Here is a 144179-nt window from a genome sequence, read left to right as displayed (position 1 = left end):
CCAAGGTAAGTAAATAGGTAGAAGTATATATGTGAAGAAAATGAAGTGGGGAACATAGGATATAGTACATCTGGACATGGAGTCAGTGTTACCAGATGAAATCTGGGAGAGGCAAACCTGAGGTGTGTAAGAATGCTTGTGTCTAATAGTACGTGGAGTGTAAAAATTTAAAGGAAGTTGCTGGTACGGTGAGAAGCCAGGACATAGGAAAAAGAACTGTCACAAGTGGAAGAGAGAACAGGAGATTAGAGGAAGTTACTGGTTCTACGAGAAGCCAGGACACAAGAAGGTGGAGTGTTACAAGTGGAAGAAGGAGAAAGAATGGAACAGTGCAAGGAAACCCACGATTGCAACAAACGGGTGTTGGACATGTGACGAGGTGAGACACTTCAGCTATGAGTGTCCAAATGAGAAGGATGAGGGTAAATTAGTGAAGGCTGGTGACAAGAGGCAACAACCAGCCAGTTTTTCCCAAGAAGGCCCCACCACTAAGGAAATGCAAGAGAACATTGATGGATAGTGTACGAGACGACGAAAGAACAGACGGCAAGCAGTGTAGTAGAAATGGGAATGTTAGCAAGAAATGCCGCCATACTGTGGTTACAGGGCCAGTGTCAGCTGAAGAAGGCCTGAAGAGGATGCAGATGAAGGATGCAGATATACAACCAGTGCTAAAGTGGCAGCAGCAGAGTACAGTGCTACCATTTTGGGAAGAGATTTTCAGGTTCAGCCCTGCAACGAAGAGCTACTGGAGTCAGTGGGACCTTCATCGTTTGAACAACGGACTACTTGAGCATCAGTGGGGGACACCCGATGGTCTCAGGAAGTATTGGCAACTGATGGTTCTGAAGAAAATGAGGTCTGGGATCTTAGATGAGTCATAACCAGATCACCAGTGGACACCTGGGAGTGAAGAAAACTCTAAGTCGGCTGCAGTAGAGGTTCTCCTGGACTGGTATGCGTCAGGATGTTGAAGAGTGGTGTCGGGCCTGCGATGTATGCTGTGCCAAGAAGGGACTCAAGAAACATGGTTGCACCTCTCTTCAGCCGTACCAAGTGGGTGCACTGATGGAAAGAGTCGCGGTGGACATTGTTGGACCTGTGCCACTCACTGAAAAAGGAAACCAGTATATCTTCATTCCTCTGGGCTACTTCACAAACTGGCCAGAAGCCTATGCCATCTCTGATCAAGAGGCTGCGACAGTTTCTCAGTTGTCGGCTGACGAGTTCTTCTGTCGTTTTGGGATGCCACAAGAGCTATATTCAGGCCAGGGTAGAAACTTCGAGTCTACTGTTTTCAGTGAGTGCCTCAAGTTACTGGGGAATCAAGAAGACCAGGATGACCCCACCGAGGCCACAGTTAAATGGGATGGTGGCGAAATTCAACTGGACCTTGAGACAAGAACTAGTCAAGTACTGCATAGAGGGACAAACAGAATGGGACCAGAAATTACCTGCGTTGCTGAGGGCATATCGGTCTGGATCCCATGAGTCTACTGGCTACACTCCTGCAAAACTCATGCTGGACCAGAAGTTACGTTTACCTGTTGACTTGTTAATGGGAAGACCACCTGGTGAATAGCTGCCTACAGACACCTCCAGCTATGTGAATCACCTTTAGGAATGGCTGGCTGAGGTACACCATCAGGTGCGAGAATGTTGAGGAGGACAAAGGAGATGAAGTGCAACAGGATGGTGACAATTTCCTGAGGGAAGATGTGAATTAGGAAGAGGATGAAGACCTTCCAGGAGGAGTGGACTGTGTGGAGGAGTAAGGACATCGTTGGAAGCAGCATAGGAGAAGACCTGATACATTGAAGGATTGCTTTATGTATACTTAACTCTTTCATGCACGGACTCCAATCGAGTCATTAAATACCATCCTGCACAACGCACTATGATGCACATTGTGTCAGACAAAGGAGGACAAGTTTTCCGCCGATGTGTGTCATATATATATATTTTTTTACCTGATTCGTGTCATGGTGCGCTTTACAGGTTGTTAAACAATCTAACGACTCAAACCACCTGCGCCTTAGAGGGCTACCAGCCGTATGCTTAAACACATATGGAGAGGCCCTACATTGGTCCCTACTTTACACACTAAGGAAAGCACAAGCAAGCCCTCAGTTTTTACACGGTATGCTAAGAGAACATTAAGGGAAAGGGGGCAGTTGGTAGCCCTGCGTGACCAGTTGGAATGTCGGAAGTGCTCCCGTGGGAGTCGCCGTGACTATTCTTTGTCCAGACGATGTCAATCAGCACCAAAACAAAATAATTTCCTGTCCTTTTTTTATATATCAGCGCTTATTTCTACATATACTTTATATACTATTATAGTAATAAACATTTCGATCAATACTTATGTTGTATATATGATAGCGCTGGAGATAGGTCAGGTTAGGTTAAGATAAATTTGGTTAGGTTACCTTAAAACTGGTTAGGTTAGTTTAAAACAAGTTAGGATAAATAAGGCAGGGTTGAATTACGAAAATTTTTGTTAGGTTTTAAAATACCCGCTGCCGCCGGACCACTCACCCCGCCACCCCCCACCCCACCACCAAGCCACCACCACACCACCACCCCAGGAGGACACCACGGCGGGGTTAGTGACCCAGGACAAGAGGGTCACCAGGACACCCCTGTCCAGAGTCCCTCTTCCCCGCAACTGTCACAACATCAGGTGAGCGGGAAGAGGCAAAGACCCTGCAGGCAGGGCAGCCTTCACCAGGTTTGGGGTGGGGCTGATCCAGAGTCAGTCCCAGGCAACACCGCGGTACGGCCACCGTACGTACCGGGGAAGGAGCGGTCACTGTTCGCCCTTCAGTTGTTTCCCCCTGTGACACCGCCATCACGGCCACCATACGTGAAGGGGGAGGGAGTGGCCACCATACACCCCTCAGTCACAGCCACCTCTGGGGACGGCCTCGGGGCGTTAGTTACTGAACGCGCCCTGACTGGCAGAGAGAGGAATAGTGGAACCGTGATCATGGCCATCGTACGTGACGGGGAGGGAGTGGCCACTGTACGCCCCTCATCCACTATTGCCTCCTATTACAGGAGTAACGCCTCAGTTACTTCCCGAAGGGCAGGCAGGCCCACGGCTACGGCCTTTGTACGTACCAGGGTAGATAGACCCTCGGCTATGGCCTCTGTACGTACCGGAGAGGGCGCTGCTCCTGTGCACCCCTCTCCTGCCTTTTCCTTCTACGGGAGTAACACCGCGTTCACGACCACCGTACGTGACAGGGAAGGAGCGGCCACCATACACCCTTCAGTTACTTCCCGGCAGGTAGGCGGGCACACGGCTACGGTCGCAGTGTGTGCAAGGGTAAGCAGACCCTCGGCTACAGCCTCAGCACACACCAGAGAGGGTACTGCCCCCATGCACCCCTCTCCTGCCTTTTCCTCCTTCGGGAGCAGCACCGCCAGCACTGTCTTAGTACGTGCAGGGAAAGGAGCGGCCACCGTACGCCCTTCAGCTGCGAGCCCTAGGAGTCAAGAAACCACGTTCACGGCCACCGTACATGACGGGGAGGGAGTGGCCACCGTACGCCCCTCATTCATGATTCCGAAGGCCCTCCCGAAGCAGGAGGTCTCTTGCGCGGCCGACCCCTTTCCTCTCGGCTGCGTGGGACGCCCTTTGTCTCCCAACAGGAGCAGTTCCCCGGAAGTGCTGTCAGAGTGGTGGCGTGGCCCAGTCCAAGCCCTACCACCTACCCCTGGGAGGTCCCTGTCCCTGACGGACACCCGACGGAGGCGACGCCGCAGTTCACCCTTGACGGCACTTTCTCCTGTAGGCGGCCGCAGTCCCCGGACTCCCAGGTCTGGCCAGCAGCCCCCAGGCCCAGACAACCCGGGCTCTCTCTCTCCTCAGAGCCAGAGATGCCAGGCCCGCCTCCTGCAGCTGTTTAGCCCTAGTCCCGAGGGCCGCCTCCCAGGTCGAGGCCCCCAGATCGGAGAGCCTCCCTGCACCCCAACGACGACTACAACCCGGGCAGTGACGCCCCTGCGGACAGTGCATTGCCCCCTGCAGGAGGGCTCCATGTAGGGCCCCTCTCTCACGCCCAGGACACGTAGCAGGTGATACCCAGGGAAAATACGGGTACATAGTGACGCCAATAACGCTAGTGCAGTGAACAATCAATACAGCAGTGAACAGTGACAAATGACAGAGTAAAGGCCCAAGTGATACATAAATGACTAGAGTTACCCACAGTGCATAGTGACCAGGTACTTGGCAGAACAGAAAAGACCAATAACTATACACGGGAGGACTTACAGGAATCGTGGGTTGAAATCAGAGGTGTGCAGGATTCATCAGAAACTTGTGAACTAGTGCTACTGCGACTAAGTGACTTCTGCCAGTGTCGCGACCCGCACCCTACCCATTTATGGTAATATTCATTCCCACAACTCTTGGTCACGTCCTCTCCTAGTGGCTCAATCGGTAGAGGCGTGGCCTGCCATTCTAACGGACCCAGGTTCAATTCCCCGCTGGAGCAGGGAACAGTTTAAAGATTTGAATTTCATTAAATCAGGCTTTACTGATTTACCAGATGACCCGGTGACATGTCGTAAAAATACCCCGCTAATACCAATACACCAGTCCTGTATGAGACAGCCCTAGCATGTATTCAATATGGACGGTGGGTGTTAACGCCGAAGTAGTGACATGTAGAGGTGTATGGTATGTAGGAGGACTGCTGGGCCTTGGGAGCAGACTGTGAAGCCTATGCCCAGAGTCGGACACATAAAAAATATATATATATATATATATATATATAAAACGCCATCTCTGCCTAGAAACAGTATCCTGGTAATATAATATTAGTACCAAATATCCATGTACAAGTGAAGAGTGGCCTATTGTGAGTGTAACCATAATCATTTTATTAAAGGCTAATTCTGTGTTTCCTGTCTCTACACATATCTAATATCTCTTTGTGTATACTGTCACGGTTTAAGAATTAAGACAATAGATGTGTTAAGGTGTACTGCCTGGTTTTTATGTCCTGTTCCTTTGTGGGTGCTTTACTTCCGGTCAGGAAAGAGGACCCCGCTCAGTCGCTGGTGTTCTTAGGACGAGAGGTCGGACTAAAAACACCCAGCATATCAGGTTTGGGCAAATGAGCACTGATAAAGGGCAATTTCGCTGAAAAATAGCGTTCTAAGATGGCGTTTGTCAGTCTTCGTGCACAGGTTAGGATAAGTTTGGTTAGGTTACCATAAAATTGGTTAGGCTAGTCTAATATAGGTAACGTTAGGAGAAATAAGGTTGGAGTGTTACGAAAGTTTAGGTTAGGTTTGTTTAATTAGGCCTGCAAGGGTAGTTTCGATCGTATATGGCGCTCTAAGATGGCGTCCATCGGTCTTCGTGAACCGCAAGATAGTGGCTGTCCATGAACAAACACTGCTTTTTAAAGCACTTTTTACCACATTTTAAAGAAACGAAAAACACTGTAACTTGAAAACACAATTCGAGAGTACTTGAAGAATTCCATGAAGGGCTAAAGCAGGGGTCGGCAACCTTTTCAGTGCGAGGGCCAGAGAAAGCTTCTAGGAGTAGCCTGCGGGCCGGAGTGCCAATGAGAACCCAAAAGTGACAGTGTACAAAAATTTTATAGAAAAGCAGGCAAACCAGTGACTAGATTACAAGAAATTTATTGAAAAACATGCAAATCATTGACTGCCGAAAACAGTTTGTGACAATATACAAATATATATATATATATATATATATATATATATATATATATATATATATATATATATAATATATATATATATATATATATATATATATATATATATATATAGAAAAGCAGGCAAACCAGTGACTAGATTACAAGAAATTTATTGAAATACATGCAAATCAGTGACTGCAGAAAACAGTTTGTGACCTACCAATACGAGTAACTGGAGTGTGAATGTTGTTGTGAGCTTGGAGGCTGGGTGAAGTGGGTGAATGGAGAGAGAGAGAGAGAGAGAGAGAGAGAGAGAGAGAGAGTAGCAGCAAGAAATGCACTTTATGTTATCCACATTCCCTAATGATAAAAGTACATTTCAGACTAAGAAAGTTTGATGCATACCTCTTCTCAGTACGAACTCCTACGCCACGGAGACTGGCCGCTGGCATGACCGTTACTGACTGGTGAGGGAAGGCTGCTCATGGGACGTCTCATGTAATGCAGAGTTGCCAGATGCCACGATAGTGGCCAGTCCCACGTCGGCGCTTCTCGACATGATCGCGTGTTGCCATGTAGTAATTTTCTCCCTGACGATTTTCCGTGGTGCTTCTGTGGTAAAGATCTCAGTCATGCAAATCTGCCCCGCGCTACCCGCCGCGATCACGTTGCAAGGCGCCGACTTACTCATTTAGTTGGCTAGGCTGTTGCGGGCCGGATTGTTATATAAATATTAACCAGGGTGACGGGCCATGAGTTCGGACTCTGCGGGCCGGATCTGGCCCGCGGGCCGGAGGTTGCTGACCCCTGGGCTAAAGCAAGGAAAAAATGCAAAACAAGGTGGTCCTATGTCTCCTTAACGATTACCATGAAGTATGAATAGAATGCTGCTGATAAATAACAAAAAATGGTATTATAAGAAAATGAAAAATAGTTTGCAGTGCCTAAGATTAAAACGCAATGATGATCCAATGCTGGCATGACGCTTCATAGTTTGGCCTATGAGCAAAGAACAGTACCTTTCTCGTTACATACATTAACGTATATTATTACCTTTAGCATTGACTGAACGTTCTATATTCAGTTAAATCACATGAGTAATGTATAAAAGTGGTTTACACATGTCAATTTTAGGATCTACCCTACTGTTAACTATTCATAAAAATTAAATTACCCGCCGCCGCTGGACCACCCACCCCGCCACCCCCCACCCTACCACCAAGCCACCACCACACTGCCACCCCAGGAGGACACCACAGCGGGGTTATTGACCTGGAACAAGAGGGTCACCGGGACACTCCTGTCCTGAGTCCCTCTTCCTCGCAACTGTCCCAACACCAGGTAAGCGGGAAGAGACAACGACTCTGCAAGCGAGGCAGCCTTCACCAGATTCGGGGTGGGACTGATCCAGAGTCAGTCCCAGGCAACACCGCAGTATGGCCACCGTACGTACTGGGGAAGGAGCGGTCACTGTACGCCCTTCGGTTGTTTTCCCCCTGTGACACCGCCATCACGGCCACCATACGTGAGAGGGAAGGAGTGGCCACCGTACGCCCTTCAGTCACAGCCACCTCTGGGGACGGCCTTGGGGCGTTAGTTATTGAACGTACCCTGACTGGCAGAGATAGGAATAGTGGAACCGCGTTCACAGCCACGGTACGTGACGGGGAGGGAGCGGCCATCATACGCCCCTCATCCACTACCTCCTCCTACTACAGGAGTAACACCGCGTTCATGGCCACCGTATGTGATGGGGAAGGAGCGGCCACAGTACACCCTTCAGTTACTTCCCGAAGGGCAGGCAAGCCCATGGCTATGGCCACTGTACGTGCCAGGGTAGACAGGCCCATGGCTACGGCCTCTTTACGTACCTGAGAGGGCGCGGCCTCTGTGCACCCCTCTCCTGCCTTTTCCTCCTTCGAGAGCAGCACCGCCAGCATGGTCACTGTACGTGCGGGGGAAGGAGCGGCCACCATACGCCCTTCAGCTGCGAGCCCTAGGAGTCATGAAACCGCATTCACGGCCACAGTATGTGATGGGGAAGGAGCGGCCACCGTACGCCCTTCATTCGTGATTCCAAAGGCCCTCCCGAAGCAGGAGGTCCCTTGCGCGGCCAACCCTTTTCCTCTCGGCTGCGTGGGACGCCCTTTGTCTCCCTACAGGAGTGGTTCCCCAGAGGTGCTGCCAGAGTGGTGGTGTGGCCCGATCCAAGCCCTACCACCTACACCTGGGAGGTCCCTGCCTGTGACGGACACCTGACGGAGGCGGCGCTGCAGTTCACCCCTGACGGCGCTTCCCCTTGCAGGCGCCGCAGGACCCCCAGGCCTGACCAGCAGCCCCCAGGCCCGGGCAACCCAGGCTCTCTCTCTCCCCGGAGCCAGAGGCAACAGATCCGCCTCCTGTAGCTGTTCGGCCCTAGTCCTGAGGGCCACCACTCAGGTCGAGGCCACCAGACCGGAGGGCCTCCCTGCACCCCACCGACGAGGCTCCAGTACGAGGGCCTCCTCCCAGGTCGAGGCCCCCAGACAGGAGGGCCTCCCTGTACACCACCGACGACTACGACCTGGGCAGTGACGCCCCTGCGGGCAGTGCGTTGCCCCTTGCAGGAGGGCTCCCCATATGGCCTCTTCCTCATGCCCAGGACACACAGCAGATTATGCCCAGGAAATACGGGTATACAATGACCTCAACAAGTCTTGTGTTGTGAACAGTCCAGAAGGAAATGTATAGTGACAAGTGACGGAGTGAAAGCCCGAATAATATAAGTGACTAAGTTACCAATAGTATACTGAGACCCGATACCTTGCAGAATAGAAAATACCAACAACTATATATGGGAGAACTTATAGAAATCGTGGGTCAAGATCAGTGGTGCACGGGAAAAATCAAAGACCTGTGAATAAGTGCTACTGCGACTAAGTGACTTTCTCGAGTGTTGCGACCCGCACCCTACACACTTATAGTGATATTCATTCACCTAACCCTTGGCCCTGTCCTCCCCTAGTGTATCGAACTTAATATATAAAATACCAATTCCGCCTATAAACAGTATACGGGTATCGCAATATTAGAACCCATTATCCATGTATAAGTGAAGAGTACTATGTCTTGAGCGTAACTGTGAACATTTGTATTAAAGGCTAACTCTGTGTCCCTGTCCAAAACATATCCAGTATCTCTTTGTTTTATATTGTAACGGTGTAGGAATTAAGACAATAGATGTGTTAAGGTGTACTGCCTGGTTTTTATGTCCTGTTCCTTTGTGGGTGCTTTACTTCCGGTCCGGAAAGAGGACCCTGCTCAGTCACTTGTGTTCTTAGGACGAGAGGTCGGACTAAAGAACACCCAGCATAACACTGGTGGCCAGATGTGGTTCTGGATCCGATTAAAGCACAGAGGAACATTAAAGGAAACTTGCACAATGGCAGCCAAACCTCACATCCAATTGCCAAAATTCAACCCGGAGCAGTATGACACTGACGTATACTTGGATGTGGTCAAACCCCTCCTAGACATCAGGTTCGATTCCGATAGAGAAAAGATAGCCATCACACTACCCAACCTGGGAAAATAATCGCCACTGTCACAACAAAAGTCGTCCCAGAATTAACATGGGATCAATTCGCCCACATTGTGAAGCAGGCTGTCATGCCTTCCATGGGCAGAGTTGTCGCTTTCTCTCAACTCGACGCTCTCGGCTACAACGGTAGCCTAGATGACACTTTCATCCAGGCACGGTGCCTCATCAGCGCCGCTTATCCCAACGCAACCACAAACACTTGGTATCTACACACTTTCAATGCCCTACTGAGAATTTTCCCTAGCACAGTCAGGGAGCACTTCACCATCTATGACCTATCGGGGAACATGGAACAGGACCTACAACTTGTCTGACGCCTCCTCGCCGCCCGTCCCATGCCAACCTACCCATGCGGTGAGCAAATTCCCTACAACCAAGACCCCGCCACCAAAAATCAAGCCACCACACCACCAACCCACAACGGAGCCGTCTTCTATTATTCCCAGGGCCCACCTACAGAAAAAACGCCCCAACCCCAGGGACCAGGGCAACGTCATATCAATTAATCCCTGGGAATTTACGGCATGCAGTCACACCTGCCCCCTGCACGACATTAGGGAACAGCTCAAAGCAAGTAGACGCAGGGCCATCACACGGGCGCAGAAAGGTAGCCTCCCTGGAGGACTACGCCCAAGAAGACGATGCCCCGTCCCTAGTCTATCCAGGACTAGACGATGAGGAACACGACGACCACATCAACGCTCAGCAGATGGATTTTTAGGTCCACCCCCGCACCTCCCCACAATGGCAGGGGCCACTTCACATCAGTACAGACCCCCAGTCTACGACAAAATTTGCCTGAATGTGGTCAAGGCTAGACTACTGGTGGACACGGGAGCTGCCAGGTCATGCCTGAACTCTCACTTCTACTCCCACCACACTTCCGCTTTCGGCCCCCTTCTCCCCACCTCAGCCAACCTCGTAGATGCGGAGGACGGCCCCCTGCCTATCCGTGGGGAAACCTGGGCCCTTCGGACCAACACCCACCAACAAGTATCCACAAATCACCCTTTCATCATATTTGACTCCACATGCCGTCAGTATGACAGATACCTAGGGCTGGACCTCTTGCAAAAGCTTCGCACCAAGATCGACTGTCATCAACGCCTCCTCCACTTCAGTCCAGCACCCCCCCCCCCACCAATCATCAATCACACAAAAAAAAAAAAACACCAACACCACCACCCACATACCCCTCCCCCCCCCCCGACACTCACCTCTCCTAACACCTCTGCACATGCAACCCCACCCCAACCTCACCCAACACCTCACTTCCCCACTCTCCATCATCATCCCCCTCCCCACCTATACCGGCCCCCTCTCCATCTTTCCCCGCCACTATCGCCTCCACTGTCACCATCCCTCCCCACCACGAAGCTTGGGTGGAACCAAATATCATAAATGACTTTGTGTCATAAAATACTTTGTGGTTCTTTTGTGGTTGAGTTGTAGTTGAGTTATATATATATTTTAGACTTGTGGTCGAGCGGCTTTTATATCTTGTAGTAGCTTCCCATTTGTCATGTAGTGACAGGAGAGGTAAAGAATAGTATGGGACTATTTTTATTTGTCTTGGAAATATTAACAAGTCTCTCACACAAAGAGGAATTTAGAGTCTCGCTCCCTCTCTCTCTCTGTCTCTCGAGTTGCTAAGGCCTTCTCCCCTTCGACCTGCCTCTAGTATCGCTTGTCGCCTTCTCCTCCTGCCTGTTCTGTCGCTAACCTCCGTCTGAGCTCTCTTTCCTAAATTCTGGTGTAGCAGGGGTGTGTCACGTGTGTTCCTCGTGGATGGACTAGGTCTTTGTTCACGAGAGGACTGCTGACAGCTAACTGCATCATCTCCTTACTGGCCGCTGTCGTCAGCTTTCCTTAGTGTAACTTGCAAACCTCATTTCCTTTTCCCAGGCTCGCAGAGGGCTGTCTATCTATCTATTTATCTATCTATCTATTATGATTTGCAATTATAATATGGAGTCCTACCACACTGCTCGGCCGCGCAAAAATGGCGTACCATCGACATATAATAGTCATATATTAATACACATTATATACACATTATAATGAACTTATAAGCTAATTAAGTGAAATACATAGTATTGTAAAAGTAACGTAATTGTATGAATATTGTATACATATATTATTCATAGTAAATAGTGATTATTCAGTAATATTACATTTCAAACAAGTTGTATACATATTTGAATAAATGCAATGGTTGTTGTATAACACTTTGTAAGACGTGCATGTACAACAGACGTACGCATATAATTGTGCAATGGTAATACTGCTAGGTTATACATTACATAGAGTTATCACCTTAGTAATGTCTAATATTTCACCTAACTTGTATGATGATACTGGTAATACAGAATTGTGCTATAATTGTATGACTTATATTGTGTTAATGCATAATTGTGTTGGCATTATAATTGTAGTTACATTTTGTTAATGCAACTATTACATAAGTGTCTTGGCCTTATAATTGTAGTTAAAGTTACATAAAAGTTACATCTTGTTAATGCAACTGTTAATTGGCAAAGTGTAACATAATGCAATCGTTTGTCGTTACATAATTGTTACATATCGTTTGTAGTTACATAATTGTAGTTAAAGTTACATAAAAGTTACATCTTGTTAATGTAACTTACATAAATGGTACATATTGTTTGTAGTTACATAATTGTAGCAAGTGTAACATAATGCAATCGTTTGTCGTTACATAATTGTTACATATCGTCTGTAGTTACATAAATGTAGTTAAAGTTACATAAAAGTTACATCTTGTTAATGCAACTGTCACAGAAATGGTACATATTGTTTGTAGTATTGTTTATAGTTACATAATTGTAGTTAAAGTTACATAAAAGTTACATCTTGTTAATGCAAGTCACATAAATTGGTACATATTGTTTGTAGTTACATAATTATAATATGGAGTAACATAATTGTAATAACTGCAGTCCTAACATATGCTGCGGTCGATGATAGTGATGATGTGCCATGCCACTTGTTTGTGGAGACAACAATTTGCTTTTTTGTTTGTAGTTTATGTGGTATTTTGACATATGTAGTAACACTTACACTTATTTTCATTTGTTTGTTATGTGATCTTACTCTATTTCTTTTTTTCTTTCTTACTTTTCTTTCTTTCTTTCTTTCTTTCTTTTTTTTGTATGTATTGATTTTCTATAGTTTGTTTTTCTTCGCTTGTGTACGCTTTTTCCATGTTGTTCATGGTTGCATAATTACTGGCTAATTTCCTTGGGAAACTTTTTTAAAGTTTAGTTTATATTGCACAGGTATTACTGAAAATGATATTATATAGTCCCATATTTTGTATTTTATATAAAAAATATATACACTATATACAGTATTAACTATACACACTGACTTGTTGTTCACCTGTACCTATCGTGAGTAATATGTGTGTCAGCACTGTGTGGAAATCATTGTCTTCACGATTGTGTTGAAGATGTTCGCTCTTGCTAACGGCATTTGTGTTGGCCATTTTTTTTTTTCTAGTTTACCTTGTAACTTAATTTGTCTGTTTCCACTAGGTAGCTTTAATTAATAAATGTTTAATGCAGTTCTTTTAATTGCTCACTGAGTAACTTTGATGGTATATTTTCTTTATTACTCTGTAGATGTAATAATGTATAGTTGTATGTAGGAAACACGTATTTTATGTAGGTATAAATGGTAACACTCGTTGGTAGTAAATAAATGTTATAATAAATGAATGAATATATACAGTGTAGAATATTTATTGTTGGTGCAAGTATTTAATGATTGAATTATGAAGATAATTGAAGTAGGTATATGAATTTAAGTTGTAACTATACAACACGTTTTATATGTTTGTGCAGAAGCTTATTGTCTATCACTGTGTATTGTATAAATGAAGTAACTATGTAACTCACTACTCTTTACCGTGGTGGGAATGGTGTGAATGGTGGTGCAGGTGGTGTGTTGACTGACGTGGCGTCTGTTCAGCAAGCACGCATGATGACGTCGACTTCCCACACTGGTAGCTGTGGTGAGTGAATGAGTAGCGATGAGTAACTTGAGTGAAGATGAGTGAGTAAGATGAGTTATGAGTCGTGTCTCACTCTTCGTTTGTTTGTTCCGTTTTTTCTTCCTCGAGGTAGTCGTGGTCCTTTTTTCTTGTGATTTACTCTTTGTAGGATGAAGACTGCCGCTACTTGTAGGTGCGTGTAGAAGATTATACAGACGACGTAGAGTTGTTAATTGTAGTTGATTGTAGATGGTTGTAGTTCGCTGATTCGTCGTAGAAATTGCAATATTGTATCAAGGCGTCGTGTGATCTCTTGACCTCTGCATCAACATGATGATCTGGGAGACGGAAGGGGCTGGTTGGAGAGAAGTGTCAGGAGCTGGTTGTAAGTCGTGAGAGTTATTCTTTTTGTTTTCAATCTTGATATTTTGTAGGAATTTAATGTTGATTCGTAGACGAGGTTCGTATACGTTCGCTGCTACCAAATGTCATAAATGACTTTGTGTCATAAAATACTTTGTGGTTCTTTTGTGGTTGAGTTGTAGTTGAGTTATATATATATTTTAGACTTGTGGTCGAGCGGCTTTTATATCTTGTAGTAGCTTCCCATTTGTCATGTAGTGACAGGAGAGGTAAAGAATAGTATGGAACTATTTTTATTTGTCTTGGAAATATTAACAAGTCTCTCACACAAAGCGGAATTTAGAGTCTCGCTCCCTCTCTCTCTCTCTGTCTCTCGAGTTGCTAAGGCCTTCTCCCCTTCGACCTGCCTCTAGTATCGCTTGTCGCCTTCTCCTCCTGCCTGTTCTGTCGCTAACCTCCGTCTGAGCTCTCTTTCCTAAATTCTGGTGTAGCAGGGTGTGTCACGTGTGTTCCTCGTGGATGGACTAGGTCTTTGTTCACGAGAGGACTGCTGACAGCTAACTGCATCATCTCCTTACTGGCCGCTGTCGTCAGCTTTCCTCAGTGTAACTTGCAAACCTCATTTCCTTTTCCCAGGCTCGCAGAGGGCTGTCTATCTATCTATTTATCTATCTATCTATTATGATTTGCAATTATAATATGGAGTCCTACCACACAAACAGACCCTCTGGTACCTCCGTCATTTTCTCCCTCTCCTTACCTTCCGGACCCTTCTCATCCTGTCTAGTATCCCCCACCTTCCTCCCCCCCCCATGCCCGAGCAATCCGTATCGCTAACCTCGCCGTAACACCACTGACCCTACCTAGAGGACTCATCATTGGCGACTCGGAAGAAGCCGAGCCATGCCACGCACCATCTTCTAACCACCCCACCCTTCCTGACCTACCTCCGCACCTGTCCCCCTTCCCAAACCAATAGCCTCCGACAGTTACTCCTGGACTTTCAGGACCACTTCTCAACTGGCCTGACAGACCTCAGGCACACCACCTATCTCAGTCATGAGATACCCACGACCGGACCACCCATTCGCCAACTATCATGCCGCAAAAACCCTAAGCAGCGTGCAGAAGAAGACTGGCATGGCCAGGACATGCTCGATGCCGGCGTCATCTCCAACTCCACCAGCCCTTGGTCCTCCCCCGTTGTACTCGTGAGAAGAAAAGACGGAACCAAGCGATTCTGCGTTGATTACCACAGAGTAAATAATGTCACCATCAAAGACGCCACACCCCTACCCAGAATCGACTACTCCCTCGACTCCCTACACGGCTCCACATGGTTCTCCACCCTAGACCTGCAATCGGGATACTGGCAGGTCCCCGTTCACCCAGACGACAAACAAAAGACACCCTTCTCAATCTCAAACGGGAAACACTATGAGTTTAACGTCCTCCCCTTTGGACTCTGCAACGCCCCAGCCACGTTCTCCGGTCTTATGGAATCCGTCTTGAGTGGCCTGACCTGGGAAATCTGCCTGGCCTATCTAGATGACGTCATAGTCTTCAGTCACACCTGGGCCGACCACCTCCACCACCTCAAACAGGTGTTCCTATGCATACGCCAGGCTGGCCTTAAACTCAAACCAACAAAATGCGTCCTAGCCAAGTGATCCGTCTCCTTCTTAGGACACATGATCGGAGCCAAGGGCATCTCACCTGACCCCGACAAACTACGTGCAATTGCTGACATCCCTCTACCACAAGACGTCCATGAAACCAGGGCCTTGCTAGGCCTAACTTCATATTACAGACGTTTTGTTAAGGGGTTTGCCGACATCGCCAAACCACTCCATGATCTTACAAAAAAGGGCGAACCATTTGTCTGGACAGAGCCTAGAAAGACCGCATTCAAGACCCTCAAATCCAAGCTAATTTCAGCCCGCATCGTTGCTTTCCCAGACTACAACCTCCCCTTTCATCTGTACATCGACGTTTCCCTCATAGCCATAGGGGCTGTCCTCGCTCAAGTACAACACGGCCGCGAACAGATCATCACTTGTGCCAGCCGCACTCTAAATCAAGCTGAACGGAATTACGAGGCCACCAAACGCGAGTGCCTCGGTATCATCTGGGCTCTAGAATATTTCTGTTCATATATCTCTGGCACCCACGTAGTCATCATCATGGACCACCAGTCACTGCAATGGCTACGTCAATCCAATACCAACAATGCCCAACTCATCCAATGGTGGGAATACTCGAAGAGTTCGACTTTGAAATATCATACCGGCCAGGCAAGTTGCACACTAACACTGACGCCCTTTCCCGCCCACCCATCATTGCCATCTGCCCAAAACCAGACCTAATTCAAATGTGGGGAGATAAACAATGCTCTACCTGGATCCTGCCGCGCACATTTGCCAAGCTCCACCTCCACGGCGATCATCTGTTCGATTCAAATGGCCACATCGTCCTCGACCCTGCCATGGCATACGACGCTATGCTACACCTGCATGCCAACAACGGAATCCACCTTGGCACCAAAAAACTCTTACAAGTTTTCACCGACATGTATTCGACAGCTATCCCATCCACCATTGCTAAAAACATCATCCAAACATGCCGTGCCTGTGCCTTAGGGAAAGACATCACTTGCACACCTGGCCCTTCAGGCAAACTGACTGCACAAAAACCATTGCAGCTGCTTTCTCTCGACGTTCTCGGCCCCCTCACACCGAAACCAGGATAAAATACATTATCACAATTGTTGATGTTTACTCAAAGTTCATCATCGCTTGCCCCGCCAAAGACCACAACGCCGTAGCAGTCGCCGACGCCCTGATCTGCCACGTCTTCCCTTATTTCGGCATTCCCCAAGCCCTACACTCGGATAATGCCCCAGAGTTCACAGGAAAAATATGGGAAGAATTTGCAAAAATATTCGGCTACCGCATCTCCCACCCATCCCCATACTGGCCATAGGGAAACAGCGTATGCAAGAGAAGTCATCGGTCCCTCCTGAATCAAGTCAGGCCGAAAATCCTGCAAATGGGGAATGACGATTGGCCCGCCCACGTCAAAATTGTTCAATGGGGCCTCGACACCTGCCCACGAGATGATGGCATAACCCCCCACGAGTGAGTATTTGGGGAAACCCCACTCCTCCTACCCCTCCACCACCACCTCCATCCTACCACCCCTCCCTCCCCCACTGACCTCCTTCACCTCCACCACCTCCAAGCCCACCAAGATCTTACACCCAACACTAACCCCTCCAACCCCTACAAACCAGGAGATTCCGTTGTCGTGGCGCATCTACCCATCCCCACCAAGACCTACCCCCGATTCGATGGTCCCTTCAAAATCATCAAGAGTACCTAACCCTTACCAAGTTATCACTGATTACCAGGGACAACTGCGCATGTATCGTAACTGCCACGTGCGCCCCTTCCGCCCCTCCGACAATGACCACCCTCAAACCTGCATGCCCCGCACCTCTCTCCGCACACCTGTCCCATCAGCATCTGAGAATTTCTCCCCAGACTCCTACTCTTACTCCTTCTCACCCCCAACCTCCACCTCACCCACGAGCACGCCAACTCCCACCACACCCACCCCCAACACACCACCCCTCCTCGCCGACACCGATCCCCAATCCCACACTACCCCTCATGACCACCCTACCCCCGCACCACTATCTCCACCACCAGATCCTGCATCGCCACCCCCGCTGCCCACAACCCAACCTCAGTCCCACCAGCTCAGCCAACCCCCACCTGACACTGCCACACCATCAGCACCCATCATGGACCCCCCCTCCCACCAGTCAACACACCACCCCACCCACTGCACCACTCACCAGCCCACCACGTGCAACCACTCTACCATGCGCACGCACCACCCATCCACCCACATCCCCCTTACCCCACGACCATTCTCACTACACACAACACACCACACCCCTGCCTGCTACCCCACCCACCCTGACCACACTTCCTCACCACCACGTGGCCAACCACCTTCATCACCGACATCCACCCTCACCACCCCCACCACCAGATCGGGACGCCTTTCACACCCACCCTCCAGATACACACCAACACCACCACCCGCCGCCCAAACGACCCACCATTCACCACCACAAACCACCCCCACCCCAAACACCACCCCCATCACCCTCCCTCTCCACCAGGTAAAATGGAATCTCCCCAAATCCCAATTCCCCAAAGTACAACGCTCCTCCCACCAACCCAGCCCCCATAAAAGCCCCAAACTCCCCTCGCTTGCCAGCATCCAGCTCCTGCCTCCACACCAAGCACCACTACCCGAGATGAACATCGAGAGGATCCACTGGCAACCCCGCGACCGCCCACAGGTCAGGCTCAGGCAACACACCAGCTTCTCCACATCCTAAGCCGGACCGACCGCCTATCCTCCCTCCGGCTCACTCTCAATCCCCACCGAGAGCCAAACTCCACCACCCTCCACTGGACCAACTTCCTACAGCAGCTTACCCCAGCCCACCAGACATCCACCACCACAACGTACCACCTCCAGTCACGGGGCCATGACTTCTTCATCACGGAGGGTGGTAAAATACCTGCTGCCACCGGACCACCCACCCCGCCACCCCCCACCCCACCACCAAGCCACCACCACACTGCCACACCAAGAGGACAGCACGGCGGGGTTATTGACTCGGAACAAGAGGGTCACCGGGACACTCCTGTCCTGAGTCCCTCTTCCCTGCAGCTGTCCCAACACCAAGTAAGCGGGAAGAGACAATGACCTTGCGAGCAAGGCAGCCTTCACCAGGTTCAGGGTGGGACTGATCCAGAGTCAGTCCCAGGCAACACCGCGGTATGGCCACCGTACATACCAGTGAAGGAGCGGTCACTGTACGCCCTTCAGTTGTTTTCCCCCTGTGACACCGCCATCACGGCCACCGTACGTGAGAGGGAAGGAGTGGCCACCATACGCCTTTCAGTCACAGCCACCTCTGGGGACGGCCTCGGGGCGTTAGTTATTGAACGCACCCCGACTGGCAGAGACAGGAGTAGTGGAACCGCGTTCACGGCCGCTGTACGTGACGGGGAGGGAGCGGCCACCGTACACATCTCATCCACTACCTCCTCCTACTACGGGAGTAACACCGTGTTCACGGCCACTGTATGTGATGGGGAAGGAGCAGCCACCGTTCGCCCATCAGTTACTTCCCGAAGGGCAGGCAGGCCCACGGCTACGGCCACTGTACGTACCAGGGTAGACAGACCCATGGCTACGGCCTCTGTATGTACCGGAGAGGACGCTGCCCCCGTGCACCCCTCTCCTGCCTTTTCCTCCTACGGGAGTAACACCACGTTCACGGCCACCGTACGTGATGGGGAAGGAGTGGCCACAGTACGCCCTTCAGTTACTTCCCGAAGAGGCAGGCCCACGGCTATGGCCGCTGTACGTGCCAGGGTAGACAGGCCCACGGCTACGGCCTCTGCACATACCGGAGAGGACGCAGCCTCCATGCACCTCTCCTGCCTTTTCCCCCTTTGGGAGCAGCACCGCCAGCACGGTCACTGTATGTGCAGGGGAAGGAGCGGCCACCGTACGCCCTTCAGCTGCGAGCTCTAGGAGTCACAAAACCGCGTTCACGGCCACCGTACATGATGGGGAAGGAGCGGCCACCGTATGCCCTTCATTCGTGATTCTGAAGGCCCTCCCGAAGCAGGAGGTCCCTTGCGCGACCGAGCCTTTTCCTCTCGGCTGCGTGGGTCACCCTTTGTCTCCCTACAGGAGTGGTTCCCCGGAGGTGCTGCCGGAGTGGTGGTGTGGCCCGATCCAAGCCCTACCACCTACACCTGGGAGGTCCCTGCCCCTGACAGACACCCGATGGAGGCGGCACCGCAGTTCACCCCTGACGCTGCTTCCCCCTGCAGGCGGCCACAGCCCCCGGACCCCCAGGCCTGACCAGCAGCCCCCAGGCCCGGGCAACCCAAGCTCTCTCTCTCCCCGGAGCCAGAGGTGACAGATCCGCCTCCTGCAGCTGTTTGACCCTAGTCCCGAGGGCCACCACTCAAGTCGAGGCCCCCAGACCGGAGGGCCTCCCTGCACCCCACCGACGAGGCTCCAGTACGAGGGCCTCCTCCCAGGTCGAGGCCCCCAGACAGGAGGGCCTTCCTGTACACCACCGACGACTATGACCTGGGCAGTGATGCCCCTGCGGGCACTGTTGCCCCTTGCAGGAGGGCTCCCCATAGGGCCTCTCCCTCACGCCCAGGACATGCAGCAGATTATGCCCAGGAAATACGGGTATACAGTGACCTCAACAACTCTTGTGTTGTGAACAGTCCAGAAGGAAATGTGTAGTGACAAGTGACGGAGTGAAGGCCCGAATAATATAAGTGACTAAGTTACCAATAGTATACTGAGACCTGATACCTGGCAGAATAGAAAATACCAACAACTATATACGGGAGAACTTACAGAAATCGTGGGTCAAGATCAGTGGTGCGCGGGAAAAATCAAAGACCTGTGAATAAGTGCTACTGCGACTAAGTGACTTTCTCGAGTGTCGCGACCCGCACCCTACACACTTATAGTAGTATTCATTCCCCTAACCCTTGGCCCTGTCCTCCCCTAGTGTATCGAACTTAATATATAAAATACCAATTCCGCCTATAAACAGTATACGGGTATCGCGATATTAGAACCTATTATCCATGTATAAGTGAAGAGTACTATGTCTTGAGTGTAACTGTGAACATTTGTATTAAAGGCTAACTCTGTGTCCCTGTCCAAAGAATATCCAGTATCTCTGTTTTATATTGTAACGGTGTAGGAATTAAGTCAACAGACGTGTTAAGGTGTACTGCCTGGTTTTTATGTCCTGTTCCTTTGTGGGTGCTTTACTTCCGGTCCGGAAAGAGAACCCCGCTCAGTCGCTTGTGTTCTTAGGACGAGAGGTCGGACTAAAAACACCCAGCATAACAAAAATGTCAGTGCGTATCACCGCCAGGGCAGAGACGGGCCCGAGTTTGACCTACTATTCGGTAAGGTACAGCCCACGTGTTTTAATAACCAACGGTTCAGTTCCCGTGTATGTTTGCATTGCACTTTTAGCAAGTTAAAATATTTTTTACATAAACCGTTTACATTATTCTATGCCTTCTGGAGGTACAGAGTTACTTTGTTACGAATAATTAAATACAGGGTTTGCGAAAGCCAAGCGTTCCTCCCCTTAAAAATATGTTGGAACAACCCCTACATATTGAGTCTTTCCCTACTTAAACTTTTAGCATACCGTTTTGATATAGGGCCCTTAGGAAAGGTCCTACATTAGCTTTAAGCATACGGCCGTAAATGTTAATTTGGATTAAGGATTATGTTTGTATATATTATATAGTTTTGTCGGGATGACAATGGATTAGGGAGGGGGTTGAGAAGCTGGATTGCTAGCCAGATTATGCTGGGGAATTCCTGATTTTTTTTTTTTTTTTTTTATAGTTCCGCTACACATCAGAGTTGCCAGTTAGCCTGCTGTTTGTGGGTGTAGTTATTTTGTAAGTTGTACATTAATATTTATGCTCTTTATCTCAATAACGTTTTATTTATGAGATTGTTTGTTATACATTAATATTTATTCTCTTTTTCTCAATAATGTTTTATTATGAGATTGTTTATTAAATTTCGGAATTTTGTCTCAGTCTGTATGCTAAATAATTTAGAGTGTTGTGTAGTGTAGGTGAACTCTGAATGTTTTTGATGTCTTCTGCTTGGTAACTGTTTTAACTGTTGCCCCATCGAGAGTGTGCTATAGTCACGGCGCGCGACTCTGAGGTTGTTATTATCGTGCCCTGGCAACCTATCATTCAAAAATGCGTCTGATTTCGTGTATAATATGAGACGCAGGAGATTCGTTTATAATATGTTCGTGTATAATAATATTCGTGTATAATATATTCATGCATAATACTATGATTCGTGTATAATATGATACGAAATCGGACGCAATTTTGAATGGCAGGTTGCCAGTACGATAATGACAACCTCAGAGTCGTGCGCCGCGACTATTGAAGCATCGAGAGTAATGTAAGGCTATATAGGGATGGGGAAGAGACTAGAGGAGTTTCAGTCAGGGCCAGTTCAGTTTGAAAACTTAGTTCAGTGCCAGTGCAGTGAAGTGTAGTTAGCAAGAATTGTCAGTGGAGTTAGTGAAGTTTGTATTTCTTCGGTACTTGTGAAAAAAGTGAAGTTGGTAAGCATTAAGGATAATTATTTGGAAAATAAAGAGAGTGAACTTAAGAAGCCAGTGTTTATGTCGCCTGTGCTGATTTTGTGTGCTGTACACCGAAAGGCTGACCATAGGAAGAACAACTCACTGGGCAACGTCCTTTCTATACTGTGCTACTGCTGTTGGAGCCTGTGACAGTGTGGGACGGGGACGAAACAATACTTTCAAATAATCCCTGGTTTTAGGGACTGATTTTTCAAAAGCTGACACTTCTACCCCCCCCCCCAACTTCTTTTGAAAAGTAGAATGGATTAAAACAGGGCATCTTAGCTCAGATTATAAATAAATACTGTATTTGTAAGTTAATAAATGTGAATATCTTGGGTGCACCAGCTAATGAATTAATCAATGTGCCGTTCTTACAGATACTAGTAGGCTACTAACAGCACAGTGGATGGAACAGAGACAGCTGAAGAGACTGGCTTCTGAAATACGGTACTAACACAAGGTAAAAGTACTCGCATTATAGACTAGCCAGAACTCTGTGGTTAACTGATAATATCGTAATACCCATTTTTCCCCTTAAGCCCTCCAAGTTCTCTCCAATTTATTACATTCATGATCAGGAAGTGTTTTTGTACACAGTACCAGTATGAGGTGGTGGCGACCATCATCCACTCACTTGATGTAGTGCTGCCTACTTCCTTAGCTTTTATCATTCTTTTTCTGTGCCTGCCCTCCTCTCTTCCTATTTCTCCTATCTTTCCTGTCACTTCTTATTCCTTTTCTTTCCTTTACAGGTGGCTTAACATTGAGTGACAAGCCAAATGGTTTCCTGTAAGCCAAGAAACCATTTACAACGCTGGGTGGTAACCATATAACCAAACCATACGTGCTCCCTACGTGTCAACAAGTGGGTTGGTGGAGGGTTGATGCCCCTCCCTGTAAAACAACTAACTCAGTGTCAAATGGCCACCCTTTACGGGATTATGGTGTCTGGCAATAGATAGATACATAGACCAGTATGCGGTAGACAGTATTCATGTCTGGGCAGAGGGAATGTGCCATGAGTTACTTGGGCCATGAGGTTTTGAGGTGGCTGGAGTCAATTAGATCATGGTTTTATTCTGGATGTCCCTTTGCACCCTGCCACACCCATGTTCATCTGTCTCAAGATTTGCATCTTTCACATATATAGTACACATTTTGACTAACTAATATAGCACAGTGGTTAGATGCTCACAAAGTGCCAGTCACTTAAATATATGGTACATTTCAGAGATGACAGTGACACCAGCTAAGCAACCAAGAACGGACCATTCCATCCCTATCTGCGGAGGGGAGACAGCCCAATTTTCAAGAACACCCACATCCAGAGGTTCATGTTTCTACTGTGAACTGGCTTATCTTCTGCAGAGGAATCCAATAGTGTCCGATTACATCACTGATCAAAAAGGTATATACCTGGGTTTGGAGAGTAATGAAACTGTCAGTGTAACATCTTCCAGTGCCACAGAATCCTATGTGAGTTCCAAACCATCAGTAAGTGACAGTGTTGAAACTAGAGATAAGGGTATCCACTGTATGCCTGACACTGCTACTTCTGATTCTAACAACATGAAAAACAAAGTAGAAGTCCTTCTGGTAAAAGTTCAAATGCTAAAGTGTGAAGTAAATATTTCTACTAATAAACTGGATATTGCAAATTACATGCTAAAGAATTGTAAAGATGCATTGGCAAAAAGTTTTAGTAAGTCACAGATTGAGCATTTAACTTCTGGTCGACCAGTCAGACAGTGAACAGAAGACATCATAGGTGCTCTTAGTATACGCAGCCTTGGTTTAAAATCCTACCAGTACATTAGAGAGCATCTTGATTTTCCATTACCAGGTGTTTCAGCTCTGAATCGATGGATTAGCAACATTAATGTATCCTAAACTCAGCTTTATGATTAATGTGTATCCGCACAGTCTCGTACAGAGGGAGAAAGGGCATGCATCATCTCTTTTGATGAGATGAAAATTGACAACAAGTATTGGTACGACAAAGCTCTGATACAATAAATAAGCCACATCAGTCAGTTCAGATTGTATTTGTCAGAGGAATTTTGGGTAATTGGGAACAACCTGTCTCTTACGATTATGACGTAAAAATGACAAAGAACCTATTGCTGTCAGTTACTGAAAAGGTTGAGGCAACTGAATATCCAGTTCATGCAACAGTTTCTGACCTGGCAGGTGCTGCATACTATACAGTACTTATGCCTTTTATTAGTTTTAAGACATTATACTGCATGAACTATAATGTCACAGTCTGATGTGATTATATGTTCTGTGATACTTATGCCAAATAGCAGCTACAAGTACAGTATATTATATGGATGTCCCAGTATTAAGTAATAATCTTGATCTTATAGCATTACAGTACAAACCTCTACTTACTGTACAGTACCCATATCCGTTGTTAGTTTTAAGACATTATTTTGTATGAATATACTGTAATGTCACATAGCCTGATGTGATTATATATTTTGTGAAACTTATGCCAAACAGTAGCTACAAGTACAGTACCAGCATATTGGATGGATGTCCCAGTATTAATTAATGATCTATGTGTGTGTGTGTGTGTGTGTGTGTGTTTATCAGATGGAATGGCAGGAAGCATGTGTGTGTGTGTGTGTGTGTGTGTGTGTGTGTGTGTGATCAGACTAAAGGTGAGGAAACGTGTTCTTACCTAAATGTATCTTTACAGGAATGAGTCAGGCTCGTACTGTCCCGTGTCTTAAACCATTTTTATCGTGCATATCCATAAATTTATTATTTTTGGGGGGTCACACTATTTCATTTGGCAATGCATTCCAATGATCAATTGCCCTATTTGGGAAACTAAATTTCCTTACGTCTTTATCGCCTCTCTTTTTATGCAGCTTTTTGCAGCGTCCTCTTGCTGATGCATCCCCATAGGTTATGTAATCATTTATGTCTATTTTCTCCTTCCCTGACAGGGATTTATATAGCATAATCATGTCTCCTCTTTTCCTTCTCTCCTATTGTGTAGGTAGATTCAGTTTTTCTAGTCTTTCTTCGTAGCTAAGATCCCTTAAGCTTGGTACCCATCTTGTAGCGGCCCTTTGAACTTTTTCAATCTTATCTATTTGTTTTTTGAGATGAGGACTCCAGACTACAGACGCATACTCCAGGGTTGGTCTGATGAATGTTTTTATTATCTTCCTTGGCATGTCTTAATTTTTGTATGTGAATGCTATTCTCGTATTTGCAAGCAGTGTCTACATGTTCCATTTCTTCTCACTGATGTGGTCAGCCGGAGACAGTCTGTTATTGATATCACACTTAGGTCCTTCTCTCTTTCTGATGTGTGTAGGGTTTTACTTCCTAACTTATAATCCCAATCAGGTCTTTTTCCACTTTTACCAAACTTGATTACATGACACTTGTCCACAATTAATTCCATTTGTCATGTATTGCTCCATTCATGAAGTTTATTTAATTTTTCTTGTAGCTCTTTACAAGAGTCTTCGTTAGTAATTTTCCTTTGTATTTTTGCCTCATCAGCAAACATATTTAGATAGCTTTCATTTCCAATGTTGCTATCTATATCATTTATATACACTAAAAACATGAGCGATGCCAGCACCGAGCCCTGTGGAACTCCGCTAGTCACTTCTCTCCATGATGAGTAATTTACCCTTAGTACTGTTCTCATTTCCCTTTTTTTGAGAATATCTTGCATCCAACAATACAGTTTGCCTTGGATACATCGTTGATTGTACAGTTTCCATTACAATCTTTGGTGCGGTACTCTGTCAAATGCTTTCTTGAAATCTAAATAGATACTGTCCATGCATCCTTCTCTTTTCTGTAATGGTTCTGTTACTCTATCATAGTAGCTCAACAGATTAGTAACACATGATTTTCCCTTTCTGAAACCAAACTGTCTTTCTGTTACCGTATTGTGTTCTTCTAGACGATTTACCCAAACTTTTCTTATCACCTTTTCTAATACCTTGCTTACAACACTGGTTAGTGATACTGGTCGGTAGTTGGGTGGATTTTATCTATTCCCTTTCTTGAATAAGGGAACAGTGTTTGCTTTCTTTCAAATATCAGGTGTTTCGGAACAGAGAAAGCTGTCCCGCAAAGTTCCAGGTTCAAAACAAAAGAGTTAGGTAAAATTACAAGTTAAAGTTTAATGCTCAAACTAACAACTAAACATTCAAGACTCATAAGCATAATGTAATGGCAAAAACAGGTTAAATATATGGTCAAGTGCAATAGCCGCTATTAACACGAAATTAGCAAGAGTAAATTTATCTAAGTCAACCCTGATAACATGAGAAAACCGGATAATGCTCAGTTAATGGAAGATATATTACTACAGATACAAAATATTATTACTACTGGCTGACAGTAAAACTTTACATTAATCACAAAAACCTTACCAGGCCTACGAATTAACACCTTATGCTATACAGTACAAGAAAAAATGTAATAACACTTATACTCAAATTACACAGCAGCTAGATGGTTGGAGACTTCCCGAGGACACAAAATTAATAACAACTGTACAGGGGAGGACAGAGATGTGAACAAAATGAGGAGTAGATCTAAGTGGCAATTAATGCAGAGACTGAGCTCATTACATAGGGGCTGGCAGAGCTTGATACAACTTGTAAGAAGGACGCGCAAATGAAGCCATAGGGGACAAAGAGTTGACACTCCTGCTCTGAACAACAAAAAGAACGACTTACCCTACTATAAGGGAGGAGGGGGGGAGTGAGGTAGAACACGCACTATGGAAGCCACGAGGCGAATCGTGATCAAACATGCAGCATACTGTACGTTAGAATTATACAAAGGATTATGAAATCATAGGCTATGTAACACCTCCCCACAAAGAAAAAGAAATTTACAAAGGAAATTTCTTATTACTCTAAAACAATCTGTCTAAAGTCTAGATAAGCAATCTGCAATAACATTTTCTTAATATGTTGTATGTCTAATGAATACTTCTGAAGAAGTAGACTCCATCTTGTCAATCTATGATTTTTATCTTTAAACTTACTAAGGAATTTCAGTGGGTTATGATCGGTATAAATGACTATGGGGTCAAAACCAGAACACAAATAAAATGAAAAATGCTGTAAACCCAAAATCAAGGCCAAAAGCTCTTTCTCAATAGTTGAGTAGTTCTTTTGAGGTGGAGTGAACTTCTTACTGTAATAAGATACAGGGTGTTCAATACCCTGATCATCCTCTTGCAGCAAAACAGCCCCAGCTCCTGTATCACTTGCATCAACAGCCATCTTAAAAGGCTTAGCAAAATTTGGAGTAGCGAGCACTGGCTGACTTAATAGGATAGCTTTAAGTTTACTGAAAGAGGATTCACAGTTATCGGTCCAGACAAATTTAACTCCCTTTTTCAGTAGGTCTGTAAGTGGTGATACAAGAATTGAAAAGTTAAGAACAAATCTCCTGTAATAACCTACCATTCCCAAAAAATCTTTGTAGCTCTTTCCTACTTTTAGGTCTGGGAAGATCACTTATAACCTGAACCTTAGCTCCTGGTGGTGCAACATGTCCATCACCAATTACGTACCCAAGGTACTGAACTTTAGCTTGACCAAACTCACACTTTGATAAATTAGCTACAAGATTAGCCTGAACCAAACGCTCAAGAAATTTACTGACATGGCATAGGTGATCTTTCCAGTTGTCACTGAAGATTAATACATCATCAATATAAACAACACACCCTGCCAAACCCTCTGTTACAACATTCATGAGCTTCTGAAAAGTGGCTGGTGCATTCTTCATACCATATGGCATTACAGAACATGCAAAAGTCTTTCCCAGTGTTACAAAACATGAGCTTTCCCTAGCACGTTCAGTCATAGGTACTTGCCAGTATCCCTTTAACAAATCAAACTTACTTATGTACCTAGCCTTTCCAATCTTGTCTATGCAATCTTCCACGAGAGGGAGAGGGTAAGTGTCTGTTTTGGTTATCTGATTAACACGTCTGTAGTCAATGCAAAGCCGCTGTGACCCACCTGGCTTAGGGACTAGAGTGACAGGAGAACTCCACTCGCTCTGACAGGGCTCAATCATCTTGTGGTCCAACAGGTAGCCAAGCTCCTTCTCGATGAGAGGAACTTTCACTGGGTTCACACGGTAAGGAGGCAATTTAATTGGCTTTGCGTCTCCAACATCGACATCATGCATCAACACAGTGGTTCTTCCTGGAGTGGCACGGAACATTTGCGGGTACTCCTGCAGTAATGCCGAAAACTCCTGCCTTTCCTCGGGAGGTAGATGAGAAAGCTTAGTCTGGAGATCATTCATGATATCAGGATTCTTCCCCAGACTATCACTCAGGCTCATACTGCATGGGAGAACTTCACTTGCAGACTCAGGTGGAACAGCTACAGTGCAGACTGGGTTATTTTCGTCCCGCCCATGATATAACTTTAGCATGTTGATGTGACAAAGTTGCTTGTTCTTTCTACGATCTGGTGTGGCGATGACATAGTTGACATCACTGAGTTTCTTCTCCACAAAATAAGGACCACTAAACTTGGCTTGAAGAGGTTGCCCATGCACTGATAGCAGAATCAAAACCTGATCTCCTGGCTGAAAGTGGCGTAACCTGGACTTCTTATACCAAGTCTTCATCTTCTCCTGAGCAGCTCCTAAATTCTCTCTCGCCAGCTGTAAAGCAGTGGACAGCCGTTCTTTGAACTTCATCACATACTCCAGCAGGTTGACATCATCTTCCTCCGACAGCCAGCATTCCTTGAGTAGTTAAGGGGTCCTCTTACTTCATGGCCAAACAGTAGTTCAAAGGGTGAGAAGCCCAGTGATTCATTTGGAGATTCTCTTACGGCAAATACAACGAATGGAAGACCTTTATCCCAGTCTTTCTGATGTTCCAAACAGTATTTCTTGAGCATCGATTTGAGTGTTTGATGATATCTCTCCAACGCTCCTTGGATCTGGGGATGATAACCTGAAGACGTGATCTGGGTGATGCCCAACTCTTTCAGAGACTGCTTGAAAACATTTGACATGAAATTACTTCCCCGGTCTGACTGTACTTCCTTGGGTAGACCAAACTTTGTGAAGAACCCTAGCATTTCCTTAACCACGTTCTTTGCTGAGATATTTCTAAGTGGAATGGCTTCAGGATAATGAGTAGCCATATCAATCAGGGTCAACACATAAGAAAATCCTGAAGAAGTCTTAGGAAGAGGGCCCACAATATCCACCAACACACGGGTGAATGGCGCCTCAAAAGGAGGAATGGGAACTAGAGGTGCAACCTTTTCGGTCTGATTACACTTCCCCACATCTTGACAGGTGTGACAAGACTTACAATACCAGGAAACATCTCTGAAGACACCTAGCCAGTAGTAGTGTTTCAAAATGCGTGCCACAGTCTTCCTCACTCCAAGGTGTCCTGCCAAACTGGAATCATGAGCCACTCTAATGATATCCTGCCTACAAACACGAGGGATGACAACTTGATGTACAACCTCCCATTCACAGTCGGCTGATGCTGCTGGGGGTCTCCACTTTCTCATAAGTACTCCTGACTTTATATAATAACAAGTAGAAGCACCAGCTGACTCTTCCTCACTGCAAGCAGAGTTAGCTAGACCTTTCAACTCAGGGTCAGCAACCTGCAACTCAACCAACTCTTGACGAGACAAATTATCAACACTACGGGGTACTGCCTTATCTGGTGAGTGGTCCAAATTAGCAAGAAATGTGTCAGCTAGGATAACATTATCATCATCATTATCCTCTAAGTCACCAGTAACTTTAGACTTAGCCCTAGTGACAGTACATGCAGAGAACACATCAGGGACATCACAATCCTGGGCCGCAGCCACTGGCTCACTAGACAACTGAGGAGCTGGACACACTTGACTTCCACCAATATCATTTCCAAGTAAGAAAGTTACACCTGACATTGGGAGTGTCTCAACCAACTCAACCATAACGGAACCATTAACAAAACCAGACTCTAAATTCACTCTGCACAGAGGGACAGAGAAGTAATTATTCCCTACACCTTGTAAGATTACAGTTTCATCAGAGGTATTAACATTAGAGCCTAGAACACTGGTCAGCATAAGGGATTGGCAAGCACCTGTATCACAATATATTTCAACTGATTTCCTGTCATTACTGTCCAGAGGACTGACAAAACCATCAGACAGGAAACTAGCACATGAACTCTTGAGAGTGTCACCCACGTTACTGCTCAAAAGAGGAGCTTCATCATGAGGATTTAATTTACCCCTCAAAGCAGGTTCAGTTAACTCAGTTAAAGAATTCTGGGAACTCTCAAGGGTGGACACTAGACCAATTGACTGAATATTTAAAGACTCCTTTTTGTTCACATCACACTGTCTCCTGAAACATTTCTCCGTAGTATGACCAAGCTTACTACAATAAGTACATTTACTTTTCTGAAATCTAGAGGTGAAGCTGGTATTTACTTCCTGAGAAACATCATCTTTATTCTCTTTCCTGTTACCTGTACTCTGAGTAGAGACAACGTACTTACTCTCAGCTTTCCTTTTTTCTTTAGAATATCTTTTGTGAGTGAGAACATATTCATCAGCTAAAACTGCAGCATCAGACAAATTATCTATTCTTCTCTCATCAAGATATAGGCTTACATCATTCTTAATACACCTTTTGAAGTCCTCCAGCAAAATCATCTGCTTAAATTTATTAAAATCAGAATCCGCATTCTTAGAATTTCACCACTGCTCTAACAGATCTTTGATTTTTGCATACTCAACATGGGATTGCTTATCTTGCTTATTAGTTGTCCTAAATTTTACTCTATAGGCTTCAGGAACAAGCTCATAGGCCTTAAGAATCAAGCTCTTAACTACATCATAATTATCAGATTGATCCTGAGGCAAAGATGGATAAGTTACTTGAGCTTTACCGGTGAGAACAGTTTGAAGGAGTACTGGCCAATACTTTTTGGGCCAATTAAAACCTGTAGCTACCCTCTCAAACAACTGAAAATACTTTGTTAAATCAGATTCATTAAAAGGAGGGACAAGTTTAACATTTTTAGGCACATCAAAATCATCAGAGCTAGATGATCCAGTTCCACCTTGTTTCATGCGATACTCATGGTCTGCCTGAATCCTAGCAAGTTCAATTTGTGCCTGAGCCTGTACCTGTGCCTCCTGAATACGAGCCTGCTGCAGGGCTAGCTGTAACTTAGTAATTCAATCTGCGTTTGCTCATTTGGAGGAGTTACATTAAACAAGCTTTTATTAATTATGTCAACAATTTGATCTTTAGAATGATGAGAGCGAACAGCAATTCCCAATTGTTGAGCAACAAGCTTAAGTTCATTCTTTGTTCTGTTTTCTACATCACACACTGTTTGCACATTTGACAAAAAATCTTTGGCTTCATCAAGAGTAATAATAGTAGACATCATGAATAAATCACAGTCACAAAATATCAAGCAATATCCTTATGATAATATCCTGAATATCCTGATAAGAGGTCGCCAAATTTATGTTACGGAACAGAGAAAACTGTCCCGCAAAGTTCCAGGTTCAAAACAAAAGAGTTAGGTAAAATTACAAGTTAAAGTTTAATGCTCAAACTAACAACTAAACATTCAGGACTCATAAAGATAATGTAATGGCAAAAACAGGTTAAATATATGGTCAACTGCAATAGCCGCTATTAACACGAAATTAGCATGAGTAAATTTATCTAAGTCAGCCCTGATAACATGAGAAAACCGGGTAATGCTCAGTTAATGCGAGATATATTACTACAGATACAAAATATTTACTACTGGCTGACAGTAAAACTTTACATTAATCACAAAAACCTTACCAGGCCTACGAATTAACACCTTATGCTATACAGTACAAGAAAAAATGTAATAACACTTATACTCAAATTACACAGCAGCTAGATGGTTGGAGACTTCCCGAGGACTCACAAAAATAATAACAATTGTACAGGGGAGGACAGAGATGTGAACAAAATGAGGAGTAGATCTATGTGGCAATTAATGCAGAGACTGAGCTCATTATATAGGGGCCGGCAGAGCTTGATACAACTTGTAAGAAGGACGCGCAGATGAAGCCATAGGGGACATAGAGTTGACACTCCTGCTCTGAACAACAAAATGAACGACCTACTCTACTATAAGGGAGGAGGGGGGGAGTGAGGTAGAACACGCACTATGGAAGCCACGAGGCGAATCGTGATCAAACATGCAGCATACTGTACGTTAGAATTATACAAAGGATGATGAAATCATAGGCTATGTAACACAGGTAGTTTATCTTATCCCAAGGATTCCTTGAATATTAAAGAGAATGGTTTACCTAACTCCTTTGCCCATTCATGTAGCACTCAACATGAAATTTCATCAGGACCATTTGCTTTTCCTCTGTCTAATTTACTTAACTCCTCCTGTATTTCTTTTTTTTTTTTTCTTTTTTTTATTTGTATATCTGGTAATATATGTGGGCATGCATGTTCCATATCAATCCTCTCAAAATTATCTTCTTTGGTAAAAACTGATTGGAAGTTCCTATTTAGTGCTTCACAAATATCATTTTTTTGTGTGTGTATAGGTGATCCCCTTATCCGTAATGGATTGTATTTTATCTTTTACTTTGGTTTTGCTTCTGATGTATCTGTAAAATAGCTTCGGTTGATCACTACTTTTTTTTATGATGTCCTCCTGAAACTGTTTTTGGGCTTGCCTCCTTATTCTTTTATAATCGTTTCTTGCCTGTTTATAGTTGTTATATGCCTTTTCGCTATTGTGTCTTCTGTACTTATTCCACAACAAATCTGTTTTTTCTTTTGATTTTTTACATTCTGTATTACACCATTTGTTTTTCTTTTCTGCTTCTTTGTGCTGTGGGATGTACTTCTGGGCTCCTGTTTCATAAAGTTCACAGAATATTTTATATATATATAGCATTTAAATCTTGTCCTCTAAGCTCTTTTTCCCAATATATTTCTATGAAGTACTTCTTTAGGTCATGGTAGTTTCTCTTTTTAAATTTAGGCCCTTTTTGTAACACTCATTGCTGTTAACTATGTCATATGCAATCCTGAAGTTGCAGTTTAGTACTGCATGGTCGCTTTTGCCGAATGGAGGGTGTTACATTAAATCGTCAATATCGTTTTCTTGCCTAGTAAATATACGATCTAGTACTGACGGTACATCGAGTCCTCTTTTTCTGGTGCTTTCCCCTACATGTTGCGTTAAGAAAAATTCCTGCACGATATCCGGGAGCTTTTGGTCCCAAGAGCTTTCTTGTCTTATTATATCTAGAGTATTCCAATTTATATTTGTATTAAAATCTCCAGTTAGTATAATTCTTTCAGATTTCTCTTCCATTCTGTGTAGTAATGCTCTGTGTTCTTAAACTCTGAATTGTACTCTCCGCCAGACCCTCTTATTCACCTCTTTCCTATGTCTTTGATCTGGGTGACATGTATAAATTTGCTACAATCACTTTCCCTTCAGATGTATTGATCTCTGCTACAGTCAGTTCTATTTGTGAGGGTATCTTGTTCAATATCTTTGACTTTTAGATTTTTCTTTGTTAATATTATAATTCCTCCACCTTTTTTTTTTTTTAAGCTCCTAGCTTTTCTCCATATATTGTATTCCTCTAAGTATAGGATGTCATTTGGTGTTATTTTTGTTTCACTTAGGCATAATATATGTGGTTCATTTTCTCTTATATAATCATTCATCTCTAATAATTTAGATACCATTCCATCAACATTTGAGTACATCAACTTAATCATCTTGTTTACATACATGTCATGACTTGGGTCTACTACCTTCCTCCTTTTTATTCCCTCCTGGCTATGTACCACTTTCGAACCTTCAATCTAATTACTTTGTAAAAAAAATGTATTCTCCTCCTCCTCTGATCTTCCCTCGTTCTTTGTTTTTGCTTCCTCCCTCTTCTCTTTTAGTAATTCTAATTCCTCTTGAGTTAGGCATATTTTTATTCATTACATTTTTCAATTCCTCTTTTTCCATGAGTTTCTTTGCATTTTTTAGTATCTCCTCCACAGTGTTTACACTCTGGAAGGTTACCTTTAGAGGTCTTGACTTATTTCTCTCGTATTTCCCTCGCCTTTTGTGTTCCTCTATGTCTTTATTACAGATTTCCTCTGATACTTCCTTCAATGTGTTAATTACGTTTGCCATCTCCTTTTCTTCTCTCGAGAACTTGTTTTTTATTTCTTCCTTCTCTATACCAGTGATTACCATAGATTTGTTGATATCTACTTTCGAACCTCAGACTAATTTAGGATTGTTTTGGATTATTCTTTTCACTTCCTTTTTAATGCATTTTTCTTCAACCCTTGTTTCTAAGTCTTTCTTTACTTTCACCATTTCAGCATAAATGGTTTCTACATCATTTTTGTAGCTTTGCATCGCTTCATTCACCTGTGTTATCTTCTCAGTATCACAGCTGTGATCTATCAGACTGCTTACTTGCCTAATTTTATCTGTACCATTTTTTAACTCTTCCATGTGTGTGTGTGTGTGTGTGTGTGTGTGTGTGTGTGTGTGCGCGCGCATTAAACCATATTTATCATACATATCCTTAAATCTGTGAATAGTTTTGGCACATACTACTTCATTCGGTAGTGTATTCCACTGATCAATTGCCCTATTTGGGAAACTGAATTGCCTTACATCTTTATCGCCTCTCTTTTTATGTAGTTTTTTTGCAGTGTCCTCTTGCTGATGCTTCCCCATAGGTTATATATCCATTTATGTCTATTTTCTTTTCCCCTGAAATGCATTTATATAGCATAATTATGTCTCCTCTCTTCCTTGTCTCATGTAGTGTTGGTAGATTCAATTTTTCTAATCTTTCATCGTAGCGTAGATCCCTTAAGCTTGGTATCCATCTTGTAGCTGCCCTTTGTACTTTTTCAGTCTCATCTATGTGTTTTTTTTTAGATGAGAATTCCATACTACTGATGCATATTCCAGGGTTGGTCTGATGAATGATGTTATTATCTTTCTCAACATGTCTTCATCTATGTATGTGAATGTTGTTCTCATATTAGCAAGCAATGTATATGTGTTGCATACATTCTCAATGACATGGTCATCTGGATATAGTCTGTTATTGATAATTACTCCTAGGTCCTTCTCTCGTTGTGATATGTGTAGGGTTGATTTTCCTAACTTATAAACCCAGTTTGGTCTTTTCCCACTTTTACCAAATTTAATTACATAACACTTGTCCTTCCTTGAATTCCATTTGCCATTTATTGCTCCATTCATGAAATTTGTTTAATTCGTCTTTCAGCTCTTTGCAAGAATCTGTTAGTAATTTTCCTTTGAATTTTTGCATCATCCGCAAACATATTTAAATGGCTTCCATTACCAGTGTTACTGTCTATGTCATTTATATATACTAAAAACATAATTGGTGCCAGCACCGAGCCCTGTGGCACTCCGCTGGTCACTTCCCTCCATGATGAATAATTTCTCCTTAGTACTGTTCTCATTTCTCTTTTTCTAAGAAAATCCTGCATCCAACAGTACAGATTGCCTTGGATAGCTCCTTGATGGTACAGTTTCCATAACAGTCTTTGGTGCGGTAGTCTGTCAAATGCATTCTGAAAACCTATATAGATACTGTCCACCCATCCTTCTCTTTTCTGTAATTTTTCCGTAACTCTGTCATAGTAGCTTAACAGATTAGTAACAAATGATTTTCCCTTTCTAAAACCAAACTGCCTCTCTCTTATCATACTGTGTTCTTCTAGATGTTTTACCCAAACTTTCCTTCCCAGCTTTTCTAGTATCTTTCGTACAACACTGGTCAGTGATACTGGCCGGTAGTTGAGTGGATTGTGCTTATTCCGATTCTTGAGTCAGGGAACAATGTTTGCTTTCTTCCAAATATCATGTAGTTTATCATGACCTAAGGATTCCTTGAATATTAAATACAATGGTCTGCATAACTCTTCCGCACATTCATGTAGCACCCAACCTGAAATTCCATCAGGACCATTTACTTTTCCTTTGTCTTCTTTACGTAACTCTTCCTGTACTTCTTTTTCTGATATTTGTATATCCGGTAATACATGTGGGTATACATGTTGCATATTATCTCCCTCAAAATTTACTTCTTTTGTAAAAACTGATTGGAAGTTTTTATTTAGTGCTTCACAAATATCTTTCTGTTGTGTATATATAGATGATCCTATCATACGTAATGGACTGTTTTTTATCCTTAATTTTGGTTTTGCTTCTGATTTAGCTGTAAAATAGCTTTGGTTGATCACTACTATTATTTATAACGTCCTTCTCAAACTGTCTCTGAACCTCCCTCCTTATTTTTGTATAATTAATTCTTGCCCGTTTTAGTTGTTATATGCCCTCTCACTATTGTGTCTTCTGTATCTATTCCACAGCAAGTCTCTTATTTCTTTTGATTTTTTTACATTCTGTATTAAACCATTTCTTTATTTTCATTTCTGTTGCTTTGTGCTGTGGGATGTAGTTTTGGACTCCAATTTCATAAAGATCACAGAATTTTCTATATATAAGATTTAAATCTTGTCCTCTAAGTTCTTTTTTCCCAATCTGTAAAAAGTACTTCTTCAGGTCATGATAGTTGCCCTTTTTGTAATTTAGACTTTTTGTAACTCTCATGCCTGGTAACATCATATGCAATCCTAAAGTTACAATCTGATACTCCATGGTCACTTTTGCCGAATGGGGGGTGATACATTAAATTGTCAATTTCATTTTCTTGCCTGGTAGATATAAGATCCAGTACTGATGGATCATCAAGTCCTCTTTTTCTGGTGTTTTCTTTTGCATGGTGTTAGGAAAAACTCCTGCACAAGATCTTGGAGTTTTTTATCCCAACAACTTCAGAGGCTTTTTACATCGAAATTTTATTTGAATTCATATTTGAATTAAAGTCTCCATTTATTATGATTCTTTCAAATTTCTCCTCCATTCTAATGTCCTTAAGCTTTGAATTGTACTTTCTGCCAGGTCTTCATATTCGCCTCTTTCCCAAGTGTTTGTTTTGGGTGACATGTATATATTTGCCACAATTAATTTCCCTTCAGATGTTTTAATTTCCAATGCATTCAGTTTTACTTGTGAGGGTATATCTTGTTTTATTGCTTTGACTTGTAGATTTTTCTTTAAGATTATAATTCCTCTTCCCTTTTTTAAATCTGTCTCTTCTCCATATATTGTATTCCTCTAAGTGTAGGGTATCATTGGATATTTTTGGGGTTAATTTTGTTTCAGTCCGGCAAATAATGTGTGGTTCCTTTTCTTTGATGTAGTCTTATATCTCTAATAATTTAGACACAATTCCATCTACATTTGAATACATCAACCTAACTATCTTGTTTACATAGTTGCCATAACTTGAGTCTCCTACCTTCCTCCTTTTTGTTCCCTGTTGGTTATGTACCACTTTCGTACTTGCAATCCAATTACTTTGTAAAAAAAAAAAGTATTCTTCTCTTCCTCTGATTTTTCCTCGTTCTTTGATTTTGCCTCCTCCCTTTTCTCTTTTAGTATTCCCAGTTCCTCTTGAGTTAGGCATCTTTTTATTCATACTTTTTTAAGCTCCCCTTTTTCCACGAGTTTGTTTGCATTTTTTAGTATTGCCTTCACAATGTTCACTCTCTGGAAGATTACTTTCAGAGGCCTTGACTTATTTCTCTCATATTTATCTAGCCTTTTGTGTTTCTCTACGTCTTTATTACATATTTCTTCTCATACCTCCTTCAATATGCTCATTATATTTACTATCTCCTTTTCGTCTCTCGATTTTTTAAATAAATTTCTTCCTCCTGTATACCAGTGATCACGTATAGATAATTGATATCAGCTGAATCTTTGACCAATTTTGAGTTGTTTTGGATTATTTTTATTAGTTATTTTTTCCCTTTCCTTTCTAATGCTTTTTTCTTCTCTTGTTTCTAAGTCTTTCCTTTCTTTCACCATTTTAGCATACATAGTTTCTACATCATCTTTATAACTCACCTGGGTTATCTTCTCTTCAGTATCATTATTCTGGTCTATCACACTGCTTGCTTGCCAAATTGTCTCTGTATCATTTCTGAACTCCTTCATAATAATCTTGTGTGTGTGTGTGTGTGTGTTCTTACCTTACCTAATTGTTCTTACCTAATTGTATCTTTACAGGAATGAGTCAAGCTCGTACTGTCCCGTGTCTTAAACCATATTTATCGTACATATCCTTAAATTTGTGAATTGTTTTGGTACACACTATTTCATTCGGTAGTGCATTCCATTGATCAATTGCTCTGTTTGGGAAACTGAATTTCCTTACGTCTTTATCACCTCTCTTATTATGCAGTTTTTTGCAGTGTCCTCTTGCTGATGTTTGTCCATATGTTAAGTAATCATTTATGTCTATTTTCTCCTTTCCTGATATGCATTTATATAGCATTATCATGTCACCTCTTTTCCTTCTCTCCTGTAGTGTTGGTAGATTCAGTTTATGTAGTCTTTCTTCGTAGCTTAGGTCCCTTAAGCTTGGTATCCATCTTGTAGCGGCCCTTTGAACTTTTTCAATCTTGTCTATATGCTTTTTGAGATGAGGACTCCAGACTACTGATGCATATTCCAGGGTTGGTCTAATGAATGATGTTATTATCCTTCTTAGCATGTCTTCATTTATGTATGTGAATGCTATTCTCATATTTGCAAGCAGTGTATACATGTTCCGCACCTTCTCGCTGATGTGGTCAGCCGGAGATAGTCTGTTATTGATAATCACACCTAGGTCTTTCTCTCTTTCTGATGTGTATAGGTTTTATTTCCTAACTTATAATCCCAATCCGGTCTTTTTCCACTTTTACCAAACTTGATTACATGACACTTGTCCACATTGAATTCCATTTGCCATGTACTACTCCATTCATGAAGTTTATTTAATTCTTCTTGTAGCTCTTTACAAGAGTCTGTGTTAGTAATTCTCCTTTGTATTTTTGCATCATCTGCAAACATATTCAGATAGCTCTCATTTCCAGTGTTACTGTTTATATCATTTATATACACTAAAAACATGATTGATGCCAGCACTGAACCCTGTGGTAGGGGAGAGTGGGGCACGTTGAACACGTTTTTAGAATTTCGCTTGTGGACAAAAATCTTTCGGCAAAACTTCAGTCTACCATGTGCCATATGTAATTTCAGCTATTATACTTATGCCTCTCTCAACCAGCGTGATGTATCACAGTTTTTTAGAGTTGAATTTGGCAACCAAAAATTATCATCAGATTGGTTCAATCTGCCCCATTGGTGGGGTACATTGAACATTGCTAAGGTGTAAGTTGATCCATGTTCAAGAACATCATTAACAGAGGGAAAAACAGGCACAATGCTCTGAAGTTAAAGAATTCTTTATCATTTTTTTCAATTACAAATGTTTTAAGTAGACACTAAACTTTTCTTGATCAAAAATAACAACAAAGACTGTTCTTCTCAGTTATATAACATTCTTCTCAGTTATATAACATTCCTAACACTAGAAGACTAAGCTTACAGGACAATTAAGGAGATCCGTCATCTTTGGTATGGAATCATAACTGGAAGTTAAATGTCAATGTGTCCATTATCTCTAATTTGTATGTTTATAGTTAAAACAACTATCACTTCTTAAAAAAGGCCATATTTTTTTACTTAAAATAATATCCTATTGATTTTTTTTCCAATAGCATTCAGATTACAAAAAATGAGTGAATGAATGATGAAACTATTGACATTTGTACTGGTCCAAGTCTACACTAAATTGCATCATGCACTGCACCCTTTTCGTACCACCAGTAGCGATGGGTTTGGGAAGGCACATCACAATATCATTTTTCATTACTTTAGCCTTATCTTCACAATCTGGTTTGACAAATTTCCCAGGGCATTTCCTTGACTTGCGATAAAACTCAACATCATAAGATATTTCTCCCATCTTCTGTTAAAATTTTACTTATTTGACCAACATAAAACAGCCAATTCTTTGAATTTATAGGTTTGAGTTTGATAAGAACAAAGTCACCTCCTACTGGTTCTTTTCCTGCTTGGTCTTCTGTGGAATCACCACCAAAATCCTCTTCATAATCACTTGATTCCCCATGAAGGGAAATTCTTTCATCAACTTCATCATCTGAACTTACTTCAGCAACAGCTAACTTTTTCTTTGGTTTTGATAACTTCTCTTCCTGCTTCTTCACAGCATTTTCTTTCTCTGGGGTGCTCGTGATAAGCTTGCAGCCAACAGCCTTTCTCTTGAAACATGGTTTAGCAAACTGAATGCTGGATTTTCGCTTTGGTAATGGCCGTAACTCAGCCAGTTCTTCAAAGCTCGTCTGATGATCTAGTCTGTCAGCTGGGCAAGATGCCTGATCAGTGTTCATTACAGAAACTGCTGAGGATGTAGAGGCATTAAGGTCTCCTGGAGCAGCCACCATTTCTACTCCATTATCCTTAGAAGTGCTTTGACCGCCAGCGTTGTTCGTAAAAACTGATGCTGCCAGAAAATCATCATTAGAGAAGATTTCAGTATTTATGGGCCAGAGACCAGTTTTCCTGAAACCTGCGAATATATTTTCTGATGAAAGAGCACGATAAAATGCCTTGGTAAAACATTCAGGTAGATCGTAGATGGTTATTCTTTTTCCCGGGTTACTTAGGTTCCAGTCATTAACAGCCTTTTTAAAATGGGTTTTCAGCGGGTCATAAGCTGATACATCCAACGGCTGTAACTTATGTGAAGTGTGAGGGTACATTGAACCATGTTCAAAGTGCCCCGTCTTTAATGGTTCAAAGTGCCCCATTTGCTGCCATTTGGAAAAATTTAGCCTCAAGCGTTGATACATGCCAAGTCAATTCTAACGAACATTCCATAATAAGCTTCTTTTATCACAGTATCCATTTAAGTAATTTGATTAAAATTATATGCTACATGAAGACCATAAGAAGGATTGGTACTCACCTCCAAAAATTTACTTTGGGGGTCGAAATTCGGAGAATGGCGAGGCAGAACGTGCTCCCCAAAGAACCGCCTCTGTGTTACTGGTTACTAAGTAGGTGTCGAAGGGAGGCTTTACACTGGAGACATGTAGTGGCAGGGAGAAAAACTGAACCAGGAAAGTCCAGTGGTTCATTGTGCCTCTATGTTCAAGATGCCCCACTCTCCCCTACTCCACTAGTCACTTCTTTCCATGATGAGTAGTTTCCTCTTAGTACTGTCCTCATTTCTCTTTTTATGAGAAAGTCTTGCATCCAACAAAACAGTTTGCCTCGAATTTCTCCTTGATGGTACAGTTTCCATAAAAGTCTTTGGTGTGGTACTGTGTCAAAAGCTTTCTTGAAATCTAAATAGATACTGTCCACCCATCCTTCCCTTTCCTGTACTGTGTTTGTTACTCTGTCATATTAGCTCAACAGATTAGTAACACATGATTTTCCTTTTCTGGAACCAAACTGTCTTTCTGTTAGCATACTGTGTTCTTCTAGATGATTTACCCAAGCTTTTCTTATAAGTTTTTCTAATACCTTGCTTACAACACTGGTCAGTGATACTGGTCGGTAGTTGAGTGGATTTTGTCTATTTCCTTTCTTGAATAAGGGGACAATATTTGCTTTTTTCCAAATATCAGGTAGTTTACCTTGACTCAAGGATTTCTTGAAAATTAAAAATAATGGTTTACTTAACTCCTTTGCACATTCTCGTAATACCCAACATGAAATTTCATCAGGACCACTTGCTTTTCCTCTGTCTAATCTGCTTAACTTCTCCTGTATTACTTTTTCTGCTATTTGTATATCTGGTAGTATGCGTGGACATGCGTGTTCCACATAGTCCCTCTCAAAATTTTTTTCTTCTGTAAAAACTAATTGGAAATTCTTATTTAGTGCTTCACAAATATCTCTTGTGTATAAGTGATTCCCTCGTCCGTAATGAATTGTATTATATCTTTTACTTTAGTTTTGCTTCTCATATAGTTGTAAAACAGCTTTGGTTGATCACTACTTTTATTTATTATATCCTCCTCAAACTGTTTTTGGGCTTCCCTCCTTATTCTTGTATAGTCGTTTCTTGCCTGTTTGTAATTATTATACGCCCTTTCACTATTGTGTCTTCTGTATCTATTCCACAACAAGTCTCTTTTCTTTTTATTTTATTACATTCTGTATTGAACCATTTCTGTATTTTCTTATCTGCTTCTTTGTGCTGTGGGATGTACGTCTGGACTCCTATTTCATAAAATTCACAGAATTTTTTATATATAGCATTTAAATCTTGTCCTCTAAGCTCATTTGCCCAATCAACTTCTAAGAAATACTTCTTTAGGTCTTGATAATTTCCCTTTTTATAGTTTAGGCTCTTTTTGTAACTATCATTGCTGTTTACTATGTCATATGCTATCCTGAAGTTATAATTTGGTACTGCATGATCGCTTTTACCGAGTGGAGGGTGATATATTAAACTGTCAATATTATTTTCTTGCCTTGTAAATATTAGATCTAGCACTGAAGGTACATCAAGTCCTCTTTTTCTAGTGGTTTCCCTCACATGTTGCTTTAAGAAAAACTCCTGCACGAGATCCAGGAGCTTTTGGTCCCAACAGCTTTCTTGGCTCTTTATATCTAGAGTATTCCAATTTATATTTGTATTGAAGTCCCCAGTTAGTATAATTCTTTCCGATTTCTCTTCCATTTTATGTAGCAATGATCTTACACTCTGAATTGTACTCTCTGCCAGGTCCTCATATTCATCTCTTTCCCATGTGTTTGATCTGGGTGGCATGTACAAATTGGCTACAATTACTTTACCTTCAGATGTGTCGATCTCTACTGCAATCAGTTCTACATGTGATGGTATATCTAGTTTAATTTCCTTGACTTTTAGATTTTTCTTAGTTAATATTATAATTCCTCCTCCTTTTTTTAAATATCTGTCTCTTCTCCATATATTGTATTCCTCTAAGTTTAGTATGTCATTTGATATCCTTGGTATTAATTTTGTTTCAGTTAGGCATATTATTTGTGGTTCATTTTCTCTGACATAATCATTCATCTCTAGTAATTTAGATACCATTCCATCCACATTTGAGTACATCAACTTTATCATCTTGTTTATATACTTGTCATGACATGGTTCTACTACCTTCCTCCTTTTTCTTCCATCCTGTTTGTGTACCACTTTCGTACCTGCAATCCTATTACTTTGTAAAAAAATTTCTTCTTCTCCTCTTCTGATCTTCCTCATTTTTTGTTTTTGCTTCCTCCCTTTTCTCTTTCAGTAATTCCAGTTCCTCTTGTGTTAGGCATCTTTTTATCCATACATTTTTAAACTCCTCTTTTTCTTTAAGATTCTTTGCATTTTTTAGTATCTCTTCCACAGTGTTTACACTCTGGAAAGTCACCTTTAGAGGTCTTGTCTTGCTTTTCTCGTATTTCCCTAACCTTTTGTGTTCCTCTGTGTCTTTACTACAGATTTCCTCTGATACTTCTTTCAATAAGCTCATTACATTTGCCATCTCCTTTTTGTCTCTTGTGATCTTGTTTTTAACTTCTTCCTCTTCTATACCAGTGATTACTATTGATTTGTTTATCTCTACTGAATCTCTGACTAACTTTGGATTGTTTTGGATTATTCTTTTCACCTCCTTTTTAATGCTTTTTTCCTCCACCCTTGTTTCTAAGTCTTTCTTTACTTTCACCATTTCAGCATACGTGGTTTCTACATCATTTTTGTAGCTTTGCACAGCTTCATTCACTTGTGTTATCTTCTCCTCAATATCACTGCTCTGGTCAATAAGACTGCTAACTTGCCTAATTGTCTGTGTCATTTTTGAACTCTTCCATAACACTCTCGTGATTGACTACTGTACTTGCCATTTCACTCATTTTCTTCCTAAGTGTACTCAATTCCACTGTTAGTTCACTGATGGTTGTGTCTTTCCTATAGGCCTCCCTTCCTAGTTTTTCTATTTCTTCCTTTTGCAAGTGCATCTGCTTCTTTACTCGTATACCATCAATTTCATTTTTGAAAGCCATTTCTAGTTTGTTTACACGTTCAACCAGTCTATTGTGAGTCTCTACTTCAACCAGTTCTTGGTAGAAATCATCATTTTGCTTTTTACCTTTATCCCTTTTCTTTTCCAAATTTGTTTTAGTGAAGTTTGTATCCATTTTGCAATACTTAAAGTGTAAAGCATGTACTTACAATCTCCGTGTTGTAGTCTAAACAAACCTCAGAGATGACTCAGCGTATTCTTTCGTCTTGGTTCTATTTCCTGTTTTTACAAGTCTTGTTTAAACTTTTTTTTTTTTTCCTTTTAATAATGAACAATCATTTAGTCTGACCTGGTACTGAGCTTGACTCATACGAAGATACTATTTAGGTAATGCCACTGGCCGTGATGATTTGGTACGGAGCGCCGGTGTCACACGTCCGTTTAGATTGAATCCCTGTGTGTGTGTGTGTGTGTGTGTGTGTGTGTGTGTGTTCTTGCCTAATTGTTCTTACCTAATTGTATCTTTACAGGAATGAGTCAAGCTCGTACTGCCCCGTGTATTAAACCGTTTTTATCATACATATCCTTAAATTTATGAATAGTTTTGACACACACTGTTTCATACGGTAGTGCATTCCACTGATCAATTACCCTCTTTGGAAAACTGAATTTCCTTACGTCTTAATCCCCTCTCATTTTATGCAGTTCTTTGCAGTGTCCTCTTGCTGATGCTTCCCCATACGTTTTCCTGTTTACTCATTTATGTCTATTTTCTCTTCCCCTGAGGTACATTTATATAACATAATTATGTCTCCTCTTTTCCCTCTCTCCTGGTTTTCCTTCTCTCTTAGCTTAGATCCCTTAAGCTTGGTGCCCTTTTTACTTTTAATCTTATCTATGTGCTTAGGTGAGGATTCCAGACTACTGATGCACACTCCAGGGTAGGTCTGATGAATGATGTTATCTTTCTCAGCATGTCTTCTTTGATATTTGTGAATGCTATTTTCATATTAGCAAGCAGAGGTAATCTGTTATTGATAATCACTTGGCCTTTCTCCCTTTCTGATATGTGTAAGGTTGAACTTCCTAACGTATAATCCCAGTCTGATCTTTTTTCACTTTAACCAAATAACTTCATGACACTTGTCCACATTAAATTCCATTTGCAATTTATTGTTCCATTCATAAAGTTTATTTCATTCTTGTATCTTTCTGCAAGAATGTATGTTAGTAAGTTTCCACTGTATTTTTGCATCATCAGCAAACATATTTAGATAGTTTCCCTTAACCAGTGTTACTGTCTGTGTCAGATAACATTCGCGGCCTTTCCTCTGACTTTCTGTCGAACACCACCTCTCCTCCTCTGTACCTCACCTTCTCTTCTTGACAGAGACTCAGCTGTCTGATGCAACTGACAGGAAACCCTTTTCTGTTTCCTCCTACAGTACTTTCTCTATATTCATTTCAAAGCCAAAGGTAACTGTTGTGTATATATACGCAACGATTTTTCTTGCTCTCGTGTTCCTGAACTTGATTCTTCTGAATTCCCTACTCTCTGGCTTCAGCTTTCTTGTCATTCTCTGACTAAATGTATCTGCGCTGTTTACTTATCTCCTAACTCTACTGACTATGAAAAATTCTTCGACTATCTTACTTCTACGATGGAACACATTCTATCCATTTCTCCTTTCTCTGAAATCTCCATTCTAGGAGATTGCAATGTTCACCACCACCTTTGGCTCTCTCCTTTCGCTGATCCACCTGGTGAACAAGCATACCTTTTTTCTGTCCTTAATGACAAAGAGCAGCTTGTACAACACCCTACCTGTATCCCTGACTGCCTTGGAGAGAGCTCCAACATACTTGACCTTTCCCTTACAACTAATCCTTCTTCTTACACTGTTAATCTTTCCTTTCCATTGGGTTCCTCCGATCACAACCTTATTACCTTAACCCGTCCCATCATTCCAGTACGGCCTGTGGACCCTCCAAAGAAACGTCGTCTGTGGTACTTTGGAGCTGCAGATTGGGAGGCCTTCAGGCAGTACTTCTTTGTTTTTCCATGGAACGATTATTGCTTCCATGACCGGGAGCCATCTGAGTGTGCCTTGCGCATTACGGAGGTTATTCTCTCGGGCATGGAAACATACATTCCTTTCTCATATCCTTTGACTAATGGAAGAAAGCCTTGCTTTAATCACACTTGTTCTAATGTTGTCCGCAACTAGGAGAGGGTCTATAAAAGATACCAGAGCCAACCCACCCCTGAATCACATTTTGCTTATGTTTCTGCCCGGAATAGTGCTAAGTCTGTTCTTTCCGCTGCTAAAAATAATTTCATCCATGCTAAATGCTCTCAACTCTCCAACTTGAATTCTTCCCGCTCCTTCTGCCACCTTGCCAAAAACCATTCTAACAACTTTACCCCAACATCCTTCCATCCTCTTTTCTGTTCTGATGGCTCTGTAGCTATTTCTTCTACTGATAGAGCAATCTCTTCGCTCAGACTTTCTCCTCCAATTTCACCTTAGACGATTCTGGTGGTGTTCCTCCATCACTTCCCCCCTCAGTCTTCCTCATGGCTGAAAATGTCTTCAGCTGATGTATTTTCTGCCATCACTGGCCTCAATACTAACAAGAACTGTACTTCAATGCTTACACGCTGCCTAGGTAAACTCTTTTGCCTTTGTCATTGAACTTGCACCCTTCCTTCATGCTGGAAGTTTGCTCTTATTCAGCCAGTCCCAAAGAAGGGTGACCATTCCCAACCCTCTAACTATCGTCCACTTGCTTTAACGTCCTGTGTCTCAAAAGTTTTCGAGTCAATTCTTAATAGAAAAATTTTAAGTCATCTTTCGTATCATAACCTTTCTGATCGTCAGTATGGGTTCCGTCAGGGACGCTCCACTGGCGATCTTCTCACCTACCTTTCAGATTCCTGGTCATCCTCCTTTTGGGACTTAGGCGAAAGCTTTGCCATTGCACTTGACATCTCAAAGGCTTTCGATCGAGTCTGGCATAAATCTTTAATTTCCAAACTGCCCTCTTACGGTTTCTATCCTTCTATCTGTGCCTTCATCTATAGCTTCCTTTCTGGTCGTTCTATAGCCGCTGTTTTAGACGGCCATCGTTCTTCTCCTAGATTTATCAACAGTGGTGTTCCTCATGGCTCTGTCCTATCACCAACTATCTTCCTTTTATTCATCAATGATCTTCTAAGCTGTACATCTAAACCTATCCACTCATACGCTGATGATTCCACCCTTCACCTTTCCATTCGGTTCCTGCAACGTCCATCTTAGCAGTTACTTCAACAAACAAGGGTTGAGGCTATGGCACACCTAATGTCTGAATTGGCTTGTATCTCTGACTAGGGTAAAAATAATCTTGTTTTTAATTAATCAAAAACCAGTTTTTACACCTATCAACCCGACACAGTCTTCCCGACACAGTCAAATGTTTAACAATATCCAGCTAAATTCTGCATCACCCCTGAACATGCTTGTGGTTTCATTCACTCGGGACTTATCTTGGAAATATCATATTGCATCTTTTGTATAATCTGCTTGCAAGAGATTAGGTGTGCTAAGCCAACTCCGTACCTTCTTTACCCCTGAAGAGTTGTTGACTTTATACACGGGTTTTACTCGCCCCTGTATAGAGTACAACTCTCATTTGTGCGGAGGCTCCCCACATACAGCTTTTATCAATTGAATGGAGTCAAAGGCTTTTCGTCTCAATAACTCTCCTCCTCTTACTGGCTCCCTTCAACCTCTGTTTCTTCGCAGCACTGTTGCATCTTTATCTCTTTTCTATCGCTCCTTCATTGGTCACTGCTCCTCTGAACTGTCTGCTTGCATCCCTACACCTCTACGACGGGCGCGTAGCACCCGTCTAGCAACAAACTCTCATCCCTTTTCTGTCCAACTTTCTAATGCAAGAGTTAACCGTTACTCCCAGTCCTTCATTTATGCAACAGGTCATCTCTGGAACTGTCTCCCTTTGTCTGTATTTCCTACCTCCTATGATCTCCAGTTTTTCAGACAGTGTATCCAGGCATCTCGAAATGAACGGATAGTGAATTTGGCTCTCTTTTGTATTGTTTTTGTTTTTTCTTGGAAGGAACGGTTTCCAGGCTCCGACCTTTGGTTCATTCTTTCTTTCACGCACACACACACACACACACACATATATATATATATATATATATATATATATATATATATATATATATATATATATATATTGTTACATAGCCTATGATTTCATCATCCTTTGTGTAATTCTAACGTACAGTATGCTGCATGTTTGATCACGAGCGTGTTCTACCTCACTCCCCCCTTCCTCCCTTATAGTAGAGTAAGTCGTTCTTTCTGTTGTTCAGAGCAGGAGTGTCAACTCTTTGTCCCCTCTGGCTTCATTTGCGCGTCCTTCTTACAAGTTGTATCAGGCTCTGCCGGCCCCTATATAATGAGCTCAGTCTCTGCATTAATTGCCACTTAGATCTACTCCTCATTTTGCTCACATCTGTCCTCCCCTGTACAGTTGTTATTATTGTGAGTGCTCAGGAAGTCTCCAACCATCTAGCAGCTGTGTAATCTGAGTATAAGTGTTATTACATTTTGTTCTTGTACTGTATAGCATAAGGTGTTGATTCGTAGGCCTAGTAAAGTTTTTGTAATTCATATTGTCAGCCAGTGGTAATAATATTTTGTATCTGTAATATATATCTTGCGTTAACTGAGCATTATCCAGTGTTTTCTCATTTTATCAGGGCTGACTTAGATAAATTTACTCATGCTAATTTCGTGTTAACAGAGGCTATTGCAGTTAAACATATATTTAACCTGTTTTTTGCCATTACATTATCCTTATGAGTCCTGAATGTTTTGTTGTTAGTTTGAGCATTAAACTTTAACTTGTAATTTTACCTAACTCTTTTGTTTTGAACCTGGAACTTTACGGGACAGTAGTGATTTTTAGTATTCTCACTTAAAGTGTACATTATCTTTCTCCGTCCCGTAACATAAATTTGGCGACCTCTTATCAGGATATTCAGGATATTATCATAAGGATATTGCTTGATATTTTGTGACTGTGATTTATTCATGATGTCTACTATTACTACTCTTGATGAAGCCAAAGATTTTTTGTCAAATGTGCAAGCAGTGTGTAATGTAGAAAACAGAACAAAGAATGAACTTAAGCTTGTTGCTCAACAATTGGGAATTGCTGTTCGCTCTCATCATTCTAAAGATCAAATTGTTGACATGATTAATGAAAGCTTGTTTAATGTAACTCCTCCAAATGAGCAAACGCAGATTGAATTAGCTAAGTTACAGCTAGCCCTGCAGGAGGCTCGTGCTAAGGAGGCTGAATTTCAGGCAAATGTTCGTATTCAGGAGGCACAGGCTCAGGCACAAATTGAACTTGCTAGGATTCAGGCAGACCATGAGTATCGCATGAAACAAGGTGGAACTGGATCATCTAGCTCTGATGATTTTGATGTGCCTAAAAATGTTAAACTTGTCCCTCCTTTTAATGAATCTGATTTAACAAAGTATTTTCAGTTGTTTGAGAGGGTAGCTACAGGTTTTAATTGGCCCAAAAAGTATTGGCCAGTACTCCTTCAAACTGTTCTCACCGGTAAAGCTCAAGTAACTTATGCATCTTTGCCTCAGGATCAATCTGATAATTATGATGTAGTTAAGAGCTTGATTCTTAAGGCCTATGAGCTTGTTCCTGAAGCCTATAGAGTAAAATTTAGGACAACTTATAAGCAAGATAAGCAATCCCATGTTGAGTATGCAAAAATCAAAGAAGATCTGTTAGAGCAGTGGTGAAATTCTAAGAATGTGGATTCTGATTTTGGTAAATTTAAGCAGATGATTTTGCTGGAGGACTTAATATTATTAATAGTATTAATAAAGATGTAAGCCTATATCTTGATGAGAGAAGAATAGATAATTTGTCTGATGCTGCAGTTTTAGCTGATGAATATGTTCTCACTCACAAGAGATATTCTAAAGAAAAAAGGAAAGCTGAGAGTAAGTACGTTGCCTCTACTCAGAGTACAGGTAACAGGAAAGAGAATAAAGGTGATGTTTCTCAGGAAGTAAATACCAGCTTCACCTCTAGATTTCAGAAAAGTAAATGTACTTATTGTAGTAAGCTTGGTCATACTACGGAGAAATGTTTCAGGAGACAGCGTGATGTGAACAAAAAGGAGTCTATAAATATTCAGTCAATTGGTCTAGTGTCCACCCTTGAGAGTTCCCAGAATTCTTTAAACTGAGTTAACTGAACCTACTTTGAGGGGTAAATTGAATTCTCATGATGAAGCTCCTCTTTTGAGCAGTAACGTGGGTGACACTCTCAAGAGTTCATGTGCTAGTTTCCTGTCTGATGGTTTTGTCAGTCCTCTGGACAGTAATGACAGGAAATCAGTTAAAATATATTGTGATACAGGTGCTTGCCAATCCCTTATGCTGACCAGTGTTCTAGGCCCTAATGTTAATTCCTCTGATGAAACTGTAATCTTACAAGGTGTAGGGAATAATTACTTCTCTGTCCCTCTGTGCAGAGTGAATTTAGAGTCTGGTTTTGTTAATGGTTCCGTTATGGTTGGGTTGGTTGAGACACTCCCAATGTCAGGTGTAACTTTCTTACTTGGAAATGATATTGGTGGAAGTCAAGTGTGTCCAGCTCCTCAGTTGTCTAGTGAGCCAGTGGCTGCGGCCCAGGATTGTGATGTCCCTGATGTGTTCTCTGCATGTGCTGTCACTAGGGCTAAGTCTAAAGTTACTGGTGACTTAGAGGATAATGATGATGATTATGTTATCCTAGCTGACACTTTTCTTGCTAATTTGGACCACTCACCAGATGAGGCAGTACCCCGTAGTGTTGATAATTTGTCTCGACAAGAGTTGGTTGAATTGCAGGTTGCTGACCCTGAGTTGAAAGCTCTAGCTAACTCTGCTTGCAGTGAGGAAGAGTCAGCCGGTGCTTCTACTTGTTATTGTATAAAGTCAGGAGTACTTATGAGGAAGTGGAGACCCCCAACAGCATCAGCCGACTGTGAATGGGAGGTTGTACATCAAGTTGTCATCCCTCGTGTTTGTAGGCAGGATATCATTAGAGTGGCTCATGAGTCCAGTTTGGCAGGACACCTTGGAGTGAGGAAGACTGTGGTACACATTTTGAAACACTTCTACTGGGCAGGTATCTTCAGAGATGTTTCTTGGTATTGTAAGTCTTGTCACACCTGTCAAGTTGTGGGGAAGTGTAATCAGACCGAAAAGGTTGCACCTCTAGTTCCCGTTCCTCCTTTTGAGGCGCCATTCACCCGTGTGTTGGTGGATATTGTGGGCCTTCTTCCTAAGACTTCTTCAGGATTTTCTTATGTGTTGACCCTGATTGATATGGCTACTCGTTATGCTGAAGCCATTCTACTTAGAAATATCTCAGCAAAGAACGTGGTTAATGAAATGCTAGGGTTCTTCACAAAGTTTGGTCTGCCCAAGGAGGTACAGTCAGACCAGGGAAGTAATTTCATGTCAAATGTTTTCAAGCAGTCTCTGAAAAAGTTGGGCATCACCCAGATCACGTCTTCAGCTTACCATCCCCAGACCCAAGGAGCGTTGGAGAGATATCATCAAACACTCAAATCGATGCTCAAGAAATACTGTTTGGAACATCAGAAAGAATGGGATAAAGGTCTTCCATTCGTTGTATTTGCCGTAAGAGAATCTCCAAATGAATCATTGGGCTTCTCACCCTTTGAACTACTGTTTGGCCATGAAGTAAGAGGACCCCTTAAGCTACTTAAGGAATACTGGCTGTTGTAGGAAGATGACGTCAACCTGCTGGAGTATGTGATGAAGTTCAAAGAACGGCTGTCCACTGCTTTACAGCTGGCGAGAGAGAATTTAGGAGCTGCTCAGGAGAAGATGAAGACTTGGTATGATAAGAAGTCCAGGTTACGCCACTTTCAGCCAGGAGATCAGGTTTTGATTCCGCTACCAGTGCATGGGCAACCTCTTCAAGCCAAGTTTAGTGGTCCTTATTTCGTGGAGAAGAAACTCAGTGATGTCAACTATGTAATCGCCACACCAGATCGTAGAAAGAACAAGCAACTTTGTCACATCAACATGCTAAAGTTATATCACAGGCGGGACGAAAATAACCCAGTCTGCACTGTAACTGTTCCACCCGAGTCTGCAAGTGAAGTTCTCCCATGCAGTATGAGCCTGAGTGATAGTTTGGGGAAGAATCCTGATATCATGAATGATCCCCAGACTAAGCTTTCTCATCTACCTCCCGAGGAAAGGCAGGAGTTTTCGGCATTACTGCAGGAGTACCCGCAAGTGTTCCGTGCCACTCCAGGAAGAACCACTGTGTTGATGCATGATGTCGATGTTGGAGACGCAAAGCCAATTAAATTGCCTCCTTACCGTGTGAACCCAGTGAAAGTTCCTCTCATTCAGAAGGAGCTTGGCTACCTGTTGGACCACAAGATGATTGAGCCCTGTCAGAGCGAGTGGAGTTCTCCTGTCACTCTAGTCCCTAAGCCAGGTGGGTCACAGCGGCTTTGCATCGACTACAGACGTGTTAATCAGATAACCAAAACAGACACTTACCCCCTCCCTCGCGTGGAAGATTGCATAGACAAAATCGGAAAGACTAGGTATATAAGTAAGTTTGATTTGTTAAATGGATACTGGCAAGTACCTATGACTGAACGTGCTAGGGAGATCTCATGTTTTGTAACACTAGGAAAGACTTTTGCATGTTCTGTAATGCCATATGGTATGAAGAATGCACCAACCACATTTCAGAAGCTCATGAATGTTGTAACAGAGGGTTTGGCAGGGTGTGTTGTTTATATTGATGATGTATTAATCTTCAGTGACAACTGGAAAGATCACCTATGCCATGTCAGTAAATTTCTTGAGCGTTTGGTTCAGGCTAATCTTGTAGCTAATTTATCAAAGTGTGAGTTTGGTCAAGCTATAGTTCAGTACCTTGGGTACGTAATTGGTGATTGACATGTTGCACCACCAGGAGCTAAGGTTCAGGTTATAAGTGATCTTCCCTGACCTAAAAGTAGGAAAGAGCTACAAAGATTTTTGGGAATGGTAGGTTATTACAGGAGATTTGTTCCTAACTTTTCAATTCTTGTATCACCACTTACCGACCTACTGAAAAAGGAAGTTAAATTTGTCTGGACCGATGACTGTGAATCCTCTTTCAGCAAACTTAAAGCTATCCTATTAAGTCAGCCAGTGCTCGCTACTCCAAATTTTGCTAAGCCTTTTAAGATGGCTGTTGATGCAAGTGATACAGGAGCTGGGGCTGTTTTGCTGCAAGAGGATGATCAGGGTATTGAACATCCTGTATCTTATTACAGTAAGAAGTTCACTCCACCTCAAAAGAACTACTCAACTATTGAGAAAGAGCTTTTGGCCTTGATTTTGGGTTTACAGCATTTTTCATTTTATTTGTGTTCTGGTTTTGACCCCATAGTCATTTACACCGATCATAACCCACTGAAATTCCTTAGTAAGTTTAAAGATAAAAATCAGAGATTGACAAGATGAAGTCTACTTCTTCAGGAGTATTCATTAGACATACAACATGTCAAGGGGAAAGAAAATGTTATTGCAGATTGCTTATCTAGACTTTAGACAGATTGTTTTAGAGTAATAAGAAATTTCCTTTGTAAATTTCTTTTTCTTTGTAGGGAGGTGTTACATAGCCTATGATTTCATCATCCTTTGTGTAATTCTAACGTACAGTATGCTGCATGTTTGATCACGAGCATGTTCTACCTCACTCCCCCCCTCCTCCCTTATAGTAGAGTAAGTCGTTCTTTCTGTTGTTCAGAGCAGGAGTGTCAACTCTTTGTCCCCTCTGGCTTCATTTGCGCGTCCTTCTAACAAGTTGTATCAAGCTGTGCCGGCCCGTATATAATGAGCTCAGTCTCTGCATTAATTGCCACTTAGATCTACTCCTCATTTTGCTCACATCTCTGTCCTCCCCTGTACAGTTGTTATTATTGTGAATGCTCAGGAAGTCTCCAACCATCTAGCAGCTGTGTAATTTGAGTATAAGTGTTATTACATTTTGTTCTTGTACTGTATAGCGTAAGGTGTTGATTCGTAGGCCTAGTAAAGTTTTTGTAATTCATATTGTCAACCAATGGTAGTAATATTTTGTATCTGTAATAATATATCTTGCGTTAACTGAGCATTATCCAGTGTTTTCTCATTTTATCAGGGCTGACTTAGATAAATTTACTCATGCTAATTTCGTGTTAATAGAGGCTATTGCAGTTAAACATATATTTAACCTGTTTTTTGCCATTACATTATCCTTATGAGTCCTGAATGTTTTGTTGTTAGTTTGAGCATTAAACTTTAACTTGTAATTTTACCTAACTCTTTTGTTTTGAACCTGGAACTTTACGGGACAGTAGTGATTTTTAGTATTCTCACTTAAAGTGTACATTATCTTTCTCTGTCCCGTAACAATATATATATATATATATATATATATATATATATATATATATATATATATATATATATATATATATATATATACACTAAAAACAATTGGTGCCAATACTGAGCCCTGTGGAGCTCCGCTCGTCACTTCCCCCCATGATGAGCAATTTCCCTTTAGTACTGTTCTCATTCCCCTTTTTCTGAGAAAATCCTGCATCCAACAGAACAGGTTGTTTTGGATTCCTCCTTGATGGTACAGTTTCCAGAAAAGTCTTTGGTGTTGTACTCTGTGAAATGCTTTCTTGGAATCTAAATAGATACTGTCCACCAATCCTTCTCTTTTCTGTAATGTTTCTGTAACTCTTTCATTATAGCTTCATAGATTAGTAACACATGATTTTCCCTTCCTAAAACCGAACTGCCTTTCTGTTATCATACTGGATTCTTCTAAATGGCTTGCCCTAACTTTTATCAGCCTCGTTAGTTGAGTGGGTTCTGTATATTGCCTTTCTTGAATAGGGGAAGAGTGTTTGCTTTCTTGCAAATATCATATAGATTACCTTGATTTAAAGATTCATTGAATATTAAATTGAATGACCTGCTTAACTCTTCTGCACATTCATGTAGCACCCAACCTGAAATTTCGTCAGGATCATATGCCTTTCTTTGTCTGATTTACTTAACTCTTCCTGAACTTTTTATTTCTGATATTTGTATATCTGGTATTATGTGTTGGCATGCATGTTCCATATCATTTCTTTCAAAAATATTTTCTGTAAATACTAATTGGAAATTTTTATTTATCACAAATATCTCTTGTGTATAGTAGATCCCGTCATCCATAATGGATTGTATTTTACCTTTAACTTTGGTTTTGTTTCGGATGTATCTGTAAAATAACTAAAGTTGATCACTACTTTTATTTATAATGTCTTTCAGCTCCCCTCCTTATCGCTGTATAATCATTGCTTGCTTGTTTATAATTGTTATATGCCCTCTCACTATTGTGCCTTCTGTATCTTTTCCACAGCAAATCTTTTTTCTTTTGATTTTTTTTTTTTATATTCTGTGTTAAATTATTTCTTTATTTTCATTTCTGTTTCTTTGTGCCAAGGGATGTAATTTTCGACTCCTATTTCATAAAATTAACAAAACTTTCTAGATATAACATTTAAATCTTGTCCTCTAAGCTCATTTTCCCAATCTGTTTCTATGAGGTACTTCTGTAGGTCATGATATTTGCCCAGTTTGTAGTTTAGGCTCTTCTTGTAACTCTCATTACTGTTAACTATGCCATATGCAGTCCTGAAGTTACAGTTTAATACTGCATGGTCGCTTTTGCTGAATGGAGAGTGATATATTATGATGCCGATATTTTTTTGCCTAGTAAATATAAGATCTGGTACTGATGGGTCATCAGTTCCTCTTTTTCTTGTGTTTTCCTTTCCATGTTGCGTTAGGAAAAACTGCACAAGATCCAGAAGCTTTTCATCCCAACAGCTTTCATGACTTCTTACATCTAGAGTATTCCAATTGATATTTGTATTGAAATCTATAGTTAAAATAATTCTTTTGGATTCCTCTTCCATTTTATGTAGTAATGCTCTTGAACTCTAAATTGTACTTTCTGCCACGTCTTCATACTCGCCTCTTTCCCAAGTGTTTGTTTTGGGTGGCATGTATAAATTTGCCACAATTACTTTCCCTTCAGATGTGTTAATCTCTACTGCAATAGATAATAATGGTGAGGTGGGTTGGTTGGATGGAGTGTGTGGAGTGGCTTGGGATGGGTTGGTTGGGTGGAGCGCGTGGAGTGGCTTGGGATGGGTTGGTTGGGTGGAGTGCGTTTCAACGGTAGTTATGTAAAATGAGCAGCACGTAAATAATACACCCCTGAATATCACATTTCAAAGAACAAATGAAGCAATAACTGAAAGGAGTACTGGGTATATTTGTAATTATTACCCTTTCCATATCTTGTTACATGTGTTATACAGTAGTATCGTTTCGGTAAGCGAGTATACAGTCCATGTTAGGCGAATCTGTAAGTTTCAAAACAATGGATCGCGCTGCACTGATATCAGTGTGAACCACTGGGTAACGATGCATGACGACACGCCACTCATTACCATATACAGTACAATGAAGACCCTACCAACGCTTTGCCGAACCATGGGGCCTTGCTCCATTTGGCGGGAACTGTACCTCCTCGGAATGGGTCGCAAGACCTTCTGAGGCATCACCCCCCTCCCCTCTGTCTCTGTCTCTATCTCTGTCTCTCTCTCTCTCTCTTGTTACAAGAAAATTTCTTTGCCCTAATGAGACATGCCCAAACCTCATTCCGTGCTTGCTGTAGCGATTGTAGTTTTTGGTACAGAGAACCGGGTGGAAAGGTGAAGGGTAAAGTTTTCAGCGCGTGAGTGAATAGTGCTAGATGTACAGTACAACTGAGACGGATTGGAGGAAGAAATGGGTGAAAGAGAAAAACCTTGAGGATCACCATTTCTGATAGCTTAAGAAAAACAAGAGGCCGTCCACTAACTACAGAACGACCACGAAACTTAAAGGCACAGAAACTGGGACAGAAACCATAGGAGGACAATTTAGAAATCAAAGATTTCCTTCTGGCTCTGCCGAAGGCCTTTGATATGTCCAGCGAAAGAGTAATGCTTTCAGTCCCGAAAGGAGGATTACTAGGATTCTGAGAGGAGTAAGACCATCAGTGGAGCGTCCCTGATGGAACACATGCTATACTCAGGATACATTTTTCTTTTTTAATCAGTAGATTCTAACCCCTCACACACACCCTGCCGCCCTCTGTACACAGAAAGCAGCATAAATCATATATCACTGGCTTTGTGATGGTCAGTACTATAACATAAGTAAAAAGGAAAAGGCTAATAAGAAAAAACAATATATAATGGAGCAGATTTATTATCATTTGTATTGAATATTTCATATTTATTCAACCAATGGTTTTCGTGAACATCGATGCGAAATACAATATGCCCTCACTCACATTCCGTCTGGCAGGCGGCTGCACGAACCTCTTAGTTGCCTGTATTAAGTATGTTTTATTTGGTGATCTTGCACTTATTTTTGACGCTAAAATAATTTGCACATTCTTAAAGGTTACAAAATGTGAAAACACGACAAGAATCACAGTGACTTTCCACAGAAATCCAGTCTTAATACAGTTTGCTTTAAAAAACCTGAGAAGGTGCCAAAGTTAATCATTTCAGATCATGGACACAGTGATGATATCGTAATCATCCATTCATTATACATATATATCTATCTACCTATCTATCTATCTATCTATCTATCTATATATATATATATATATATATATATATATATATATATATTGTCCCCCCCTGTGGCGGGGGGGATACAATCTGGCCAAACTATGAGGTGGTACTACTACTCTGCGGCTAGGTTGTGTTAGGAAGAATACTGCCACCGTATTCCCTGCGTGTCGTAAAAGGCGACTAAAAGGGGCGGGGTGAGGGGATTGGGGACCCCCTCCTCTGTTTTTTAGTTCCTAAAAAGAGACAGGTCAGAAAAAGGGATGGGGGATGGAGTTATCCCCGTACCCTGAAGATTGGGTCTATGAATGTGCGTGGATGTAGTACAATTGAGGCTAAAAGGGAGGAGATTGGAAGAATGTTTGTGAGAAGAAAGTTGGATGTGTTAGCTTTGAGTGAAACGAAGATGAAAGGGAAGGGTGAGTCTATGTTTGGAAGTGTGAATGGAAGATTGTCAGGTGTTGATAGAGGAAGGGCAAGAGAAGGTGTGGCCTTGTTAGTGAGTCCGGAAGTACAGCAGTGTGTGATTGAATGGAAGGTGTCATCGAGACTGATGTGGGTGAAAGCGAAATTTGAACGTGAGTTGTGGGTGTTTGTGAGTGCATATGGGCCTGGTAGTGAAAGGGATGAAGAAGAGAGGGAGTCTTTCTGGAATGATGTTGATGAGTGTCTGCAGAGTTTTGGAGCGAATGTGAATGTGGTAATGATGGGAGATCTGAATGCTAGAGTGGGAAATGTAGCAGTTGAAGGTGTTGTTGGTATGCATGGTGTGCCTGGAAGAAATGAAAATGGGGAACGAATGATAGCGATGTGTGTTGAGCGAGAGATGGTGATTGGAAATACGCTGTTTGAGAAGAAAGATATTTATAAGTATACATGGGTGAGACAGGAGGGTGGAAGGGTTGTTGATAGAGCTTTGATGGGCTATGTGGTTGTGTCTAGGAATGTAATAGGAAGATTGTTGGATGTGAGAGTTCTGAGAGGGGAGAGTGGAGGTATGTCTGACCACTATCTGGTAGAGGGAAAGTTAAGAGTAGGTGAGAGCTAGGAGGGTTAGGTGTGGCAGGGAGGTTTTGAAAGTGAGTTGGATACGAGTAAAAGAGAGAAAAAGATAGAGTATCAGGAGAAATTGAAAGATGAGTGGAACGCACTGAAAGATCAGGAAAATGGCAGTGTGGAGGAGGAATGGCAGTTGTTTAAGAGTGCTGTGGTGGGGCATGCAGAAGAGATGTGTGGTGTGAGACGTGTGGGTGGTGGTGTAAGAAAAGGAAGTGAATGGTGGTGCGAGGAAGTAAGTATGGCTGTGGCTGAGAAGAGACGTGCATATGAAGTGTGGCTGCAGAGGAAGGATGAGATGTCCTATGAAAGGTATTAGGAAAAGAGGAATAGGGCGAGAAGGGCTGTGCGTGATAAAGTGGCAGCAGATGAGAGGTGGGGTAGGCGGCTTACAGAGAATTTTCAACAGAATAAGAAAATGTTTTGGAAGGAGGTGAAAAGGGTGCAAAAGGGAGAGTCTGGGATGGAAGAACGAGTAAAAGCAGAGGATGGAAGGATGTTAATTGAGATGGATGCAGTAAGGAAGAGATGGGCAGAGTATTTTGAAAGATTGTTAAATGTAGAGGAGGAAAGGGTGGCTGAGATTGTGGCAGATGGAAGGGTGCAAGGAATAAATGTGTTGGGAAAGTTGAATGATTCTTTGATCACGAAGGAGGAAGTGGAGAAGGCAGTAAAGGAGATGAAAACAGGGAAAGCTGCAGGTATGGATGGGTGTGCTGAAAGGTGGTGGAGTGACCATTGTTGACTGGTTAGTAAGATTGTTGAATGTGTGCTTTGTGAAAGGTATGGTGCCAATTGACTGAGCAAGTGTATGTGTGGTCCCGTTGTATAAAGGCAAGGGTGATAAGTATGAATGTACTAGCTTTAGGGGTATAAGTCTGTTGAGTGTTGTTGGTAAGGTTTATGGCAGAGTGTTAATTATGAGAGTTAGAGAGAGTACAGAGGGAGTGATTGGTGAAGAGCAGTGTGGCTTTAGGAGAGGGAGGGGACGCGTGGATCAGGTGTTTGCTGTGAGACAAGTGTGTGAAAAGTATTTAGCGAAAGGCAAGGATGTGTTTTGGGCATTCATGGATTTAGAGAAAGCGTATGATAGAATTGATAGGGAGGCTTTGTGGACTGTTTTAAGATTGTATGGACTTGATGGTAGGTTATTAAAAGAGGTGAAAAGTTTTTATGTTAATAGTAGAGCGTGTGTAAGAGTGGGAAATGCTGTGAGTGACTGGTTTCCTGTGAGAGTGGGGCTGCGACAGGGATGTGTGATGTCGCCTTCGTTGTTTAATATTTACATGGATGGTGTTGTAAGGGAGGTGAATGCAAGAGTTTTAGGTGGAGGTCTGAGTCTGGTGAATGTTGATGGTGGAGAATGGAATCTGAAGCAGCTGCTGTTTGCAGATGATACTGCACTGGTGGCTGATTCAGAGGAGAGATTGAGACAGTTGGTAGAGGAGTTTGGAAGGGTGTGTGAAAGAAGAAAATTGAAAGTAAATGAGAATAAGAATAAAGTGATGAAGTGTACGAGGTTGGTAGATGGTATAGCTTTGAATGGCGAGTTGCTTGAGAAGGTAGAGTGTTTTAAATATCTAGGGTCACATGTTGCTGTGGATGGAAGAATAGATGCAGAAGTGAAGTTTAGAATAAATGAAGTAGGAAAGGTGCTGGGAGGAATGAAAAAAGTGTTTAGATGTCGTTCACTTAGAATGGATGTAAAGAGAAGGTTGTATGAGGGTGTTATGGTACCGACTGCATTATATGGGGCTGAAACATGGAATATGGGTGTAGCAGAGAGGAAAAGTTTGAATGTAATGGAGATGAGGTGTCTGAGGAGTGTGTGGAGTGACGTGTATGGATCAAGTGTGAAATAATGAAGCGCGAAGGAGAACTGGAGTTGTTCGGGAGATGGCTGGTAGAGTTGAGCAGAGGGTGTTGCGATGGCTTGGGCATATGGAGAGAATGGATAATGAGCGATTGGTGAAAAAGATTACTAGATCTGATGTGAGAGGTGTAAGGCTGAGAGGAAGACCACGAATAGGATGGATGGACAGTGTGAAGAGAGCGCTGGATGCGAGAGGGATGTCTGTTGAGCAAGGAAGAGTGGCTGTGCGTGTCAGAAATAAATGGAGAGAAATTGTGAATGAATAAGTGATGACGCAGCCCTGAGGGGATATTCTCCCGCATTTGGTCTGATCATCTAGTCAGGTCAGGTGCGGGTAAGGGGATGGGTCTGTTATGATGTGGCAGGGGTAAACCAGTTCTGCTGTCGGGCTCTGCTGCGGATGTCACTGATTGCATTGCACAGTTGACCCTTGTGCGGTGTGGTGCGGTGAGGATCTGTCCGTTCTCCCCTTTGGGGCTAAGATGCGAATGAATGTGTTTGTATGGATGAGTAAATTGGCAAGTGTGTCGTCCTGTCTCGGCTACCTCCCTTTCCTTGAGGGAAGCAACCTAGGTATATTAGGTATATATATATATATATATATATATATATATATATATATATATATATATATATATATATATATATATATATATATATATATATATATATATATATATATATATATATATATATATATATATATATATATATATATATATAATCAGCAGCATAGGAATCTGCGACAAGGCTACTTTGTCCCAACTTTTAAGGCGAGAGTGACCAGCCTCACGCCCGTGAGTGGCATCATGTGGGCTATAAACTCCAACCTTTCTCGGGTATAAACCATTAATCTGGTTGGAGCATCTAAATCCACTACACCACCAGAAATTATGTTGTTTGGTTACCGCTCAACATTAAAAAAGAGTTTCCTGGTTTGCAAGAGACCATGTAACTTGTCACTTAGTGTCTAGAAGGCAGCATTTCATCGAGTGAGTGGATGGCGGGGAAACTCACCTATCACAAACGTATAGTCATAACAAGTAAAGCTTATCAGAGGGCGCATACCTCCGCCAAAGCCTATACCGTACCAGACAACTCAGATCACCACCAAAAAGTACATTCTGCCTTGGCCCACGACTCACATAGTCACAAAATTTCATTCAAATTCTTCAATAGCTTTTGAGATATCTTGTGGACAAATTTAGAAAAACGTCCTGAACAGGGACTTGAACTCAGATCAGCACCAAAATTTTATCAACTCCTCCTTGGCCCATGACCCACATAACCATACATTTCGTTGAGATTCATGAATAACTTTTTGAGATATCGCGGACAAACAAGAGAACAAACAAACAAGGGTGAATACATAACCTTTACAATTAACCCTTCGCTGCGATGACTACTTTTATTTAAAATTCTTGCTAGGAGAGACCTTTAAAAATGGTGAGGTTCATATAACCTTTATTACCCTCTTTACTGCAAAAGGTATCCGAGTGGAATTTAAAATATGCATCTAGTACACGCTATCAGAGATGCCTAATATTCTGCTCACGTTTGCTGCTGAAACTCGTTAATGTGGCGGAGAGCAGTTAGGGGGAGTTTTTAACTCATACGACGCCAGATCATCCCAAGCTGAATAAAATCGTCTGGCACTAGCAAGAATAAAATATTTAAAATATACGTCGTCATCAATATCCCAAAGAAAACTCATAGAATCCAACAATATCAACACTTTGCGACGCAGTAAGTGATCTGGGAAAAGACAAGTGGACACACATACGCGAAAAGGGTAAAAAAAAAAAAAAAAAAAAGTAGTTGGATGTCATCATTAAGAATGCACAACAATCTGCACACAGCATCAAAAACTTTTAAACCTACATGACAACCTAACCTCAACACAAGTAACAGTAGTCACTGAATTCCACATGCAGTCAATGTAGTTTCGTCCCGTGCTAGTCACGCGTGTGGTTATCTGGCCAGGACACATTTCTTGCGGTGCTGTTGATCAGGACTTTCCACGCGTCTGGGTTCTGGGGGTCGTTGAACAAGTTTCTGGGCACCCTTTGACACATGCTGCTCCCCACGAACCATCGGGCTATTTGAGTGTGATGGCTGGGTGTGGTGGAAGTGTGGACGAGATGGCACAGCTCGCACAAACTTCCCCGAACGTAGGCCTTGAAGTACCCGCGCCACAGATGGTACCTGAGGGCAACACGAAAAGTGCAAAAATCTGATACACTGACCATACAGACAGTTGTATGGAGTTATGTTTCTGGGGAAATTGCTTTATCGAGAAGTTTGAAAGATAAGCAGTAATTCAAGGGGTTAATCCATTCGGTCCGAGCACGTTATTTTTAGCACGATCTTGTTACTGCCAGACGATTTTATTCAGGTGAGGTGAGCTGTAAGGGGAGTATGGGTGAGTGAAGGGATTAATGAAGGATTTATTTAACTTTTTTCTGTTCCAAAATTATCTCCTGAGCTTAACAAAATCGTCCAGAGGAAAAAAAGAGACAGAAATGTTTACAGTACTGTATATTTCTGTGAGAAAGAGTAAGGTGAAAGTATAATAAAAAAAAGTGTAGGATGTAAAGCACTTAATTAAATATAATTAGAATATACTTATGATGAGAATTTGGTAACAATGAAATAGTCACACAGAAAGTGTTTATTTTCAACACTTATTGTAACACGGGCTTTTGTAAGGTGCACTTATTCAACACCAATATCTTATATCAAAGTTGGTATCCTTTTAGCACTTGTTTCAAGTGGTTTCAGTGATAGCTTCAAGTCATTAAATGATAGGTTCGACTTAAACTTACTGAAGTCCTTGATTTTTATTTTTTTGTCCCGTGTTTAAAGCGCCTCTCTGGATACACGTAATCGTCTAGCATTGTCTTTTGGATCGTATCTGAACACATATATAACCTATATCCTAACACTAAATATTAACCAGTATTTTGGTGTTGTATCATTGTTCCCCAAGTAAATATTAAAAGCAAAGATGTAAATATTATTACCCGTCCCCGCCCCGGAGGGGCTTGGGGACGGGTATTGTTTTCACTCGGTTTGTCTGTTTGTTTGTTTGTCAGTCTATCTCTGTTAACAACTTTATGCGAAAACTAATTGTGCGATTTTGACTAAAACTACAGGGAAGCTGGGCTATGACCTTCTGATCACCTGACTAAAATTTGGGCCAAATTGGGCCAAGGTCTAGGCTGTAGGCCTAAGAAATGTAAAAAAAAAAAAAAAAGGTAAGAATTCGTTTTTCGCAATAACTCCCTGCATCTTGTAACCCCTGGGGGTAGGGGGGTTTCAAGAATATTCCCCCAGTATCCCTGCTTGTTGTACGAGGCGACTAAAAGGGTTGGTGGTGGGTTAGTGCCCCACCCCGTAAAAAGAACTAAATAAAAAAGCGAAAAAAGCGCCTCGGACCCGGACGGACCATACGTTGACGACTAAGGAACGGACGAAGGACATTCTGAGGGTGGGAACATGCATGTGAGAGGAGTGAATGATGAAGTGAAAGAGAGAGAGATTGTTCATGTGCTTGAGGATGCAAAAGTGGATATATATGGATTGACTGAAACTAAATGGAAAGGTGAAAGGGTGAGAGAATGGGGATATGGTTTAGGTAAATGTGCGGGAGTCAATGAGAATGAGAATGCAAGAGAGGTAGTATGTCTGATGATAAGCAAGAAGTGGAAGGAGAATATAAGAGAGTATGGAACAGTGGGTGCAAGGATTGTATGGGAGAGGATGAAAGTAGGTATACAAGCGTGGGCGATTGTATGTGTATATGCCCAGACAGAGGATCGAGTGGCAAGAGTGAAAGATGAGTTTTGGGCGAGAGTAGAAGAATGTATGGACAAGTTTGAGAGGAGCGAGAAAGTGCTGTTGATTGGAGACATGAATGGCAAAGTTGGGAATGTATGAGTGGATGGAGTGGTTGGTCAGTGGAGTGTGCCAGCTGAAGTAGATGGGAATGGTAGTGCTTTGGTGGACATCTGTGCTTGTAAGGAGTTGGCAATAGCCAACACCTACTTTCGTCATAAGATGATCCACTGGTTAACATGGGGAGTAATGAGGAGGATGGATGGTGAACTTGTTGAATGAAAGGCAATGATAGACTACGTGTGTGTGGATGAACGAATGAGAAGACAAGTGTTGGATGCAAGAGTGTGGAGAGGGTGGGGGAATGGAGTTTCAGACCATCACTTAGTGATGGCCAAGGTAGAGCTGCAAAGAAAGTGGTTGAGGAGACGAAGGGGAAGACAGGAGGAAGCAGCTCCTGTGAGAAGAGTGTAGAAATTGCAAGATAGTGAGAAAATGACAGAGTATAAGAGCACAGTGGAAGAAAGATTGGGAAGGTATGAGCTAGAGCAGATGGAAGGGGTGGAAGATGTATGTAAGATATACACGGAAGAGATAGGCGCAGTGTTTGTGGTGTGAGGAGGAGATGCAAGGGTGTGCAAGGGACAGCATGGTGGAATGATGAGGTGAAACGAGCTGTGGAACAAAAGAAGAAGGCATATAGTGAATGGTTAGCAAGTAGAGGTAGGGGAGAAGATGAGAGAGAGAAGAGAGAGGTATATGTGAGCAGGAGAAGGGAGGTTAAGAGACTTGTGAAGAAGAGTAAGAAAGTGAATGAAAAGTCTGGGAGGAATCTGAGTGTGAAATGGAGGGAGAGTAAGAAGTTGTTTTGGAAGGAAGTAAAGAAAGTAAGGCAGTGTGGAAGGGGAAATAGTAGGGGAGTGAAAGATAGGAATAATAGATTGTTGGTGGAGAAGAGAAAGAAACTGAGATGGAAAGATCACTTTGAGGATTTGTTGAATGTAGAGAGTGAGAGCAGTGCGAGTATAAATGGTCGGGGAATGGCTGGGAGAAGAAGAGATGAGAGGAGGGAGGAAGAGATCAGTAGGGCGGAAGTAGTGGAAGCGATGAAGAAGATTAAGTTGGGAAAGGCCCCAGGAATTGATGGAGTGTGTGGTGAAATGCTTAGGTATGGGGGTGAGATTGTTGTGGAGTGGATATGGAAGTTGTGTAGATTGGCTTGGGAAGAGGGAGGGGTTCCAAAGGACTGGAAATCAGGTATAATTGTTCCTTTATACAAAGGAAAAGGAGAGAGAGAAGTATGTGGTAACCATAGGGGTATTTACCTACTTAGTGTGACTGGTAATTTATATGGTAGAATACTCATTGATAGGGTTAGGCATATGACAGAGGAGCTAGTTGGAGAAGAACAAGGGGGATTTAGGAAGGGAAAAGGGTGTGTAGATCAGATATTTGTTCTAAGATGTTTAGTGTAGAAGTATCTAGAGAAGGGAAGGAAAGTGTATGCTGCCTTCATGGACTTGGAGAAAGCTTATGACAGAATAGATAGGCAAGGTATGTGGAAGGTATTAAGAATATATGGAGTGGAGAGGAAATTGTTGGGTGCTGTGAAGAGTATGTACGAGGGAGCTAGGGCTATGGTGCGAGTGGATGGTGAGCTGAGTGAGTTCTTTGATCTCAATGTGGGACTGAAACAGGGTTGTGTGATGTCTTCATGGCTGTTTAATATATACATGGATGGGGTTGTAAAGGAGGTGCAAGGTAGGGCTGTGGATATGGGGGTGGCTCTAATGAATGAGGGTGAGATTTGGAAGATTCCGGTGTTGCTGTTTGCTGATGATACAGTATTGTTGTGTGAAGATGAATGGGAGTTGCAAGGTTTGGTGAATGAATTTGGGACAGTGTGTAGGAGGAGGAATCTGAAAGTTAATGTAAACAAAAGTAATGGTGTTTGAGAGGAATGAAGTCACAGAGTGTGCACTGAGGTTGGATGGTGAGGATATGGAGAATGTGAGTGCATTCAAGTACTTGGGTAGTGTGATGAGTAAGGATGGGACTTTGGGGGATGAAGTGCGTGAATGGGTACAGCAGGGAAGGAAGGTTGTTGGTACACTGAAAGCAGTGATGAGGAATAGGGAGGTGAGTATGGAAGTTAAGAAGTCACTGGATGATAGTATTGTGATCCCTACCCTGACGTATGGAAGCGAGGCGTGAACCTTGCAAGAGGGGAACAAGTCAAGAGTGAGAGCAGTGGAAATGAGTTACTTGAGGGGAGCATGTGGAGTGACGTGGAGGGACAAGTTGACGAATGAAGAAGTGAAGGAACGTTGTGGGGTGGATGTGGATGTGATTGAGAAGATTAGGAGAAATACACTGAGGTGGTTTGGACATGTGAAGAGAATGGAGAATGAAAGACGGACTAAGAGGGTGTATGTAGGTGAGGTGGAGGGAGGGAGAGGGAGAGGTAGACCGAGGATGAGGTGGAGGGACGGAGTAGAGAGGTATATGAGGGAGGGGGGGTGAGTTGGGGGGAGGGTAGTCAAATGGTGGGTGACAGAGCGACTTGGAGGCCTTTTGTCTGCGGCCACCCTTTGCGGGATTAAGGCGTCGGGCTATAGATAGATAGATAGATAGATAGATAGATAGATCTTGTAACATATCTCATTACACCAGGGGGGGGGTCACCCTTCCAATTAGCGGTAGAGGGGGTCAATGTCAGGTGGATCGGGCCTAAAATATCAAATGGACATAAAATCGTCAGTTTTCATCCGATTTACTCCAAATTTGATATGTGACATCTTTAACTAGATATCCTGGTGTGTTTATACGTCAGCACTAAAATGACTGCCGAGGAAGGATTTGCTGTGCCTTGGCACCGCTTCTTGCTAATGATTCAACCTGTGACCAAGAATATCTGCTTGACAAAGTTTTCGTATTACCACAATTCGGGAAATTAAAGTACCATTTAGCTTTAGACAAATCGAGCATGCTACTTTTGAGTACTGACTGAAATAGGAAAATCATAGTTCAAGATAGAAGTTTATAAATTTTTTATACATGTTACGTCATGTTAGATAAAATTCCCCCATACACACACTTTTCATCGTCCTTTTCATACCTATTCTCTCCATCAGTAATTTCCTTAATTCCATATTTTCAGAGTTTATATGGTATTAGCACCTACTGAGAGGGCACATACCTCCTCCAACGACAATGCCATTTATAATTATTGACTGCTGCTAATTCTTTTTCCTCTCACATAATCAGCCAAGTCTATGACCTTAATCTGCCCTGCTATGTAATCTCAGAAAACGCATGGCTTAGCCAACGCCAATAAAATTTACAATTTATTCCTGCATCCAGATCCATATTCCCTTCAAATCTAACCATCTCTTCTTTGACCCACTGCCGACCTATCCAATCCGATAGCAACTTTCTGAGATGTTTTGCACACAGACAGACACCGGTCAATACATGACCTCTGTCCAACTTCGTTGGAGAATGAAATAAATCTACAGTACATCTTTGCCCGTCCAAGGTGATCGTAAGAATACTGTGGTTTAATAATGTTCCGCCACCAGGTTTTCCTTCATATATCACAGCTTATGGATGTGATGCTTCAGTGTCTGGGTCACTGTGCCTTTACAATTAGGCACAGACATTTTAAGCGTATGTAAATGCACCCATTCTGATACACTGTGTATTAGAGCTATGGGACGCAGTATCATAGTAATCTGGCAGCTTTTTAGCACACACACACACACACACACACACAGGATAGAAGGGGAAGAAGTAAAAAACAAGATCACAAGAGACAAAAAGGGGATGGCAAATGAAATGAGCTTACTGAAAGAAGTATCAGAGGAAATCTATAGTAAAGATATAGAGGAACACAAAAAGTTAGGGAAATAGGAGAAAAGCAAGACAAAACCTCTAAAGGTGACTTTCCAGAGCGTAAACACTGTGGAGAGGATACTAAAAAATGCAAAGAATCTTATGGAAAAAGAGTTCAAATATGTATGGAAAAAAAAGATGCCTAACACACGAGGAACTAGAATTACTGAAAGAGAAGAGGAAGGAAGCAAAAACAAAAAATGAGGGAAGATCAGAAGAGGAGAAGAAGATTTTTTTTTTTTACAAAGTAATAGGATTGCAGGTACGAAAGTGGTACACAAACAGGATGGAAGAAAAAGGAGGAAGGTAGTAGAACCATGTCATGACAAGTATATAAACAAGATGATAAAGTTGATGTACTCAAATGTGGATGGAATGGTATCTAAATTACTAGAGATGAATGATTATGTCAGAGAAAATGAACCACAAATAATATGCCTAACTGAAACAAAATTAACACCAAGGATATCCAATGACATACTAAACTTAGAGGAATACAATATATGGAGAAGAGACAGAAATTTAAAAAAAGGAGGAGGAATTATAATATTAACTAAGAAAAATCTAAAAGTCAATGAAATAAAACTAGATATACCATCACAAGTAGAACTGATTGCACTAGAGATCAACACATCTGAAGGGAAAGTAATTGTAGCCAATTTGTACATGCCACCCAGATAAAACACATGGGAAAGAGACGAATATGAGAACCTGGCAGAGAGTACAATTCAGAGTTAAGATCATTACTACATAAAATGGAAGAGAAATCGGAAAGAATTATACCAACTGGAGATTTTAATACAAATATAAATTGGAATACTCTAGATATAATTAGCCAAGAAAGCTGTTGGGACCAAAAGCTCCTGGATCTCGTACAAGAGTTTTTGCTAACGCAACATGTGAGGGAAACCACCAGAAAAAGAGGACTTGATGTACCTTCAGTGCTAGATGTAATATTTACTAGGCAAGAAAATGATATTGACAGTTTAATATATCACCCTCCACTCGGCAAAAGCGATCATGCAGTACTAAATTACAACTTCACGATAGCATATGACATAGTTAACAGCAATGAAAGTTACAAAAAGAACCTAAACTATAAAAAGGGAAATTATCAAGACCTAAAGAAGTATTTCTTAGAAATTGATTGGGAAAATGAGCTTAGAGGACAAGATTTAAATGCTGTATATAAAAAACTCTGTGAATTTTATGAAATAGGAATCCAGAAGTACATCCCACAGCATAAAGAAGCAGATAAGAAAATACAGAAATGGTTCAATACAGAATATAAAAATTCAAAAGAAAGAAGAGATTTGTTGTGGAATAGATACAGAAGACACACTAGTGAAAGGGCGTATAATAATTACAAACAGGCAAGAAACGATTATACAAGAATAAGGAGGGAAACCCAAAAACAGTTTGAGGAGGATATAATAAATAAAAGTAGTGATCAACCAAAGCTGTTTTACAGCTACATCAGAAGCAAAACCAAAATAAAAGATATAATGCAATCCATTACGGACGAGGGAATCACTTATAGACAAGAGAAAGATATTTGTGAAGCACTAAATAAGAATTTCCAATTAGTTTTTACAGAAGAAAAATTTTTTGAGAAGGACTGTGTGGAACATACATGTCCACACATACTACCAGATATACAAATAGAAGAAAAAGTAATACAGGAGGAGTTAAGTCAATTAGACAGAGGAAAAGCAAGTGGTCCTGATGAAATTTCATGTTGGGTACTACGAGAATGTGCAAAAGAGTTAAGTAAACCATTATTTTTAATTTTCAAGAAATCCTTGAGTCAAGGTAAACTACCTGATATTTGGAAAAAAGCAAATATTGTCCCCTTATTCAAGAAAGGAAATAGACAAAATCCACTCAACCGACCAGTATCACTGACCAGTGTTGTAAGCAAGGTATTAGAAAAGCTTATAAGAAAAGCTTGGGTAAATCATCTAGAAGAACACAGTATGATAACAGAAAGACAGTTTGGTTTCAGAGAAGGAAAATCATGTGTTACTAATCTGTTGAGCTACTATGACAGAGTAACAAACACAGTACACGAAAGAGAAGGATGGGTGGACAGTATTTAGATTTCAAGTAAGCTTTTGACACAGTACCACACCAAAGACTTTCATGGAAACTGTATCATCAAGGAGGAATTCGAGGCAAACTGTTTTGTTGGATGCAAGATTTTCTCATAAAAAGAGAAATGAGAACAGTACTAAGAGGAAACTACTCATCATGGAAAGAAGTGACTAGTGGAGTACCATAGGGTTCAGTGCTGGCATCAATCATGTTTTTAGTGTAAATAAACGATATAAACAGTAACACTGGAAATGAGAGCTATCTAAATATGTTTGCAGATGATGCAAAAATACAAAGGAGAATTACTAACACAGACTCTTGTAAAGAGCTACAAGAAGAATTAAATAAACTTCATGAATGGAGTAATACATGGCAAATGGAATTCAATGTGGACAAGTGTCATGTAATCAAGTTTGGTAAAAGTGGAAAAAGACCTGATTGGGATTATACGTTAGGAAATAAAACCTTATACACATCAGAAAGAGAGAAGGACCTAGGTGTGGTTATCAATAACAGACTATCTCCGGTTGACCACATCAGCGAGAAGGTACGGAACATGTATACACTGCTTGCAAATATGAGAATAGCATTCAGATACATAAATGAAGACATGCTAAGAAGGATAATAACATCATTCATTAGACCAACCCTGGAATATGCATCAGTAGTCTGGAGTCCTCATCTCAAAAAACACATAGACAAGACTGAAAAAGTTCAAAGGGCCGCTACAAGATAGATACCAAGCTTAAGGGACCTAAGCTACGAAGAAAGACTAAATAAACTGAATCTACCAACACTACGGGAGAGAAGGAAAAGAGGTGACATGATAATGCTATATAAGTGCATGTCAGGGAAGGAGAAAATAGACATAAATGATTACTTAACATATGGAGAAGCATCAGCAAGAGGACACTGCAAAAAACTGCATAATAAGAGAGATGATAAAGACGTAAGGAAATTCAGTTTCCCAAACAGAGCAATTGATCAATGGAATGCACTACCGAATGAAATAGTGTGTGCCAAAACAATTCACAAATTTAATGATATGTACGATAAATATGGTTTAAGACACGGGACAGTACGAGCTTGACTCATTCCTGTAAAGATACAATTAGGTAAGAACAATTAGGTAAGAACAGGAGTACGTAGGAAGTACAGATCACAGGAAGCCTGTTGGCCTATGACGAGGTTATCTGTTGGGGGAAAAATAAAGGACCAGTTCTCCGAAGATCTAACAAGGGTGCAAGAGAAAAGAATAGAAAAAAAAAAAACCCGGCTCTGCCTCACCCACCACATCATCCGGTTAAAATGACAGAAAAAAAAGCATCTTGCGTATTAGAAAGAACATGAATTGAAATTATATAGGAGTGGCAGAAAAGGCACGACTACGCTTATTTGTAATATTTACAGAGATGTAAAAGAAAGAGCATACACAGTCGCTAAATGTGCTCAATATTAAACAACCACCTCGCAGTCACCAGCATACGCTTCAACCTGGAAATGACCAAGACTCGTTTAGTTACAGGCTATTGTCTCAAAATATTTGTCTAGCCAAATTTTAAACATGTCAACAGGTTTTGCACTAAGTACTGATGCTGACAGCCTATTCCATTGTTCCACTACTCGAACATCTAACTATTTGTCTATAACCAAACGCCTTAATCTCGTCAGGGGTGGCTATACAACATATCGCCTCCATGTCGCCCTGTTCCCCGCAAATTTCGCTGCCTTCAACCCAGCTCACACCCTCTCTCTCATATACCTCTTCACTCCATCCTTCCATCTTATCTCCAGTCTCCCCGGCCCTCTCAACCCCTCCACCTCACTCACATTTTTTTTTTTATGCGAGGAAGAAGGAACCAAAGACTAGGAGTCCGGAAAACAGTTCCTTCCAAGAAAAAAAAAAAAAACAGTACAAAAGAGAGCCAAATTCAAGTTCCGTTCATTTGGAAATGCCTGTACACACTGTGTTTGAAAGACTAACTGGAGATCATAGGAAGTAGCAAATACAGACAGAGGGAGACAGTTCCAGAGTTGACCTGTTGCATACGTGAAGGACTAGGAGTAATGGTTAATTCTTGCATTAGAGAGTTGGACAGAAAAGGGATGAGAGTTTGTTGCCAGACGGGTGCTACGCACCCGTCTTAGAGGTGGAGGGATGCAAGCAGACAGTTCAGAGGAGCAGTGACCATTGAAGCAGCGATAGAGAAGAGATAAAGAGGCAACAGTGTGGCGAAGAGACAGAGGTTGAAGGGAGCCAGTAAGAGGAGGAGAGTTAATGAGACGAAAAGCCTTTGACACAACCCTGTTGAGAAGAGCTGTATGTGGGGAGCCTCCCCACACATGAGTTGTACTCCACAAAGGGTCGAATAAAACTCGTGTATGAAATCAACAACTGTGCAGGGGTAAAGAAGGTACGGAGTCGGCTTAGCACACCTAATCTCTTGCAAGCAGATTTTACCAGAGATGTAATATGATCTTTCCAAGATAAATCCCGAGTGAATGAAACCCCAAGCATGTTCAAGGATGATGCTGGATTGACCTGGATATTATTAAACATTAGTGGGTACTGTGGAAGATTCTGTCGGGTTGATAGGTGTAAAAACTGAGTCTCTGATGCATTAAAAACAACAAGATTATTTTTACCTTACTCAGAGATACGAGACAAGTCAGACATTTGGAATGTCATAGCTTCATCCCTTGTTTGTTGATGTAACTGCTGAAATGGACGTTGTGGGAACCGAATGGAAAGGGGAAGGGTGGAATCATCAGCGTACGAGTGGATAGGGTTAGATGTACAGCTTAGAAGATCGTTGATGAATAAAAGGAAGAGAGTTGGTGTTAGGACAGAGCCCTGAGGAACACCACTGTTGATAGATCTAGAAGAACGATGGCCGTCTACAACAGAGGCTATAGAACGACCAAAAAGGAAGCTATAAATGAAGGCACAAAGGATAGACACCGTGAGGGGGCAGTTTGGAAATTAAAGGTTTATGCCAGCCTCGATCGAAAGCCTTTGAGATGTCAAGTGCAATGGCAAAGCTTTTGCCAAAGTCCCGAAAGGAGAATGACTCGCAATCTGAAAGGTAGGTGAGAAGATCGCCAGTGGAGCGTCCCTAACGGAACCTACACTGACGATCAGAAAGAAGGTTGTGACAGGAAAGATCTATCTATCTATCTATAGCCCGACGCCCTAATCCCGCAAAGGGTGGCCGCAGACAAAACGCCTCCAAGTCGCTCTGTCACACAGCATTTGACTACCCTCCCCCCAACTCACCCCCCCCCTCATATACCTCTCAACTCCATCCCTCCACCTCATCCTCGGTCTACCTCTCCCTCTCCCTCCCTCCACCTCACCTACATACACCCTCTTAGTCAGTCTTTTATTCTCCATTCTCTTCACGTGTCCAAACCACCTCAGTGTATTTCTCCTAATCTTCTCAACCACATCCACATCCATCCCACAGCGTTCCTTCACTTCATTCGTCAACCTGTCCCTCCACGTCACTCCACATGCTCCTCTCAAGTAACTCATTTCCACTGCTCTCACTCTTGACTTGTTCCCCTCTTGCAAGGTTCACGCCTCGCTTCCATACGTCAGGGTAGGGATCACAATACTATCATCCAGTGACTTCTTAACTTCCATACTCACCTCCCTATTCCTCATCACTGCTTTCAGTGTACCAACAACCTTCCTTCCCTGCTGTACCCTTTCACGCACTTCATCCCCCAAAGTCCCATCCTTACTCATCTCACTACCCAAGTACTTGAATGCACTCACATTCTCCACATCCTCACAATCTAACCTCACTGCACACTCTGTGACTTCATTCCTCTCAAACACCATAACTTTACTTTTGTTTACATTAACTTTCAGATTCCTCCTCCTACACACTGTCCCAAATTCATTCACCAAACCTTGCAACTCCCATTCATCTTCACTCAACAATACTGTATCATCAGCAAACAGCAACACCGGAATCTTCCAAATCTCACCCTCATTCATTAGAGCCACCCCCACATCCACTGCCCTACCCTGCACCTCCATTACAACCCCATCCATGTATATATTAAACAGCCATGGAGACATCACACAACCCTGTTTCAGTCCCACATTGAGATCAAAGAACTCACTCAGCTCACCATCCACTCGCACCATAGCCCTAGCTCCCTCATCCATACTCTTCACAGCACCCAACAATTTCCCCTCCACTCCATATATTCTTAATACCTTCCACATACCTTGCCTATCTATTCTGTCATAAGCTTTCTCCAAGTCCATGAAGGCAGCATACACTTTCCTTCCCTTCTCTAGATACTTCTACACTAAACATCTTAGAACAAATATCTGATCTACACACCCTTTTCCCTTCCTAAATCCCCCTTGTTCTTCTCCAACTAGCTCCTCTGTCATATGCCTAACCCTATCAATGAGTATTCTACCATATATTTTACCAGTCACACTAAGAAGGCAAATACCCCTATGGTTACCACATACTTCTCTCTCCCCTTTTCCTTTGTATAAAGGAACAATTATACCTGATTTCCAGTCCTCTGGAACTCTTCCCTCTTCGCAAGCCAATCTACACAACTTCCATATCCACTCCACAACAATCTCACCCCCATACCTAAGCATTTCACCAAACACTCCATCAATAATCTTCTTCATCGCTTCCACTACTTCCGCCCTACTGATCTCTTCCTCCCTCCTCTCATCTCTTCTTCTCCCAGCCATTCCCCAACCACTTATACTCGCACTGCTCTCACTCTCTACATTCAACAAATATTCAAAGTGCTCCTTCCATTTCCTCAAATTCTCTCTCTTCTCCACCAACAATCTATTATTCCTATCTTTCACTCCCCTACTATTTCCCCTTTCACACTGCCTTACTTTCTTTACCTGCTTCCAAAACAATTTCTTACTCTCCCTCCATTTCACACTCAGATTCCTCCCAAACTCTTCATCCACTTTCTTCTTACTCTCCTTCACCAGTCTCTTAACCTCCCTTCTCCTGCTCACATATACCTCTCTCTTCTCTCTCTCATCTTCTCCCCTACCTCAACTCGCTAACCATTCACTATATGCCTTCTTCTTTTGTTCCACAGCAATCTGAAAGGTAGGTGAGAAGATCGCCAGTGGAGCGTCCCTAACGGAACCCATACTGACGATCAGAAAGAAGGTTGTGACAGGAAAGATGCTTTATAATTTTTCTGTTAACCCTTCGTTAGTCCTGTGGGGTATTCAAACGTGGTTAGTCCAGTTGGGTGTTACAACACCTCAATACAAAATGCATGTAGTGTTACTAACATGTAAAATATATTCATACTGCCGCTTCAGCATATCTCTGCAATCACTATTGAAAAGATTGAATGCCTTGTAGGTGGTGTTTATTAATCTATAATAAAATACAATAAATTAGAATATCAGCAAAAAATAACAAATGGACTCATATCTCATTTGTCAGGTAAACACGCACAGGAAAATACATTTTGTGATTTTCAAAATCAGTATGCAAAAATAAGATAAAAACCAATCTATATCACAATATGATCTAAATGGTTAATTTGATGGGATGACTGGACACCCCGGGGGGGGGGGGAAGTGCCCCTCTCTCACACTACAGCAGAGGCAGGACTAAACCAATCCACATGCTCCCTCCCCTCACTGAATGAGGAGAGTACTGGAACGGAGAGAAATATTCAAATTTCCGGCTAGGAAATATGAGCTTAAAAAAAAAAAAAAAATTGGGTTGCCAAAACACCCCATCTGACAGACGAAGGGTTAAGAATAGACCCGAAAACTTTTGCGACACAGGATGTTAAAGCAAGTGGACGATAGTTAGAGGGTTGGGAATGGTCACCCTTCTTTGGGACTGAATGAATGACAGCAAACTTCCAGCAAGAAGGAAAGGTACAAGTTGAAAGACAAAGGCGAAAGAGTTTACCTAGGCAGGGTGTAAGCACTCAAGGACAGTTCTTGAGGACAACAGGAGGGACTCCATCAGGCCCATATGCCTTGTTAGTATTGAGGCCAGTGATGGCAGAAAATACATCAGCTGAAGAAATTTTAATGCCAACTATGAGGAAGTCAGAGAGGGGAAGTGATGGAGGAACAGCACCGGAATCGTCTAAGGTGAAATTGGAGGAGAAAGTCTGAGTGAAGAGATCTGTTTTATCAGTAGAAGAAATAGCTACAGAGTAGAAAAGAGGAGGGAAGGATGATGAGGTAAAGTTGTTAGAAAGGTTTTTGGCAAGGTGTCAGAAGGAATGGGAAAAATTCGAGTTGAAGAGTTGAGAGCATTTAGTACGGATGAAATTATTTTTAGCAGAGCGAAGAACAGCCTTAGCACGATTCCGGGTAGATACATAAAAAAAAGATGTGATTCAGGGGTGGGTTGGCTCTGGTACCTTTCATCGGCCCTCTCCTTGTTGCGGACAGCATTAGAACAAGCGTGATTAAACCAAGACTTTTTTGCATTAGTCAAGGGATATTAGTAAGGAATGTATGCTTCCATGCCCAAGAGAATAACCTCCGTAATGCGCAAGGCACACTCAGATGGCTCCCGGCCATGGAAGTAATAATCATTCCAGGGAAAATCAAAGAAGTACTGCTCGAGGGCCTCCCAATCCGCAGCTCCAAAGTGCCACAGACGATGTTTCTTTGGAGGGTCCACAGGCTGTACCGGAGCGACAGGACAGGTTAAGGTAATAAGGTTGTGATTGGAGGAGCGATTAACAGTGTAAGCAGAAGAATTAGTTGTGAGGAAGAGGTCAAGTATATTGGATCTCTCTCCAAGGCGGTCAGGGATAAGGGTAGGATGCTTTAAAAGCTGCTCCAGGTCATTTAGGATGACCATCCTCTCCACATGCTTAAACCACCTGAATGTATTTCTCCTAACGCTTTCCATGACATTCACATTCACACCACAACCCTCCTTCACTTCCTCATTTGTCGGTCTGTCTCTCCACGCTCCTTTCAGATAACTGATCTTTTCCCACATTAGTGTTTCATCTCTCCCTTTTCAGTTTCATTCCATTATTGCAGTTTAGTATCATTCTGTATTTCGAACAGCGTATCATATCTAACAACGCCAAGTTTGTTAAGACTCTGAAATACTTGTATAAGATCTCTCCTTTTTTTTTTTTTTTTTTTTAAGACAAAACATATTTAGTTCCTTCAGTCGCTCTGCACAGGGTAAATATCGCGCCGATATGACCATTTTTGTGACTGCATAACACGCTCACGAGTCTGTATTTGTCCATATCAAGATTCGGGTAGCCATTACGACACATAGTGTTCTAGATGTGGCCAGACTAACTACGTATAATACTTAGAATTTCATTGGACGTTTTATAATCAAAGTTCCTTGTGATTAAGCCGAGCATTTTGTTTGCCTCGTTACTAGCTGCTGTACACTGTTTTGAGCTTTTGAGGTGGTTACTGATAACAGCTGCTAAATCCTTCTCATCTTTTACATCCGTCAGTGAGGTACTGAACATGCGATGGTCGTATCTAGTGTTTTTGTCGCCTTACATTTATCTACATTAAATGCCATCCACCATTTTTCACTCCAATATATTAACTTATCCAGGTTGTTTTGAACAGACTCACAATCTGCCTTCATAACTAATTAACATCCAATTTTCTTATCATATGCAGATTTTGCTACCTTAAAAACGAGTTCATTTTCCAGATAATTGGCATAAACGGCGAAAAATACTGGCTCGATAACTGACCCTTGAGGAACTCCGCTTGTTACTTCTAGCCAGTCTGATGATTCACCATTTATTAGTACACACTGTTTGCAGTTTGTAAACCAATCACCAATCCACGAACATAGTCTGTTAGAGAGGCAGTGGACTTTCTGTTTTTATGGAAGTTTTAGATGGGGGACCTTATCAAACGCTTTTTGGAAATTTAGGTAGACGAGATCCGACGGTATTTTTGTGTCTCAGTTATCGTATATTTGTAAAAAAAATCAAGCAGATTAGTGGTAGGTGGTGGCGACCATTATCCACTCACTTGATGAAATGCTGCCTACTTCTTCCTTAGCCTTTATCATTCTTTTTCTGTGCCTGCCCTCCTCTCTTCCTATTTCTCCCGTCTTTCCTGTCACTTCTTATCGCTTTTCTTTCCTTTACAGGTGGCTTTACAATGAGTGACAAGCCAAATGGTTTCCCGTAAGCCAAGAAACCAATTACAACGCTGGGTGGTAACCATATAACCAAACCATACGTGCTTCCTACGTGTCAACAAGTGGGTTAGTGGAGGGTTAGTGCCCCTCCCCGTAAAACAAATACTGTAACTCAAATGGCCACCTCTTACGGGATTATGGCGTCTGACGATAGATAGATTTGTAAGAAATGATCTACTGTTAACGATTCGCGTGATTATCTGTTCTAGATTATGCTTATTAAGAAACACGATAATTTTCTTTCTAACAAATTTGTCGAAAATGTGCATTGTACTGACTTAAGGCTTATTCGGTGGTGATTTGTGACGCCTTTTTTTTATCGGCCCGATTAAAGACGGTTGATATATTAGCGAATTTTCGTTGATTAAGTACTCTACATTCAGTTATGGATTTACTGGATATTTAGGTAACTAACTGCGCGTAACATTCATGCAGTATGCGAGGAGATATAAGCCTGGGCCAATTGATTTATTGGGATAGATTTTTTGATGATATTTAACACTTTGTGTCCTGTCACTTCGTTGACTGATAACTTATCACCTGGTCCAGAGAAAACCAACTGAGTAATGGGAATATTTACCCTATTGTCTTTTGTGAGAGCACTACGTAAGGATTCGTACAGTATTGTTGCTATCGTTTGGTTATCGTGGACGAGTTGGGTGTCCGAGTTTAGTATTAGGCCTGTGGTATTTCTTACTTTCGTTATTCCACACTTAATGAAATGATATTGTGGGGTTTGAATTTGCTTCACGAGAAATTTTCACTTTGTAGTCTCGATTAGTTTTCCAAATAATTTTTGTACACTCGCGTTGTAATCTCTCTCTCTCTCTATAAAGCTGAAAAAACGAACTCACACATCTTGGAAAGCAATGGAGATATCAAACTGAAAGTTTTTGTACACATTCCTGGCATCATGGAGAAGGTATTTAGGCACAAATAACTGTAGTCCGTGAACTTAGAAATTTTCGTCTATTTCTACTAGACCATCGATTTTTGTTTCAATAAAGCTGCATAGAGGTTATTTTTTCATGGGAAAAATCCGCGAAACCAAAGTGATCCAGTATTTAAAGCACAAGATTACTTGCTGCTGGAGTTTAACTAGCACAGAACTTTGACCGCCGGATTGGATTCTCCGGATTTTGTCGCCGCCGGATTTGTCACTCCCGGATTTGTCACTGCCGAATTTTGTCAAAGCCGGATTTGTTGCCGCCGGATTCAGTAAGTATCCTTCTTGAATTTTTTGCCGTTTTGAAAGCATGCACTTCTCAAATTTGTCAAAATCTTCAGATTTCTTAAAGGTACGTTTTGAAAACAACGCAATATTTTCTCATGCATTCACCATGCAACCTCTGCATGTGCCTTAGCACTCAGCATTCCAGTCTCATTCTCCTAACCTTTCGACCTGTCACCTAACATATTAATTGCCTCACTGTTTTACCTTATTTCTAAATTACGCCTACTCGCTTACTCGCAAAAAAACAAAAAAACAAAAAAAACACGTATACTCACCATCTTTAACCGTGAAGTCTTTTATAAACTGAACACATGCAGCAGGAGAATCTTTGGGCAGGCAGCTTCTTAGAAAGGGCTTGGAAACAGCTCCGATAGCATCCCTTCACCTGAGCAGGTCAGTGGGCACACACACACACACACACACACACACACAATGTTCATTGTTAATCCTTCACTCACCATTAGTGAAATATCCGCGCGGCGAGGTGAACCCGACACCACCACCCCAGGAGGAGAATATGAGGGGATGTCACCCACCCCACAAGGGGATGACGGAGATGCTGGCTTTCATGGCTCACCATCCAGGCTAAAGTGACATATCTCTTCCCGTGACCCGGTGCCCCTCTTCCCCGCAGCCAGAACACCCGGTAGTGTACAGGAAAAGTTCACTACTCCTCTGAAGTGGGAACATTCACCAGAATCGAGGTGGGACTTGCAGTAGCAAAGTCCTAAGCACACCCTCGGACCCCGAGTTCCCTGGATCGGCCTCCTATTTAATAGAGGACTCAGGAAGAGCCTCGAGGGTGCTATTCCTCTATGGCAGGAAGGCACGCTCTGTTGGAGCTGTGGCAAAAGCCGAGAGAGTTCATCCGACCTCTTCCTCCTCCTGTCCCCGGGACAAAACCTTCCCTGTCGGAAGGAGGGCATGCTCCGTTGGAGCTGTGGCAAAAGCCGAGACAGTTCATCCGACCTCTTCCTCCCACCGTCACTGGGGCCGGAGTCCCAGGCCCTATGGCAAGAGCACAGGTTCCACCGGACCAGTGGCTGTGGCTGGGAGAGCCCGACAGGCACTATCTCTCAGTCGCCCGGGTCGGCGGTGTCCCAGAGAATCTCCCCTGACTCCTCCTGCACTCCTGCCTTCCCTAGGAGCACAACCATTGCCCAGTGGGGCTGCCTGATGGAGGGAACGTCCCCTGGACCTCCTCCACACACTCTGGACTGGAGTTTTGGCGGGGGCCCGCCAAACAGAAGGCTTGGCCCTTGGTCTCTCTCCCTCTGTTAGTCCCCAGGCTCCTACAGAGGGGAACACCTCTAGTTCTGCCCACCACCTCTGCGGCGGAACGAGGCACCCCTCTCCCCACCTCTCTACCAGAGAAGGCGGGGTTTGCTCCCCTACAGGCTCCTCACCCGGGACCAGACTGGGCGAGACGTCCCCGAGGTCAGGTGTCCGGTCCTTGCAGCTTTGCCTTCCCCAGGTGGTCGGGCTCCGCCAGGACGAGAGGCTGCTGTCCAATCCTGATGGCCTCCTCCTTCAGCCAAGACTGCAGTTCCTGGAGTCAGCGGGCCTCCCCCGTTGCAGGTGGCCTCAGTTCCACCCTGACAGCTGCCCCTGCTGGAGGAGATGACAGCTCAGTAAGGACATCACCTTCCTCCCTGCCGACCCTAGGTCTGGACCTCCCCAGGTCCTCTCCCAAAACCCCGACAATGACTAAGGGCCAGCGCCGAGTAGCACGCCTTCTGGCCCTCTTCGGCCCTAGCCCAGAAATCCCTGCCTCCAGCTGGGCCATCGCGGCTAGGGAGCCACCAACACACCACCCGACCACTCCTCCCGGACAAGTGGCGGCTATATGGACCACCCTCCCCCACACTACTTGCCAGACGGCCCACTTCCCACGCCTGGCTGCCATCTGGAGCTCCCGATGTAGGCCCTCCTGTCCCATGGGCAGTGTCCTCCCCTCCGCATGAATTGTGAGTACCAGACACTATGACTATATGCTTCCCCAGTGCTATTGGATCCTTCCCCCAGTGAACTAACCCCTGTGACTCCTCCCCGCACTCACAGTGTGTCTCCCCAATGTTGTATAACTCTCCCCAGTGCCCTACCTTCCCCACTCTGTACATCTTCCCCCCCCCCGGGCAGTTGCGGTACTATCTCCCCTCAGTGTGTCATAGTGAACTCTACCCGTGACCTTGTACGCGGAGTGTTCAACACCCCTCCCCCTGGGGTCGGTTCTCCGATAGTGACAACCCTACTCGTAGTGTTGCTCCCCCCCCCTGGGCAGTATACATCAGTGTGATCCTTCCCCCAGTGTGGTCTCCCTCTCCCTCCCCCAGGCCCCTAGTCCCCGTCCCCCACACAAATAAACCCACCCTAGACTCACTAATTCCCCTCCCCCCGCAATCAAGTGTGAGACATCATATACTTTCGTCCCATGTGATGCTTACATAGTTTAAGGTTAGCTAGGGACTCGTCTATGTTACGTGTGTATATTGTATGAGCTAGGGCCTTGTCTATGTCATGTTAATCCCTAGGTTTAAGGACTTTAATATATGCCGTCATATGTATCACGTGCACACGCCCTGATGGAATGGGTATACTGTATTATGCTGTCTGTATATGAGAGTAAGACATACCTGACATATTGTGGTAATATTGTCTGTGACACTGTGTAGATATAACTTAATTCAGGAAGGTGAAATCCCGTGTATAAGCCAGACTTGGTGAACTAGGTGGAAAGTGATTGTTGTATATGTTATTCTGTCACTAAGTTTCTTAGTTTCGCTCATAGAATGGTGTGTGTTTGTCTTTTGATAATATATAAATGTGCCTTTGACCAGTGGTGTTTGTGTTTTTCTTTCCTTGCTAGTACCGACCCAGTCTGGAATAAAGAACTCAAGGTTGCATCACATCTGCACCCAAGAAGTCGGGGCACAGAACACGCTACATAAAAATTAGAATTCAAGGAATCCTAACTTAATCTCTTAGGCAGGTCACACATACGTGCTTCGTATCTCCAATAACATCGAGTCAATTAGACGACTATCACAGGATTTTCGAAAATGACATGTGGCTCTGCATGGTGTTGTCATAAAATGGTAAGATCATATACAGCTAAAAAATAATAATAACAGGTAAAGTAAATCATGAAGCACTTGTAGATAGCATGTTATTTGTTTTTGCCCTCTGCTTAACCCACCATGTGCCAGTGCCATTTTAAAATGGTCTGACATAATTCCGTGGCCAGTGCCAGTGCCATTTTAAAATGATTTAAAATAAAAAAAATTAACTGTAATCATATTTTTCAAGATTCGGAGGTAAAAATTGGCAGGCATGTTTGGTAACTGTTCCTCTACCATCCCCCAGGCTGTCAAGGCCATACACTCACTCCGTTCCTCACGTTCGCTCTGCCCAGCGATGTACTGTACATAGTGAAGGCATTTTGTAAATATTTTCACATAAGTGTAAGATGCAAATATTTTCTTGTAAGTGTAGGCTAAGGACTATATAGTGAAGTCATGTTGTAAATACCCGCTTGTAAGTGCCAGGACTGTACATAATGAAGGCAGATTGTACCTGTCTTCAAGTAAGCGGAAGATAATACATTCACAATTAGAAAGACACGCAAAATGTGATAGATGCTGAAGTAATGAGTAATCAGAAATATTTTCAGCGTATTCTGAGTCCCGACTTCTCGAGCTCAGGTATGGTGAAACTTTGGGTTCTTTGTTCCCGACCGGGTCAGTCACAGGCAAGGAAGGAAAGTCCAAATGCAACTGGTCAAAGGCACACTTATATATTAACAATAAACAACTACACACACAATCCGTGATCAAAACTATGTGCCATAAAATAACAAGACAATCTCAGAATAAATATTTCCTCCTAGTTCAGCGAGTTTGACCAATACATAGTACTCTACCTTTCCTTACAAAGGGCAATTCCCACCCCAGTGATATGCATATGGTCCACACAATACACCAGATGTGTTCTGCCTCAGGTATATGGCAAATACAGTCACGTGTATCTCAGTATACCCAAACGAGTGACATAAGATGGCAGTATATACTCAGGTCCTTATATAATTATATACTGTATACTCACCTAACATGAACAGCCTCCTATGCTATTTATATGCATCTGCGTGACACAGACGATACCCTAGCTATCCCTATGCTACATGTGCATGACATAGGACGGGAGAATATAGCACTTACAATCTATTTGCATGACGGGCTGGGGGAGGAGAGAGAGAATACTATGGTGACACAGACTTCCTTATGGGGCTGATTACTGGGAGTATACCATATGTGCCACCTTCGATTTACCTTGACATGAACAGGCCCGGGGGGGGGGAAGGGAGGAGGGATGCAACATTTGTGCTGTCTATTGGGTATAACACTGGGGGGGGGAGGTCAGTCACACTTGGGGGCATCCCGTGGCCTGGCGCCACACACTCCATGCATGAGTTTCTTTGTGGAGAGTTTACTGTTCCACACAGGAAGGGTAACACTATGGGAGGGGGGGAACACTGGGAGCACTGGAGAAAGGGAGGGGGCTGGTGCACTGGGGTAGGGGCTTACGGGCATTAGAGGATGAACAACCTCAGAGTCTTTTATTCACTGGGCAGGTGGAGAGGGGTGCTTGGGTCACAGGAGGAAGGAGGCCCTTACGCCGGGAACCGCAGATGGTGTCTGGGTGTTGGAGGCGGGCCGTCTGGAGTGTAGTCCAGGGGTAGGTCACCTGTGGGGTTGCCACGAGTCCTGTAGGAGTTGCTGGGTGGCATGGTGGGTGGCCCTCTTTCTATGGAGGCCCTGGGTGATGCAGGGCTCTCTGGGCTAGGGCCGAATAGGGCCAGGAGGCGCGCTGCACAGCACTGGCCCTTAATAGTTGGGGTCCTGGGGATGGACCTGGGGAGGCCCGGGCCGAGGGTTGGCTGCGGAGAAGGCGTTGCCTTGGCTGGGCCATGGTCTCGTTCGGCAGGGGCGGCCATCAAGAAAGGACTATGGCTGCCTGCGCTGGGGGAGGTCTGGCGGCTACAGCAGGCGTCGGGGGTGGCCCGCTGACTCCAGGGGCTGCAGCCTCATGTGGGGGAGGAGGTCATCAGGGGTGGACTGTGGCCTCTTGCTCCGGTGGAGTCCGGCAGCGCCTGGGGGCGGGGAAGGAGGGAATGCAGCAACAGGACACCTGGCCTCGGGGACGTCTCACCTGGACTAGTCTCTGGCGAGGTACCTGTGGGGTAGCAGATCCCTACCTGTTGGGGAGAGAGGCATTAAGAGGGGCACCTCACTCTGCCACAGGATGGACGGGCTGAGCAAGAGGCACTACCCTCGGTAGGAGCTCCAGGACTCACGGAGGGGGAGCACCCAGAGGCCTGCTCCCTGGCTTGGAGGGCCTGACAAACCCTGCCTAAACTCTGGTCGGGGACGTAAGTGGGAGGCCCAAGGGACACTCCTTCAGCCAGGCAGCCCCATTGGGCACTACTTGAGCTCCTACATAGGATGTTGGCGGAGAAGGGGTCTGAGGGGACTCCTCCAGGTGCTGCAGAACCTGGTGACGGCAGGAAGAAGAGGCCCGGTGGGGACTCCTGGCAACAGCTGCAGCTCTGGTGAAGTCTGCCCTTCTGCCGTCGGGACTGGGGCTCCTGTTCCAGGGATGACGGGAGGGGGAGGCCCAGTAAGCACTCCTGGATAAAGCCGCAGCTCTGGTGGAATCTGTCCTCCGTTCGTCGTGGTTGGAGCAGCCTTGGGGGATGGCTGGTGGCCTGTCCCGAGTGGTATCTCTGGTGGAGTCTGCCCCTGGGCCCGCCTCCCTCCTGGGGAGTACCAGCGAAGGTCGTCTGTAGGACATGCCGACGTGCCGGCTCCCAAAGATGGGTGGCAGAGGATGGAAAACCAGTGGTTACTCCACCCACAGTAGACCCGGTGGGTGCTACTGTGCCACTGCTTGCCTGTGGTGTAGCAAGTCTCGATGCTCCTCCTGAGTCCTCTCCTTTTGTGGAGGCCAATCCAGTGGATACGGCATCCGAGGACTTGCTTGGGATCTTGCTTCTGCAAGTCCCACCCCTATTCTGGCGAGTGTTCCCTCCACTGAAGTGTAGTGTACTTTCACTGTACAGTGCCTGGTGCTCTGGCTGTGGGGAATAGGGGCATCTGGTCACGGGAGACATATGCTGTTCCTGCCTGGACAGCTCGTCAGAGAAAACAGCCTACCTGTCATCTCCTTGTGGGGTGGGTGTCATCCCCCTGTACTCTCCTCCTGGGGTGGTGGTGTCAGGCTCACCCCGCCATGCGGATATTTCAAGAAAAGTGTGCTGAACATTGCTATACCTTCCCAGCATAAATACCTGAGTATACCTTACATAGAAAACGGATTTCTCTCACCTACGTGGTCAGTGTGAGAGAGTGGCTATACCTGTATACGAGTAAGCAGGACTCAATAAAACCCATTTCCAAGCTTCGGTGAGCATTTTAATGGTGAAATTTGTTGTTTTCACATCAAAATCTATCATTTTAGCCAAAAAAAAAAAAGGCCGAAAAATGGCCAGCATGGAGGCAACCCATAGGGCTAATAATGGCTGGCATGTGGCGGGTTAAGCATGCAGTGTAAATGACCATAACGGGTGTCATACCCCAGGCAGGGCGTACTCTGCATCAGCGATTTATCGATATTTCAAGTGACTGTCTTGCCTCACCCATACCAGTATTGAATGAAGAAAGCTACAGATTAAGAAGTATTTGCAATAAAAAAAAAAAAACGCACACACATCGTATAGCTCATGACTATGTAGGCTACACAAAGTGTGTTGGCCATGTCACTTCTCCAAAGTAATAAATGTCTGGTACTGTGTTTCCCTTAAAAAAACTAATAACACTAGATGTTTTATTATGTTTTTAAAGTAATGAACCGAGAAAGAATTTCGACAAGAAGCTTATAGTTTGTCAGCCAAGGTTGGACTGCTTATAGTTTGTCAGCCAAGGATGGACTGCATGCCAGCCCTCCCTCTTGATACCACGAAGACCCGGACCCAGTCCCCCCAGACCTCTACCTCCTCAACCACCATCAGGGAGATCAAATGGCTCAGTTACACGTCGGGTGACGATTTTTATCTCCAGACTAGACACCACCCAGGATATCTTTGTTCACCGCTCAGCCATCAAAAAGCCTAATCCCAGGAAGGCTAGGAAGTCCCTGACAGATGGGGAGAAAGTGGAGTTTACCAACACATGAAGAACGAAAGGACCAAAGGCTGCTTCTGTCACTGGTCCTTCTGGATGCTACGTGGAGGGATCCAGCCACGCCCCAGCCTGACACCGACATTGTCTCCGAGCTACACGTGATGAGGGGACCATCCTTCAAGCCTGGAGCTTCGCTTGGATCCCAGCTGTGGTTGCCATTGCAATAAAAGACTGGACAACCCTCATCAAGATAATCCCTCTACTCCACCATCATAACAAACTGCCCATCATTTTCATCCCTGAAGAGGCAATCACCTCCATTCCTTCTCATCTGCCTTACACATCTCCACCATGGGACTACTGCCCTTACATCAGGTTGCCCCAGGATCACCCTAAGCCTAAACTATACTACACTCCAACCTTTGGTGCTGCCTACTTCGCTCAGCTCCCATAACAACAGCCGATACCGACATCGAAGAGCATCCTATCCCTCCCCCTGCTTCAACACTGCCAGCTCCCACACCTACAGATGCCACAGACATGGAGGATTGTCCTGCATCTTTCCATGCTTCACCACCACCTGCTCCTCTGTCGCCATAGGCAAGGAACAAGAAGAAAAAGTGAAAGAAAGCAAAACATGCACCACCTCCTAATCCAAGAGCCGCCAATCCTACACCCAAACCACCCCCAGGTCACCTGCCTGAGCCTCCCGACCTCAAGCATCGTATTTCCCTCATTCCATCCCTAGACTCAACAACCGCTCCTCACCTTGCCACCCTCATCAACAAAGACCTCGAGAAAGCCCAGAATTATCACTACAACGCCATTTTCTCCACTTTCATCAACGCACTCACACATTCTCTCTACAACATGAAGTTCATTCTTGACCACGAACCCCTCCAGAACCGTCCCTATTTTAAATTACGTCACCAAATTCAGTCCAACACTCCATCCTCGACCAGGCTATTAAGAAGGCTCTGTTCCTTCCCCAAGAGGGGGAAATCTTTAAATTACGAAGAACAATTGACTCACGGACTTTTATCATGGTCGCGGAGAGTGGGGACACGTGTTCACTGGCTGTCTCCCCCAGATTTTTAGGGATGCCCCACCTGCATTTGATTTTTTTTTTACCCTTCTGGTTGCATGTAGGCTAGCTAGCTACTCATTTTCCTCGCCTCCCAGCTAGTTTGGTACAGGAGATATCTTTACCATTGTACTGAGATTGTCTTTGACTCCTACGCATGGAGGGTTCCCTTCCTTCCCCTACTGATTGCACTGAGGTCGTGATCACATGGTCAGGCCTCCCTGGGGTGGGCAAAGAGGGAAATTTCAGTGGTTCTGCCTTAGCTATTCTGTCCTAGGCCACTTTCCCTTGCTCGCTTTTCTCTTTCTTCTCACATCCTCCAAGATGGGGAAGTGATTATTATGTCGACCCCCCCCTCCAGCCCCTCCCTCCCTTAGGGAGGGGGGTGACTGACAGCATCTTGCCTAAGACACGGACTGCTCTCTGAACTGACTGCTTCCAGACTCAAACCCCATTAGACATCAATGTAATTAATTTAATTTATGTGCTTTGCATCATCATGTTCTAGGTTCACCTTCTCTGGTCAGTTTCAATTCTTTCATTATCAGGAAGGTGACTGATGGCTGTGCTGGTGATAACCTCCCAGTTAACCCATTTGTGCACAGCATCCTCAATATGGGACAGAACTGGGCATTTTCAAAATATAATAAAGACAGGGACCCTGAGGTAGGGACCTATGAGCTTCGCGACTATGAGCCAATAGGAGGAAGGCGGTTTGCTTAGTGCTCTTGCAGCAAAATCCCTCGCACAGTAACACTGGGAGCTAGTGGGTTAAGACTGTTAATGCCTCACAGTTAAAGACTCGATTCCACAGTCCACGAACTCCTGAAAGGAGATTATCGCCTGCAGGGACCTCATGGGAATGGAGGGGGAGGACATCATCCAAAAACTTGCTCAGGAAAATGTTGTTGATGCCAGATTTATCAATCGGTTTTCAGAAAGAGTGAAGACATGGACTGCTACTCTTGTGTTGGCTTTTGGTAAACTTAATCACCCAGAGTCTGTTAAAGCTGGATATTAAATCGTTAATGCCACGCCTTGTGTTCCCAACCTCTTTTGCTGCTCCTAATGCCAAATTAATGGACTTGTACAAAAACTTGTTAGTGTAATATCTCTGTGTGTGGCAAGTGTTTAGGCATCTGTCACGAGGTGGACGACTGTACTTCCGGGACTGTTTGTTATTTTGACTGCAAAAGTGCTCACTCCATTTCCTGAAGGGATTGTCCCAAGGGGAAGGAGGAGAAAGAGGTCTTCACGGTGACGGCGACAAAGGGCATCTCTTATTACAAAGCTAGGAAGGCCAGGGCGTTGCATGCAACTCCCTTGCCGAATATGTCCCATGCTTCGACGGTAATGTCTTCTCCTGTGATGTGCTCTGTCGAGACACATACTGACCCTGTACCTGGTACTATGGTCCTTCCAATTTATCCAGATTGTTTAGGCATTGTCCCTCACGGGACTTCCCCTACATACGACGTTGCCACAGTTTCTACTGGGCCAATTATCGGATTAGAGACAAGGGTTAACCCTCACTCTCAGCTCTCTTTCTCTCTCTCTCTCTCTGCATATAAAATCAACATTTTATAGAGATTTATATCTAGAAAAAGTCTATACGGTTTTATGAATTATTAGAATTTGAAGAAAAGCCTCCTGACTTTGTCTGTCTGTCTGTCTATCTATTTGTCTGTCTGTCTGTCTGTCTCTCTGCATATAAAATCTACAGTTTATGGTGATTTATTTCTATAAAAACTCTATACGGTTTTATGAATTAATATAGTTTGTTCTGGTGACTTTTGTTTAATGCAGGCTTGATTGAAGGAAGAGCAAATTCGTCTGACTGTTACTTCACTCACGTTGATGGCCTTTGCTGTTCGAGCAACAGCTTTTGAGGGATCAATTACAGGTCCCCTGTTTGCCTTCTCTTCTAAAAAATACTTATTTATGCTGTAAATAAGTTCTTTTTCTCGACTGTGGAGCAGACGAGGGCGAGTAGCAGGGGTAGGAGCTTATCTTTTAATGGCGGTCAGAGAAAGTGACCTGCGGATTGACACCTGACCTACCCTCACTGACTCACCTACATGCGCGACAACATTGAAAAGCAACGTTGCCAAGTGTTGAGGTATTTATAAAAGGTCATTGTTATTATTAAAAACAATAGACATTTTCATACACTATATAGCCATATTAGAGAATTTTATATATATATATATATACAGTAAATAAATTTCATTTAGAAGTAGTAAATAGTTGACATGAGACAGAGAGGTGTGTTTTGGTACAGATTCGGCAGTGTCGCTCGAAGGGGAACTCCCGTGAGGGACAACGCCCAAACGATCTGGATAAATTGGAAGGACCATAGCTCCTCTCGCTCGGCCACTTCATCTCGGTCTCCTGTCCTTTCCAACTCTGTCTGTCTGTCTGTCTCATACTCTCCTAAGATCAATATGGCCGAAACAGAATGACAAATCTGATATACTTAATCTTACCACCCTGAAAATGCAGTCACGTCCTCATGTGCTTCCTGCTTCTGTTCGGGCGAGAGAGAAAAAAGTTAGCTATTCTTAGGAGGAGGCTGGGAGCCATGCTGTTGACGATGCAATCGAGTTTTCTGTCAGCAGACACCGGGATAGGTCCCCTGGTAGTCGCTTGACTGGTGGTGGGCGGAATAAAAGTCTAAGCATAGAGATCCGTCCCGAAAATGTTAAACCACCACATTCAATGTGTTGCAGCGGACTTGTGACTCTTGGGGATAAATTACACTTAAAAATCTTGTTATCAATACACAGGCCAGACATCATTTGTTTACAGAAGACTCGCTTTGAGGATCACCCTGATCCTCCATAGTTCGAACACTACCACTTGAATAGAAGATATTATGATGGTCACAGAGTTGCCATTTGCACACACAAACAACACCGACAAACAGAAGTGATTCTAAATTCTTCTCTGGAAACTGTCGCGTGCAGAGTAAAATTTAATAACTCATATTTATCTATTTGCTCTCTCTACTGTCCTCTGCACTGTTCTATTGATATTGGTGCATTAAAATAACTTTTTGACCACTTTCCTGAAAAGAAGTTAGTTTTGGGCGACTTTAACGCCCATCATTATCAGCGAAGTAGCTTGAGAATTGATGGTCGTGCGAAGCAAGTAGCCGACCTAATAATACAGTCCCTCTGTCTCTCGGATGGTGGTAGAGCGACTCGTGTAGATGATCGTATTGGTAATTTTTCGGCCATTGACATGTCTCTGGTTTGTCCAGGTGTACATCGGGATTTCTCATTGGATCCTTATGACGACTTCTCGGGAAGTGATCTTTCTTATTCACGCAACTTTGTTTCAGGCACTCCATTCCCAAAATTTAACTTTAAGAAAGCAGATTGGGGATCCTTCTCTAGGATGGATGATTTAAATATATCTACAGAGACCATAGATAAAAAAGTCCAAAATTTAAATTGATTCCATACTACACTCAGGTGAGGCTGGTATTCCCAAGACTAAGAAATCCCGCAAAGTAACGAGATAAATGGTGGACGCCAGATTGCCGACAAGCATAAAGGAAACACAAAACGAGATACAGGATTTTTTACCATCAGGCCAGTAAGAAAAACTTTCGTTCTTTTTTTGGCAGACAAACAGACAAAGACTGAGGCAAGGAGAACAATTAGAAAAGTTAAATGTGACTCATGGCGTTTGAGTCACTAGTGAATCGCTACACCCCTTTGAATAAACTATGGTCCACTCATATATTATAATAAAAGCCCATACATCCCTGTGGCCACTCTGTAGGTGAATAATACCATCTATGACGATGCCGTGGACATGGCTAACATCCCTGCCATGAGTTTCTCTCATGTGAGTTGCTCAGCCAATTACGATCAGCGTTTTCTAGACTATAAATGCACGGTTGAACTACAAAAATTAGACTGTCACAGAAGACGTGAACTCCTCTAACAACCCAGAGTACACAATGAATGTACTTCTTGCCCTAAAATCCTGTAAAGACACCAGTTCTGGAACAGACACCATCACGTACGGTATGATCCAACATCATAATCAGGACAACCTGATATTGTGCAATGAGGTTTGGGCGTCCTGAACTTTCCTGGACTCATGGCACTTCGCGCACGTCAAACCGATACCCAAACAGCCTGGTTATATTATGAATCCAATTTTATTTCGTCCTATTGTGTCGATCTCTTGTCTGTGTAAAATCATGGAACGAATGATTAATATCTATAACTATATCTATCTATCTATCTATTTACTGTATATATATATATATATATATATATATATATATATATATATATATATATATATATATATATATATATATATATATATATATATATATATATATATATATATATATATATATATATATATTACGAGCTGAACTTCTAATTCCCAGTTTAAAATGTTCACGATGGAGTAACAAACAGATTGTTATTTCCCAGCCCAGGTCACAGGAGATACGAGGCCTGCACCATATTGTTATGGTCTTAATGTCAGTTTTCATGTAAACGTTAAGGTTAAGATAACGTTCATTTACGTTTCGTTCATTTCCTTGGCTATTCCCATGACAGTTCCAATACTCCCGGATTCCTGCAGAAGGAATTGGTGGACAGGGGAGTTGTTTTGCTTGTTATTCTTGTCTTAGATTCCTAGAAATAGTTTCGAAAGAGCCAAAGAGTATATGGTGCTCTTTGTTTTCCTCTGTTTGCTACACCTGAATAAACAAATAAAACTATTTGCAGTAAGCACACCAATAAACGATACTGAACTGAATACCTCACGATCGGTAAACGAAACCTCTGATCTAGTACCTGCCATATTCGACGGGGTTCTGGTGGAGATGCAGCAGGAGCCGGGCCAGGTCCTTCGGGTGATAGTGACGAGCATTGATATAGGAGTGAGGAGGCAGGTACATATCGTAGTCAGAACCTGTAGATAAAGGAGGAAGGTATAGCCTACTCATGTTGTGGATCAGAATCAAACGTGAATGCACTCATCCCTCAGCACACACACACACACACACACACACACACACACACACACACACACACACACACACACACACACACACACACACACACACACACACACACACACACACACACACACACAGTACTAACCTCCCCACACAACAGGGACCAGATTGAAGACGAGAGGGTTGTAGAGCTTTTCAGTGATGTAGTCGTCACAGATGCTGTTCTCCATTGACAGATAGAACGAGTAGTTAGTGCTCAATACATTCCTCCAGCATGGCTCATTTAAGGGCCCTGCAGGTCGGCACACTTGTGTCCCACATCTCCCATACCTATGGGAGAGCGAAACGTTTAGAGAACAAAAATAATTAAAAATGCCAGGTCTCCAACCCACCTACACTGGGTTCCGAGCATCAAAGCACAGCAGGGAAAAGTCAGCAATTATATACCTATCTGAAATAAAAATGTTGCAAAAATATACAACTCAAGAATGAACATCGTCAAGGAGGACCCAGATATTGATGGGGTGGGGGGGGGGGGTGGAGCACCATGATTTCTTGCCATGAGTGTTTGAGACATGAAGAAAAACACACAATCAGACAGACAAAATATATCCACCGCTATACCTTTCCCTCTTCCATAGACTGGACAGGAAAACAAGCTCCTTATTAAGTGCGTAAAAATATATGTACAAGAGATGGGATTCGGACAAACCATCCCATTTTGAGAATCCCATCACGAGTAGCACACACCTGAAGGAAACCCAACAGATTTGTTGACAAAATTGGCTGTCATGCTCAAACCTTTAACCACTGAAGCATCTGTAACGAGCTGGGATGACACCATTGGAATTCCTCTACAGTTGTTGCAAACAATGGCTTTTCTTCATTCCACTGGTATTGCTCCCGCGTCCAAAGCATCATTTATAATTTCTCTCAGTCAAACTATTCCAGTCTCTCCAAGAGCCTTAATAATTTCCACTGGCGACCCATCCTTTCCCTGTACTTTGCCATTTTTCATTTTACCAATAGCACTTCTTACCTCCTCAACACTTATGTCACCTTCATACCCCTCTAGGTTATGTTCCTGGACTTCCAGCACATCCTCATTATCATTTAAATCCCCTGCATTTAGCAGTTCTTGAAAATGACTTCTCCATCTCTCCGATGTATTTTTCGATCTTGTTAATAGATTAGTTCCTTGTTCACCTTTCACTGCATATGTAACTTCGGTATTTCCTTTTCAATAGTACCTTGCTGTACTGTATAATAGTTTTCTTGTCCCTTCCACATCTCCACTCAGGTCTTCTATACGTTGCCAGACTTCTGTTATTGTGCTTCTCTGTTATATTTTCAGCCTGATTTCTTAGCTCTACATAGTTAAACCTGTCTTCTTGCAGTCTTGTTTTCTTCCTCTTCCAAAAAGCTTTCATCTTTGCTTTCACTGCTTGGTCCACTTCATCTGTCCACCAGGCAGTGCTTTTCTTTACAGTGTTTCCACTAACTTTAACCTGTATCACTTCCTCAGCAGTCATTTTAAAAGCATCTTTTAGAGTTTTTTTTTTTTTTCAATTGTATTCGATGTTACTATTTCCTTTATTTGTTATTTTTTCTTTAACTTTGCGTCTGAGTTGTTCGACATATTTTTAATTTTTAAGATTTTCGAGGATAAACCTCCTCCTTTTCTTTTTATTTTAAATTTTTGGTACCTGTACACTTATTTTCCCGAGTGCAAGAACTAATTGGTAAGGTAAATGAGAAAAAAAATCTTTCTAACAACTTTACCTCATCATCCTTCCCTCCTCTTTTCTACTCTGATGGTTCTGTAGCTATTTCTTCCACTGATAAAGCAGATCTCTTCACAGACTTTCTCCTCCAGTTCCACCTTAGACGATTCCGGTGCTGTTCCTCCATCACTTCCCCCCTCTGACTTCCTCATGGCACACATTAAAATTTCTTCAGTTGATGTATTTTCTGCCATTACTGGCCTCAGTACTAACAAGGCATATGGGCCTGATGGGGTCCCTCCTGTTGTTCTCAAAAACTGTGCTTCTGTGCTTACACCCTGCCTAGGCAAACTCTTTCGCCTTTGTCTGTCAACTTGTACCTTTCCTTCTTGCTGGAAGTTTGCTCTCATTCAGCCAGTCCCAAAGAAGGGTGACCACTCCCAACCCTCCAACTATCGTCCAATTGCTTTAACGTCCTGTATTTCAAAAGTTTTCGAGTCAATTCTTAATAAAAAAATTTTAAGGCATCTTTCCTATCACAACCTTCTTTCCGATCGTCAGTATGGGTTCCGTCAGGGACGCTCCACTGGCGATCTTCTCACCTACCTTTCAGACTCCTGGTCATCCTCCTTTCGGGACTTTGGCGAAAGCTTTGCCATTGCACTTGACATCTCAAAGGCTTTCGATCGAGTCTGGCACAAATCTTTAATTTCCAAACTGCCCTCCTACGGTTTCTATCCTTCTATCTGTACCTTCATCGCTAGCTTCCTTTCTGGTCGTTCTATAGCTGCTGTCGTAGACGGCCATCGTTCTTCTCCTAGATCTATCAACAGTGGTGTTCCTCAGGGCTCTGTCCTATCACCAACTCTCTTCCTTTTATTCATCAATGATCGTCTAACCCTATCCACTCATACGCTGATGACTCCACCCTTCACCTTTCCATTCGGTTCCCGCAACGCCCATCTCAACAGTTACTTCAAGAAACAAGGGATGAGGCTATGGCACACCTAATGTCTGACTTGGCTCATATCTCTGACTGGGGTAAAAATAATATGGTTGTCTTTAATGCTTCTAAGACTCAGTTCTTACACCTATCAACCCGACAAAATCTTCCACAGGTATACCCACTAATGTTTAATAATATTCAGATTAATCCTGCATCATCCTTGAACATGCTTGGGGTTTCATTTACTCGGGACTTATCTTGGAAAGATCATATTACATCTCTTGTAAAATCTGCTTCCAAGAGATTGGGTGTGCTAAGCCGACTCCGCTCTTTCTTTACCCCTGCACAATTGTTGACTCTATACAGGGGTTTTATCTGCCCCTGTGTGGAGTACAACTCTCATGTGTGGGGAGGCTCCCCACATACAGCTCTTCTCAATAGGGTGGAGTCAAAGGCTTTTCGTCTCATTAACTCTCCTCCTCTTACTGACTCCCTTCAACCTCTGTCTCTTCGCCTCACTGTTGCATCTTTATCTCTTTTCTATCGCTACTTTAATGGTCACTGCTCCTCTGAACTGTCTGCTTGCATTCCTCCACCTCTACGACGGGCGCGTAGCACCCGTCTGGCAGCAAACTCTCATCCCTTTTCTGTCCAACTCTCTAATGCAAGAGTTAACCGTTACTCCCAGTCTTTCATTCATGCAACAGGTCAGCTCTGGAACTGTCTCCCTCTGTCTGTATTTCCTCCTGCCTATGATCTCCAGTCTTTCAAACGCAGTGTGTCCAGGCATCTCAGAATGATCGGATCTTGAATTTGGCTCTCTATTGTATTTTGTTTTTCTCTTGGAGGGAACTGTTACTGCGGGCTCATGGCCTTTGGTTCCTTCTTCCTCGCATTAAAAAAAAAAAAAAAAAAAAAGTGCTGGACAGGGTGTGTGTGTGTGTGTGTAGGTGGGAGATGGTGGCTGAGGTTGACATGGTCGGAACGAAGGCAGAGAGGACCACAACTGCATTTCTTAACCAAAGAGTTGACAGGGAGAAACGGTGAAGGTGCAGCTGAGAAAAAACAGTAGTGACGCTGATGGGAATTGGTGGCTGGCACTGACGGGTTGTGGAGCACGCGGTGACCGAGATAATAAGGTGCACTGGTTTAGTGTATGAGATACAATAGTCAAGACGATGTAGTATGAGACTTACTCATTGTGTCTAATTGTGGGAGGAGGGTTTTCTGTAGTCTCTTTTTAGTAGGCTTGGGTTAAAGTAGGGTAAGTGGACACCTGGCTGTTTTGGTAGAAAGGGGTATAACTTTAGAAATAAAGACTACTGCTCTGTTTGTATCCATTGTTGTTCAGTTTATGCCCAAAGAGGACCTTAGTTTAACAATGAGGAGGACTGTATTGTGAACCCCTTTTTTCTGCTTTGTAAGTGGTGCTGTTACATCTTACCATTAAACTCATTTAATGTATAATATACACCTAGGCAAGAGTTTGAGGGAGATGAAACTTGGGGCGCATTCTGCACACTGGGAGAGACATTTCACCTCATTACACGTAGCTGATGAAATAAATAAATATAATGAGTATGTGCTGAAATCTGCGGAAGTAACACCAAACTCACGCATGAAGCGTTCGGTGGGGACGTGAGCACCAAAAATTTACGTGTTCATTGCACTCTCTGTGTTAACGACAAATAACAAACATAAAGGTTCTGAGGGAATACTCGAAACAACATACAGACACTTACACCCATCTTCGTCAAGTTTATGATCAGGTACCGTTTCTGACACATCATGCAATTCCTCCATCTGGAAGACAAACGTTACCCAGATCCCACAGATCGACTGTGGTGCATCAGGCACGTACAAGGGTACACCACAAGAAAATATTAAGAATGCTCCAGGCCATTTCACGAGAGCCTCGTACTGTTCAGGGGAAGATTATTATTCAGGCAGTAGGTTCCCTCCAAGCGCCATAGGTTTATTTTGAAACGTTTTGTGCTTTGTGATTGTGTACACTGTGGTAGGTGTGATTGTTTACACTGGGACACTGGATGTGCAACATGTGAACGATCCACTGGGGTTCTTTGGTGCCGTTGGTAGCAGCCTGTTGCTGGGATATTTAGGGATTGGCTACATATCGTATACAGACATCTGTTACGGACGTCCCACGCTTACCAAATTTCTTCTGGACAACAATTATGGTGTATGGGGTATGTTTAACCCCATAAAGAAGCATTTTCCCAGATTCGAAAAAGAAAACAGGGGTGCCTGCGATTATTATTATTTTTTTTCATGCAAGAAAGAAGGAACCAAATGCCAGGAGCCTGCAAAGCGTTCCTTCCAAGAAAAAAGAACACGATTCAAAAGAAAGCCAAAATCAAGATCCGTTCATTTCGAGATGCCTGGAAACACTGCGTTTGAAAGACTGGAGATCATAGGAAGTAGGAAATACAGAGGGAGATAGTTCCAGAGTTGACCTGTTGCATAAGTGAAGGACTGGAAGTAACAGTTAACTCTTGCATTAGAGACTTGGACAGAAAAGAGATGAGAGTTTGTTGCTAGACGGGTGCTACACACCAGCGTAGAGGTGGAGGAATGCAAGTAGACAGTTCAGAGGAGCAGTGATCATTGAATGAGCGATAGAAAAGAGATAAAGATGCAACAATGCAACGAAGAGACAAAGGTTGAAGGAAGCCAGTAAGAGGAGGAGAGTTAATGAGACGAAAAGCCTTTAACTCCACCCTATTGAGAAAAGCTGTATGTGGGAAGCCTCCCCACACATGAGAGTTGTACTCTACACAGGGGCGAATAAAACCCGTGTATAAAATCAACAACGGTGCAGGGGTAAAGAAGGTACGGAGTTGGCTTAGCACACCCAATCCCTCGGAAGCAGATTTTACAAGAGATGCAATATGATCCTCCAAGATAAGTCCCGAGTGAATGAAACCCCAAGAATGTTCAAGGATGATGCAGGATTCAGCTGGATATTATTAAACATTAGTGAGTACTCCTGTGGAAGATCGTGTCGGGTTGATAGGTGTAAAAACTGAGTTTGTGATGCATTAAAAACAACAAGATTATTTTTACCCCAGTCAGAGATACGAGCCAAGTCAGACATTAGGTGTGCCATAGCCTCATCCCTTGTTTGCTGAAGTAACTGCTGCGATGAGCGTTACGGGAACCGAATGGAAAGGTGAAGGGTGGAGTCATCAGAGTATGAGTGGATAGGGTTAGAAGTACAGCTTAGAAGGTCATTGATGAGTAAAAGGAAGAGAGTTGGTGATAGGACAGAGCCCTGAAGAACGCCACTGTTGACAGATCTAGGAGAAGAACGATGGCCATCTACAACAGCGGCTATAGAATGACAAGAAAGGAAGCTATAGATGAAGGTACAGATAGAAGGACAGAAACCGTAAGATGGCGGTTTAGAAATTAAAGTTTTATGCCAGACTCGATCGAAAGCCTTTGAGATGTCAAATGCAATGGCAAAGGTTTCGCAAAAGTCCTGAAAGGAGATTGACCAGGAGTCTGAAAGGTAGGTGAGAAGATCGCCGGTGGAGTGTTCCTGACGGAACCCATACTGACGATCAGAAAGAAGGTTGTGATAGGAAAGATGCTTTAAAATTTTTCTGTTTAGAATTGACTCGAAAATTTTGACAGGTAGTTAAAGCAATTAGACGATAGTTAGAGGGTTGGGAATGGTCACCCTTCTATGGGACTGGCTGAATGAGAGCAAACTTCCAGCAAGAAGGAAAGGTGCAAGTTGAAAGACAAAGGAGGAGTATACCTAGGCAGGGTGTAAACACAGAAGCACAGTTCCTGAGGACAACAGGAGGGACTCCATCAGCCCCATATGCCTTGTTAGTATTAAGGCCAGTGATGACAGAAAATACATCAGCTGAAGAAATTTTAATGTCAGCCATGAGGAAGTCAGAGGGGGGGAAGTGATGGAGGGACAGCACCGGAATCGTCTAAAGTGGAATTGGAGGAGAAAACCTGAGCGAAGAGATCTACTTTATCAGTAGAAGAAATAGCTACAAAGCCATCAGAGTAGAAAAGAGGAGGGAAGGATGATGAGGTAAAGTTGTTAGAAAGGTTTCTGGAAGATGCCAGGAGGAACAGGAAGAATTCGAGTTGGAGAGTTAAGAGCATTTAGTACGGATGAAATCATATTTAGCAGAGTGAAGAACGGACTTAGTACGATTCCGGGCAGAAACATAAGAAAGATGTGATTCAGGGGTAGGTTGGCTATAGTACCTTGTATAGGCCCTCTCCTTGTTGCGGACAGCATTAGAACAAACGTGATTAAACCAAGGCTTTCGTGCATTAGTCAAAGGATATGAGAAGGAAATGTATGCTTCCATGCCCGAGAGAATAACCTCTGTAATGTGCAAAGCATATTCAGATGGCTCTCGGCCATGGAAGCAATAATCATTCCAGGGAAAATCAAAGAAGTATTGCCTGAGGGCCTCCCAATCCGCAGCTCCAAAGTGCCACAGTCGACGTTTCTTTGGAGGGTCCACAGGCTGTACCGGAACGATACAAATCATGATGTGACATGATGTCTGTAAGGTGGTATGACAGGAGAGCTGCGCACATGAATTACATTCAACACAGTCGTGTGACGAAAGTGCAAAATTCGACTGTGTCATCAAGAAGACAAAACTGAAACAAGGTCCTGTCCTTGATTAAAACGTGAAAATGTAACAGGCGGATAAATCTGACATTCAAATTAGGATTGTTTAGTGTAAGAAAAAAAGGTGTAGAATTGTATAAAACAGACTTCTTCCATTTGATCAATATCACTGTATGCAATGCGCACATGTACATGGTACCGGTAAACACTGGAAAAAAAAAAAGGTCACTTTGCATATTCAGCAACAACGTAATCTACCAACTCCTTTCACGACATGGCACCCTGACACAAACTCGTTCTGGACAATGCTATACAAGCAGTCTGAACGCACTGCGTGCAAAAGAAGCCTTCGCTCACCTCTGTCCCGTAAACGAAAAGTTCAAAAGATAAGGGGAAGTGCACTGTGTGTGCCCGAACAGAAAGACGCCCTAGTAAACGGAAAAAAAGAGTAATTTGTCCAGAATGTGAAGTAGCCCATACGTCGGACAGTTTCCGAGTTTACCACCCACTAGTGTAATTCTGACAAGGAAAGGCCTCTATTTCCTAAGCTCACTAATTCCTATCTCTAAACTGCTCTGTCCACCCTCCACCTTATCATTATCCCCCCCCCCTTCCGATTCTTTCTCTCTTTTATTCTCCACATTTTAGATAGACATTCCTCCTCAAACTTGCCTCCTCCCGTACACATCCGTGTTTTTTCATTCACACATAGTTTACTGCTACAAAACATGTTCCCACATACCCTGTCTATCCCCCCCACACACCATGCCGACACTGCCACACACACACACACACACACACACACACACACACACACACACACACACACACACACACACACACCACACAAACACTTACACACCACACCACACAAACACTTACACACCACACACACAAATATACACACATACACACACAACACACACAGATACCTACGTAAACACACACACACACACACACACACACACACACACACACACACACATACACATTTATCTCTCACACACGCACATACACACACATTTATCTCACACACACACATACACACACATTTCTCTCTCTCTCTCTCTCTCTCTCTCTCACACACACACACACACACACACACACACACACACACACACACACACACACACAAAATACCAGGGCTGTGGAATCGGTACATAAAACCTTCGACTCCGACCCCGACTCCACAGTTTATGGTGTCACCGACTCCGACTCCTCTGTTTCGTAGTTAGATATTTGGCCCTATATATTTCCTATATTGACAAAAAGCACACAACATACACTGCTAACGTGCAACATCAGGCTACTTTTTAGCACTCTAACCCATTTGGGTTTAAAGACAATACGTATACCATTGTGGCTTTTTTATACCATTCATTAAAGAGAAGTTACAAACACTGAATAACATTCAAGTATTAAAAATAAGCCAAAATTTACAAAATAAATAAAAGAGGCTATATTTTTGTCAAAAGGCTGTAAAGTGAAAGCATATAAAAGAAATCAACTATAAAATTGCCATAAATTTTATAATATAAAAGAAAACCAGATACATCTTTCTTTACATGTCCAAAAATCTAAAGTGCATCCTACTACAAAAGAATCCAAAGTTATAGCTACGAAAACACTGAACACTTCATTAAAGGAATATTGTATCTATAGATGAGCAATACTGTATCTATAGCAGGCTCTGATGAGGAAGAGGATAGATTTTGGGATGACTTAATACGTGTAGTAGATGGTATGGGGGATGATGAGATAATGGTTTTGGGAGGGGACTTAAATGGTCATGTAGGTGAAGCAGCACAAGGATGTGAAGGAGTGCGTGGGGGATGTGCATATGGTACAAGAAATGAGGAAGGGGAAAGGATACTTGAGTTTGGGAAGGCAATGAACAGGAATGTGTGCAACACACATTATAAGAAATGAGAGTAGATTGATTACATACGAGTCTGGGGGAAATAGCAGTCAGACAGATTACTGTACTTTCTGGTCAGGAGAGTTGATAGTAGGATAGTGAGGGATGTTAAAGTTATGGGGAATGAGGAATGTGAGCAACAGCACAAATTATTGATTTGTGACATGGTGTTCAAAGAACAAGTGATGAAAAAGAGGATTTATGTATCCAGGAAGAAAATATGGAAGCTGGAAAACCAAGCAGTAAGGGATGCCTTCCATAGCGAAATGAAGAGAGTGGTGGCTGAACAGGGAGCCGTTGACAGAGGCGTTAATGAACAGTACAGAGTCCTCAAGAACAACCTCCTGAGAGTTACTGATGCAGTATGCGGTTGGACAAGAGGCCCACCAAGACATTAAATAACTTGGTGGTGGGATGAGGGTGTAAAAGCTGCAGTTAAGGAGAAAAGAAGGCTTTTCTGGGAATGGAAGAAGGGTGGTAACAAGGAGTAATACTTGGCTGTCAAGTGTAGGGCTAGAAGAGAGGTATGCAGGGCGAAGTCTGAGTCAGGGAGACTTTTACTAGATAACCTAAATCGTGTGGAAAGGGAGAATATGATATTTGAGGCAAATCAGGTGAAGAGGGATAATCGGGATATTACAGGTGAGCAGTGTGTGAACAATGATGAAGGAAGGGTAGTGATGAATTGTGGGGATATTAAAGATGCATGGAGAGAGCATTATAGCCGGTTGTTGAATGAGGAGTTTGACTGGGACAGGGAAGGTTTGGAGCCAGCAGATTCAGTGTTTGGCCCTTTTGCCTTTGACTGACGCTGCTACTGCAAGTGAGGGAATAGGCAGGATGCAGGTGGGAAAGGCAGCAGGTGTGTCAGGGCTGACTGCTGAAATGTTGAAGGCCTCAGGATATATAGGGGTGAGGCTAGTCACTGACCTGATAAATATGATTATATATGAGTGTGCTGTCCCAGATGACTGGCTGAAGAGCGTAATTGTAAATGTGTACAAAGGTAAGGTTGATGCCCTGGAAAGAGGAAATTATAGAGGCATAAAGCTTTTAGATCAGATAATGAAGGTACTGGAGAGAGTTCTAGAAGGAATGATTAGAGAAAGTGTGAATATTGATGAGATGCAGTTTGAGTTTATGTTATGCAGGGAGAACACTGATGCTATATTCATTGTTCGACAGCTTCAGAAAAAATATATAGGAAAGAAAAGGGAACTGTACTTTGTTTCTGTTGATTTAGAGAAGGCCTTTGAGAGTCACTAGAGAGGCGGTGAAGTGGGCTATGAGAAAGCTTGGGATGGGGGAGTGGCTGATTAGGGTGGTTATGACCAAATATGTGGGTGCTCACACCCAGGTAAGAGTGAATGTAGATTTGAGTGATGAGTTTACCGTGAATGTTGGTGTGCATCAGGGGTCAGTTTCGAGTCCTTTGTTGTTCATCATGGTACTTGAAGCCCTCTCGCTTGACTTCAGAAATGGACTCCCGTGGGAGATGTTGTATGCTGATGATTTGGTGTTGATTGCAGAGAATGAAAGGGAGGCGAAGGAAAGATTTAGGAAGTGGAGAGATGGTATGGGACAAGGGCTTAAGAGTAAATGCAGATAAAACAAAAGTGATGATATCTAGGGTTGGTGGCGGTACTGTCAAAGAAGAGAGAGAGAGGCTATGTGCAATTTGCTACAAGGGGGTGGGAAGTAATAATTCCATCTTGTGCAGTGTTTGTGATAAGTGGGTGCACAAGAGATGTAGCGGTATTAGAGGTAAACTGCGAGATAATGCTGATTTTGTGTATGGCATGCCGGGGAGAGCAGGTGCAGATTGTCAGGTGTGAAAGGATTGAACTTGTTGGTAAGTCTCTTTCTCTTGAGTGTGTGGAAGAGTTTTGTTATTTGGGAGACATGTTATGTGCTGGAGGTGGGGCTGAAGCTATCTCTGTGGCTAGGGTGAGAAGTGGTTGGAAGAAGTTCAGGGAGCATTGCCTCTCCTGACACTGCGAGGACTCTCCCTAGGTGCTAAGGGGTCTTTGTATGCAGCATATGTTGGGAATGTAATACTGTATGGTAGTGAGACCTGGGCAGTAAAGTAAGAGGATATTCGCAGGCTCAAAAGTACGGAAATGACAGTGATTAGGCGATGTGCAGTGCGTCCCTGCATGCAAGGCTTGGGGGTGCTAGGTTTATGATGGAAGAGTTGAGAGGTAGAATGGGACTGAAGTGTATTGGTGTTGTGATAAGAAGAGGTAGATTGAGATTGTTTTGGCATGTGAAGAGGATGGGGGATGACAATTGGGTGCAGAAAGTGAGAAGCGTTATTATTGGGAGTGTGGATGCGAGAGGTAGACCGAAAAAGACGTGGGACTGAAGAGGGATGCTGCTATAGATGGTGCAGCATGGACAGCCGCCATTAGGTGACCAAGGCCGACGCATACAAGCATGTTGGAATCTTCAAAAACGATAGAACAGGGGTTAAATCAGAAGCCCCCCTCCCCCCAAAAAAAAAAAAAAAATCTAACAGTTCTCAGAAACAGAATTGCATCTGCTAGATACTCGTTCATAGAAGCCCTTAAATCTTATTTGATTATTTTCAGTGCAGAAAACAGTCCTTCAGCACTGACTTGGGTGGGTGGCGTTACTGTTAATGTTCTACCTGCATTACTAATAATCTCTGGATAAGCAAGGATGGCTTCTTCTACAGTCAGTTTTGATGAGAGGTCATACTTTTCCACATCTTTCAATCCTGAAATTTCTTTATTTGGACATCTACTGGTTGTTTTTCCACATTTAAGCGGCGTCGCTTTACTTTTGATAGTTCCATTTTGTCCAAGAAGGCTTCAAAGTAATTCTTCATTTGAAGAGGATGATTCTGAGCTAATGCTTCTAGCTTCTGCATCCTGTGGTTCAAGAGTTTCAGATGGCACCTGTGGCCCTTTCATGCTAATAGGTACTTCCTAGAGTGCCTCTTTTCCTTTAGCAATTTGGTCACTGTCCAACATAATTCGGTTAATTGGATAGATGTAAATGGCAGCTAACAGGATTATATCATTCAGCAAGGGTCCCTTTCTCTCTCTCTTTTTTTTTTCTTTTTCATTGAAGATACAATGCCATTAGCAATTAATCCTCCACTTATGTTCAGGCAATATACAAACCTTTTACACTTCAACAAGAATCTGCCAGGCGTTAAATCCTCAGATTGCAACTTCTTGGCGAAAGTAAAGGGGTGAGAAAGCAGACTTTCTGTGTCACTTGCACCCACCGGCTTTCAGTTACTGAAACATTTTTATTATATAGATCTTCAAGAATGCTTTTTAATTCAACCAAACGCTTGATCATGAAATAAGTGATTCCCCACTGTACTGCCTGATCCAAAATGACTCCTTTTCCAGCACGTCTCTGCAGAATAGCATCTATTTTAAGGGTCCTAGCTGCAACTGCTACTTGCCTCAACTTTCCAGTGAGAGTAGCTGCTGGTAATTTTTCAATCCATCTCTTATTGCTAGTTGCAGTGTATATACAGCACAACGCATATGTCGAATTGGAATTTGCATAGAGGCTTCTTCAGCAATATCATCTAAAATTTCACTGTTCTCTCCAGGCTCTTCTGTTTGTGAATCACTTCCGGGATTGTCATGTTCATTTTCCAGTGTTTGTTTACATTCTTCAATAAGTTTATTCATTTTCTCAATTGCACTTAACATGTTTGAAGCATTATCTGTTATAATACATGGAACCTGCTCTTTTGTAATTTCAAATTCTCCTAAAATTTCTTCCACTAGCTTCTGAAGATATTCGCAGGTGTGATATGCTTGGGTGTCCTTTACCCCCAATGTCCAAGTTATAATCTTATTGTTATCATCAACAAATCGAACATTAATGGCAAAATAGTTGACTCTGTGATGCGTGCATACATCCATTTTAATAAAGACAAAGAGTCCCATCAGACTTTTTCGATGGTCTTTTTTCATATATTTAACCTCTTCAATTACGGTACCAGTCTCCTTATACTTTCTCTTTCCAGAGTCACCTCCCCCCCCTTTTCTAGCCCTCAGTTTAAGCCTAAAAAGGCTGGTTGTGAAAAAAAAAAAAATACAGGTACACTATTTTTCACTACCATTTCGATTATGTGATTTTTTAACCTTTCTGGCGTCAAGGTTATGATTACTTTGTCATTAGTAAAGAATTTTGATAGTCGTGTTTGTCCTCCAGTTGATATTTGATTTTTTTTTTTTTTTTAGCTTAAGTAGATGGAATGTTTATATTGCTATCTCTCTTAGGTACAGTTTCTAACGCTTTACGATGAAAACGCTGCAAGTGTCTTTTTAAAGTTGATGCTCTTGTAGGTGCATTTTTTTTGTTTTCCAGTACCAGTGAAACTACTGATTTTTACATCGTATACTGTTCCACCATCATCATCTTTGTAGCCCACTGACGCTGATTATATTTCCCATCCGTTGTGATTATATAGTGTTAAAAAACTGCCGACTTTGTTAAACCTCATTTTACCATTATGAATTTTTGCAGGCGGTTTAAGTGTCCATAAATAAATACATAATGTTTTGAAATTTTCCAAAAAAAAAACTTGAAATCAGTTTTTCAATGTAAAGTAAATTATACCATGAAAAGAAAAAATAGGTTAATCGAATTAGTGTCTGTGAAATTAAAATTTAATTCATTATATAGGCAATTACTAAGAAATGGTTTGGGACCAATGGACTTTAGTAATATAGATTTTCTCGGAATATTGGTTACTACAATAGCCTAAGCCTATTTTTAGTAGCCTAGCCTAGATCTTATCTAATATAGCCTATACACAAACGTTAGGGGTACCGTCTTTGAGATGCATTTTGTTTCAGAATTTCTGAAAATAATTAATGTCTTCTGTCCTAAGTCTAACTTAGGGCCTGCAAAAGTTATTTCCTTAATTTTTTTCTACAAGGAAATTCGCCAAGTGCTTGCCTTTACCAAAGAAAGTATTTAGCTTAAAATTAACATTGGAGTGTCATTGAAAACAGGAAAAGTTTTGAAACAGGCAACAGACAAAGGCGATAACAGGTACGCCTTCAATACGTTCGAATAATTTGTTAGCACAGTTACTGGGTTATCTTATGGATGAGATTTAACATGCAGCCTTGGCGTCCCACGGTCCCATATTCGCGGCGTATACTACACCTCGCAACTGTCCTTTTGTAACTTAGGGTCGTACTATACAAACTCAGACTTTAGGCGGTCCAACGGCGACGTTCAGTCGCCAGACGTTCCTGAGCGCTAGTCATCCTTACTATAAAATATCTGGACCGTCCGTCTTGGCGAAACCCCGTTCAGGAGTTTGAAATAGCCGCGACGGTTGCTAGATCGGAAGAGCGAGAATGCGCTGCATGAGCATTAACAGCGAGCGAATTTAAAATGTTTTTTTCTGTTTAACATACCAGACAATTTGCAAACCCATTCGAAGCTGTTGTTTTTATGTAGGAATTATGTATTTATGCACAAGAATTGTTAAAAAATTACGGTAGCACGCTTTTATGAGCAAGTTACAGTACAGGTATACTGTGTAGGCTGAGCATGTATTATAATTTACCCTCCTTTGCCATTATTTGCAGGAAATGGTTATTAAAGATATCAAGATTAGAATTTATAAAGCAAAGCGAATGTATTATTGCATACTTCATAGACTTTCATGTTTCCTGCCAGCTCACCAGGCAGGTACTACAGTGTAGTACAGCATATCCAGATATGTGCACCTCTTCTCATGTGGCAGTACAGTACATCATACCGGTATGTTCCTAAATTTGTATTGCAAGATGTAAATACATAGTTATTACAATATTATTTTTAGCTTGCAGGCTGGTTTGCTTCTGTACAAGCTGGTTGTATGGTTACATTCATTTCAGCACCAACACATAAGGGATGCACAAACACTCCTTCATTTTTTCCCAGCAATTTCTGTCCACACCTGTCATCCAGCCATAACCATTAAAACATGCTGGAAAATATAGGTTATCAGAGGTGTGTACTGTGAAAGTTGTTCATTCAACTATGTATTTGCCTATAGTTTCTTCCCTATACTATTGCCACCTCCCCTGTGTTGGTTATTACAAGTAAATTTCTATTCTAGTTCAATATTTATACTCCTCTAATATTCACAGTCTTGATTATTACCTTTCCTTTTAAATAGTGTGCAGTGATTTCAGTTATTTGGTATAGTACAGTTTTCTTTTTCTATCCCAGTCAGCTCGATAAATCTTACCCCTTTTCCCAGAAATTATAACACTTCTATACATCCAGGTCTGTTTTATATATTTTCGACTGCTTACAGTTCTGTTTTCCTTGCTTTCTCCTCAACTGTTCACATTCAGGAAGTTGTTGTCCTTTACTAAATATTTATCTCATTTCATTTTTGTCACTGCTTAACTGCATCTTCATGTGTTTATACAACCCTTCCACCCAAACCAATATTCCCTGCCTTTCCTACACCTATCTACTCCATTACAATAGCTATCACTTCCATCTAAAACTTTTTTTGTACCACATATGCATGGTACAGGCCATTTCCTGGGGCCTGAAGCTATTTACAGGTAAGAAACACTCTTGGGATAAAGATGTCTCAGGATTTGAAATAAACTGCATTGTTTTATTAACAAATTTTGTATTAAGGCCAAAAGACCTATGCTCAAAAGTGAGTGTTTGATTGAAACTGATTCATCATTCATCATTGCCAGACGCCATGTATCCCAAACGGGGTGGCCAAGGGCTTAGAGTTAATTGTTTTACAGGGAGGGGCACTAATCCTCCACCAACCCCACTTGACACGTGGGGAGAACGAGCCAACAGCATCTGGTGTTCCCAGACGGTCACCCATCCAAGTACTAACCAGACCCAACGTTGCTTTATGTAATTCGTTTTTGCACCAAAATAATAAATTGATTTAGTTAACATAAAGTTAGGTAAAGTTACCAAATAAGAGTGAATTGGTTGGTTGGGATGATGACTGAAATATTTACCGGTATCAATTTCAACGTAAGCAACGTTGAAATTGATACCGGTAAATATTTCAGTCATTGCTTACGTTGAAATTGATACCGGTAAATATTTCAGTTATCATCCCAACCAACCAATTCACTCTTATTTGGTAACTTTACCTAACTTTATGTTAACTAAATCAATTTATTATTTTGGTGCAAAAACGAATTACATATTTCAACAAAGAATTAACGTGATTGAATTTATTTGTTAATGCTAATGAAAAATTATTATTATTTTTGTTTAACCCTAACATTGTAAAGGAACATTACAGCTGTTGAAATATACACCGCTACCTAACCATTTACCAACCCTGGCCTAACTCTGATATCTGTAATTTCTGCCATGTAATACAATATTGTATATATAGCCTGCTTATAAGTTATATATTTATTTAACTTCAAATATGGGAGGAAAAGTTGTACTGTACCCAGCCAAGTACTGTCTTTCATTATTTTAGCAACCACTGCAGCTGCTGCATGAATCTACTGTATACACTTGAATTCCATGTGCTATACTTCAAGAATCACCCCATTATCAGAAAAGAATTCATTTATTTACTTTCCAGTACCAAATGTCACATATTCGACTAGACTGTGGCAGAAACTTACAGGCTTCCCCTCGTGATAACTACAGCACACAGCTGGATAACACACACACTCATATTGCTGCCGTTTAAAAACTCTATTAGGAAATTTCACAGGTACTCTGAAACTAACTTCAGTGCACAATTTATTGTTATTGCTCCATTAACTATGGACCATGTTGCCACCCCACCACACGGCAAGTTTTGTTTACTTGTATTCGCAACAGAAACGCTTCGTCTTGTAAAATTTTCTGAGCAGCTCTGGATATGTCGTATATTTTAGCTTGCCAAAGAAAATTTTATTCTTATATCATTCAGTGTTTATTATTGGAAAAACCAGCTATCATATTTGTAAATATTTAAGTTTGTTACACGAAAGGGGTGTCTCTTGTGGCGTTTATCCTCCTGTCATATTCCAATACTATTTTACGCCACATCAAGCGTACGAACGTCTGGCGTGAACAGGAAATGTACTTTACAGTATTTATGGTACGAAACACGGGAACGTCAGACGTTCATATTCGGCAATACTGGCGTTTAGTTTTTATGGTTAGTTTTGGGTTGTTTCCGCTCTTCTAGGCCCTTATGTCGCTTCCTAATCACCTACAAACCTTCCCACACACCCTTCGTAGACATGAAATCCATGGAAATCACTTTAAACACTCAACGTGAAAATCAGCACACCTCTCAAAGCAAATGGGAGAGACTGTCAGTCGCATAGTCACTTGAGTGCCAGCAACGTCACTGGATTGTACAGTCGTGGTCATAAATAATCACCTATCCACAAGTACCCCGTGCCTCAGGCTGCCTACTTTATGCTCGGCAAGTCTCAGTTGAGTAAGAGAGGCTGAGATAGAAGGGTCAGAAAGGAAAGGAAAGATGGATGGCGGGACGAGTGTGGTGCAAGGGTGAAGAGAGGGAGGGGCGGGAGGGTAGGTAGGGAAGGGAGAATGAAATGCGAAGTGTTGGTCACATTATTTGTCTATTTTTCATTCAAGGCATCATATAAAGGAGTTAATGTTCGGTAGATGCAGCTGCATTACACCTTGTATAGCGTCGTCAGATAAGCTTTAGATAGGTGGTGATATAAAGGGCTGCTGACGTGACAGATCAAACATTAGTGCAGGGCCATCGAAACGTTGTGGGCCCAGATTGTCAACGCGTGGAAGCCAGAGAACGAGAGGACACAGGCCCACCCCCTCCAGCACACCAAGGACGAGTCGTAGCTGTTCAGACGAAATCAGTAAACCAACGACAACACTGTTTCTTCGGTGCCGCGAGGATTGCAAGAGGTTGTTGAGGCAGGAGGCCACTGGACTACTTAAAAAGGCTTTCCTGGTTGCCTTGGCTTTACCAATGTCGGTAAATATTGACAGATATATTGTGGGATTTTCGGTTGGATTTTGTTTCATCTTCTTTCAAACATTTTATGAGATATATCATTATTATATCCACCCATGTGCACAGACATCAATTTTAGTTACCATTTATGCACAGTCATTTTAAATAGCCTTTTCATATAGAGATGCCAGAAAATAAATGCCATATTGGTGACTGTATAGAGGAAGTGTATACCGCGAGGATGACCATAATTACTGTGGACACAGCCATGTCAAAAGTTGCGTATAATATTTAGTTCCAAAATTAATTACATGTAAAGGTAGAGGACGTCCCAATTAAACATTGCGGAAGTCGAAGTCATCCAGATTCAATTCTGCGTCCGAAGTCAGTATACACGAATAAACACAAATATCTGGCTCGACACTAATGTTTGTTCTGTCACGTCAGTATATTTCTCTCACAAGCCATCACCACTTATCTAAAGCTTGTTATCTGACGCCGCTATACAAGGTGTAATGCCAGCATTATCTACCGAATATTAACTCCTTTATATCATGCCCTGAATGAAAGAAAACAGACAAATGTGACCACCACATTGCATTCATTCTCCCTTCCCTACCTACCCTCCCTTTCTCCACATCCGCACCATCACTCGTCCCCCCACCCACATTCCCTTCTCTCTCTGGCCCCTCCCCCTCAGCCCCTCTTACTCCATCGTGTCTTGCCGTGCATAAAAAAGCCAGCCTGAGGCATGGGGTACTGGAGGATAGGTGATTATTTATGACCACGACTGTACACGTCCAGAAGAACGAAAATCGGACGGGAATGAGACGACGGACTCTCTCTCAGGGTTTCTGTTTACCAAATACGTACAAAAATACTTGTATTCTTTCTGTCGAGATGAAATTTCCCCAGACTCCAGGGGTTTTGGTTGTTTCTTCCCTGTTTCCCTGAACAAGGCAAAATTTCCCTAAAACAAGGAGATTTCCCTGTTAGGAAAGTCAGGAATAGTAGTCAGAGATATTTTTACATTAAAAAGTTAGAGAAAGAGAAAAAAGATTATTTCATGCTGTTTCACTCCATGTACAGTACCCTCCCCTCTCTCTTTCGCCCTCTCTCCTTACCCAAAAAAGAGAGAATGGTTTTCTCTTGGGGACTCAAAATCGTAAGAGACGCGCCCAAGGCCTTTTGCGGTGACTTTACCTCCAAACGCCATATATAATTACTATAGTATTTGACGGAGTCGGAGTGGGGGTAGGTACATTTTTACCGACTCCGACTTCAGTAACCCGAAAATTGCTTCCGACTCCGACTCCGACTCCATGACTCCGACTCCAACTCCACAGCCCTGCAAAATACTGTACACACACACACACACACACACACACACACACACACACACACACACCACAAAAATACTCGTACACAAATACACGCAGAAATACATGCTAATAACGATGTAGACACAAACTGGTCAGAACTCACGTGCACGCGAGCTTGAAAATATATGGACACACACACACACACACACACACACACACACACACACACACACACACACACACACACACAAAGAAAAATCTGCAAGTCAAAGAAATAGAACTAGATGGACTCTCACATGCAGAAATGATCGGAGTGGAGATTAGTACGTCTGAAGGGAAAGTAATTGTGGCAAATTTATACATGCCACCCAGATCAAACATTTGGGAAAAAGGCGAATATGAAGACCTGGCAAAGAGTACAATTCAAAGTTTAAGAGCATTATTACATAGAATGGAGGAGAAATATAAAAGAATTATACTATCTCAGTACAAATATAAGTTGGAATACTCTAGATATAAAAAGCCAGGAAGGCTGGTGCGACCAAAAGCTCCTGGACCTTGTGCAGGTGTTTTTCCTAATGCAACATGTAAAAGAAAGCACCATAAAAAGAGGACTTCATGTACCATCAGTACTAGATCTTATATTCATGAGGCAAGAAAATGATATTGACAATTTTATGTATCACCAAGAAAATGATATTGACAATTTTATGTATCACCATTCGGCAAAAGCGACCATGCAGTATCAAACTGCACCTTCAGGATTGCATATGGCATAGTTAACTAATGAAAGTTCCCAAAAGAGCCTTAACTACAAAAAGGGCAACCATCATGACCTAAAGTAATATTTCTTAGAAACAGATTAGGAGAAAAAACTTAGAGGACAAGATTTAAACATTATATACAGAAAATTCTGTGAGCTTTATGAAATAGGAGTCCAAAATTACATCCCTCGGCACAAAGCGACAAATGAAAATAAAGAAATGGTTTAATAAAGAATGTAAAAAATCAAAAGCAAAAAGAGACGTTGTGGAACAGATACAGAAGATACAATAGTGAGAGGGCATATAATAACTATAAAGAGGCATGAAACGAATACACAAGAAAAAGGAGAGAAGCCCAAAAAACAGTTTGAGGAGGACATCATAAACAAAAGTAGTGATCAACCGAAGCAATGGTACAGCTACATCCGAAGCAAAACCAAAGTAAAAAATAAAATACAACCCATTACGGATGAAACGATCCTCTGCAGTAGGCACAAGCGAAAGATATTTGTGAAGCACTAAATAAGAATTTTCAATCAGTTTTTACAGAAGAAAATAATTTTGAGAGGGATGATATGGTACGTACAGTCATAGTAGGACTCGCCTAAGTTTGCAGCTGTGGTGTGGCCCGCACCTGTGTACAATGGTGCCACGTTTCCCCAACTTGCGATGTGAAACGGAAGCTATTTATGTACAAGGCAACACAAATACGATAAATTCAGATGAATAAAACTTACACTTGTGTATTTTGATGGATGAATCAACAGTAATCTTATTATGCATAAAATATTTATACAGTAACACAGAAACATGGCATACATATTGTACAGTGTTGCTAAAAGAAATTGTAGTCACTTTTAATGTTTTTTAGCGTAGTTTTAGGGTGGGTAATAATATTACAGTTATGGATATAAGAGAATGAGCCTGAAAAAAAGAAGAAATATGCCAATATCCAAAGTAAAAGAAATAATTCATATAATTCTTGTGAGTGGCAACACTGACACACCCAGTCTGGCCTAAGGTAAAGTACAGTACGTACCTCCATAGACCCAACCATAGCTTGTACAGGTGTTGATAGGGAAAAATGCTCACATTTACTGGCTTTTACCATAATTTTAAGGGCGAGGAATAATCACATTTATAATCATAAGCTAATATGTAGGACAAAATAGTAGGCATATGCCAATACTGAAGTAAAAAAAAAAAAACATTATTCACTCGCGAGCGGCAACACTTCCACACCCAGTCGGTGGCCTTGATCTCAGGGGTGGTGTGGAAATGATGTCAAATTTACAATATATACAATATTATGTAAAAGAAAATATCCAAAATGTCTCTTCCAATAAAAGAGAGAGAGAGAGAGAGAGAGAGAGAGAGAGAGAGAGAGAGAGAGAGAGAGACGAGTGGTGGTGGTGGTGGTGGAGGCAATGTCAGGCTGAGAGAGAGATGGAGGAAGGGGAAAGAGAATGAATGAATGATAATCAATCATGGTACTGCAATAACGGGTCATCTGTCGCCGTATACAAAAAATGATATCACTAAATATAACAAAACCAAATTAACAAATGAAAGCACAATTATAAACAACTTATAAAAGAATCAAAAGTACTCAGGATGGCTCACATCTCCCGCCAGGAGAGAGAGAGAGAGAGAGAGAGAGAGAGAGAGAGAGAGAGAGAGAGAGAGAGAGAGAGAGAGATAACGGTATAGAAAACGTGGCAACACTGTACACAGGTGCGTGCCACACCACAGCCGCAAACTTAGGCGAGTCCTACTATAGTCGCGGGCTATCGCTAACTTGGCAACAGTGCGTGTGTGTGTGTGTTCGTGTGTACATGTCCGAGAATTTACCCAATCATCAAGCTTTATCCTCTTTGCCGTATTATATTATTATGTGGTCACTGAATTATGCTGTTATATTGGCTAATAAATACTGTGTGATTGGTATAATGAGCTGTGGGCAATGTTATTTATAAATTGATTTATATAAATTAATTCTTTTATCTTGTAGCGTGAACAACAATACAGGATGAGTTGTGATTCAGAAACAGTGAGCAAGTTCACCCATAAATGGGGCGATGTTTCTGAACCACAACTCAACCTGTATCGTGGTTCACGCAACAATAGAAGAATTATTTTATATAAATCAGACTTTATAAATAGCATAGTCCACAGCTCATTATACCAATCACACAGTATTTATTAGCCAATATCACAGCATAATACAATGACCACATAATAATATAATACGGCAAAGAGGATGAAGCTTGATGATTTGATAAATTCTCGGACATGTACACACGAACACGCACGCACGCGCTGTTGCCACGTTAGCCATATCCCGCGACTAGGTGGTCCAGGTGGAACTCTTGTTGACTGTACATGCATGCCCAAACATATTACCAGATATACAAATATCAGAAAAAGAAATACAGGAGGAGATAAGTAAATTAGACAAAGGAAAAGCAAACGGTCCAGACGAAATTTCATGTTGGGTGCTACTTGAATGTGCAATGGAATTAAGTAGACCATTATCTTTAATATTTAAGGAATCCATGTCAAGGTAAACTACCTGATATTTGGAAGAAAGCAAACATTGTTCCCTTATTCAAGAAAGGGAATAGACAAAATCCACTCAACTACCGACTAGTATCACTATCCAGTGTTGTAAGATACTGGAAAAGCCGATAAGGAAAGTTTGGGTAAACCATGTAGAAGAACACAATATGATAACAGAAAGGCAATTTGGTTTCAGAAAGGGAAAATCATGTATTACTAATCTATTAAGCTACTATGACAGAGTTGCAGAAACATTACAGAAAAGAGAAGGATGGGTGGACAGTATCTATCTAGATTTCAAGAAAGCATTTGACAGAGTACTGCACCAGCCTTTTATGGAAACTGTACCATCAAGGAGGAATCCGAGGCAAACTGTACTGTTGGATGCAAGATTTTCTCACAAAAAGGGACAAGAGGACAGTACTAAGGACTCATCATGGAGGGAAGTGACTAGCGGAGTTCCACAGGGCTCAGTGCTGGCACCAGTTATGTTTTTAGTATATATAAATAACATAGATATTAACATTGAAAATGAAAGCTATTTAAATATGTTTGATGATGATGCAAAAATGCAAAGTAGAATTACTAACAGACTCTTGTAAAGAGCTACAAGAAGAACTGAATAAACTTCATGAATGGAGTAAAACATGGCAATGGAATTCAATGTGGACAAGTGTCATGTAATCAAGTTTGGTAAAAGTGGGAAAAGACCAGGTTGGGATTATAAGTTAGGAAGTAAAACCCTACACTTATCAGAAAGTGAGAAGGACCTAGGTATGATTATCAATAACAGACTATCTCCGGCTGACCACATCAGTGAGAAGGTACGGAACATGTATACAATGTAGCACCAGTCGAGCAGGGCAGTACTCACGAGGTGGATGGAAAGCTGATGACAGGGAGTGCTGGAGCTCCAGTTTCATCAGCCCTCAGGACTAGTTCCTGACCATCCCCCTTTGCTGAACTTTTTCAGTGTCTCAGTTACACAGAGAGTAGGCCTGCATGTTCTCCAGTACAAATTTCTCTAACTATCTACACTAAACTACATGCACAGTACACACTACACTTCCCTTTCCAAAATGTAAAAAATTATGGTGTCTCTTCACCAAGCCTCGGAGTCCCCAGGGGGGGGGGCCATAAATGCCTCCACCATCCGCCCCTCTCCTGGTGATGACTCGAGGTGCCTGGAACCACTGTCAGACTCACTTTTTCTTCATTTCTGCAACATTCGCGGCCTTTCCTCTAACATTCGCTCTGTTGATCACCACCTCTCCTCCTCTAAACCTCACCTTCTTTTTCTAAGTGAGACTCAGCTGTCTGAGGCAACTGACAGCAAACCCTTTTCTGTATCCTCCTACTTTCTCTATACTCATTTCAAAGCCAAAGGTGGCTGTTGTGTATATATACGCAACGACTTATCTTGCTCTCGTGTTCCTGAACTCGATTCTTCTGAATTCTCTACTCTCTGGCTTCGGCTTTCCTGTCATTCTCTGACTAAATATATCTGTGCTGTTTACTTATCCCCTAATTCTACTGGCTATCAAAAATTCTTTGACTATCTTGCTTCTACGATGGAACACATTCTATCCATTTCTCCTTTCTCAGAAATCTCCATTCTAGGAGATTTCAATGTTCACCACCACCTTTGGCTCTCCTCTCCTTTCACTGATCCACCTGGTGAACAAGCCTACATCTTTTCTATCCTTAATGACCTAGAGCAGCTTGTACAGCACCATACCCGTATCCCTGACCGCCTTGGAGAGAGCTCCAACATACTTGACCTCTTCCTCACAACTAATCCTTCTGCTTACTCTATTAATCTTTTCTCTCTGTTGGGCTCCTCCAGTCACAACCTTATCATCTTAACCTGTCCTATCACTCCGGTACGGCCTGCGGACCCTCCAAAGAAACGTCGTCTGTGGCATTTTGGAGCCGCGGACTGGGAGGCCCTCAGGCAGTACTTCTTTGATATTCCCTGGAATGATTATTGCTTCCATGGCCGGGAGCCATCTGAGTGTGCCTTGCGCATTACGGAGGTTATTCTCTCGGGCATGGAAGCATACATTCCTTTCTCACATCCTTTGCCTAACGCAAGAAGCCTTGGTTTAATCACGCGTGTTCTAATGCTGTCCGCAACAAGGAAAGGGCCTACAAAAGGTACTGGAGCCAACCCACCACTGAATCACATCATCTTTATGTTTCTGCCCGGAATCGTGCTAAGTCTGTTCTTCGCTCTGCTAAAAATAATTTCATTCGTACTAAATGCTCTCAACTCTCCAACTCAAATTCTTCCTGCTCCTTCTGGCACCTTGCCAAAAACCTTTCTAACAACGTTACCTCATCATCCTTCCCTCCTCTTTTCTACTCTGATGGTTCTGTAGCTATTTCTTCTACTGATAAAGCAGATCTCTTCGTACAGTCTTTCTCCTCCAATTCCACCTTAGATGATTCCGGTGCTGTTCCTCCATCACTTCCCCCCTCTGACTTCCTCATGGCTGACATTAAAATTTCTTCAGCTGATGTATTTTCTGCCATCACTGGCCTCAGTACTAACAAGGCATATAGGCCTGATGGAGTCCCTCCTGTTGTTCTCAAGAACTGTGCTTCTGTGCTTACACCCTGCCTAGGCAAACTCTTTCGCCTTTGTCTGTCAACTTGTACCTTTCCTTCTTGCTGGAAGTTTGCTCTCATTCAGCCAGTCCCAAAGAAGGGTGACCACTCCCAACCCTCCAACTATCGTCCAATTGCTTTAACGTCCTGTATTTCAAAAGTTTTCGAGTCAATTCTCAATAGAAAAATTTTAAGGCATCTTTCCTATCACAACCTTCTTTCCGATCGTCAGTACGGGTTCTGTCAGGGACGCTCCACTGGCGATCTTCTCACCTACCTTTCAGACTCCTGGTCATCCTCCTTTCGGGACTTTGGCGAAAGCTTTGCCATTGCACTTGACATCTCAAAGGCTTTTGATCAAGTCAGGGATAAATCTTTAATTTGCAAACTGCCCTCCTACGGTTTCTATCCTACTATCTGTGCCTTTATCGCTAGCTTCCTTTCTGGTCATTCTATAGCCGCTGTTGTAGACGGCCATCGTTCTTCTCCTAGATCTATCAACAGTGGTGTTCCTCAGGGCTCTGTCCTATCACCAACTCTCTTCCTTTTATTCATCAATGATCTTCTAAGCTGTACATCTAACCCTATCCACTCATACGCTGATGACTCCACCCTTCACCTTTTTATTCGGTTCCTGCAATGCCCATCTCAGCAGTTACTTCAACAAGCAAGGGATGAGGCTATGGCACACCTAATGTCTGACTTGGCTCGTATCTCTGACTGGGGTAAAAATAATATGGTTGTTTTTAATGCATCTAAGACTCAGTTCTTACACCTATCAACCTGACAAAATCTCCACAGGTATACCCACTAATGTTTAATAATATTCATCTTAATCCTGCATCATCATTGAACATGCTTGTGGTTTCATTTACTCGGGACTTATCTTGGAAAGATCATATTACATCTCTTGTAAAATCTGCTTCCAAGAGATTGGGTTTGCTAAGCCGACTCCGTTCCTTCTTTACCCCCGCACAATTGTTGACTCTATACAGGGGTTTTATCTGCCCCTGTGTGGAGTACAACTCTCATGTGTGGGGAGGCTCCCCACATACAGCTCTTCTCAATAGGGTGGAGTCAAAGGCTTTTCGTCTCATTAACTCTCCTCCTCTTACTGACTCCCTTCAACCTCTGTCTCTTCGCCGCACTGTTGCATCTTTATCTCTTTTCTATTGCTACTTCAATGGTCACTGTTCCTCTGAACTGTCTGCTTGCATTCCTCCACCTCTACGACGGGCGCGTAGCACCCGTCTGGCAGCAAACTCTCATCCCTTTTCTGTCCAACTCTCTAATGCAAGAGTTAACCGTTACTCCCAGTCTTTCATTTATGCAAGAGGTCAACTCTGGAACTGTCTCCCTCTGTCTGTATTTCCTGCTGCCTATGATCTCCAGTCTTTGAAACGCAGTGTTTCCAGGCATCTCAAAATGATTGGATCTTGAATTTGGCTCTCTATTGTATTTTGTTTTTCTCTTGGAGGGAAATGTTACTGCGGGCTCATGGCCTTTGGTTCCTTCTTCCTCGCATAAAAAAAAAAATAAGAGGATAGCATTCACATACATAAATGAAGACATGCTGAGGAAGATATTAACATCTTTCATAGTAGTCTGGAATCCTCATCTGAAGAAAAAGTTCAAAGAGCCGCTACAAGATGGATGCCAAACTTAAGGGATCTAAGCTATGAAGAAAGACTAGAAAAACTGTATCTGGCAACACTACAGGAGAGAAGGAAAAGAAGAGACATGATTATGCTATATGAATGCATAACAGGGAAGGAGAAAATAGACACAAATGAATATATAACCTATGAGGAAACATCAGCAAGAGGACACTGCAAAAAACTGCATAAAAAGAGAGGTGATAAAGACAGAAGGAAATTTAGTTTCCCAAATAGGGCAATTGATCAGTGGAATGCACTACCAAATGAAAAAGTGTGTGCCAAAACAATTCATAAATTTAAGAAGTATGATGAAAATGATTTAAGACACGAGAAGTTCGAGCTTGATTCATTCCTGTGTAACTTGCAATACTTTGGTGATAGAAATTCCGTGTACAAACAGCTAGATAAGGAGTTTATTACGAGCTCACAACAAAACAGTCTGCCCTTCTTGAGTGTCTGCTCTGAACTGACGCAGTAGCGCCGTCTTCCCAGGCAAGCCCTGAGAAAGCATGCTAGGTCAGCAAGTTTAGTGGGGGCATGTATGCATTGGGGGGGGGGGCATATATACACCGGTGGTAGACATATTGTATGGGGGGGGGTACATTACTCCCCCGGGTAGCTGAGATGGTGTCTCCTGACACCAGGAGTTATATGGGTTGATTATATTACTAAGGCAGGGTCGGGGAGGTTTGTGCAAGGGATAAGTATGCTACAGGGGCAGTAGGGGAGACATGGCCATTTTTAGGGGAGGGAATTAGAAGGATATATACAGATAAGATATACAAGGATTAATAGGTATGTGTCCAGTAAGGGTCGAAGGTATACATGGACATAATGGGGATTATACAATAATATCTTGATACATGATAAACAAGGAGTAGATATGAGAGATCCTTTGTTGTTCTTTGTTCATTTTTGTTTTTTTGTTGTTAGTTTCTGTAGGATACACTGTCACTCAATAATGCGTTAAAGAAATACCATCATTTTCTAGTGGGAAGAGTTCCGTTCACAGTTTGGTTAATTGTCAGATGGCATTGGTAGTCACTGAATGTGAGGGCACTAAGTACGGGGAGTTTCGACGTCGTGTGTAGGGCGTACTAGGCCTGTAGCGACTCTGATTTCCTGGAGTTGGCGTTCCATTTTCCTGACACAACAATGCACTGCACATATGATGAGTAGAAAACCTATGAAAGCGATAACCACAGGGGGAAACACAACTGTTGGATGAACCCAGGAACGCCTGAAGGCCAGAGAAAATTGATCCATAATGAAGTCACTGTCATTGAGGAATGTTAGCATGCGCAAGTTAGGGGAGGTGATGGTAATGTTGGCAGATGGTAGGGTTGAAGGCATGTCGATTGGTTGAAAGATGTCATAGGAGTGTTTACGGACAGCTTGGTGATAGCAAGTGGCGTAAGTGATGACGGACTCTGATTTGACGGTACAATAGTCTGGTGCTTTGTAGAGACCACTAGCGGGGATGGATCGAACCAAAGAACCAGGACACATGATTGTGACAGAGATGGGAACAGCAAAGAAGAAGTACTGGACATGGTTGAGGTGAGCATGGTGGACCGGGAGTTCAGGAGCTGGTACAAAGCAACAGGCCGAGTAGATGGAATGGTTGCAAACTAAAGCAGACTCACAGGGTGTAGCGCTGCTAGGGAAGATAGCGAAAAGGTGGGCAGCACAGAGACGAGAGATCGGAGTAAGGAAGGAACATTTCTGGAGGTCTGTGGAAGAAATGAAGGCAACTGAAAGATGATCATGGGAGAGTAGGAAATATTCTGAAGGAACAGATACTTGGAACAAGGAGTTGTTGAGGCGGAAAGGGAAGGGAATGATGTGGAACATGTTAAAGGTTATGGCAGAAAGGAGAGGAATATGGACGACGACGTATTTGGTGAGAAGAGTGGCTTCGAGAACCGGATAATAATATTCGAGGGAGGAGTAGGGGAGGACTAGGGATAGACTGAAGGTGGAGTGAGCCCATTCCAGGACAGAACAGAGAGCTGAGACAGATACTAAGTCGGCAGTGACACGTCCATTTATAGCATCAAACAGGATATGAACCAAGGTAGAGACTTGAGACAGGAGAGAGTCAATGACCAGTTGGAGATTATCCATGTAGAGTTTGAGGTAGAAGAACTGAGAGATAACATTGAGATCTGAAAGGTGTCATTGTAAGATATCGGTGATGTTGTTTAGAGTGGACGTGACTTCATTTAGGTGGGTCGTAAGCTTCTGTAACATAGTGTGTTGGATTTTGATGACTCGGCGTTGGGATTCTAGGGCTGAAGCTAAATGAGCGAGATCAGATTTGAAGCCAGAAATGTCACGGGCTGTAGCAATGCCAAACAAGCCACTCAGAATCTCACCGCCGAAGTCGAAGAGACCTCGTTTCACACGAGAACGACCAACGGGTGTCTAAATGGAAAATGTGTCATTGAGCCCAGTGAATCTGTTACTTATGTATTGCAATTGCCAGGAGAGTGGTAGGAAAAGGTTATAGAGATACTGATTTGGGTTGTGTGTCCCCATGATGGCCGTGAGATGGGTCTTGATTCCGTGGAGCTGGTGCGCGTAGGCAGGTAGGGCAATGGCTACGTCGGCCAGGGGCGCAAGATCGTAGCACAGGGAGACTAGTTCGTCGATAAGCATTACCTCGCCTCCTGAGCCGACCAAGGCCCCGGGACGTACTCCACCATCGTCCTGACCCGACCCAGACCCCAGGAGGGTCAGCACTGCCAGCAGGTAGACCGCTAACATTGTACCTAGAAAATCAGGGTAGAGTTAATGGGAGAGGTCTTGAAGAGGTTGATGGGCAGAGCGCAGTTTGGACCGATATTGATTGGTTGATGAATGAGTAGGTGGAGGTGGAGATGAAGGAGACTGAGGGATAGGTGGAGATGGAGTAGATTGAGGGATGTGTGGAGGGGAAGGGGGGTCAGGAGGTTGTGTAAGTGACTCTTCCAACACGAGGCCACTGGGTGCTCGCTTTAAGTCATCGACGTGGACCTACCTGGTGTCCTTAGTGGACAGGTCCTGGAGGTGAAATTTGTTGCCTTGTTGATTGGGGACGCGGTGGGGCCCTGTAAATTTGTCATCCAACTTAGAGGAACGCGTATGGGAATGAGCAAAGACAAGATCGCCTACACTGATAGTGATAGGAGAGGCGGACTTATGTTGGCGCTGCAGCATGTTCTCCTGAGAGGAAGCCAAAGTGGATTGGACATACTGGTGGATTGTTTGGAAGTTGGCCATTTTTAGTTTAACATAATCATCCATGGTGTAGATGGGTTCTGGCTTTGAGGATAAGAGAGAGTATGGGAGGTCCTTGTCAAACCGAAAGAGGACAAAGAAGGGAGATGCAGTAATGGATGCATTGATGGAGCTATTGATTGAGGATGCCACTTGGGGAATTCAGTCATCCCAGGACGAACTATGGGAGCCTAGATGTCTAAGGCACTCTAAGATTTTTCGGTTGTGGCGTTCTACAAGGCCATTGGAAGCCGGATGGTTAGGCACGACATTGCACTTACTGATATGAAAGCGGCGACAGAGCTCATCTAGAAGGCTATTGTTGAACTCTATACCATTGTCAGTAAGAATGGTATGAGGGGAACTGAACGGGCAAATTACGTGATCTACAAAGGAACGTGCAATGCTCTTCGCAGTCTTGTCAGAGAGGGGTACGAGGACACAGTAGCGGGAGAAGTGGTCGACCACTACGAACAAGTACTCAGCGCTGGATTCCGTGAGAGGTAGTTTAAAGGGATCGATTAAGACAGTTTCCCATGGTCGTGATGGGATTGAGTATTGTAAAAGTGGTGTAGGTAAGCCGGTTGATTCTTTGTGGCGGTGGCAGGAGAGGCAAGAGTCACAGTGGGCATTGATATCGTGGAGCATTGTTGGCCAATAGTACTTGAGACATGCTTGGTGCAAGCATTGGTCTTTACCTGGATGGGAAGCTTGAGGGGTATTATGAACAATGTGAAGAACCGTTGGTATCAGGGCAGTGGGGACAACAAGCTGGCGTACTTCGTGATTAGGCACGTCTTTTCCTGTTAGTAGTGTTTTCCTGTACAAGAGATCATCATCTAGCATGAACTCATCTAGTGATACTGGCAGAGTAGGTAAGGTCGAGGCATTGCCAGATTCTAGGAAATAAATGACCTTGGAACACATGGGGTCTTGCCGCTGAAAGTTTCGAACAACTTCTGACGTTAGTGTAGTGTTTTCAGGTACTTCAGGCTGCAGTGATGTTATAGCTGCTGCTACGTGACGTGAGAGTGCGTCTGTGACTACATTCAATTTTGCCTGGTACATATTGAAAAGTGGGATTGAAGTCCTGGATGATGACGGACCATCTAGCAAGCCTACCTGTTAGGTTGTGGTTCTTGAACAAATCACATAGTGGAAGGTGGTCTGTTTGGATATGCACTGGATAACCATAGACTATATCTCTGAAATGTTTCAAGGACCAGACTACCACTAGCGCTTCGAGATCTGTGACACTGTAGTTACGTTCAGCGGTTGTAAGGGTGCAACTAGCATACGCTATTACGCGCTTCCTTGATGCCTCATCGAGTTGCATCAAAACGGCACCAAGTCCAGTGCCTGAGGCGTCTGTGCAGAGAAGAAAGGGTTTGGTATAATCAGGGAACGCTAGAACAGGGGCATTTACAAGAGCTGTCTTTAGCTTTTGGAAAGCCTGTGACTGGTCGTTAGTCCAAACAAAGGGCACATTCTGCTTGAGTAAGTGGGTCAGAGGAGCAGCGATCTTTGCGTAGTCTTGTATGAATCTACGATAATAGCCATTGAGGCCCAGGAAACTTCGTACAGCTTCGGTAGTGGTAGGTTCTGGGAAGTTAATAATCACCTTAGTTTTATCCTCATTAGTATGAATGCCTTGTGCATCTACGACATGGCCTAGGAATTTGATTTTCTTTCGCAGGAAGTCACATTTACTGAGATTGATTTTCAGGCCTGCGAGCTGGAGGCTTTCAAAGACTTGTTGGAGCTTGGTAAAATGGTCGGGGATGGATTTACTCACAACAATGATATCATCAAGGTAAGCAAAAAGAGAGTGTCCCATCATACCGCTGAAGACTGAATGGATAAGTCGCATGAACACGGAAGGAGCATTTCTCAGACCAAAAGCGAGTCTCTTAAACTGAAAATGTCCGGAAGGGGTGCTGAAGGCTGTAACTGGGCGAGAGGACTCTTCCATTTCGACCTGCCAGTACCCGCTGGGGAGATCTAAAGATGAAAAGACTACATTATTTTCACCAAGGGATTCTAGCAAATCAGTGAGGACGGATAACGGGAAACAGTCTGGAACGGTGACAGAATTGACCTTACGATAGTCGACTACTGGTCTAAAGTTGCCGTCCTTCTTTGGTACTAAGAGAAGTGGGCTATTCCAGGGACTGACGGAGGGTTCAATAATGTCCTGGTCTAACATGTTCTGTATCATTTGATCTGTTTGCTTTCTCAGGCTGTGAGGAAATCGATACGCAGGTATGTAAATCGGCTGAGTTCCTGGTAGTAGTTCAATCATATGTTTGACAAGGTCTGTTCTACCCATCAGTTCACCGGGTAAGGCAACCACGTTTCTGTACGAGGTCAGAAGGTAAGAGGAGTTGAGGCGTATTTTCTGGGAAATCCGTGCAAGTAAGATGTGAGAGCATATCGGGTGAATATGTCGGCGCAGATACCGTGGAGTTAATAGTACATACACCGATTGGCGTACTATCATCAGTCTGAATAGTAGGAATTGAGGAATCCTGGCACACCTTTATGGCCACTGGGTATACTGGGAAGAGTCCAATCTTTACACCACATTTAAGTTTTAGTGGAGCATTTGTGACATTGAGCAAGTACAGGAAGCATAAACTGTCCTCTTCTATTCTTTTCTATTTTACTGTGAAATTATTCCAGCCAGAAATGATTATCCCAAACAATTATGAACCAATATTATATTATAATCATATAAGACAGACTTCCAGCTGTAATTTAACAGTAATTTTTGCACAGGAGGAGGAGGCTTCATTTCTCAGCGGGAAATAAACCCCTACTAGTAGTTATCACGAGCATTAGAGGTGAATCTCACACCCCCTTCAGTACCCCAATCTTTCAATACAGGTGACCTGACAATGTTCCTTACATCCTTTTGGAGATGAGTCCTCAAAGTACAGGTAAATGATGCTGTTCTTACCAGAGGGGTCGGCAATTTCCTTTCTTCCGCCCCCCCCTCCAACAGGATTTCTAAGGCAGATTAGGAATGGTGAGTTGGAGGGCACTGTGAGGTCCATGTCTGTCTTGCTTAATTACCGAACAGATCCTGCCAATCATTTGTCGTTGCTGGGAGGGATGTAGGATGGAGAGAGTGGGGAAAGGTAAGGTTGATTTTTAGGTGCGGTACGGGTTTCTACATTGCTGTACAAACACAGATGATTTTCACGTGATTATCGATCACACAGAGAAGAAACTACACACTCCACATACAAGTATGTCACATTTAGCTAGCAAAGGCAAGTTCCATTTCCAGCCAAAGACTACTCTGTCTTCAGCCCACATGATTCCTTCCTACAGAAGCTCCCATTCCAGAACTTCCAAGGGTTACACACACCTCACCCAAGTATTCAGTCCCCCCTCACAAGTATCATTTTATTTACCCTCACCCATCTCCTCCCCTACCACCTTACCAATCATTCAAGCATCAAGCTTCCCCTCCACCAATGCCGTCGAGGCTAAACGCACCGCCATCACTGGTAGCATCAGGATCAATCCCACCACTTTATCTACCGTACTTCAACTTACAAACAGTCTCTCCTTCCTCAAACCATGGCCACTGACCCAAATCACTCCATTACTTCTCCCTAGCCTCAGTCTCGCACAACCAGTCTCTCCTTCCTCAAACCATGGCCACTGACCCAAATCACTCCATCACTTCTCCTCAGCGTCAGTCTCAGTCACCTTCCCCATAACCAAACCCACAATCCCAGCAACCTCACACCGATGTCCAACCCATGTTTCCTGCATCGCACCATGGCTCTAGTGACCTTCACCACCATTTCTACAATTTCAGTCAAAACTTCATCCTTCTCTCCTACGGCAGGCTCTCCTTGCCCTCTTTCCTGGAGCCTGGCAACAGCTATGTGATCCACAGTTGGGCTAAATACTTAATGTGCCGTTGTCATGGTAATAGTTTTAAAGAGGCCTCAGACCATATCCAGAAGCATTACTGTGCTCGAAGCAACAGTGTATATCTGAAGCGGAGGAGCCTATCAGATTATGCTGGTAATGAGGCACAACATATGTCGGAGATGGGAGGGATCTGAATGTACTGTATCAGAGGAAAAAATAGATTACCTCTCAAGCCGCACCAGTAACCGGCATACGATCATATCCTCACAGCCCGATCCCGTTTATATACTCAGACACACTCCTTATACCTGATACATACCCTGGCCTACCCCACTTTTGCTTGACCACACCCAGTGAAGGGACACCTAACAATGCGGAAATACCTAATACAATGACCTAACTTAACCTGACCTACCACAGTGAGGAGGGACTAACACAGTGAGGGGATACTTACGTGGCCACTGGCAAGTACTTCTGTAGCTCTTTGACGTACTGTTCCCGCCTGGAGCTAGTAGGACAGTGGCTGGACATCCAGGCCACAACATGAGGCCTGTTGACGAAGGAGGACCAGGCAGGGCCCATCACGTCCTGCAGTGTGTGTCCTGCCTTCAGTGCCGCCAGGTACTTCTTCATGGCCTTCCCATGACTGGACATGAGGTTGGGTCGCAGCGGCCTGCAATACATATACTGTACCACCAAATGAATGTGTTCCTCCTTCAGAGGCGTACGTGGCACCAGCCACAGGACACACACACACACACACACACACACACACACACACACACACACACGCACGCACGCACGCACGCACGCGCACGCACGCACACACACACACACACACACACACACACACACACACACACACACACACACACACACACACACACACACACACACACACACAATGACTGGTTGTCCCCCATTTATTCTGAAAGCATTAAATTTAACAGAATGATAAAATTTTCTTATCTTGAAACAAGTTACAAATGACTGCTACTTTGATATTTCTCAGTGTAAAACATTTAGACAAGGCTGTAACTGTCCTTTTGTAGGGCACGACTCACCTTACTGAGGCTCCCAGAGACAGAAAATACCCGTAGTTGGCAAGAACATCTGACTCTCTGTGGAAAGTCATGGTCCAGTTTATTAATGGATCCATATGATGCACATTTATGCTGTGAACGCGTGACTGGCTGATGGGGCTGGACTGGGATTCCCCATGGACCCACACCCATCTCTGGTGCCACGGACGGGGCGGTGGCGGAAGATTTCGGGGTGAAAAGCTGGAAATGGCAATACTCCTAATCAGAGAAATTAAAGACGTGTGGGAAAACTAATTATGCAAACATAAATTGAAGTCATTGAATGTACAATGAGGGTGGATGAGGAGGAAATGGAAAATGTGAGTGCGTTCAGGCACTTGGGTAGTGTGATGAGTAAGGATGGAAGTTTGGAGGGTGAAGTGCTTGAAAGGGTACAACAAGGAAGAAAGGTTGCTGGTTCCTTGAAAGCAGTGATAAGAAAGAGGAAAGTGAGCATGGAAGTGAAAAAGTTACTACATGACAGTATTGTGATACCATTTCTGTCGTATGGAAGTGAACCTTGGACCTTGTTGGAGGGACTGAAGTCAAGAGTGAGAGCAGTGGATATGAGTTATTTGATGGGAGCATGTTGAGTCACATGGACAGACAGACTGACAATTGAGGATGTAAAGGAGCATTGTGGTGTGGATGTGCATGTGGTAGAAAGCGTTAGGAGAGGTTGTTTGGCCATGTGGAGAGGATGGAGATTGACAGACTGACGAGGAGAGTGCATGTGAGCGAGGTGGAGGGGGGGAGACGAAGGGAGAGGCCAAGAATGAAATGGAGGGATGGAGTGGAGAGGTATATGAGAGAAGAGGGCTGTGAGCAGGACAGTGAAATGGCGGGGGACAGGGCGACATGGAGGGGATTTGTTTGTGGCCAGCCCTTACAGGATTAAGGTGTCTGGCAAGAGACAGATAAATATTGATTTCTCCTGACAAATTGATTTTCGGTAGCGCTGTCTGAACCAGGGCTCCCACAAATAGCAGAAAGGATTACCTTAGATGCTGCTGATTTTTACCCTAAATTTCACAAAATTTCCTTAGAACTGTTAGAAGATTTCCTTAAATATTACCTTATTTTCCGGTTGCAAAATTAACTTTCATTATAACCTAATTACTTTTTTGTACATCCGGGTATGAAAACAGCCTTTTTAATCACTATAGTGCTGCTTACAGCTGAGTACACCTAGTTTGGGATATTAATAAACCATGAAATGTAATAACTTCATTACAATTTACCTTAAACAATTACATAGCTTTAGCAGACACCAAGTCCTTATAAATATGAAAATTAAATGAAATCTCATACTTCAGAGGGAAAAAAAATCCTAACAAAAGAGCTAGGTATTTATTTTTGTTGTGAAACATAAGGAAAATTACAGTTTAACATATGAAGTATGACTCCATAATTATTAATATGAACATTTCAACTGTAATAAAACATGACAAACATTAATCATACAATCTAACTGCCAGAGAAAATCTACTGAGACTGTTTGGATATGAGATCCTTGGCTTCCTCATCTGTAGCACTGCTTTTTACTCTGACTGGAGTTTTATATCCAAAGTTACCTGATGGCTGGCGATGCCTTTCCTTTTCAGACCATTTTTGCTATTCAGTAAATTCACCTGTCTGGTACTTTTCAAACTACTTCTAATATCTGTTTTAATTCTTCGCAAATGACTGAAGACTCTTTCTACAGTTGCATTGGAGTGCGGTAAGGATTATGCACAACCAACTACTTTTGTAAGACTGGGGAATTTGGGCTCTCCTCTTTCATTTTTCAACGATTTTTTTTTTTTTTTTTGCAGAACTGAACTGTATCTTTCTCCTCCTTAAACTGACAGTCTAAGCCCAACTGTCTTCACTGTATATCTGCAACATTTTTATCACGTATTTTTTCCAGATACAAATACACCAGTCCTGTATGAGACAGCCCTAGCATGTATTCAATACGGATGGTGGGTGTTAGCGCAGAAGTGGTGGCATGTTGAGATGTTGGAGGACTACTGGTAACCAAGGAGGGCTACTGGGACTTGGGAATAGGCACTGAAGCCTTTGCTCAGAGTCTGACACGTAAAAAAAATAAATAAATAAAAATAAGGTAGAGCTACAAATATTTCCCCTAGACTGCTGGGCTTTCTGTCAAATGCATTTTCTGGCGTCAAAAACTCTATCATTTTAAAAGCACCATTTCTAAACCCTGACCTTATTTGCTACACTAGTTCAATTAAGAATGCCTGGCAACTCTTTTTTAAATTTCTGATACCCTCAGTGTCACTCCTAATGGGAAACTGAAAGTGTTTCAGTAGCAGGAATACCAACATATACTTGCTCAATGGGGACTCTTTGATTGATATTATGAATGTCAGTGGCAAAAGGGTTACAATCTTTTACGTGTTTATTACATATATAATCACTCATGATCTCGCATAGTAGTTTTTTTTTTTTTTTTTTTTTTTTACATGACCATGCAAATACAGAAGCATAGGTGTTTCACTCTGAAACAATTTATTTAACTCGTTAGTCCTATGCAACTGAACTTGCATAAATTCCAGATGAGCTTTAATGAATGGATTGTTCAAGCTAGTGAGAATATTCTCAGTTTCATATGATGGATTTTGCCTATCACTAAGGCATGCTGTGAAATAAAACTTTAAAGCATCCCATTGCTCTAGAAGTCTACGAGCACACGCATCAAGGAACAACCATCGCGTTTGCCCAACACTCAAAAGCTTGTGTGGAGATAAAGAGGTGCTCCGAGCAAGAGGGGCGACCGTGCATTTTGCTTATTTCCTTTGACATCTAATTGCCAAACTGTAATATACTTTAAACATGTCAGGTTTACCACCATTTTAATCGTCTTGGCTAGCACTTTCATGCTAAACAATAAAATGCATAAAAGTGTAGTTTTACCATTGTATAATTAGCCATGTCAAAGTTTAAAAACTAATTATCGAAAATAAGCAAAATTCACGGTCGCCCCTCTGGCTCGGAGCACCTCATATTACATCAAGGAAGGGTTGAAATTCTTCCAATTCATGCCTGCGTAATCTTGATCTAGCGAAGTGAGAGTATATATTTCTACACAAGTCTTCTAAAGAAGTTCAGAGTTTTAGGCAAGCATTGAGAGTTTTAGGCAAGCATGTGATAAACACAAATGTATCATATGACAGTTGCAGCTGACAAAGATCATGTGGGGCAGATCTGCTTTCATTAGAGAAGTCACAGTTTTACGAGTATGTTCTCCAAACATAAATTACATGTATCTGAGGAAAATCCTATTATGTTATCTAAAGGAATTTTCTTTTCTTCAAAGGACATTTTGATTGCACCATACAGAGATTCTGCATCACAATTTTCGATTGACACCATGTCGTAAAAGAGTATACTACTTCACACTCCATGTCATCACAATGGGAAACACAAATTGCCAGTTGCATTTCAGTGCTGACATCAGTTTTATCATCATGGATAATGCTCACTCCCTGTCTAGCTCCTGTGGTGAGAAGACCTCCGGCCAGTCTCTCTCAAGCTATCAACTCTGTCTCATTGCCTGAGAAAGATTTTCGGGAGTTTTTCGAACTTTTTGGCTTCGTTGGACTTAGCCTAATTTACTGAGAGTGGTTTTCGGTTGTTTATCTCGTTTTGGGCGAGACTCTGTCTCTGACAGATAGGCCCTGCTTGCTTGTGTGTGTGTGTGTGGGTGAGCTTGTGTGTGTGTTTGTGTGTGTGTGTTTTTTTTTTTCACGGCCAGCCGTTAGTGTCCCCAACGTGGTACGACGCCGAACCCTGAAGGGATGCCGTTAAGGCATCTCCATGAGAGAGGGCCTTTAGGGCCTGGTTATAGGAAGCGTGGGGGGCAGCTTTTCTGTTAGGGTTAGGTTAAGTCCTTCACGGGGCAGTATTAGGTCTCCTTCGTCGTCCTTTAGAGGGCGGGGAGAATAGGTCCCCTCTACTGTAGGGCCTTTTTTTTGCCGTGTTTTTCTTGTGTGTGTGTGTGTGTGTGTGTGTGTGTGTGTGTGTGTGTGTGTGTGTGTGTGTGTGTGTGTGTGTGTGTGTGTCTGTATTTGTGGGTGTGTGGTATATGTGTGTGAGTGGTGTCTGTGGGTGTTTGTGTCTGTGTCTGTCTGTGAGAGAGCATGAAAGGGACCCAGGTCCCTAGGCCCACAGGGCAAGCCCTCCCCTTGCCTTCCAAGCAGAGGCCTGTCCGCCCTGCTACTGTGTCAGGCGTGAAGCGAGAGCGGCATCTGTCTGACGGCAGCTCTCGCTCGTCGACGTCTGGCGGGACTACTGGCGCACCCCCCTCTCCTAAGCCTTGTAAGCAGCGGCCATCTGGCCTTGCCACTGTGCCAGGCGCGAGGAGGGAGCAGCATCTCTCTGATGCCAGCTCTCGCTTGTTGATGTCTGGCGAGGCCTCTGTCGCCTCCCCTTCTAGGCCTGCAAGGCCCACTCCAAATGTACGGAATGACGCCTCATCCCCCCCTTCCACATCACCACGTGCAGCCAAGGTTGCACATGTACATGAGGCGATGGAGGGAGTTTCGGATGTTCCACCTGCCATTAACCCATCTACTGGCACAACCCGTAAGGCTGCCCCTCCTCCCAAGGCCCCTCGCTGCCTGGCACCTGACTTGCCACGCCACCTCTTCCTGCTACTTTGGATCCAAAAACTGGCACATGCCATGACGAGCCACCCCCAGTGATGCATCCTCTATCTGCAGCCCCTTCTGCTGTGCCTGCTGCCTCTCCTGATGATGAAGGCTTCAGCCCTGTGAAGCATAAAACACGGTGAGCTCCGCAGGGAAACGCACCTCCACCTGCATCGAAGCCTCCAGGGCCTTGGCGGCCTCCCCCTACTGCATGCCCCTCGGTCTTGTTCGCGGCTCCTCTGCCTCCACACTCTGCTTTCCCGGCCTTTCGCGTCCCTCTTCAGGAAGGATTCAGCACCAGCTATAACGCGGTAGCAGCTCTGGAGAGACACCTGCCCGGCCTCGCGGCCATGAATCGCTTTGGTCGCGACAAAAGCTGTGTGCTGATCTCCACCGAAGAGGGATCGTACCTTCGCCTGAAAGTGGTGGCGGAGAAGGAGGCCCCGATCGTCAAGATCGTCGAGCTGCCTCAAGGCCACCAAGCAACAAAGGCAGTTGTGATGGGATATCCCAGGTGTATGCCAGTGGATATCTTACTCCAACATGACCTCGTCGAAGAGGCAGTGCCTGCCAAAATCAGCGTACACGGGAGGAGACGCTGCAGGTCTGTGTGATGCTGCAGGGACCTCTAGTGGAATCCGTTGACCTAGGCAATTGGGGAGTGTTTTATCTCTGCCCCTTCACTCCTGAGCCGCTGCGCTGCTACAGGTGTCATTGATACAGCCACCATCGCGCCAGCTGCAACCGTCCCATCATCTGCGGGATATGCAGTGGAGCGCAAGACACGGAGCAGTGCCTGCAGTGGCTCAAGGCAAAGGAGCTGACAACTGCCAAGTGCCTCAATTGCTCAGGGCGAAACAATGCCTAGCACCCTAGTTGTCCTGCGAGGGTCAAGAGGGTGAACCAGGGCCGAGAGAGGCAGGTTGCGTGGGTGCAAGAGCGGCAGACCGCCAGTGCCACTCCAGCTCCCCCAGGCACCTTCGTCTGGGGACAACAGCGCAGCCCGCTTGCTTCAAGCCCGCCTGCTCTCAGCGAGCAGGAGTTTCCACCCTTGCCTTCTGCCCTCACCACGGCGGAAGTCCACCACCCGCCAACGTCTGTCCCGCTACCATCATCCTGCTCAGTGCCCAGCCAACCCCCCGCTCCTGCTCCTCCAGTGATCTCGTTCACGACGGAGGAGCTCAGAATCTTTGCCACAGAGCTGGCGATGACCATTGCCACGACCATAGCCAAAACCCTCGATATCTCTCTCCCAACAGAGCCCCTTGCCAAAGCAGGCGATCACCTGGTAGACCAGGCGATCGAGAGGAAGATGGCAAGCCTCTGTGCCCCTCTGTTCCCTCACTGCCCAGCTCATTCTGCAGGAAGATCCCGTCCTAGCTTGGGCAGGTCAGGTCGCCCATCAAAGCGGGTCAAGCCATGACCTCCCAATGCTCTGCCTTCTACCGCTCAGCTGCCTTATCATCGTCCTCATTTGGGGCAAGCGCCAACACCATCTGGGGCCACAGTGATGGACAGGGCCTCACCACTGCTGCAGGAGGATGACCATCCACAACTGTCGTCGGACAGCCAGTAGACCCCTCTCTCAGACTCCTCCAGTGGAATTGTGTGGGAGCACGGAGCAAGCTCCAGCTTTTGCAGGAAGCAGTCGCCAGCGACCGCTCTCATGTCATTCGCCTGCAGGAGACCCTGCTCCCAGACAATTCCACTTTTCATCCCTCGGGCTACACCACCCATCTCCTCCCGTATATTCGTGGCGTTAGACGGGGATGTGCCATTCTGGTCCAGGACCACATCGCGTGCATGGATTGTGAACCCCCTCCTTTCTGTGGAGGTTCAGGGCGTGGTTCTCCATCTGGCGATGTCGCCCCTGATGGTATACAATGTATACCGGAGCCAGAGGAGCACCCTGGAGTTGGGGGAACTTTTCTCCCAAGCTGCCAGGGGGGCCGGGTACATTGGGGGCGACTTCAACGCCCACCACGCCCTGCTCCCTTCGCCCCTTCGGCCCAATGATGCAGGATGACACATCTCTTTAATACTGGAGGAGATGGGTGATGTTTTCCAATTGAATGACACCACTGAAGCCACACACATTGATGGGGGGGCGTCTGGACTTGGCGTTTGTGTCCTCCCCCCTCGCGGGCTCAGCAACGTGGTCGCTGCACCCTCACCTTGCCAGTGACCATTTTGCCCTGGAGGTCACTCTGCCAGCTGCTCCACTTCCACCTCTTCCACCCCCTCCGCTGCAGTGGGACCTCCATAGGGCCGACTTGGTGGCGTTTGGCCGGGTCTTAACTAGGACCTTTGCGGCATCACCTCCCGCCTCAGACTGTCCCATCACCAGCGGGGAGGTTCTGAAAGCGCTGCACCACAGGGGGGACTCTGCTCCCGGACTGGACGGGATTACGTACTCACTCCTGTCACACGCTGGAGATTGTGGTAGCTAGCGCCTGCTTGATTTGATCAACCTCTCGTGGTCTGAGGGGCGTCTGCCAAGGTCGTGGGAGACAGCTGTCATCCACCCAATTCCTAAGCCTTGCGATCCCACCACCATGCGCCCCATCTCCCTCCTCAATATTGTTAAGACGGCTGAGAGGGTTGTGCGGGCTCGTCTCGCTTGGCAGCTGGGACCATTGCACCCAAGGAACCATTGCACCCAAGGATCTTCGCTTACCACCATGGCAGGAGTGCCACTCACTGCCTCGTGTCTTTCCTTGGGGAACTGAAGGGAGGAAGGGGGATGGCTGTCTTCCTTGACCTTGAGAAGGCATTTGAACTGGCCAGCCCTACTGTTATTTTGGCTGCCCTTGCAGACAGGGGTGTGAGAGGCAGGCTTTTATCCTGGATCAGGGACTTCTTTGCAGATCGCTCTGCAGGGGTCCGATTTCAGGGGCACATCTCGCACTTTTACAGGCATTCAACTGGCACGCCCCAGGGGAGCGTATTGAGCCCTCTCCTTTTTAACATCCTTATGGAGGGGCTCTTAACTGTTGACTATGGGCCTGGCATCACCCTCCTCTGCTATGCAGACGATCTCGCCCTCGTCTTCACAAGGAGGGACTGTTTAAGACAGGCTGACTCAGCCCTTTCTCGGCTGCATGCCAAGTGCACCGAGTTAGGGCTGAAAATTAATTTTCATAAGATGAAGTGCCTGCCATTTGGACTCTGTCCCCCAGACTTTCCAGTGCTACTTGGGGGCCATCAGCTCTCCCTTGTCACTGTACATCAGTATCTGGGGGTCTGGCTTGACAGGTGTCTTAACTTTTCCTGTCACGTTTGGTACCTGAGGGAGCGTGCTTCTATCTGCATGGCTGCTTTCCGCTATCTCTCCAAGCGGAGTTTGGGGGCATCGTATTCCGTCCTACGGACTTTTTATATACATGCAATCTGATCCTTGGTGAACTACAGCACCATCTGTTTGACGGGACTCGCTTCACCAGTCTCTAGATCTCTGGAGGTCATCCAGAATGATGCACTTCGTGTTATGCTGGGTGCTCCACGCTGGACCCGGCTCGTCAATCTGCGTATGGAGCATGAGGTGCCGTCTCTGGCGCATCGCATTGTGCTACATGCAGCAGTTATCACTCTGCAGCTGGTCCAGTGCCGGCCTCACCTGCCTGTCACTGCCCTCCTAAAACGCCTTCTGTGCCACCCGCCCGAGCTGGCCCCTCAGCATGACTGGGCCCGCACTACAGATGCTGTCATCCATGGATTGGGAGCTGCTGCGAGCCTCTGTCAAGATCCCGACTCTCCCTTTCCTGGGTATGTTGATCCACCGCCATGGGATCCTCCTCTTTTTAATATTATTGGTCCATCGGAGGCTAAACCTCGCTCCTCCATTCCGGCACTTCTCCAGCAGGAGGGTCTCAGTAGGGTGGCGGCTCTGGCCTTACCAGACTCAGCCATCTATTATACTGATGGCTCAGTTTCCTCTAATGGTGCAGCTGGAGTGGCCTTTGTCTCTGGGCAAGTAGTGGAAGCTTGGCGACTCTCCCCAGGTGTATCCACTTTCCAGGTGGAGCTTGCTGCCATCCTGGGTGCATTGCCCCATGCTCACCACCATTGTCGCCACTGAGTCATAATCCACACTGACTCTCTTTGTAACTTGCAATACTTTGGTGATAGAAACTCCATGTACAAACAGCTAGATAAGGAGTTTATTACGAGCTCACAACAAAATTGTCTGCCCGTCTTGCCTGTCTGCTATGAACTGATGAAAGAACACCTTCGCCCAGGCTTGGGCTCTGGGAAGGCGTGCTAAGTCAGCAAGTTTAGTGGGGGCATATATGCATTGGGGAGGGACATATATACATCGGGGTAGACATATTGTGGAGGGGGTACATCTTTCCTCCATTCAGAGACTACGATCTTTCTTGCTTTATGACAACGTTTTTCTCCTGACAGCGATCCACATATTTGCATCCCTTCTCGTCCATAGGAACGCAACTATCATCCTTCACTGGCTCCCGCGACATGTGGGAATCAGCGGCAATGAGCTTGCTGATGATGCAGCACGCTCAGCTTGCGCTCTCCCTGACATCACATTCCCCCTGCGCCCTAGCCCCTCGCACCTCATCCGCACTCTCACTGCTACCATGGGAAGACTATCTCTAGAGGACCATCAGCTTTGGGTCACGGAGAGCTCTCGCTCTGCTAAATGGTATGCCACCGCCACATCCTATTCTCTGCTTTGCCTCCCCCAGGTCTACCTAATTATCTTGTCGTAAGTCTCCTGCAATTGTGTCTGGGGTTTCTCTGCTACAAACAGATTGTTGGTATGGAGCCAGACCCATGCGCCCATTGTTTGGCCAGATCTGAGGAGCCCCTCCTTCACTACCTTCTGGTCTGCCCAGCCACTACCAAGCTCAGGTCTGAGCTCGACTCGGCCCTTGCCCGGTCTGGGGACGTCTTTATGGACGCTGCTGGCGTTGTTGCCCGTGCTCCCTTGAACATATTACTTACCATGGTAAGGGATTATCCTCCACCTCGCTAATTCAAGTTCGCGCAAGTTATGTGCACCTCTGACGGGCTCTCTGTTTGCCCGTGTCCCAGTACTACTGGGACGAATATCCCAACAACAACAACAACGGGATAATGCTGAATTTTGTTTCTTTTAACTGACTGACTAGATCCCTAGAGAAATAAAATCCTTATCTCTGCCTCAAAATATCTGTGCATTTAGGTGAGGACATTGCCAGTTGTTGTAATTCAGTTTCCAAACTTGGGGGGCTAGTGGCTTTAATGAGATCAGCTAAAGACTGTGAAATTGGGGCGTTTAACACAGAAAGCTGCAAGCAACATTTTTTTTTTTAAATGAGAAAAACGTCCCTAAAGTTTTTTTTTATTTCTCAGCAACTACTACTGTATAGATAGACAGTGGGAATTATTTCAAAGGTATGGGCATTCTATAGCCCATGCCATTAAAATAAATAGTAGCTGCTGAGAAATAAAAAAAAACTTTAGGATTTTTCTCATTATAAAAAAAAAAAAAAATGTTGCTTGCGGCCTTCTGGTTTTAAACGCCTCAATTGTGAATGGCAGATTATATTCAGTTATAAACGCACTGATGCGAAACTCTGTTAGCAAGGAATATTGTTAGCTGCTCTGACTTGACTAGAACTAATCATCAATTCTTTTCTGAGATGGGCCTATGCTGCTTAATCTAATATGTGATGCACTTTTACTATGTCTCTGTAATCTTGATATGCTGCACTGAACTGTAGCTGAGCAAACTGAACACTTAGGTTTGATACTTCCTTGTGATGGTGGTGTTAGGCAGCTCTTGAAGTCCTTGTTCTGAAGCCACTCAAAGCGAAACTTCTGAGCATAAGGAATCTTAACGTTTCTTGCTTGCAAACGGTTGTTGACGCTCGTCATCAGTGTTATAGTCATCTTCATAGTTACTTGTATTTCTTTTTACCCACGAGAAACCATAACTTTAATTTATTTAAATTAAGAGCATTTATCAGAGAGAGAGAGAGAGAGAGAGAGAGAGAGAGAGAGAGAGAGAGAGAGAGAGAGAGACAGAGAGACAGAGAGACAGAGACAGACAGACAGACAGACAGACTGACAGACAGACAGACAGAAAATAGAGACAGAGAGACAGACAGAGACACAAAGACACACACAGTCTGAAAGACAGACAGACAGACACAGAGACAGATAGAGAAGAAATATTAAGGATTAGCGTATAAGGATTCATCATACTGAATTTACTAGAAATTATGAACTCCTTACCTCATTAAAACACACTACAATACAGACCATACAGAACAAGGCCCTAAAAATAATCACAGGCTGCACAGCTACTACACCCACAGACCACCTACATCAAGAAACCAAAGTCCTCAAAGTCAATGATCACCTAGACATGAGTGGCACCCAAATTCTCGCTGCAGCCTCCACAAATCCACAACATCCACTACACTACATGGCAGCACACACACACACACACACACACACACACACACACACACACACACACACACACAGTGGTAACGTTCCCGCTTGCCAACTGGTGGACGGGAGTTTGCGCCTCGCTCAGGTTGCGAAGTTTCACTGACGAAGTGGGTGGTTACTGTCCCCCTTGAGCAAGGGGACGGGTGTGTGCGTGTGTGAAGGTCACAGCCTTGCCCTTAGATCGGACTATATGAGCTCTCAGCTCCCTTCCGGGAGGGTAAAAGCTGACCATCACGACCATCAAGTGGTCCTGACCGACCCGGTGAATTACACACACACACACCAAGGAACATCAAAATAACACTCACCACACGATATCATACACAAATACTGTCATCTCTCCCCCCTCGCCCGCCTCAGACCAGCTTCCAGAAGCATATCCATACTCAGATCACTCGCCGCTCCATTCAGTCACTTAAAGACAACACACAGCTGCATGCACGACCTCCTAATATCCACCCTTCTGAATCCTATCTCCCTCGTGAGGACAGGGTCCACATGGCCAGGATGAAATGTCGGCATCATCCAGCCCTCTTAAGTTACCAGAAGAGGCTGGATGACTCCGTCGCTGATGCCTGTCCAAAATGTACCAAAACACCCCATACTATTAAATACATTATGGAAGACTGCACTGCACACAATTACCTACGCCAACAACACAAATAAACTCCTTGAGAGCTCTGTGGGAAAGCCCGGTCTCGGCCGTGACCTCCCTTAACTCGTCACGTCCCGAGGCTTTCCGCACCTATGACATCCCCCAGTCCCGAGCCTTTTTGGAAAAATGTTTTTTCTTCTAAAACTTCCGCTTAGGTCGAGAAACGATGGAAAATCATGAAGAAAGTGGTCCCTGCGGTCTATAAGTGGTCTGTACAGGTGCGGTTTCCCCCCGCAGGTATCGTATTCTGTAATGGGCTGGATATGCGTTTACGTTTTCTGTGGTAAGGAATAATGGGAGAAACAACACACAACACCTCTACATTTATTGAATTTGAACTAATAAACAATAACAGTAACAATATAATGGATTTCAGACACATATATATGAAAAATAAGCATTGTACCATCACGCGACCATAGCGAGTTTGGTCCGAGTCGTAACATGCTATATGCTAAGTTTCTGGTATGAGTCAACCTATCATTTTTTCTACTTGTATACTTCTGTTTCAATGACAATTTACCAATTACAACTGTTTGTAAGTGTTTTCAGATGTTTTCATTCATTATGATGACATGCAGCATAAGTTTAGCGCACATCAGCTTAGTAAGCGCACTCGCTATGACTCGTATTTCAACATACCAAATTGTTTTATCACTTTCCAATTATTTTCCCATTTACATAGAACCTTTCCTCCACCACTGTAAAGGTTTTCAATTATTTTCATTCATTACGAGGGCATTTAGCGATATGCTAGCGCCTATTCACGTAGCAACCACGATCTCAAACACTCGTGTTTCATCATCTACTTTATTTATTCACTCCAATTATATTTTCCCACTTACATTACACACGTTTACACCCCTAGAATGCACTGTACATACTTACTGCCATTATTTATTCAAGTGAGCGTGAGAATATCGCCTGAAAATACCCTCGCAAGGAATGTTTCGTCATACATAATACTCACACACTTATATACTAATTCACTCACACACTTATATACTAATTATTCACTTTATCACTTGCTGACTTTTATTTTGACTAATACGTGCCTTATTCATTCGACTGAGCGTCAGGAAATCTTATCTTTATACACACGCTATGAATATTTGACTTAGAATATACATCATCATATCAATAATTTGAACTTATATTATACCCGTAAGAATGTCACATAATAATAAATATATAATAACGGGCCGTATTTATTGCACTGAGCGACAGAATATCGCATCATACAACCCTCTCTATGTAAGTTTCAACTTAGGGCAGATTTATATACTTACACCCAATGTTTTCACTTATGTTCTACCCGTAGGCACTTTATACTAATATCTGGAGATCCACATGACTGATATTTTCACTGAGCGTCTGTCTGTCGCATTTACCTCATAATTTCAGCGTCCTTTCGCATTCACACCATGCTAAAATTGCATCAACGTGTGATATTCACTAAAACATGGGTGAATACACAGACCCACGTCACACTGCACGCACTCATAGCGGGTGTCCTTCCTCTGTGTCGTGAGTCTCACCTGGGAATTACTGCACACGTGACACCTGCGCTGGGGCCTAGGTCTGTTGGGCTGGGGAGGGATAGGAGTGGGGAAATGGCGGCCGGATATTCTCTGGGGAGTCTGGGTAATAGGGGCAGTGCGGGGACGCTGTTGGGGCCTTTCAACAGCATACTTAGCAAAGATTTCTCGTGTGAGCTCCCTCACAAACCCTTCAAATGTTTCCTGAACTCCTGTGGTCATGGCGTGAAGGTGGTGGCAATTCAGAGCAGTGATATCTAGTAAGTGAAAGAACAGTTTCTTATACCACTTCATCGTGGTCCTGGCACACTCTACCGTCGATATCATGGAGTCAGACTGGTCCAAGAGGCGCATGTTTATATTGTAATCCATTACACACTCAGGTTTCCAAACACGACGCCTGCTCTCGCTATGGTAATCAACAGAATCAGTACGGTGCATCAAGGGGCGGTGAACCGTGGACAAGAGGCTTACTTCTCTGTTGTGGTTCCACATTGTTGCAAGGATGTTGTTGGCTTTGAAGAAGACAACCTCACTCCTTGCAAGTTTCCGCCCTACCTTGACCATGTGACGCCGGTTCACCTTTACGGTTCCACAGACTCCCGTTTCATGTGTGTGAAGATAACGAGCGAGAAGAGGGCTAGTGTACCAGTTGTCGAGGTAGAGAACGTGACCACGATGAAGGTAGTCTTGTATCATCGTCTTTACCACTGCTCCCTAAAGTCCTATACTTCGATCTTCTATTATGTCTGTCTGTGCACCGGTGTACAAGACTATGTCTTGCACGTATCCAGTCCTACAGTCACACATAACAAAGATCTTGAACCCAAAACGGTGCCTTTTGCTGGGTATATACTGTCTGAATGAAATATTGCCTCTCCACAACACGAAACTCTCGTCTATGACGAGATCTCTCTAGGGATAGAATGAGGATCGAAAGGTTTGCCTGAGGTGATCAAAGACCAACCGAATTCGCCTCATTTTGTCAGTGTTGTTTGCATTTGCAGGGTCATGAGCATCATAAAAATGGAGGCGACTTAGAATTTGTTGAAATCGATTACGGCTCATCACTTGACCAAATATGGGGGTAAACATAACAGGGTCCCTAGTCCAGTAAGCAGGAATTCTATTCTTTCTTATTATACCCATCAAAAGGACAAGGGCAAAAAATAAGAACATTTCTGGAATTGAGACAGGGTAATCATAGATCATAGAATGCCTACTCCTTGTTCCCAATCTTTCACTTTCTAGGCGCTGGGCGCTTGCAAACAGGTTTGTTTGATAAACGATCTGATCTACGAATGCCTCACTGAAAAACAGGTGGAAAAAATCCAACCTGGTCGAATTACTGTGAATACCTGGTGCAATGCAGCCAGATCGCCCTTGCTCAGTGAAGGGGTGAATGAGGGGAGAAAAATCACTCCCATCCTCCCAATCCCACGACACAAATCCCTCGTCCCCATCACCGCCTTCGTCTGGGTGGGGAGGAGATCCTGGTTGGGGAGGTGGGGGAGAAGAGGAATACGGAGGGCTTCCCCACTGTCACTCCTCTTCCCTCTGCCTTTACCCTTTCCCTTTCCCTTACCCTTACGGCCTTGAGGAACATTAGGGGGCTGTGGGGATGAAATAGTTGAATATTGGGGAGCAGAAGACGTGCTGGGGAGTGGTTCCTCCCCACCTTCCCCCTCCATTACCACACCACGTGCTCTCTCACGCAACCTTGCTCAACCACGTGTTAGGGGATATTGGGGAGCATAAGACGTGCTTTGGAGTGGTTCCTCCCCACCTTCCCCCTCCCTCACAACCCCACGTGATAATGAACGCACTCGCACTGGCCCACGTGATCCACTCTGCCGCCTCACACTACGTAGGGAGAGCAATGACTCACTCACGTCACTCTCACTTTCCCTAATCCCAGGACTTTCCATTTCACTCCCCACTCCCTCCACTTGACTTCCTAGCTCCCCAAACAGAATGCTAGGCCCATACCTGCTCATACGACGTGGTGTGCGCTCTGGGCCACGATGTGTTATGACCTCCCGTCCATACCACGTGGCAGCACGTCCCACGGCTCCGTCCTCGTCCTCGTCCTCGACCTCGAATTCTCCTTCCAAAGCACGCTGGGGATAGGGATATGATATACCACGTGCCTTCTTTGCCTCCTGCCCCTCTCTAGCAGCACGGTAAGTCACATACTGCCGCTTCCTGGGTGACGGAACTTCCTCGTCACTGCTGGTGGTTTCTTCCTCCTCTAGCTGCACATAATCCTTGTTCATCTCCTTGTCATCCAGTGTCGCCGGTAAAGGTGTCCAGGGCGACTTGAATCTCGC

At 43.3% G+C, this 144179-nt stretch overlaps 1 protein-coding gene across 1 annotated transcript; it reads right to left on the bottom strand.

Annotated features, from left to right (window-relative positions):
* Positions 1 to 62587: 62587 nt before the first annotated feature.
* On the bottom strand, positions 62588 to 131917 carry LOC145405314 (alpha-(1,3)-fucosyltransferase C-like). Its single transcript, XM_080276735.1, has 6 exons — positions 131883 to 131917; positions 128522 to 128740; positions 127912 to 128130; positions 93370 to 93554; positions 93061 to 93178; positions 62588 to 62923 (listed from the first exon to the last, which is right to left on the bottom strand). Exons 1-6 carry the CDS (start codon positions 131915 to 131917, stop codon positions 62674 to 62676), a joined length of 1026 nt encoding a protein of 341 aa, XP_080132861.1. The 3' UTR covers positions 62588 to 62673.
* Between the last annotated feature and the right edge of the window lie 12262 nt (positions 131918 to 144179).

This window comes from Coenobita brevimanus, chromosome 66 (assembly GCF_032717465.1).
Source record: "Coenobita brevimanus isolate Jiangsu-jjx chromosome 66, ASM3271746v2, whole genome shotgun sequence".
Taxonomy (NCBI): domain Eukaryota; kingdom Metazoa; phylum Arthropoda; class Malacostraca; order Decapoda; family Coenobitidae; genus Coenobita; species Coenobita brevimanus.
This window is presented reverse-complemented; position numbering and strand designations above follow the sequence as displayed.

Excerpts from the sequence above, each read along its gene's own strand:
- LOC145405314 (XM_080276735.1), bottom strand. The coding sequence starts at position 131,917 with ATGGTGTCAATCGAAAATTGTGATGCAGAATCTCT. Across the intron at positions 93,179-93,369 it reads GGTCCCTGTTGTGTGGGGAG|GTTCTGACTACGATATGTAC; the intron begins GTTAGTACTGTG and ends CTTTATCTACAG. Across the intron at positions 62,924-93,060 it reads AACCCCGTCGAATATGGCAG|GTACCATCTGTGGCGCGGGT; the intron begins GTACTAGATCAG and ends TGTTGCCCTCAG.